Genomic DNA, 132537 nt, shown 5'->3' with positions numbered 1-132537 from the left:
TTCTCTGCCCCACTCTTGGTGGGCTGGAGGTCGCAGCACCACAGCCCAGTGCCCCAGGGCTGCCAGTGCCCAGCTGGGTTTGCCACAGCTCCTGCTAAGCTGCCGGAGCCCTGGAGGGAGGTGGGAGCAGCAGATGGTGAGGGGGAGGCAGGAATCACCTGGCAATGGGAGCCTGGAGCTGGATCTGGGCTCCAGGACCCCAGTGCATGGGGCTGGGGCAGGCTCCAGAGGCCACAAGGCAGGGAGCAAGTGAGCTCCGGGTGCAGCCAGCAGCCAGCCACAGACCTGGCTCCACTTCCCAGAGGGCCCCATGGGGGTCCGAGAGGGCTGAGCTGCCCTTTGTGCCCCCAGGGTGGCCGCGGGCCCTCAGGGGCAGCTGCTTCTCCTTGCAGACAGCAACTTCATCCTGGCCAACGCGCAGGTCCGCTGCGGCTTCCCCATCGTCTACTGCTCCGACGGCTTCTGCGACCTCACCGGCTTCGCCCGCACCGAGGTCATGCAGAAGAACTGCAGCTGCCGGTTCCTGTACGGGGCCGAGACCAGCGAGCCCGTGCTGCAGCGCATCGAGAAGGTGCTGGACGGCAGGCAGGAGTACCAGACCGAGGTCTGCTTCTACAAGAAGGGTGGTGAGTGGTGCACGGCACTGGGACCCTGCCCGCGGCTCCCGATGGACGTGTCCCCAGGGTGAAGCCGCTGAGGGGCAGAGGGGACGTCCTGCCTTCAGCACCCCTCTTGTCCACGCAGGAGCTGCCTTCTGGTGCCTGCTGGACATCATGCCCATCAAGAACGAGAAGGGGGAGGTGGTGCTCTTCCTCTTCTCCTTCAAGGACATCACCGAGAGCCGGGGCAGGAGCCACGGGGGGGACAAGAAGGAGGGTGAGCCGTGGATGGGATGTGCACGGTGGGCAAGCGACAAAGGGGCTCCCAATTCCCTGCTGGGTCCTGCCTGCCTCTGGTCAGCCGTGCAGGGAGGGGACCCAAAGCAGCCCCTGCCCTGCTGCACCAGCAGTGCCGCAGCCACTAAACCCAGCGTGTCTTGTGTGCTGCAGACAAGCAGAGGAGCAAGAGGCCCGGGAGCTCTCACCTGCGGGCAGCACGCAGGCAGGGCCGGACCGTGCTGCACCGACTCAGCAGCCAGTTTGCCCGGAGGGACCGCAGCGAGATGAAAATCAACCGTGTAAGGACCTGGGGGAAGCCCTCCGCTTCACGCGGTGCCTCCGGGGCAGGCTGGGGATGCTGCAGCATCCCTGGGACCAGCCTGTTCCCATGCGTGCCCCTCGCTGGCCTCCCCAGCACCCAGATGCCGACCACGTCCAGCAGCCACCCTCGCTCCAGGCTGCAAATGGGGTTCGTTGGCATCGGCTGGGAGGGGAGCGCGGAGCCTGCGGCAGCTCCCGCAGGGCCCTGCCTCTCCTCACACGGTTGCTGTCGGGAAGCGCAGCCGCTCGCTCACAGCATGGCCCCGGGGGGGGGGGCACCGTTACCAGGCTGCGGGGCCCCAGTGCGGGGCTCCCGCTGTCCCCAGCGGCACCGTGTCCCTGTGGGGCACGGGGGGGGGGTCTGCCCCAGCATCTGAATTGGCACCTGGGATGCTCTGGGCAGCAGCTGGCGGTGCTGGTGGATTATTGTTAATAGCATTAGCCTCACGCTCCTGTATACACCATAACCGGGTGTTCTGTGCCCATCTTTGAGGGTGACCTCAGAGCAGCCCATGTGCCCCGTTGGAGAGCTGTGTCCATCACCCTGGCATCAGGAACGGGGGGACACCGCGGTGACCTCTACTCCTTGTGCACCACCATGTGCCACCCTGCCCCTTGCTCCCTCAGAACGTGTTTGAGAACAAGCTGTCCATCCCCGAGTACAAAGTGGCCGCAGTGCAGAAGTCTCGCTTCATCCTGCTCCACTACAGCATCTTCAAGGCCCTCTGGGACTGGCTGATCCTGCTGGCCACCTTCTATGTGGCCATCACCGTGCCCTACAATGTCTGCTTCACGGGCACGGAGGAGAACCTCTCGGCCGCCCGCAGCCCCATTGTCAGCGACATCGCTGTGGAGATGCTCTTCATCCTGGGTAGGTCCAATGTCGGGGCTGAGCACCCATTTGGGATGGGGGACATGGCTGGGCAGGGTGGAGCAGCAGAGTTGTGGGGTGATGTGGAGGGGGGGCTGCTGCTTTGCCCCCACTGCTGGTGCTGAGCAGCCTGGGAGTGGGCCCTAGGCTGGCTGTGGACCCCAGGCTGGTGGTGGCAGTGCAGTGAGGACCAGTCCTGCTCTGGGTGCAGACATCATCCTGAACTTCCGGACCACGTATGTGAGCCAGTCAGGGCAGGTGGTGTACGAGCCCCGCTCCATCTGCATCCATTACGTGGCCACCTGGTTCTTCGTGGACCTGATCGCTGCTCTGCCCTTCGATCTGCTCTACATCTTCAATGTGACCGTGGTGAGTGCCGCCGGCAGCACCGGTGGGAGGCGGCCCCTTCCGCAGGGATGCGAGAGCAGCGCGGGCAGCGAGGGGAAGCGGCGATGGATATAGCAGGAAACCTCCCACATATCCCAATTTAACCAGAGGACGCCACAAACGACGGTAACTGCTGAGGCACCTCTGCAGAAGCTGCAGGCAGGCACCCGGCCTGCACCCAGCACCAGCACCCAGCACTCAGCACCCCGCATGCCTGTGCTCTGCCCAGGATTCAGAGCAGCTCCATGTCCATGTGCAAACACTTTGTGGACACGCACACACCCCATTGCAATGAGGGGCACCTGCAGTGCCTCCCCTCTCTGCACCTCTCAGCACCCCAAATCCCGCAGGATGGTGGGAGGCTGCAGGGGACATGCTCATCCCATCTGGCCCCAGAGCCCACGACCCTGACAGCCCTGGGAGGGGGTGAAGGGTCCCTGCTGGGGGGTAAAGGGGTCTCTTCCCAGCCTGCCTGAGCGCCTGCCCCGCTCCCCAGACCTCGCTGGTTCACCTGCTCAAGACGGTGCGGCTGCTGCGGCTGCTGCGGCTGCTGCAGAAGCTGGACCGCTACTCGCAGTACAGCGCCATGGTGCTCACGCTGCTCATGTCCATGTTCGCGCTGCTGGCCCACTGGATGGCCTGCATCTGGTACGTCATCGGGCGCAAGGAGATGGAGAGCAATGACCCCCAGACCTGGGACATCGGTGAGGGGGCTGCAGGGGACGGGGGCATGCTCAGGCAGCGGCGGGGGCTGCGCTGGTGCTAACCCCTGGCTGTGCTTGGCAGGCTGGCTCCATGAGCTGGGCAAGAGGCTGGAGGCTCCCTACATCAACAGCTCATTGGGGGGCCCCTCCATCCGCAGCGCCTACATCGCCTCCCTCTACTTCACCCTCAGCAGCCTGACCAGCGTGGGCTTCGGCAACGTCTGCGCCAACACCGATGCTGAGAAGATCTTCTCCATCTGCACCATGCTCATTGGGGGTGAGGAGGGGAGCGGGGCAGCACTTGGGGGGCTTCATCCCCCCCCCCCCCAAGCTGGAGCAGTGGGTGCAGCAGAAACCTGGGCAGGGCACTGGGGGGACACGATGAACACATGAGGGCTGTAGGACAGCCCTGGGGCTGGAGGTAGGGGAGAAGTCCCCTGTGCTGCACCCCTCAGCCCCACGATGCTGGCAGGGGCAGAGCCCAGCCTTTGCTTGGGCCCCCTCAGTGGTTCTGATGCTGCCCTCTTGGTCGCCAGCGCTGATGCACGCCGTGGTCTTCGGCAACGTCACGGCCATCATCCAGCGCATGTACTCGCGTCGCTCGCTCTATCACACCCGCATGAAGGACCTCAAGGACTTCATCCGCGTCCACCACCTGCCCCAGCAGCTCAAGCAGCGGATGCTGGAGTACTTCCAGACCACCTGGTCGGTGAACAACGGCATTGATGCTAACGAGGTATGAGATATTGGCTGGGCTGGTCCAGTCCCTCTCCAGGGGCTGGCAGGGCCACCTATGGGAGTGCCAGTGCGTGTGTGTGCTCATGTGTGTGTAAGCATGTGCAGATGTGCACATGGCCATGCTGGAGGGACCAGAGCTGTGCGCCAGGTGTATGGGGCAGGTTCCTGCCGGCACAGGGAGCAGGGCAGACCCATAGAGCAGAGGCAGCCCATCACTGCACCAGAGCTGGCCCATGTTTGCCAGCGGGGCAATGCTCTGCGTCGGAGGGGGACCTGTGCCCTGTCAGGGTGATGGGGGGCTGCTCCTGCCACCTGCACCCAGCACCCTGCCCCGCTCCCCCCAGCTACTGCACAACTTCCCCGACGAGCTGCGTGCGGACGTGGCCATGCACCTCCACAAGGACATCCTGCAGCTGCCCGTGTTCGAGACCGCGAGCCGCGGCTGCCTCCGCTCCCTCTCGCTCCACATCAAGACCTCGTTCTGCGCGCCCGGGGAGTACCTGCTGCGCCAGGGCGATGCCCTGCAGGCCAACTACTTCGTCTGCTCCGGCTCCCTCGAGGTGCTGAAGGACAACGTGGTTCTGGCCATCCTGGGTGAGGGCAGGCGGCGCGGATGCTTCCCCCGTCCCCTTCTGCTGCCCGGCCGGGTGAGGGGTCCGGGGCTCATGCTGCCAGCCCACCCCGGTGCCCTCCTGCAGGCAAAGGGGATTTGATCGGAGCCGACCTGTGCAGCACCGACCGGGTGATCAAGACCAACGCAGACGTGAAGGCGCTGACTTACTGTGACCTGCAGCACATCGGGCTGCGGGGGCTCTGCGAGGTGCTGCAGCTCTACCCTGAGTATGCCAGCAAGTTCACGGCCGACATCCACCAGGACCTGACCTTCAACCTGCGGGAAGGCAGCGAGATGGAGGTAGGTGCGTGTCCTCCCTCCCTGCGGCCACGCAGGTACGTCCTGTCCTGGTGTAACTCTGGGGAATTGGAAACCAGGGCATTTGCGGAGCAGGAGGCGGATGGAAGGCTTGGAAATGAGGATGGAGAGGACCGGGGGTCACTGCGGGACAGGCAGCGGGGCACAGCCCCCCCGGTGCGCAGGAGGCAGCGCCGGGGGGTGTGGGTTTAGTCACGCTGCCGGCTCCGGGATGTTCTGCTGCAGAAATAGCTCTGCAGAGCTTCTCCTCCCCCGTTTCTGCTGCTGGCTTTGCGCTGGCAGCGAGCGGTACCCACAGCCCCAGGCCCTACAGAGGTGGAGTAGGGGGTCGAGATCCTAGGCAGCCAAAACCCCAGCACATCCATCACCAGGGAAAGGGAGAAATAATCCAGCGGTGGAGGATGCAAATGGAGCCTGGCTCCCGTGGGAGCTGATGCTCTGATGGGATTTAGGGCGCAGCCTTGGCTCTGGCTTGGGATACACAGGCCGAGGTTGGGCAGTTCCTCAGTGTCGTGACAGCAGCAGAGAAAGGAGAGCAGGCGAGAGGCTGCGGGGCTGGTGCTGGGGAAGGTTTGGTTGTGCAGGGGTGGCACGGAGAGGCCGGGAGTGCTGAATGCTGAGGCGAGGAGCGGGGCACACGCCCGGCGCTGTCTGCCTGCAGCCGGCCCCCGCAGGGGTCCCGTGAGCCGCTGAACCGGTGCCGTCTGCTCTCCCCACAGGGGCTCTGCCGCTACTCCCGGTCCCCGCGGCTGCCGAAGGCTCCGCAGGTCTGTGCTGCGCCGGGAGCGGGAGGGAGGAGGCCGGGACCGAGGTGGCACCAGCCCTGACTCCCCCACCTTGCACCCACCCGCAGCCTCATCCGGAGAGCGGTGCCGCCACCGGGAAGCCCCTTCCCTCCGTCCTGGAGGACGAGGAGGAGCCGGACGAGGTCTTCCAGCGCTCCCCTGCCACCATCGCCCGCCGCAAGCTGCTGCTGCCGCAGCTGAGCAGCCCGGCCCGGCGCGGCTCCCCCAGCAGCCTCCTGGGCGATGAGCTGTGCCAGGTCTCAGCCCTGCGGCGCAACTGCCGCTCCCCGGCCCGCTGCAGCCGGGGCCGCAGCCCCTCTCCGCAGCTCCGCCGGGAGCAGGAGGGCAGCGCGGGCAGGAGGCCCCCCAAGCTCCTCATCCCCTCCTTGCACACCTACGGCCCCCCGGACCTCAGTCCCAGGTAAGGCTGGGACGTGCCCTGCTGCGGGTTTGTGCCGCTGGGAAGGGTGGCAAATGGGCGACGGAGTGATGAGGCTCAACCCTCGCCCTGCTCCTGTCCTAGAGTTGTGGATGGCATTGAAGACAACGGCAGGACGTCGGAGCCGCAAACCTTCTGCTTCAACGTGGACCCCCCGCTGCAGAGGGCGGCGAGGGACTCCCCTACCTCAGGTACCTCCCGCGGAGCCGGGCAAGGCCTGGGGCACTGGCCGTGGGGCTGGGGGACTCAAGGAGCTCTCCGCCACCACTGGAAATGTCTTTCCCAGCAGGGACCAATGCGTGCAGCCCAGCCCTGGCGCTGGAAGCAGAGGAGATAAAGCAGAACATCATGAGGCTCAACCAGGAGGTGCGCTGGGGGCCGGAGGCACGGCCCCGAACGCACCGGGGATGCTCTGCCGGGGGGAGCTTCCACCGGCGCTCACTGCTCTCCTTCCCCTTGCAGATCAACCACCTCAACCAGGAGGTTTCCCACCTCAGCCGGGAGCTGCAGCGCATGATGGAGCTGCTCCAGAGCCGCCTGGGCACCCCGCAGCCCCTCGCCTGCCCCTACCGCCTGCCCCCTGCAGCCCCTCGGCCCCTATCGCCCCCGGTGCCCCCTTCTCCGCTCCCCGCTCCCCCCAGCTCCCGCAGCTCCCCCTGCGCCAGCCCCCCGGCCAAACGCTGCCCCGTCCGCAGCCGCTCGGCCCACGCCGGTGCCAGCCCCGCCGCGCACCCGTGGCTGGGGCCGTGCCCGCCCCGGGGGGACACCCCCAGCCCTGAGCCCCGCCGGACCCCGGACTCGCCGCCCCTCGCGCTGCCGCCCCGCTTTGCCCACTCCTTCCCCGGCTGCTCTGCCGGGGGCCGGTCCCGCATCCACCCGCAAGCCCGCTCCGGCTCCTCCAGCTCCCACTGACCCCGCGGGCTCCGGGGTGGCGGCGGGGGGGGACCTCGCCATGGGGACCCCTCTCCGCGGCCCCGCTCTCTCTGACCTGGCCACCGGCACTCAACCCCCCCCCTCGGGGCAGCAGCGGCCGGAGCGGGGTCACCGCGCACCTCCCGCCCGCTCCCACGGGAGCGCCCCGGGATGCGGCCCGGCACCAGCAGGGTTTTGATCCGGTTTTGGACTCCGTGCCCGCGGGGTGCCCGGTGCGGGGGTCCCGAGGTGGGGGTCGGGGGGGTCCCTCCGCTCCCGTCCCGCCCCTTCGCAATAAAGTCTCTATTTTTCCACCCCGCTCCCGCTCCGTCTCTGCCCGCCCCGTCCCGGCCGGTTCTACCAATGGGCTGCAGGCGAGGGACCGGAAGGGGTGGGCGGATCCGGAAGCGGAACGGGTAAAGGCGGAAGTGAGGGCCGGGGCCTGCGAGACTCACCTGCGGCGGGGAGCGGCGCTCCGGGCGGTGAGTGCGGCCGGGGGCAGGGCCGGCACCGCGGAGGGAGGCGGCGGGGGGCTGCGGCTCTTGGAGGCTGCTCGGAGCGAAGCTCCGGGTCCCGCTCGGTGCCCAGGAGCGGCGGGTCCGGGTCCGGCCCCGGGAGCGCGGCCGCAGCTGTAACGGGGAGCGGGGCAGCGCTGGTCGGGAGGAGCCGCGCGGCCGCGTCGGGCTGGGGGGAAGCGTCACGTTTGCATTGGGGGTTCCCTCCCGGAGCGGGACGGGCTCCGTGCGCGGGGCGCAGCGGGGGCGATGCCGCCCGTTCCCGTCTCCTTTGTGTCTCGGGCGGCAGCGGCTGTTCGGAGGTGAGAGGGAGCGTGCGGCGCTGTGAGGATCGCGGTGGGGCAGTGCTGCGTCCTGCCCGGGCGGGGGCTGAGGTGGGAGTCGGAGCTCCGGGGGTCTGAGAGGCCGGGCAGAGCCGCCTGCGTGAAGGAGGTGACTTTATTCGCTGGGTGCAACGGGGACCGTTCTGGATGGCTGCTGGTGGCGAGCGCGGGCCCTGTCTCCCTCTAAGAGGCACTCGTGAAGTGAAATCCGCGGTGCTGCAGCCTCTCGAGCGGGGCACCAAGCCTGCAAGGAAGTTTCGTGGCTCGCCTGGAAGGAGACGCGGGTGTGCTCACGAGCAAGGGTGTCCTGGGGTGCTCAGCGCAGTGGGAGACCGCCCTGCACGGGAGCTGGGAGCTGTGCGTGAGCCTGCAGCGGCGGCCGGCAGTGCGGGTTGGAAGGGAGCACCGGCTCCTGCGGGAGCGGCTCAAAGCTGGCGGTGCTCGAGGCGCTGCTGTAACTCCTGGGGCTGGGTGGGAGCTGAGAGGAGCTGCTCCCTGGCAGCAAACTGGGACGCTTACTGTAAACTGGGCTGCCAGCGAGCCCGAGCCCAGCGCTGACCCCGGCTCAGCTGACCTTTTGTGTGTGGCTGGGCCAGGTCTGACCTTGACCGCTTCCAAGCGTAAGGAAATCGGAGGGAAGCGGCTATGCCAGGTCCTATTTTAAGTCCGACGTGGAACAACTTGCATCTCCTATTCTTAGCTCTTTGTGTGGTGGGTCAACGCATACTTGAGCTGCCCTGCTTAGAGGGTGACATCAGATCTGCTGTGCGCTGGGTTTGGACTCCTGAGCTTGTGCTGATGGCAGGACTCTGCTCGGTTGAGACCAAAAAAAGGAAGAGGCTTCTGATTCACGTTGGCTTGGCATACTGTGCTGAGTGAACTTTCTGGGAATAGCCATTAATACTCACTACTGCCTTGACTCCAAAAGTTTTCTGTGGTTTTCTCTCAGCTGAGCTGGTTAACAAGGTGAAAGAAATGGGACTGAAGAGCCTGAAGGATTCAGAGTAGTGTGTGTAGGCAGCTGCAAAACAATGCTCATCTTAAATGCATTCATGAGGTGAGCAGGTAAAGTACAGGCCTATATAGACCCAAAAGGGGAAGAATTAGATTCAGTAACTGGGTCTCAGTGCTGGAATAATCTCACACTTGGGGCTCAACAGTATGCCCAACCAGTTAACTGCTTTCATAGCAATCAAATCTACCTCCCCCTAAGATGCTCCAGGCTGATTGAGACAACACTGGGTTTAAGATAGTGCCAGGCAGTGGTGGTCCCTCGAGGCTGTTCAGGGGCTGGTACCCTTCAGGTGAGGGAGGAAGATGGGATGGGACTCCTGCAGAAGGGTTTAAGTTACTGGAGAGCAGTGAGGGGGAGGCTGGCTTGCTGTGGGGATGCAAATAGAGTAAAATACAGCACTTGTCTAGGTTTAGTAACCTAAATGCTTTAGTCCCATTTGCTTTATGAGTGAAGCCCATAAGGAGCTGGGCAGTGTCTGAAACAAAACTGTCTAGTGATGTATTCATGCCTTGTGAGCTCGGCCAAACTTAATTGTTGGGATGAGAAGTGGAATTACCTTCATCACAGCAAAGCTCTTCTGCTCCTGAAGAGGGATCATCTTGAGAATTGCTCTAGGCCCTGCTGGTCATCAGCTCTTGATCCTGGCTTCAGGTGTTTAGTGGGTAGGTGGTCAGGGCATCTCCCTGAAGAAGGAGGGGGAAAGAATGCCAAGTGCTTTCAGACACAGGAAATGAAATGGGAACGCTTCTAATGAAGTGGGTGTAGCCCAGAGTATTTCGGTCAGCATACTTGAAACAGGGTAGAAGGTAGAAATGGTGGAGTCAGCTCTTTCCTTCCCTTGGGGTATGAAGTTTGAAGGCCTCTTATGCAAGCTCTGTGAAGTTGTCAGAGTAACACCATGAAAACACTCCAAGTGCTAGCCAGAGACAGTGAACCTTCCCGAGAGGGGCAGTGCTGGGGGAGAATAAAGCTTCATCTCCATCCTGAGAGGAGCCCTCTCCTCCCCTGGAGCCCAGGAATGAGCTGCTGGAGTAGCTCTACATAAACAGATAAGAAACCCCTGGGTTTAATGTTTGCTTTTATTTGGTAGAGCTCCAAATAAGGAGCTGCCAGAGGCAAGTCTGGAAAAGATATTACGAAGGTCACTGATTCTCTTGCTGGGAAGACAGCAGTTTTGTGCTTTGTGGTGTCAATGATCTTGCCTTCTTGTTCCCAGAATGGTGGGTGTTACCTAAAGGCACACACTGCTGGATTTCTGGGTTATTAAACTGGCTTTTGAGGGCATGCTGAGCAAGGGGCACGTGCAGGAGCAGGGGTTCAAAGACCCTTGTCTGCACAATTAAACACTTGGTGCTTTTGTTCCATTTGCAGCAGGTCCAGACTGTGCTCCTGAGTTGCTCCTTCGGCCTCACTGTGCCTCATCTGCTGTGCCATGGGCCCAAGTCTTTGCAGTGTCAAGGATAACCAGAAGTACCTAAGCCTGGCTCCACTCTCTGTTTCTCTGTTCAGCTGTGGTGATCTAAGAGGACAGTAACAGCAGTTTTAAAAGCAATTAGTCATGCTCTTCTGCAGAATTAACCCCCCTACTGGGTTAGACATGGAACTTCCTTGCGCTGCCACTGTGACCAACATGCTAATAACTGTTGCTGCTGATACCTAGTCAACTGTGTGAGCACTAAAAACCTGTAGCTCCAAGGCAGCATCAGGAAGTGGAATGTCTTTGTACCTCACTGGGTGTTCTCAAGAATTCCTGGTAAAGAATAACCACTTAACACCCTCCTGAGGGGATGTGGATGGGGTTAAACTGGCTAGAAGAAGGCTTGAGGGAGCTTGATGCCTCCCTTTCACCCAAGTGCTGCCCATCTTGCCACAGTCCTGTAGGCTGTCATCTTCCAGAGTCAGATCAGCTCTGCAGGATACACGAGTGTTCCTGGCTTTGCTTTCAGGTGGCATTTAGCAAATGTGCTTTAAACTGAGCAGTCCCTTTCTGTGTGTGACTGTGTTTGGAGCTGCCCTTGACTCCAGATGATCACAGCACTGCCTGCTCAACAAGCGCCTGCGGTGCCATCCTGCAGGCTCCCTGCACACAGCCCCTTGCTGGGCTGAGCGGTGGCTGCAGCCTGGTGGCCTTGAAGGCTCAGATAGGGTTGTTTTGGAAGAGCTTCTGGGGCTGCTTTGGGGGCTGTGGCTTTGCAGGTGTCGGGAAGCAGATGGGTGTATCAGAAGCATGGGAAGGAGCTGGGCTTTTACCAATCTTGCTACTCTTGTTCAGGGCTGTAGCTACCAACTAAAAGTAATTTAACTTTTTGTTAATGTAAATCCTGTTTAGCTCTAAAGTAAAATGCATTTGCCAAAGTATTTGGGAGGTTTGGGCATGAGACTCTCTAGAAGAATTGTGACCAAGCTGATTTAGGTCTGTGAACCTGTACTTTAAGGCTGTTAGAGCAGCTCCTGACAACTGCAATGGCTAGTTCCCAATTCAGAGCTGCTACTGAAGTTACAGCCCTGCTGATCCAGACACTGAGCCCTTTGTTTGTGGAGGGAAGTGCATGTTGCCTGTAGAAAGATGAAGTATTAAAACTGATCAGACTTTACGGGGCTGAGGGACGGGGGTCATCAATGTGTTTCCTGGCTCATCTCATCTCCTCTCCAAGAGCTGGGTCTGTGGCTCTTTCCCCTGCAGTGTGGAGAAGCTCTCACAGTGTGTTGGATGCTCAGGTTGGCACCTCGTGCTGTGCTCATCCGGGCTAGTAGGGGAGTCTGTGGTGTTCTGCTGGGTCTCATTCTTGCTGAGTGAATCTGGGTCCTGAGGCTGACTGCCTCCGGGGTAGGAGCAAGGTAGCACAAGCTTCCTGCTGGTGATGGCCGGCTGCCCATTCGGTGTGAGGTGAAGCAAAACCACTCAGTAACTTCAGGGCTTCCTTTGCCAAGGAATTCATGTAACACTGTCAGCTATTTAACAAGATAAATACTTCAGTGGGGCTTTTGTCTTGAGGATCTTGATTCTAAGCCAACAAATCCCTGGTGAAACGGCCTCTTGCATAGCTCCGAGCAGAAGCAGCCCTCTCGGGTTACTGGATTCTTCAGGATTGGGTTTCTAGCTCTCGCCACCTTTCAGAGGAGTCCTTGCTGCTGAGTGAACACAGGGCAAAGGCATCAGGTTCTGTTGTGCTGTTCTCGAGCATCCCAACAGCTCTGGAGAGCTGCCTTGCTCTGGGAGGGGCTGGGGGTGCAGCAGTGCCTTCTCATTCAGGGCTCTCCAATCCTTGGGCTCAGTATTCATGGAGTGCAGCAGATCCTGTCAGACAGGGAAGTGCTGAGAGGTGCGTAAACCACGGAAGTGTGATAGGCTTGGAGGTCTGGACAGCATCAGGCATTGAAACTGAACCAACCAACCAAGAGTCTGTGCCCAGAGTTCACAATAACAAAGCTGGGGCTTTTGCCCATGTGCTGCAGAGCTCCTGCGTGTGCAGGGGGCAGGTATAGGGCAAGCAAAGCAGCATCACCTTCTTGGGGCAGGCTGCACCTTCAGCCACTTCCCCCCCTTGGCATGGTGGCCCTGTAGTTATTTCAGTCTGGCTGACCTGTGGCTCGAGCATGACCTCGTGTTCTCCTGGCCTGTGGACATCAGCAGCAATGCTGAGCTGCTTGTCCTGGTCTCATGGATGTGCTTAGCCCGAGACCCCCCCCCAGGGAGCAGTTTGGGCCATCTGAACTGTGTCAGTCCCACCCAAACCATCCTGAAGGTCTGGCAGCATCTCATGGCGATGTGAAGTCACGGAACCTCAAACCACCTTTAGGGGATGATCAGGTTCTCCAGAACTAAAAGTGGCCCAAGTCTCTGGTTGCTTCGCTGCTTGCTCTGGTCAGCAGCTCTCCACGATGACCTGGCCATGCAGACATGTTTGCCTAGTTCTGTTTGGGCTCCTGTAGCACGACCAGATGGAGACATGGATGGAGATGTGTGAAATATAGGTCGTGGCAAGACTTGAGGATGTCACCGAGCTCACTTCCTTGTTTTGCTCTGGGGATCACCCCTATCGTGTTTCAGGAGGTCATAGCTGGGCAGAGGCATGATTCACGTGGCATTTACTGTGCCGAGTGTTAGTGTGAAACAGCAGCAGAGCTGATACAGACTGCCCTGCGAGAGGAGGGCAAGGTTAAACAAGCAAAAGCTGGTCCCTGGTAAACCCTGCTTAGAGGAGAAACTCAAAGGTGGGAAGCTTTTCAGGCTGATGCTCTTGAACCTGGTGGCAGCCAGAGCTGCAGAGTGCTGCTTCCTCACTGCCCAGCAAAACAAGTGGCTAATTTGCTTCCTATCCAGCTTTCTCCTCCGATGAAAGCAATGTTCTTCACTTAACCCAGGTCATTGAAAGCAGTGGCTTCTTCACACTCGGGCTCCTGAAGCATCTTGCTGCACTGATGTTACTCCTGGTTCCTTTCTGGCTTCAGTGATTGGTGCTGGCTAAAGCAGGTTTCTGCCTTGCCTCCTGCTCAAACCAATTTGAGGTTCAGTGCCTCTAGGTGAGAGGATGCAGGAGTGCTTTTGTGTTTTGAATGCTGCAGAGGTTCTCCTGCCCATGGCACTAATGGGCTGTCCCTGGGGGTGAGCTCTGACTGAAGTGGCTCTGTGTTTCCTGTCAAACTCTGGAGCTGAACCTCACAGCCAGGCAGGCTTAGCCCTGGAAAGCAGGTATTGGACACTCTCCTTTGGTAGGGAGGCAGCCCTGAGCCTTGTTTTTCCAGTTCAGGCCCATTTCAAGCTGCTTTAAGCTTTTTCTTTGTGGAGAGATGCTGAATGTACTCGGAGCACACCCAGAGTGACTTTGGGGGTACACTCAGAACGAGGAGAAATTGTCTTTGGGGGGACTCTTTGCAGTCGTCTGTCAACCAGCAGCTTGGGTTATGAGAGCTGAAGGGAAAGAGGCAATGCAGAGCAGATGCAATCAGTTGTAGCATTTCTCATTGACAGGAAGTGGGAGTTGTGATGAGTACAGGAAATATGCCTAAATCTGTGTAACTGCGTTTGAAGTACTGCTGTTCTCTGCTGGGTGCAGTAGAGCTAAGTGCCTGGGAAGGCACTGAGGCTTCACTTGTGGTTACTATGGATGAAAACCACCTTGTCTTGCTGTTCTTGCGATGGTTTTGTGCTTCTGCCTGCCTACTGCTCTAAGGTGCAGTATTTAATGGCTTGGGGTGAGTGCCTCTAAGCTGCAGCCTACCTATAGAGACTGCCTTTGAATGCCTCGTGACCCGAAGGACTGAGAGGCAGCGCTGCTTACGTGTGGCACTTGACCACCCCTGCACTGCATTGGTAGTCTGGAGTTGCTGCCTTGGGAGTTCAGGAGAGGAGGAAGGAGCTAAAGGTCAACCTCAGTTACCTCTGTGAGCTGAGTAATTGTTGTTCCAATAGATGAGGCTCTAATAACAGCACTTGGTGTGCTGGCTGCTCTCTACCTGCCTCACCCCAGCAAGGTGAGGCAACAGCCACACACAGTGGAGGTGGTGGGGAGGGAAGGTTGTGTTGTCAACATCCCTTCTCCAAGGAGGCTCGGGAGACCTGGGATGCTGCTGAAGGAGCTGCTCACTGACAGTGGTGCTGCAGCTCATAGCTTACCCCCATGGGAAGGAGGCCCCACCTGCCTGTGCTGGTGGTGGCTGCAGCTCAAACCCACCCTCTAGACCTGGTCCGTGACTGTGCCCCTCACTCTGCCTTCCTCTTCCAGTTGCAACCTGCCTCCAGGTGGATCCCAGCACAGAACCTGCAGCATCCTTTAACTCTCGGCACCCCTGCGCTTCGGCCACCATGGCAGGGCGAGGTGGAGCTGCTCGACCGAATGGCCCAGCAGCTGGGAACAAAATCTGCCAGTTCAAGCTCGTCCTGCTGGGGGAGTCGGCGGTGGGGAAGTCCAGCCTCGTCCTGCGCTTCGTCAAGGGGCAGTTCCACGAGTACCAGGAGAGCACAATTGGAGGTGAGGCCGATGCCAGGTGCCTGCAGCCCAGAGATGCCTCCTGAACGTGCTCCAGGGGCATCAGGAGTGCTGATGGCTGCTGGGCTGAGGCTTTTGCTGTCAGTATCAGGCAGGCAGTGCTTTACCTCTCAGTTTACAGTTTGTTTGTTAGTGTGGAGATCAGCACAGGATAATGCTATGGCAACCGTGTGCTCTGCCTCTGAGGCATCTTCACTTCCAGAGCTTGAATTCCTGCTTCTAATTAGAACTGATGCCTTCAGCTTGGTTGATAGCCCTTAATTATCTCTTCAGAGCATGACCTGGGATTTGGGGGCTGTTTCTAGCCTGATACTCTTAACTACTTCCACAGCTCTTTCAGGTCTAGTTCTTGAGCTTGACATCATTAGCACGGTGTCACCAATCAAAGGTCAGTCAGCACCTGGGCCTCTGGGCAGTGATATTAGGAGGTATGTACTGAGAAAAGGCTTCATTTATCACTCTAGTAACCCATGAAGAGAGTAAGTAGAGCTGTAACTATAGCTTATGGGCAAGCAGGGCTTAATGCTCTGCTGCAGAGGGTCATGTGGGCATTCTGCTGTTCTTCAGTCTGTATCTCGGGCTGGTTGCTTTTCTCCTGGATGTAACACAGGGTATTATACTTGCTGGAACAAGAAAATCACCAGTTACTGAACTGGGGAGTACAGTGTAACTGAGCTGACTTCAGTGCTTTGGCACTCTGGTGCTCTCCAAAGCTAATCCTGGTGGTGATGCAGCTGCGCTGGGTGATGTGTGAGGAGGCTGCTGGGCAAGCGACTGGCAGCGCTGCTGCTCCCATGGCTGGCTGGTGCCCAGGCTCTGGGGGCCACCTTCCTGCCGGCTGTGGGGTGGCTCTTGGGCTCCTGTGTGCAAGGAGCGGGTGATACGGCAGAGCTGAGACTTCACAGCAAGCAGCTCTGCCCTGGCCCCTGTCTGGGGCTCCTGCTGCCGAAGCAGAACTGCTGCGAGCTCCTGGCTCCTGCTGCAGGGCTCTCCAGGAGGAGCTGAGGCAAACATGGACCTTCTCTTTCAGCTGCCTTCCTAACACAGACAGTCTGCTTGGATGACACAACGGTGAAGTTTGAGATCTGGGATACAGCAGGACAGGAGCGGTACCACAGCCTGGCACCCATGTACTACCGGGGTGCCCAGGCAGCCATCGTTGTCTACGACATCACTAACACAGTGAGTACTGGGCAGGGCTGGGGGTCTCTGCTGGCAGGAGGTGGCTGTGCTTGCAGCTGATGCTTCTCAGCTCCCTGGAGAGTGGCTGGGTTCAGAGTCCCTGCAGATGCCTGCCTGTAGGTGCTGAGTGTCTGACAACTGCTCATGGCCTCTTCCTCACTTGTGACCAAGGCTGTCTAAGCTGATAAAGGATCCTGCTACAAAGTGCTGTAGAGGCAGAAAACTTCTTACAGGAAAGACTTGTTCTAATCATATCTTCACTGTGGATTAATAAGAGGCTGCCCTTCCTTACTGCTGCCTCCTGTTTGCTTCCAGGACACATTTGTACGAGCCAAGAACTGGGTGAAAGAGTTGCAGAGGCAGGCTAGCCCAAATATTGTAATTGCACTAGCAGGAAACAAGGCAGACCTTGCTACCAAGAGAGCTGTGGACTTCCAGGTGAGTGGGAATCCAGATCAGTTGTTACCCAAGCAAGTCAGGGAAGCAGCTGTTTGCTTAAGTGGGGGAGAGGGTGGCTATGTCCACAATGCTTTGAGGGAGAGTGGAAGTCGAGGTTTAATGCTGCTCAGGACCCCAGGATGCCACCTAAAGCGAGCTGCAGCCTGCCTTTCCTGTGTGCTCCTCTTGTTGGTAACAGTTTGTACTTGTAGCTCTTGTTGGTCATGGTTTGAATGTAGAATAAGAATAAGGCCCACAGAGCACAAGCTTCTGTCTTCAGTTTCTCCTGCTGCCTTACTCATCCGGGGCTGTCTTCAGCAGGGTGTGAAACAGCATCTTTTAGGTACAAGACAAGTGAAGAACCATTCCCAGCTTGTTCTGCCCTTTGGAGCTCTTACCTTGTCTGAGGCAAACCTTCAAGGAGAAGCTCTTATCTCAGACCTCTGCACAGGCTGGCTGGTGGTGCATTGACAGGCTGTATTTCCCCCACCTAACCAAAGTACAAGGTGGTGTGCTGCTCAGGGCAGGCTGTGTGCACCCTGGGCTCAGGGGGCTCATAAGCAGCCTGCTCTGCTGTTCCCCAGCCAGGCTGTTGGGATGTTGGCCATGCAGCACTGGTTGTGTGTGTCTCCCCAGGCAGGATCAGGGTGCTGGGGTGGGGGGGGGAACGGCATGGAGTGGGACAGAGTTCCTTTAGTGGTTGGTTTGCCAGCTAAGTGAAGCGTGTGAAGCCTGCTTGGGCCTCCTGTTGGCAGGGTGCCTTTACCACTCCGACGTGGTTGTTTGTAGGATGCACAGACGTATGCAGATGACAACAGCTTGCTGTTCATGGAGACGTCTGCGAAGACAGCGATGAATGTGAATGAAATCTTCATGGCAATAGGTAACAGCACGTGTGCTGCAGGGTGACTGGGGTAGCTCGGAGCCACCAGCCCTGCAGCCCAGTGGGCACCATGGGGGCTTCCCGTCCCTGCTGGGTTGGAGGAGGCTCTGGCTGGAGAGGACCAGCTTGTAGCGATCACATCCCTGAGTGGTTGGAGCCTTTGCCCAAAGCCTCTTCCCTCTCCCAGTATCTGGGTGTTAAGCAGGGAAGGAGTGGGGTTGATGGGCAGCCAGCGCTTGGAATGGGTTTGTTTCCTACCCTGCTGCTGCTGGCAGTGCCCAGTCCCAAGCTGCTGCAGAGGATGGGGCCGAGCCGAGCTGGGTGTGCGTGGAGCGGGGTGGGTTTGGCCTCGGCACCGGAGCCACCTCACGCCTGCTTTCCTTCCAGCCAAGAAACTGCCAAAAACCGAACCCCAGACGGCGGCGGGCGGCGCGGGCCGGAACCGGGTGGTTGACCTCCAGGAGAGCAGTCAGCCCAGCAGGAGCCAGTGCTGCAGCAACTGAGCGGGCGGCCCCGCTGCCGGAGCCCTGGAATGACGTGACTGGAATCCACGCTAACAATCGCACTTAACCGTAGAGCGGCCGCTGCCCGTGGCCGCTGTGATTTCTCCATCCCTTTCTGATCATAGGCTGGAGGGAGTTCTTCCACCTGCACCTTTCTGTACAAATACTAATTCAATTCTAAGTCTTAAGTCACTTTTTTAATATATGAACTTCTGCTCTTCCCTCTTCCTGGTGGTGGTGGATGCACGACCTGGTGCCTGCCCAGCCCTCCAGCAAGGGGGGGGGCCCCGAGGCACCCAGGTCCCACTGTACTGTAGTTCACTATTGGAAACAAAGGGATATTGAGACTAGACAGCCTTGTTTCAGATCACCTGTATGTAAAAGCTGAGGCTAATCCCGGTATGATACGCCTAGAACAACCACTAAACTGTAGCATTAGAGTGACAAACTCTTGGCTCTTCAGCCACTTATTGACCAAATCAATGATGAGTATTCTGGGGTGGGGCAGAGGGAAGCGAAACTGGTTTCTTCTGTATTTTGTATTGTATGTTTCTTCATGTAACCAATCAGTATCTTGTCAATATAGTACATCCAACGAGCTGCCTGTTGTCTTTCTTTGTGTTGGACTCCAGCATGCCAACTCCTCTTTTCTATCTCCGGTTCTGTCACAATGCACTAATCCTGTTGCAACTTTTGCAAAAGAAACGAAAATCTTGTATAGAAAATTGTCCTTTTTTTGATGGTTGTGATGCCACTGATGTTGTTAACCCTGCTCTGAATCCACAGGGGTGACGGCTGTACAGAGGTGGGGTGGGGGAAGCCTCGGATAACGATGTATTGCGAAAGGCTGTAATTCCACACAGTATGAAGGGAGGTATTAAAATGGCTTCTGTTGCCAGACTCTAACTGATGTTGGCTGCTGCCTAGTGCCTAATGCAATGTCTTATGCACACTGGTATTTAAGAGGAACTGTCGACTTAGTCTTCATCACAAACTTCAGTTTTGTGTGATTAAAACAAGATTTTTATAAACCTTATCCCAATCACCAATGTTCATGTTTCTTAATCAGCTCAAACAGGAGGGGAGCAGAACCTAACGCTTGTGCTTGGGCTTTGGGGGGTGGATGTACAACACCCTGCTCACCCATAGGGAAGCCTTCCTGGCAGGGAGGAGTGGGCTGTCCCCATTCCTGCAGCCACAGCTCCACGGAGCAGCACAAACTCCTTACCATGGGGCTGCAGGAGCCTGTGCTGTGCTGGAGGCAAACAGTGGGGATTACTCATTGCCTGGTACTTCTATAGGGAAGCTATGGTGCAAGTTGGGAAGAGGTGGGGAGCAGCATGGGGAGGAGCTCAGCTGCCAAGTGGAGGGGCTTGGGGATGCTGTGCTTGAGTACTGCTGAGCAGGGACCACCTCTGTGTTAGGATGAGAGCTTGGAAGATGCTGCTCTCCTGTCATTGCTGCGTGGACCCCCATGAGGGAGACCTGGAGTCAGGGTGGAAGACAGCGCATCCCCTGGCAGCTCTGCTGCTGCTGTGCTTGGCAGAGGGCGAAGGCTGGGATGGGCTGGAGCTGGAGCTCTGCTATAGCCCAAGTGCCTGCCCAGCCCTGGGGCCTCTGGAAGCTCTCTGGGGTACCTGGGAATGAAGCTGGCTGCGAGCAGCCTCAGCTCCTGGGGGCTTCATGCTCTGTCCAAGGGCTTGGTGCCTTTGGCTCCTGCTTTGATTCCTTCAAGCAAGCAGGAAGGGTCTGGAGGAAGTCGGGCACTGAATTCCTGATACCTGGAGCACAGGCTCCTTCCTCTGTTAGAGGAACTCGGGCCCCCTGTGGGGGACACATCCGAGGTGTCCTTGCTTCCAGCAGGGTTTGGACTGGTGCTGCTGCTTTCCCAAGGCAGCAAGAGATGGGTGGGCCTCTTGGAGAAGAGTTTCCCCAATCCCAACCGGGAACGGTCCCATGGACACCTGGTGCGGTGCTGTTGCCATCTGCTGGCTCCTTTTACTTGGTTGCTGGGGCTTCGTTTCTGAGTCTCCCATCTCTGTGATGGGGTCTGGCTGCTGCCTGAGTGTGCGCTGGGGACCTGGAGGGGGTCACGGAGCCTCCTCGCTTGATGCTCCGCTGCCATAGGGAAGGGCTGTGTGAGCTCAGAGCGGCTTTAGCACAAACAGGCGTGCCTGCCTGCGTGTGTGCATACCTGCTGCCTGCCCGGGCCTGAGCAGGCTGTTTATGCACCGCCTGGATTTGGGATTTGCCCTCCCTGATGCTGGGATTGCGGCAGCGGCTCCAGCAGCCCCTTTCCAAGCTGGGGGGGGGGGGGTAAGGAGAAACTTGCTATAGTGGGGAGACCCCATACCCATCCAGGCTGCTCCATGTGGCTGTCCCCATTCAGTGCCATCATCCAGGGAGCAAGGGGCTATAGAGCTGGTGCTGGCAGTAGCATGAAGAGGGAGTGAAGGAGCCTGCTCCTAGGAGAGCTCTGGTTCAGGGGAGCGGGGTCCCCTTCTCTCTGCCTGGGGGATTCCTGCCAACCCCACCACGAGCAGCCTGGTGTTCGCAGGTCCCTTCCCTCCCTTAGGTCAGTCCCATTTTGTGCTGCCATGAAGCAGCATGAGGGGTTCTTCCCTCTCTGTCTGCCCAGCTCCGCTGGCACTAAGAACTGAGACCGGGACCCAGCCTCCCCATCGCCCAACACCAAGAGAGCACAAGCACGTTCCATGCAAAAGTATTTTTATTGGATACAAAAGCATTCCAGTGTAATGAAAACTGACATCAGTGATGGAGCTTGTCCGGGCTCACGCCCGGCACTCGCTCTGGTCCTGCCGTGGGCCGTCGGCTCCCTCCCGTTACGCCTGGGCTTTGGTGGCGGCTCCATCCTGGGCGGCTGCTCCGGGCTGCGGGGCTGCGGCGCTGACCTGGATGGGCACGTTCCTCTCCGGGGCGGCCGGCAGCGCCAGCCGGGGGGCCTCGATGCGGAGCTGCCCCTCCTTGGACAGGGAGCACGTCAGCGCCTCGACGTCCACCTCCTCGGGCACGTCCCACTCCCGCTTCAGCACCTCGTACTTGTAGGAGAAGGAGCCCTTCTCGTCGACGTTCTGCGTCTCCTTCTGCCCCACCAGCACCACCTTCCTGCCCACCATCTTCACTGACAGCTGCTCGGGGGTGAAGTTCTTCACGTCCTGGCAGATGGAGAAGCCCTCTCCGGAGCTCGGGGCCAGGGCAGTGCTGGTGCGCTGGGCTCGCTCCAAGGCGTTGGCTCCTTGGCTGCTCAGGAGCTGCTCGAAGCTGCTCATGAACTCCCGGGCTTTCTCCATCTCCTGCTGGAGCTCGGTGAAGATGGTCTCTGCGTGGGGCCAGAGGGTCCTCACGGTGCCCAGCTGGGTGGCCAGGGCGCTGGAGGCGAATGGTGCGAGATGCATTCGGCAAAGCATCGCTGCTGTTATTATTGCTGCTGCTGCTGCTGCTGCTGCTGCTGCTGTCGCTGTTGTCCCCTCTTCAGCGGGCTGTGAAAGCTCTGCCCCGGCTCTGCCGCTCGCAGCTTTTATTTCCCTTCCCGGGGGGCGTGGCCTCACCCCGAAACATCACATCATCCTGGGCAGAAGAGCTCAGCTCTTTCCAGCCCGTTCCAGTTCATTCTTCTTACTCATCCACGAGGAGAGGCAGCGCTGACGTCGCGCCCAGCATACCTTTGCCCTTAGTCTTGCGGCTCTGCTCTCCTGCCTTATAATTAGCAGCATCACCTCAGCCTCCAAACGGGATGCCTGAGCCGCCCCTGCCAAAAATCCGTGGCCTTTCCAGCTTCCCAGGCAGGGTGCGGGGCCGGGCTCTTCTCCTCCCTGCCTTCTCCCCCCTCATCTGTGCCCTGATTCCCCCCAGTCTGCAGGCAGGGGAGCCCCCTTTCCCCCTCCCACCCCTTTGCAGGACCCTCAGGTGCTTTGGGAGACCCCAGGCGAGATCAGGAATGGGTCCTGGGCCCCTCCCTGGGCGGGTGCTGAAGGGCCGGGACAGGACCGGGGGCGGCCCTGGGGGGGGGGGGGGGTCTGGAACGTGCGAGAAGCAGCGGGTGATGTAGGAACGCGTTGATTTGGGGCGGGACTGTCCCCGCTGAGCCCCCCTCTGCAGGGGCTCGTGGCCGGGCTTTGCTCGCCCCCCGGTCCCGGGGGTGCTGCTGTATCACGGTGTCTCTGCAGAAACCCGAGCTGCCCGCAGTGACCGCAGCTCCCTATTTGCGGCGTGTGACTCGTCCCTCGGAGCGGGCGCTGCTATTTCGGCTGCTGGATAATCAGCCTCTCAAAAATAGGCGATGGCTCCAGGAGGGTGCGTGGGGAGAGAGCGTTCTGGAAGGGGCACACCCCCGGGCAGGGGAGGATAAAACCCGCTGCTCCCGGCTGCACCCCAGCACCGCGACAGCCCCTGCACGGAGCAGAGCCGCAGCACACACCGGGAGCACACACCGGGAGCACACACCGGGAGCACACACCGGGAGCACACGGAGATGCTTTGCCGCTTGCACTTCATGCCGCCCACCTCCAGCACGCTGTTCCCCTGGCTGGGACCCGTCCGCACCCTCTGGCCACATCCAGGCACCCTCTTCGCGGAGCTGGAGCGAGAGCTGCGGCTGGAGATGGAAAGGGCTCGGGAGTTCATGAGCAGCTTCGAGCAGTACCTGACCAGCGGGAGCAGCGCCAGCCGGATCGGCATCGCCGCGGAGCGAGCCCCCAGCACCAGCGCAGCCCTGACCCAGGGCTCCGGAGAGGGCTTCTCCGTCTGCCAGGACGTGAAGGACTTTACCCCCGAGCAGCTGTCGGTGAAGGTGGTGGGCAGGAAGGTGGTGCTGGTGGGGCAGAAGGAGACGCAGAGCACGGACGAGAAGGGCTCCTTCTCCTACAAGTACGAGGTGCTGAAGCGGGAGTGGGACGTGCCCGAGGAGGTGGACGTCGAGGCGCTGACGTGCTCCCTGTCCAAGGAGGGGCAGCTCCGCATCGAGGCCCCCCGGCTGGCGCTGCCGGCCGCCCCGGAGAGGAACGTGCCCATCCAGATGGGGCCGGCGGTGGCGCAGTCCACAGCCAACACCGACGACGGGGACGAGAGGGCCAAGGCGTGATGGGGAGAGGATGGGGCCGGGCTGAGCCCGGCTGCCGGGGCAGTCTCTGGCCGCAGGGCAGCGACCGGGGGGGGGGGGCGGCTCTGCCCAAACCGTGTGGGTTTTTTTTAGCTATTTAATAAATATTCGTGACTTTTATGTGCTCTTCTCTGTGTTCTTTGCACCGCTCCCGGCTCTGCCCTGCAGCCTGACGGCAGCCTGGGCATCAGACGGTGCTGGCGCCTCCTCGCCACCGTGCCTCGGCAGAGGAGGGCGATGGAGGGGCTGCGGCCACGCACAGCGCCGGGCACCGGACCCGCATCTTCGCGGCGCTTCCGCGGCGCTCCCGGTCACCTTCACCGTGCCCCGGTGCTGCTGGCACCTTCCAGGGCCCTCCGGCGCCTTCGCGTCTCGTCCCACCGCCAAGCCACGCCCCTTAGCAGCGATATGGGCGTGGCCTGCCATAAATGGGCAGGCGGGGGCGGTCCCACTCCATATATGTACACCCGGAGGAGGGGTCGCGCTCCATTTCGGGCCAAGGAGGCGGGGCGAGGCGCTGCGGCCACACCCCCCGCGTTTGCATGGCGCGCCACGGCGAGGGGGCGGGGCATCATGCCAAATATGACTTGAGGGGGCGGGGCCTCGCTCCATATTTGGCGGAGGCAGCGGAGCGCGCCGTGAGCCCCGAGCTCCGCTGGACCGGGCCCGGGCCCGGTGCCGGTTACCGGAGGGGAGGCTCCCCCGGGGTAGCGATGGCTCCGCCCCGCTGGCCTCGCCCCGGGAGGGGCTCTCGGGGTGATTGGTCCCCGCCGGGCCCGGACCCCGCTCCTCCGTGCCCGGGTCCCGCTGCCCACAGAGCGCCCGCGGGGCTCAGCCCCGGCCCGGGGCTGCGGGGGGCGTGAACGGGTCCCGGGAGCACCGGATCCGCTGCCCCCCCCCCCCTCCCTCCGCCACCTCCCGCAGCGGCGGACTACGGATCCCGGCGTGCCCGGCGCGCAGGCGCAGTGAGCGCGGAGCGCACGCCGGGCCCGGCATGGCGGAGCCGGAGGCCGCGCAGCCCGGGCGGCCCCCGCCGGGCCCGGGAGCGGCGGCGGCGGCGGCGGCGGCGGCGGGGGGGGGGAGCGGCGGGGCTGGGAGCGGGACGGCGGCGGCGGGAGGAGGAGGAGGAGGAGGAGGAGGAGCGGCGGGGTCCAGCGACCCGGCGCGGCCCGGGCTGAGCCAGCAGCAGCGGGCGAGCCAGCGCAAGGCGCAGGTGCGCGGGTTCCCCCGCGGCAAGAAGCTGGAGAAGCTGGGGGTGTTCTCGGCCTGCAAGGTGCGGGGAGCGGCACCGGGGAGCGGTGCAACGGAGGGAGGCGTGGGGGGGGCAGGGGCGAGGGGATGCGCGGAGGGATGCAGGATGGGTGCGGGGATGTGCATGGGGGGGGGGGCAGGAGGGAGGGTGCAAGGATGCGCATGGGGTGCAGGAGGAGGGTGCTGGGCCATGCATGGGTGGGGGATGCAGGAGGGAGGGTGCAAGGATGCGCATGGGGTGCAGGGTGGGGTGCTGGGCCGTGCATAGGTGGGGGATGCAGGAGGGAGGGTGCAAGGATGTGCATGGGGTGCAGGAGGAGGGTGATGGGCCATGCATGGGTGGGGGATGCAGGAGGGAGGGTGCGGGGATGTGCGGAGGGATGCAGGATGGGTGCTGGGCCGTGCATAGGTGGGGGATGCAGGAGGGAGGGTGCAAGGATGTGCATGGGGTGTAGGAGGAGGGTGATGGGCCATGCATGGGTGGGGGATGCAGGAGGGAGGGTGCAAGGATGTGCATGGGGTGCAGGAGGAGGGTGCTGGGCCATGCATGGGTGGGGGGTGCAGGAGGGAGGGTGCAAGGATGTGCATGGGGTGTAGGAGGAGGGTGCTGGGCCATGCATGGGTAGGGGATACAGGAGGGAGGGTGCAAGGATGCACATGGGGTGTAGGAGGAGGGTGCTGGGCCATGCATGGGTAGGGGATACAGGAGGGAGGGTGCAAGGATGCACATGGGGTGTAGGAGGAGGGTGCTGGCCCATGCATGGAGGGGGATGCAGGAGGGAGGGTGCAAGGATGCACGTGGGGTGCAGGAGGAGGGTGCTGGGCCATGCATGGGTGGGGGCTGCAGGAGGAGGGTGCTGAGTTGTGTAAGGGAACTGCCAGGGCATCCATGGGAAGGTGCTGTGGGATATTGGGCTGCACAGGGGGCAGCTGGGAGAGGGTGTTCAGGTGCTGGGTCCTGCGGGGTGGGTGCTGAGGAATGCTGGGGTGGATCAATAGGGGTGGGTGGAGGAAGCATTGCAGGGGGAGTTGTGTGGCCGCTGTGGGACGCCTCCTCCTTGTCCCTCATCCCAGGCCAACGACGCCTGCAAGTGCAATGGCTGGAAGAACCCCAACCCTCCCACCGCCCCCCGCATGGACCTGCAGCAGCCGGTGACCAACCTGAGCGAGCCATGCCGGAGCTGCAGCCATGCGCTGGGTAACGACCACCCCCCCCCCCCCAGCTTGGGGTGCCGGGGACCCCCCAGTGCAGGGGGAGCAGTGCTGACCCCCCCCGTCCCGCTCTCACCACAGCAGACCACGTATCCCACCTGGAGAACGTCTCGGAGGAGGAGATCAACCGGCTGCTGGGCATGGTGGTGGATGTGGAAAACCTCTTCATGTCAGTGCACAAGGAGGAGGACACGGACACCAAGCAGGTCTATTTCTACCTGTTCAAGGTACGTGTGGGGCTGGGCACTGCTCGTGGTGGCGCTTGGGCAGGGGTCCCTTGGCATTGCCGGGGAGCTGGGGTCTGGCTGTGGGTGTCCCCCCAGGACCTGGAATACCGACCCTGGGCTGGGAATGACTGCTCCCGGCCTTGAATTCCTCTGTGGGGAGAGGTTTCTGGGGAAGAAATGGGCACCATGGGAGGTGGACCCGTTCCCGGGGCTTCAGTCACCGTGTCCCATGGTGTCCCCGCAGCTCCTGCGGAAGTGCATCCTGCAGATGAGCCAGCCTGTGGTCGAGGGGTCCCTGGGGAGCCCCCCCTTTGAGAAACCAAACATTGAGCAGGTGAGGCTGCTGTGAGGGTCACACCTTGCACTGGGCACTGGTCCTGTGGTTTGCTGCTCTTGCACGGCCCGCTCCCTCTTTGGGTGGCAGCACAAACGGTCGGGTGCAGCACCCGGTGCCCTTCCATCACCCCTTCGTCTCCCAGGGAGTCCTGAACTTCGTGCAGTACAAGTTCAGCCACTTGCCGCCCAAGGAGCGGCAGACCATGTACGAGCTCTCCAAGATGTTCCTGCTCTGCCTCAACTACTGGAAGCTGGAGACTCCATCCCAGTTCCGGCAGCGCTCGCAGAACGACGATGTGGCCACCTACAAGGTCAACTACACAAGGTGAAGGTGGGAGAGGGGCCGAGCCTCCTCCTCCTCCTTCCTCCTGAACCCTGGCTCCTGGCATTGTCGCCTCTCCCCCCTCTCCTGGGTTGTTGGTCCATTCGGAGAGCAGGCATCCAGTGGGACCCTGCTGCCAGACCACATCAGGCTCCTGCTCTTCTCATCCCTGCTTCCCTTCCAGCAGTGTTGTCCCAGGAGGGATGCGGGGCTCCGGGGATGCTGGTCCCAGCCCCGATCCTGGAGCCTCTTCCTGTCTCCTAGGTGGCTGTGCTACTGCCACGTGCCGCAGAGCTGCGACAGCCTTCCCCGCTACGAGACCACGCACGTCTTCGGGCGCAGCCTCCTCAAGTCCATCTTCACGGTCACCCGCCGGCAGCTGCTGGAGAAGTTCCGGGTGGAGAAGGACAAGCTGGTGCCGGAGAAGCGGACGCTGATCCTCACCCACTTCCCCAAGTAGGCGCCCGATGCGGGGATGGCCGCGGTGCGGCAGGGGAGGGTCCCCTCCTCGCGCACTGAGCGCGGGCGATGCGCTGCTCCCTGCCAGGTTCCTGTCCATGCTGGAGGAGGAGATCTACGGCGAGAACTCTCCCATCTGGGAGGCTGATTTCACCGTGCCGGCTGCCGAGGGGGCTCAGATGGTTTCTCGCCCAGGTATCGGGGAGCAGCTGTCCCTGCTCAAGGGGCTGTAGGACACAGGGACGGGGATGTGGTGGTGGCCGGGTGTGAGGAGCCATGGCACGCATGGGCATCGTTGGTCTCTTCCAGCCGCCGTCAGCACCGTGGCCGTGCCCACTGCTCCGCTCTTCAGCAAGAAGCTCAGCAACAGCAGCTCTGCTGCGAGCATGGACGCCAGCACCCCGGAGCCCCTGCCAGGTATGACCAGTGCAAGCAGGGACCTTCCTCGGTCCCTCCTCGTGCTGGACATGCCCTCTGCTCCGCGCTGCAGGGGAGAAGAGGAAGCTGCCCGAGAGCCTGACGCTGGAAGATGCCAAGCGCATCCGTGTCATGGGCGACATCCCCATGGAGCTGGTGAACGAGGTCATGCTGACCATCACGGACCCCGCTGCCATGCTGGGCCCTGAGGTACAGGCTGGGGGGTGATGAGGGGCTCAGGCTCTGGGTTCAGGCTCTCCCTATGGAGAGGGTGGTGGAGCCAGTGACACCCCCCCCCTCCCAGACCAGCCTGCTGTCGGCGAATGCGGCGCGGGACGAGACGGCGCGGCTGGAGGAGCGCCGCGGCATCATCGAGTTCCACGTCATCGGCAACTCGCTCTCGCAGAAGTCCAACAAGAAGATCCTGATGTGGCTGGTGGGGCTGCAGAACGTCTTCTCGCACCAGCTGCCCCGCATGCCCAAGGAGTACATCACTCGCCTCGTCTTTGACCCGTGCGTGGCTGGTGGGGGGGGGGGTATGGGATGGGGCTGGTAGTGGGGGTCCCCTCTCACCCTCGGCCGTGCTGCCCACAGGAAGCACAAGACCCTGGCGCTGATCAAGGATGGACGGGTGATCGGCGGGATCTGCTTCCGCATGTTCCCCACCCAGGGCTTCACGGAGATCGTCTTCTGTGCTGTCACGTCCAACGAGCAAGTGAAGGTGAGAGTGGGGAGGCATTTGATGGGCACACATGGGGGTCCCCCACAGCCCTGTGGGGCAGTGGGTCCCATGGTGGTGTCACTGTTACAGCCCAGGGGTGTTCCAGACCCTCAGGTAGCTGGACCCCTTCAGCACTGTCTGGTTCCAAGCAGCAGGAATTGCTCTGGGACATCTTCAGTGGCCTGTGTCCATGGCTGGGAGGGGGCTGTGTGTGTCCCATCTGATGGAGGGGGTCCCTCTCTCTTCCCCAGGGCTACGGGACCCACCTGATGAACCACCTGAAGGAGTACCACATCAAGCACAACATCCTCTACTTCCTCACCTACGCAGACGAGTATGCCATCGGCTACTTCAAGAAGCAGGTGAGCTCCCCCCCTGAGGTGGCTTCCCCCAGCCCTCCTGCCTCCCACATCCCCCCTCATTTGCCTGTTCTCTCCTAGGGCTTTTCCAAGGACATCAAGGTCCCCAAGAGCCGCTACCTGGGCTATATCAAGGACTACGAGGGAGCGACCCTGATGGAGTGCGAGCTGAATCCCCGCATCCCCTACACGGAGCTCTCGCACATCATCAAGAAGCAGAAGGAGGTACGTCCTGCGGGCAGGGGAGGGGTGCTGGCCCTGGGCATCCATCCCTTGAACCTCCCCCTTTCCCCCGCAGATCATCAAGAAGCTGATCGAGAGGAAGCAAGCGCAGATCCGCAAGGTCTACCCTGGTCTGACCTGCTTCAAGGAGGGCGTGCGGCAGATCCCCATTGAGAGCGTCCCCGGCATCCGTGAGTCCTGCCCGTGTCTGGGAGGGAAGGGCTGGGGCAGGAGGGCTCCATCCTGCCCCACCTGCGGGTGTGGGGCGGATGTGGTGATGCTGACACTTTGTCTTCCAGGAGAAACAGGATGGAAACCCCTGGGGAAGGAGAAGGGGTGAGTGCTGGGCTGTGGGGGCTTGGCTCGGGCTGCTCCTCGCTCCTGCGCTGGGATGGGGAGCTGGGGATGCTGGGATGGAATGAGATCGCCCACCCTGGGCACTGGGTTTGTCCTGCAGGAAAGAGCTGAAGGATCCGGACCAGCTCTACAACACCCTGAAGAACCTCCTGGCCCAGATCAAGGTGCGGGCAGGAGGGCACCCTGTGCTCCAGAGCCAGGCTGCCCTGGGCCATGCCCCCAGGGGGCAGATGGGGTGAACCAGGCCTGCAGGGAGCAGGACCCCCGTGTGCTGGAGCTGCCTGCACTCACTGCTGTACCTTTCCTTCTGCCCTATCTCCAGACCCACCCCAGCGCGTGGCCCTTCATGGAGCCGGTGAAGAAGTCGGAGGCACCGGACTACTACGAGATCATCCGCTTCCCCATCGGTAGGGGGTTGTGCCCAGAGCCCCGGGTGGGATGGTGGAGGGAGGGCTGGACCCCCTGGAGCATCATCACTGGGGCAGTGGGAGGCCCAGAACAGAGGGGGGGGGTGAGTCAGGACTTGGGGTTGGTGTCCGGCCCCATGGCTGGGGGGTGCCCTGACCCTTCCCCATCTCCCAAGACCTGAAGACCATGACCGAGCGCCTGAAGAACCGCTACTACGTCACTAAGAAGCTGTTCATCGCCGACCTGCAGCGCATCATCACCAACTGCCGCGAGTACAACCCGCCCGACAGCGACTACTGCAAGTGTGCCAACACCCTCGAGAAGTTCTTCTACTTCAAGCTCAAGGAAGGGGGGCTCATCGACAAGTAGGGGAGCTGGCCCCGACACCCCCCCCCCGCCCCGGGCACCGGCTCCCCATGGGAGGGACAGGGCTGCCTGTGGGGACCCAGTCCTGTGCTGCGGGCAGGGGCTGCTGGAGGTTTTGGTGCTGTGAGTGGTCTTCCTTTGGGGCATCAGGGCCTTGTATCCCCAAGCTGCTGCCTCTCAAAGGCTCTGGCAGGGGCAGTGCTGAGCTCCTGCTTCCTGGCACTGGTGCTTCCCTCCTCCCCAGGGTCGTGCCTTCTGCTGCCCTGACTCTCCTCCACAGGGCAGGGGCACACAAGTGCTTTGGGTTTCTGGTCCTGTCCACGCACAGGCAGCCCCTGCCCGTCTTGTTGAATGTATGGTGGGGCTCAGCCCTGCCCGCCTTGGCCTGCAGGCAGAGATGCTGCTCGTGGTCCAGGGTCGTGCTGTGAGGGGATGCTCTGTCCTTGGCCCCCCCCTTAGTTCCTGCTGCCTCTATCGGCTCTTTCCCTGCCTCTGCTCCAGACAGGGGCTCAGCTGCAGTGTCTACAGCCCCCTCCCTGCCTGCACAGCCCTCCCTGTCTGCTTCTGCTGCCCACTGGCGTGTTGGGTTCTGGCAGCCCGGGTCTGCTGTGTGTGTGTGTGTGTCCCCGGCATGGGGGTCAGTTCCTGCTCCCATCCCCTCTTGCTGTCCCCCTCTTTGGGTGCTGGGCTGGGGGGAACCCCAGTTGTCATCCGTCCGTCCCCCTCCCGGCTTGCTCCCCTCCTGCTGCCTTGTCCCTTGCGTTGTCATCCCTGGCTGGGTGCTGGTGCTGCTCCGCCCCTCGCCGGGATGGGACCGTCCCCGCCTTCCCCTCCTCCCCCCCCGTGACTTTTGGTTTGTTTTGATTTTTGGTTTTTTAAATAAACGTCCTTGTGCAGGCCCAGAGCCGCGGCTGATGGGGGGGGGGGGGGAGCCCGACGGGGCCAGCCCAGGATGGAGAAGGCGACTTGGGGGGGGGCCGGGAGCGGCTCCGGGAGCTCCGCTCGGTTTCGGTTTCTGTTCAGCTCAGCCCGGCCCCGGTGCCGGTAGCGCGGGTTCCGGTGGGGCGGGTTCCGGTGGGTTCCCTGCCCCGAGGGTCGCTTCCGATCGGCGGCCCCATGGGGCTCCGCGGGTACCAGCGGGACGCGGTGGCGCCGGCCCTCGACGGCCGCAGCTGCATCGTGTGGCTGCCCACGGCTGCCCGTCTACGTCTGCCGGCGGCGCCTGGAGAGCCGACGGGGCGGGAGGGTGGCGGTGCTGGTCAACAAGGTGCCCCCCTCACCCCGGTCCTGCTTCCCCCCCCACATCCCTGCCACCACGGGGCCCACGGGCTGGCTCTGAGCCGGGTGTCGCGGGTGCAGGTGCTCCGCTCACCCCGATCCCTGCCTTTGCCTGGCGCGGAGCTCTCGCTGCTGGTCATCGATGGGTGCCACCACACGCACAAGGGAGCCGTCTACACCAAAATCATGGTGAATTACCTCCAGCGCAAGCTCGGCGGGCAGCAGGACCTGCCGCAGGTCCTGGGTCTGACGGCATCGCCTGGCACTGGGGGGGGCACCCTCCTTTGAGGGGGCTGTGCAGCACATCCTGCAGATAGGTCCTGCGTCAAGGTGGGGTGCAGCGGGTGCTCCTTGGGGTGGCTGTTGATAACTTGGTGTGCAGACCCTGGGGAGGGCATCCCCAAGGCCGCCGGGGTGCTGCATTGCTGTGGGCTCAGGGCTGGAAGCAGGGTCTCACTCCCTCAGCTCTGCGCCAACCTGGACACGGAGACAATCGCTTCGGTGCAGGAGGAGGCACAGCAAGTGCAGAGCTGCGTCCTGCAGCCCAGGAAGCAGTACGACCTGTGCCAGGAGAGAGCGCAGGTGAGGGGTGCTGAGCACCGGGACCATGTCCTTCCACCCGCTTAGCTCAGGCCATGCTGAGGAACCGGCTGACCCAGAGCTTTGGTGTAAGGGTGCCATGCAATCAGCTCCTAACCCCGGGCTGTGCTCCGAGGCTGTCCCGAGGAGCACCATCCCCAGTTCCTCTGGTCCTGAGCCCCTCTCTGCTTTCAGGACCCCTTTGGCGAGCGGCTGAAGGAGGTGATGGAGCGGATCCAGCAGTACATGGGCATTCCCAGCCTGCCGCAGGACTTTGGCACGCAGCTTTACGAGCAGCGCATCCTGGAGCTGGAGAACAGAGGTGAGGTGGTGCGGGTGAGGTGGAGCAGGGCCGGTGGGCTTTGCCGCCGGACGCGGGTGTGCGCGCTGCATCTGCGCGAGTACAACGATGCCTTGCTGATCAAGGACACGGTGCGGATGCTCGACGCCTTCCAGTGCCTCCAGCAGTTCTATGACACCCAGGACGTGAAGGACCCCACCGAGCGGTTCCTCAGTGCCACGTTTGAGGGTGACGGAGGGGTTTGGAGGGGGTTGGATGCTGCATTTGGGGTTGGGGAGCCCCCCTGATGCCTTGCTCACCTGAACAGAGAACAGGGCAACCCTGCAGGTGCTTGCTGGGGACCGGCGCTATCAGAACCCCAGGCTGGACAAGCTGGAGGCGATCCTGCGGGGGCACTTCCAGCCGCTGGGTGCTTCTCGCGGCATCGTGTTCACCAGGACCCGTCAGGGCGCGCACAGCCTGCTCGGCTGGCTGCAGGACACGGCCTCACCGGCGCCGGTTGCAGCAGCCAGAGCAGGCCCATGATGCAGGTGAGCAGAGGTGGGGGGGGGGGGAAGGATGGGAGCGACCCCTCTGCACGCTGCGGGTGCTGCTGGGGCTCGGAGCCCCTGCGCAGCTGCTGAAGCATCGCCACGCTCTCCCGCCCCCCCCAGCATGAGCAGCAGGATGTGATCAAGCTGTTCCGCAACGGAACCCTCAACCTGCTCTTCTCCACCAGCGTGGCCGAGGAGGGCCTGGATATCCCCGAGTGCAACATCGTGGTCCGCTATGGGCTGATGACCAATGGGATCACCATGATGCAGGTCCCCGCGTGGGCTCCCTCCAGATGCTCTACCTGTCCCTATGGGAGGACATGGGGGGGGTAAGGGGAGGTCCAGCCATGTCCCTCACCGCATCTTGCCCTTCTACTGCAGGCTCGGGGCCGTGCCCGTGCTGAGAACAGCGTCTACTTTGTCTTGGCCAAAGCCAACAGCAAAGAGGTCTCCGGCGAGCTGCTCAACGAGGAGCTCATGGAGCTGATGGAGAGGGCGATCAGAGCAGTGCAAGCCATGCCAGAGCAGGAATACCGCCTCAAGGTGCGTGCTGGGTGCTGCCCTGGGCACCAGGAGGGACAGGCAGCTCCTGCCTGTGTCTGCCGCTTGGGCACAGCTTCCTGTGCTCTGGTTTTGGTGGCCTGCGCTTCCCTTGGGATGTGGTAGGGCGAGGTGCATGGAGCAGTGCCTGCCCTGCTCCTCGTGCTCTCCGGGCCACTGCGTCTGCCTGCAGCCGTGTCTCTTGCTGCCCGTGCCCATAGCCCTGCGCTGACCCTCCCCTGTCCAGATCAGGGAGCTGCAGCAGGCTGCCGTTGCCAGCTGGCTGATGAAGGAGGCCAGGATCAGCGAAAGGCAGCAGCAGCACGGCCCGGATACCGTTCACCTTCACTGCATCAACTGCGGCGTGGCGGTGTGCCGCGGCAGCGACATCCGCACCGTGGAGGGCATACACCACGTCAACGCCAACCCCAGCTTTGGGTAGGAGCTGGGTGCTGGTAGGGACAAGCTGCTGCTTCCCCCATCCACGATGGGCAGGACCCTGCTGCCAGCTCCGTCTTGGGGACACCGGTCCAGGCGGGGTTCAGAGCGCATGTGGCTGCCTGTTTCTGTGCCCTGGCCCATGGTCCTGAGGGTGTCCTTCGGTCCTTTCCTTGCAGGTTGCACTACCGAGTTTCCTCAGGGAAAATCCAGTCCCAGAGGGCTTTCAAAGACTGGGAGCTGGGCTGCCGCATCGCGTGTAGTGGGTGCAGCCAGGTGAGTGCTGCAGTGCCATGGGAGCTGGTGGGGCAGCAGGGGCCAGGCTTGTGCCCCAGCTCCTGGCTGAGGAATGGAGCTGTGGGTCCCTTCTGCACCTTCCTGTGTGATGCGTGTGCTGCACACGTGGGATGCAGACATGGGCTCTTGTCCCCAAAGGGGATGTACCCCACTGCCGGCTGTGTGACGGTCCTCTCCCTGCCCACACAGGACTGGGGAATGGAGATGCTCTACCGGCAGGTGAAGCTGCCCATCCTCAGCATCAAGAACTTCGTGGTAGAGACACCAGCTGAGAAGAGCAGGTACAAGAAATGGAGCGCTGTGACATTCCCCATCGAGGAGTTTGACTACCTGCAGTACTGCTCCGACACCTATGGACAGTCCTTCTAGCACAGGCTCTGCTCCCTCTCCGGTCACCTTCGGCATTGGAGTCTCCATCCCAAGCCACAGCTTGCTCCTCTTTTCCTCACTGGCCCGAGCCACTGCAGCACATCCCTTTGCCGGAGCCTGTGACTGCAGGAGGAGACTTTGCTGTGCCCACGCAGAAAGGATGGGACCCTGAGATGGGAAAGCTCCCAGACCCTTCCCTGCCTGCTGGTGGCTGCTCTCCATGCTCCTGCCTTCCCCTGCTGCCCCCCCAGCACTGCTGGGATCTGGGGCTGTCTCCACAACCCTGCCGGTGGCCCAGGGGCCCAGGGACGTGGCCCAGCATTGCTCTGGCAGCCTCCAGCCTGCTCCGTGAATCTGATGGGTCTCATTAAAGACGTGTGTGAGCTGGAGCAAGGGAAGAGTCAGCAGCTTCACTCCTCGTGAGAGCTCGCCGTGCGCAGGCAGCTCCCTATGGGACCACCCCATTGTCGGGTGGAGAAACAGATCCCCCCCCATGCTGCCAGCACAGGGGATCCCAGGAAGGCGCCTGTGTGGGGCTGCCCCAGTCGTCTCCCTCCCTGCGGCCCCACTGCACCCTCCTGAAGACTGAACCTTCCAGGGGCCCAGGACAAGGCTCGGTGCCTCCAGGGCAGCTCAGCCCTGTGGGATCGCAGCCAGAGCCGCGGATGGACTTGACCTTCAGGCAGAAATCACAGAACCCCCCCTGGTTTGTGTTGAGGGGCCCTTAAAGCTCCTCCAGCTCCAACCCCTTCCACTGGAGCAGCTTGCTCCGAGCCCCTGTGTCCAACCTGGCCTTGAGCACTGCCAGGGATGGGGCAGCCACAGCTTCTCTGGGCACCCTGTGCCAGCGCCTCAGCACCCTCACAGGGAAGAGCTTCCCAAATGAAAGCCTGAGCTCAGCCCGACCCGGATCGGGGGGGGGCCGGGTTCCGCGTCCCCCCCGATGCTCTCCCGCCGCCGGTCGCTAGAGGGAAGCCCCGTCCCGGCCACGGGGTGAGGGCGATGCCCGGGGGTGCCGTCGGGGGGAGGCTCAGCCGGTGCCGCTGCTCCGTGCGCGCCCCTTCCCCGAGGGGTCCGGGGCCGGCCCGGGGACCTCCTGCTCCGGTGGCCGCTGTCTGCCGGCGCTCCCAGCCCAGCCCACCGGGCACAAGGACCCTTTCCACCGGTCCCCATGGGCGCAGCGGCACCGGGATGCCCGGGTGGGATCCGTGTCCCGAGCAGGTCCCCTCTCGATGCAGGACCCTCGCAGCGGCCCCGCAGCACCGCGCACTTCGCTCCAGGAAGGACGAGGAGCCTGGAGCAGAGTTGCGGCTCCTGCCCGTAATGGGGCTTAGCCCAGTTTCAGGTGGTGGCAGCCCCGGGGGAAACATGAAACCAACCTCCCGCTCATCAGAAAGTGGGTAATGAGGCCGTTCGAGTTATTTGTAGCTCTCTATGGGCTGGGATGGCCTCTCCTGCCTCTCCCCAGGCAGAATCCCTCCTGCAGGGACCCCAGATCGTTTCGCTAAACTCAAACTGCCCTGATTTGCGCACGGAGAATCCAGGCTGTGCGTTAACCTGATGGGTGCCTGCAGCTCTGGGTGCTGCGAGCTCTTCACCAGCCTGGGTGGATTTGGTGAAAACCCCCAGATCTGGTTGCTCAAACCCAGCATTTCTGCAACGTTGATCCAAACTCACCCATTTTGAGGGGGTGGCCCCGACCCCAGGGGATGCAGGACCAGGACAGCAGCACTCTGCGGGGCTCTGCAGGCTTTGCAAGTGAGTCTGCATCCAGCCTCTGCTTGTTCCTCCCTGTGCATCTCTGCTTCGATGCCAGCCCCATCTGGCTTCTGCTTCCCAGGAGCTCGGTCACCTTGGGCCTGGCAGCAGGGAGCAGCCGAGCTGCAGCAATTGCTGCTGTGACCTTGGCTGGTGTCCTTCAGAGCCAGCATCCTTCAGAGCTGGTGTCCTTCAGAGCCAGCATCCTTCAGAGCTGGTGTCCTTCAGAGCCGGTGCCCTTCAGAGCCAGTGCCCTTCAGAGCTGGCGCCCTTCAGAGCTGGTGCCCTTCAGAGCCAGCATCCTTCAGAGCTGGTGCCCTTCAGAGCCGGTGCCCTTCAGAGCTGGTGTCCTTCAGAGCCAGTGCCCTTCAGAGCCGGTGCCCTTCAGAGCTGGTGTCCTTCAGAGCTGGTGTCCTTCAGAGCCAGCATCCTTCAGAGCTGGTGCCCTTCAGAGCCAGCATCCTTCAGAGCTGGTGCCCTTCAGAGCTGGTGTCCTTCAGAACCGGTGCCCTTCAGAGCTGGTGTCCTTCAGAGCCAGTGCCCTTCAGAGCCAGCATCCTTCAGAGCTGGTGCCCTTCAGAGCTGGTGTCCTTCAGAGACAGCATCCCTCAGAGCTGGTGCCCTTCAGAGCTGGTGCCCTTCAGAGCTGGTGTCCTTCAGAGCTGGTGCCCTTCAGAGCCAGCATCTCTCAGAGCTGGTGTCCTTCAGAGCCAGCATCCTTCAGAGCTGGTGCCCTTCAGAGCTGGTGCCCTTCAGAGCTGGTGTCCTTCAGAGCTGGGCTCATGCGGCCGAGTCCCAGGCTGTGTGAGGGTGCGGGGATAAGCATCCCTGTGACCCCATTAATCCACCTCCTCCGAGCACGCTCTCCCTGCATCCTTCAGCCCAGGCAGAGGCAGTGGTGGTTGCTCCCCTTTGATCAGCCATTCCCATCTCTCCTGCATCGATCAGGTCTGGGGTGCACTGATAACCCGCTTCCAGAGCCACAGGGACTCAGGGAGGCTGGAATTCTGTGTCTGATGAGGTCTGCAGGTCATGGGGCTGCCCAAGCGCATCCCCAGCCCGCTCCCAGCAGGCTCCCTCCATGCACTTGGCAGCATCTTTGCTTTGCACCCCTGCCTTGGGTCAGACCTCTGGCTTGGGGGCCCTCTGCCCCATGGCACAGTGTGGCTGTGCCCCCATGGAGTATGGCAGATGTCCTGGCAGCACTGGTTTGGCTTCTGTGCTCAAACCAGGCTGAAGCCCCACTTCATCACTCCAATTGCCCTGTCCACAGCCAGGCATTAGAGAGAGCTGCTGGACCGGTTCTTACACACTAAAATACCCCCTGCCAACAGCCTCTGGATCTAAGTCTGTGGCTTGGAACATCTTTGCTTATCTCAGCTCCCTGAGGCACTTATGTTCCCGGCCATCATAACTCCCTGCCTGTAAGTGGAGCCAGGCACCATCAGCCCCACAGCAAACAGCTCCTGCAGTGGGTTTGCCTGGCAAAAGTGGGATGAAGGTGATGGTGTGGGGACGGGCACAGCGCCGGCAGCACCCTTAGGCTCCGGCAGCCGTGTGCTCCCAGACCGGAGCGAGGGCAATGCAACGACTTCTTTTTATACATCCCATTTCATTTATCACCAGTGCATCGGGAAGCAGCAATTCACCTTTCAATGCACCAGCTGAAAAAGCCTCCGGCTCTGCTCGGCTTGGCAGCAGCACGGATTGGCCCTTTCCCCAGGCTGGGTGTTTAGCAGAGACTTAGAACTCAATCTGTTTAGCTTATCAAAAAGTAGCCTGAGATGTGACTTGATTACAGCACACAAGTACCTTCCCAGGGAGAAAACTGCCGGGTATTAAAGGGCTCTTTAACGCAGGGATAATAAGAACCGAGGGCTTGAAGATAAAGTCAGACAGATTGAAACTCAAAATGAAGTCCAGGTCTGCAGCAAGGAGGGTGCGGAGCAGCCAAGCAGGATCCCTGCGCATCCCTCTCCGATGATGCCCTGGGTGGACTGCAGGTACCCGGGGCTGGGGGTTCTCATCCCGGGGGACTCCATCCTGCCCCGCTGGCTCTGGTCCTGCGTGGATGCAGCTCCTACAGCAGCAGGATGAGGGCCTGGATTTTGCTTCCCAGGCACATCTGAAGCTCTTGCTGTCGCGTGGTGTCTCTGCTGGAGGCCGGGAGCGCGTCAGCCCCAGAGGTGACCTTTGCTGGGACAGCTGGAGCCTCCCGCTCTGTACCAGGGGAAATTCCAGCCGGCTGAAAACTGCTCATCCTGGAGGAACTCGATCCTGGCAACCAGAACCTCCTCTTCCCACTGCCAGGAGCGCGGCACCCCGCAAAGCGTGCGGGGCCGTCCCCGTCTTGCTCAGCCCCACAACCAGCGCCTGCCCATCTGATGATTCCCCTGGGATGTGAGCGAGTCGGGTTGCCAGTGGGTTAAACGTGGGGATTAGCATCAAACAATTCCCCTCCTGGCCCAAGCGGGGAGGCAGGAAATAGAATCACCGCAGTTTCATCCTGCTCGGGCTACAAATGCTCCCTGGCGTGTAGCTGGGTGATGCCAGTGCATCAAAAACGGGGGTGAAAGAGGCATGAGGGCCTGCATTTGGGTTGTGCATCATCAGGACACGGGGAAGGGAAGGGATGCAGCACCCAGTGGGTGCTGGCACAGCCCGGGGCCCACGGCACGAGAGGAAAGGTTGGAAAAATCCCAAACAACATCTCATGCGCTAAATCTCAGCTTGTGATTCTGAGAGCCGGCTTTATAATGGGATCTGTCAGAAACCCGTCACGCTTCATGTGCAGCTGCCAGCGGGCTCTGCCCCTCTCCAGCTTGAGGAGAGATGGGGCAGCCCCTGCTTTGGCCTGGTGACCCCTTGAGTGGTGCCTCAGTTTCCCTCTCTGCTGCCATGGGAGGCAGTGGGACGATGCCGGTGCCGCTGCAGCCGTGGGAGCCCAGCAGCCTGTGGCTGATGAGGAGCAACGTGCCCCTGTGCTCTTCACCTGAGTAATCAAACCCTTTACCCAGCGTTTGATTAAAGGCCACAAAACATATTAGCTGTGATTCTTCCTCTTTGTGTTTGTTCCCTTCATTTGTCCCTCGGAGATGAGGGTTACTCCAGTACTTATTAGTCACAAAGCCCTAACCTCGCGCTGCGTTCCTGCTATCTGAGAAATGAATTATTAATGGTGCATTAAACAGAGACTGGAAAGGGGCCCTGGGACACTGATAATCAGGAGCTAATTGAGGAAGAAATGAGATACCGCTCCCATTGCAGAACAAGGACTGTGCAGCGTTGTGATACCAAAGGTGACCCTGCTGCCACTCCTGGGGCAACTGCGCCGGGCTCTGCCTGCCCAGCCCTTGGTGATGGGTCATGACTGTGTGCTCTGCCCTGGTAGGGATGCTCTATCCTGGTTGGGATGCTCTGCCCTGGTAGGGATGCTCTGCCCTGGTTGGGATGCTCTGCCTTGGTCAGGGTGCTCTGCCCTGGCTGGGATGCTCTGCCCTGGTAGGGATGCTCTGCCCTGGTCGGGATGCTCTGCCCTGGTAGGGATGCTCTGCCCTGGTTGGGATGCTCTGCCCTGGTTGGGATGCTCTGCCCTGGTCAGGATGCTCTGCCCTGGTCGGGATGCTCTGCCCTGGCCGGGATGCTCTGCCCTGGCCGGGATGCTCTGTCCTGATCGGGATGCTCTGCCCTGGTAGGGATGCTCTATCCTGGTAGGGATGCTCTGCCTTGGTCAGGATGCTCTGCCCTGGTCGGGATGCTCTGTCCTGATCGGGATGCTCTGCCCTGGTTGGGATGCTCTGCCCTGGTTGGGATGCTCTGCCTTGGTCAGGATGCTCTGCCCTGGCCGGGATGCTCTGCCCTGGCCGGGATGCTCTGTGTGGCCATGGCAGCATTTGGCAGGGGGGCTGAGCACAGCAGAGGCAGGAGTGCTCAGACCCTGACGTGCTGTTTCTCTGTGTGGCATCAGCTGTGTCCCCACTGCCCAGCCTTGCTTGTGGGCTGTGGCACAGAGCTTCCTGGCACAGGCAGTGGGGAGCAAACAGCAGCAGCAGTGAGCAGGGACGTGCAGTAAGAAAACGTGGGGCTGGCACACACAGGGGGGCTGGCACATGTGGGGAGGGCTGGCACATATAGTGGGGCTGGCACACACGTGAGGCACTGGCACACACATAGGGGGCTGGCACACACAGGGGGGGCTGGCACACACTGGAGGGGGGCGCTGGGCTGGGAGCATCCGGGGCTCAAGCCAGAATGAGGAAGAAATAGGACAAATGCATTCAGGGCCCTGCAAAGCTGCTGCAGCCCAGATTTTTGATGCCATGAGCAGCTCCAAGCTGGGAACACTCAGCTGCAGGGAGAAGGCTTCTTCCTTCAGGCTTCCCATGGGCTGGCTGCTGGCAGGGGCTGCTCCCGTGTCCCCGGGGTGATGTCCCACCTCGGCTCAGGATGCTGGATCCTGCCTGCACCTCAGTGAGCTGCTCACAAGTGGCTGGGGCTGAACGAGTTCAATCACCTTTTATTGATTCCCTTCTGCTGTTTTATGTCCCACCTTGGGGCCGGGGCCTGTCGCACTGCTCCTCTTCCAGCCTGCCTGCATTAAAGCATGAAATATATCCCCCTGTAAGCCCGAGCCAGACCTGTGTGAGCTGTAAAACCCCTGCAGCAGCTGAGCAGAAGCAGTGAAAAACGCTGCGGCACGGATGAGGTCCCCTTCGTGCTGCTGGGGATGGAAAACCTCCAAAGCAGGCTCTCGCTATCAGGCCTGAGGGCTCAGGGTGCTGGTGGGAGCAGGCAGGGACTGGTCTGGGAGAGCAGGAAGAGGGCATGATGGAAAGCAGCGTTTCTTTTCCATGTGGATAAAGTGGTTGGGGTTAATACTGGGAGGTGGTGAGCAAATCACAGCTTTTCACTATGGCACCAGTTACCGACTGGAAAAGGGGAAGCTGGCAGCTCCCTGCAGGGCAAGCAGTGGGGCAAGCAGTGGGGCAAGCAGTGGGGCAAGCAGTGGGGCAGGCAGCGGGGCAGACAGTGGGGCAGGCAGGGCAGTTGAGCTCCCACTCAGGTGGAGCCAATCGGCCTCCCCCACCCAGGACTGAGGCTTTAAAGGTGAGCTGGGTGGTGGTGATGGAGCTTGGGGCCTCCTGGGGCTGTCTGAGGGGAAGGAAGGAAGAGAACCAGGTTTGTTCTGGGGGGGGTTGGCCAGTTCTGGTGCTGGGATGGAGCTGGTGAGGTCTTTCAATGGGATGGACATTGCTGGGATGGAGCTGGTGGGCTCTTTTAATGGGATGGAGATCCCTGGTTCTGGTGCTGGGATGGAGCTGGTGAGCTCTTTCAATGGGATGGACATTGCTGGGATGGGGCTGGTGAGCTCTTTCAATGGGATGGACATTGCTGGGATGGAGCTGGTGAGCTCTTTCAATGGGATGGACATTGCTGGGATGGAGCTGGTGAGCTCTTTCAATGGGATGGACATTGCTGGTTCTGGTGCTGGGATGGGGCTGGTGAGCTCTTTTAATGGGATGGAGATTCCTGGTTCTGGTGCTGGGATGGAGCTGGTGAGCTCTTTTAATGGGATGGAGATTCCTGGTTCTGGTGCTGGGATGGAGCTGGTGAGCTCTTTTAATGGGATGGAGATTCCTGGTTCTGGTGCTGGGATGGAGCTGGTGAGCTCTTTTAATGGGATGGAGATTCCTGGTTCTGGTGCTGGGATGGAGCTGGTGAGCTCTTTTAATGGGATGGAGATTCCTGGTTCTGGTGCTGGGATGGGGCTCGTGAGCTCTTTTAATGGGATGGACATTGCTGGTTCTGGTGCTGGGATGGAGCTGGTGAGCTCTTTTAATGGGATGGAGATTGCTGGTTCTGGTGCTGGGATGGGGCTCGTGAGCTCTTTCAATGGGATGGAGATTGCTGGTTCTGGTGCTGGGATGGGGCTGGCCTTGGTGATGCTTCCTGAGCCTCAGCGCAGGAGGAGCCTTCAGGAGCCAGCAGCGAGGGGCAGTGCAAACACCCTCTCCCCAGCACAGATCCCTCCCAGCACCATGGGCTCAGCATCAGGGTCCCCGCTCTGCTCCAGCGTCACAGTGGAGGAGCCGCAGCTGATCCAGACTCTTTGCATAAATATTTATGCACTGATGCAATCCTCTTCTAAATATAAAGCCTTATCTGGAATTTCATTTAAACGTTGAGTGTAGATAATTTATTTATAATTAATGTAGACATCAAGTCCCATCTCTGGAATGCCTGCGAGCTTTCATTTATAACTGGGAGGTGAGGCAGGAGCTAGAGGCTGGGCCTCTTATCAGTTTCATTTCAATTTTCCTCCTACAGCAAGCGAAGCTGCTGCGGTTCATCTCGCACTGGGAGGAAGCACAAAACTCCCCTAAAATAGGACTTTTATAGGGAGCATGCAAGAACCTCGTCTTTGTTCCTCGTCTTGCCTTTGCTAATGCTACCCGGGCTCGCGGCTCCCTCCGAAGTGTTGCTCTTCCTTAAGAATAAGGCTATTAAAAATTAAAGCCACTTTTCCATATAATAAAATTTACTCCCCGCAATTATGCAGAGGGGCGAGTTATCTTCCTCGGGTAGATTTTAATTAATAGTTACAGCAGGAAGGGGAGAACAACGGCCATAAAATAACCGAGGTCTCCCCACTAATGGTGAGTTATTGGTGCCTCTTTCTGCAGGGCGCCAGTGCCGGCATAGGGTGAGCAGTACCAGGCCAGAGCGCGTGGGATCAGCAGAGCTGTGGAGCATCAGCTGCTGTGAGCAGCCAAAGGTCCTAAGCCAGCTCCCCAGGGTAAAGGATGGGCTCCAGCTCCCTGCATTTCTGTGATGGAGAGCACGTTCTTGCTGCCTTTTGGCTTCCAAAGGCTGTGCTCATGTGGGCTTTTGTGGGCTCGAGGTGGGAATCCCTCGTGCGTAAGGGTTTGGTACCACCCGAGATGACTTTGAGGCTTTCACCCTTGCCTTTGCTCCCAGCCAAGCCCCCCATGGTGGTGTGAGGGCTGCGGTGAAACAGGCACCCACCATGCTGGGGTCACTGCCCTTTTCCTGCTGCCCCAGGGACCTGCTGGTGGAGCCAGAGCTCAGTGCCAGAAGCGCAGTCGCTGCTGTCGGGCATGGGGCCAGGCACACAGAGAGGTCACTGAACCCCCCCTTAGCAGCAGGAAGGTGCTGCTGGACCAGGGGCTGATCTCTAAAGCACGTCCCTGGTGCTCACTGATGTGGTGAGGACCCTTCCTTGCAGAAGAGCCCGGTCAGAACCTGTCTGCAAAGTGCTCATGTGGAAAGGGCTTATGAGTGGAAAAGCTGATCCCACTTCTACAGCTCTTGCAGAGCGCAGACCTTTGCCTCTGAGGACACTGAGGGCTCCTCTGACTCCAGATGTGGGTGTTGGCTGATGTGGGTCCAATCCCACATCTGCCCAGAGCCAGGTAATCTGTTGATTGCCCACAGAAGCTGTGGCTGGCCCATCCCTGGCAGTGCTCAAGGCCAGGTTGGACACAGGGGCTTGGAGCAAGCTGCTCCAGTGGAAGGTGTCCCTGCCCGTGGCATGGGGTTGGGATAGGATGAGCTTTAAGCTCCCTTCCAACCCAAACCGCTCTGAGACTCTATAACTTCCCACAGGCTGGTGCTGCCCATCTTCTTTAGCTGGTTGTGGCTGCTGATGCTCTGCTGCCTGCCTCCCCACCACCTTCCCCTTTTTCCTGGCTGTAAAGACACGATCCCCCATTGATCTGGGTCTGAAACATTTATGAAATCTTTATGGGCCTTTGAAAAGGTTTTAATTCCCTGACAGAGCCGCTTTCCCCCAAAACACCACTGATGACTCAATGAGCAATTAGAGGCTCGGCAGCTGCGGAGCAGCCGCGGCAGCTGCCCCAGCAGCTTGGCACAGCAGCCGAGGAGCCAGCCAGGCTTCCTGGAAAGCCATGCCGGGGCTGAGCCACCCTTCCCGGGCTAAGGGACCCCAGCCAGGATGTGCCACCCACCCCCCCCATGGGCTTTGGTACCCGGCAGCATCAGCACAGGGTGCTCCCAGCGAAGGGTGCTCCCAGCGAAGGGTGCTCCCAGCGAAGGGTGCTCCCAGCGAAGGGTGCTCCCAGCGAAGGATGCTCCCAGCAGAGGATGCTCCCAGCGAGGGGTGCTCCCAGCGAGGGGTGCTCCCAGCGAAGGGTGCTCCCAGTGAAGGGTGCTCCCAGTGAGGGGTGCTCCCAGTGAAGGGTGCTCCCAGCGAAGGGTGCTCCCAGTGAAGGGTGCTCCCAGTGAAGGGTGCTCCCAGTGAGGGGTGCTCCCAGTGAAGGGTGCTCCCAGCGAGGGGTGCTTCCAGTGAAGGGTGCTCCGAGCTGCCGGTGGGGTGACAACACATCCACGGGTGTAGAGCGCTGGGTTAACTGTCAGACTTCTCATGTACTGAGTGTGGAGCTGCTGAACCCCACAGGCGCGAGGGAGGGCGAAGCTTCAGCCTCGCCAGTGTTTGTTCCCTCGTAGGCTCGGCTTTTCTCTGTCAAATGCAAAAGCTGCTGGCCAGAAATGAGCCCGGCGTGGGAGAAACTTTGTGAGCAACTGCAGCGAGGTGGAGGATGTGGCTGTGCTGTTCCTTCTGCTCCTCTGTCCCACAGCGCTTCCGTGCAGTGCAGCAGGCGGTGACCTTCCCTTTGTTCGGAGATTCCTCTCCATGGTCAGAAATGTCTGCAGCGAACTGGAAGGTTTAAGGACGAGTTTCTGTTGGCCTGGGCACAAACAGCATCGGGGGGAGAAGCTGAACTAAGGCCAAGGCCAGGGCTAAGCTGGGCAGCGCTGCTGAGATGGGTATCGCTGGGTTGCCTTGCTCTGACTCTGTGCCTGGATGGGGAAACAGATTTCCTGCCAGTTGGAGTTCGTGTGGAGCCGGCTGAGGCTGGGTCTGTGTGGGAAGGCGATGGGAGCAGGCAGGGCTGGGCAGGGTTGTGTGGGAAACCAGGAGCAGAGCATGGAGTCGGTGTGAGGGAAAACATCTCTGCAAGGGCTGGGATCACAAAACCTGTTTGCTGGTGGGGAGGCAGAGGCGGGCAGCCCCAGAGCTCCTGCCAAGCACCAGGGTTGGTCCCTCCGCGGGGACAGGAGGGAATGGGCACAGGAGTTGGGTTGGATTCCAAAGATGCCTGCGTGCAGGCTTGCCAAATGTACCATGAAAACTGTGGGAGATGGGAAAGGTGGCAAGAGGAAACATTGCACTGGGCTGCGAGCGATCCGAGCGGCTGCCTGCGGGAGGGGAGCGACTCCTCCGTGCTCCCAAGTGCTGGGAGGCGTGGGTTGGGAGTGAGGCCTCATCCCGCTCCTGGAAGCGGGGAGCATGGGCACCTTATGATGTGGTGGAGGCAGGATGAGGGCGTAAGGGTTAATGGGCATTAAAAAAGCCAGTGAAGGAGCTGCAGCCCTACCTCCGCTCCTTGGAGAGGGAGGCTCCGCTGCAATAGCCAAGCTCCTGACAGTGAAGGTAATGCAAGGTTTGAAACCCATTAGAGTGCCTGTAATTATTTATAGGGAGGGGAAAAAAACACAGTAGGTTGTGAAAACCGGATGGCATGGCAAAGACAGGCGTTGGAGAAAGGATTCTTAAAGTAATTCACAGCCGGAGCTGAGGCTGTGCTTTGGAACCTGACCCTGGCTCCGGTGGCAGAGAGGGAAGGGGCTTTTGGTGTGGCCAGGCATAACCCAGCGCTGCTGGGCCCCATCCCCTTGTGTGCTGAGGTCTCCAGACCCAGGAATAGCTGCTGGAGGGGAGCCTGAAGCTTGATCCCTGCTCCTTGTTTCCACGCTGTGGGACCTGGGGCTCTCCCACAGCCATGGTCCTCCATGGGCTCCGCAGAGCTCAGAGCAATGTTTGGTCTTCCCACTCTGTCCTCTCTTCCAGCAGCACCCCCTCCTCTGCCAGGGACCTCATGGGGCTGATCAAACACCCTCGTCCTGACATCAATTCCCCTTTGCAGTGGAGGCAGCAAATGGGAAAGAGCTCCCGGAGCTGGGATCCCTGTAACTGGGATCCCTGGAGCCAGGCAGAGCAGCTCCTGTGCACAGAGCTCGATGAGCAGTTGTACAAAGGGCTTTGGGATCCTGTCTAAGGTGTCCTGGAGGAGGGCAAAGTGTGCTTATATAATGTGTCTAGACAGACTGTTCCTGGGGGCTAGGGGGAGCAGGGGCCTTTTATTCTTGCTTTTCTATGTCAGCGCTGTGTGGCCATGCTTAAAGGTTCTGGGAGCTGCTGAAATATTAATAACCAGGCTGGTGATAGGACAGCACATGCTTTTGCACTCGGGAAGATGTTGATCTTAGCACAAGCCGTGTCAGCAAAGGAGCCTTTGCCTGGCGGGTGCCTCGTGCTCCAGCTGCAATGACTTAAGAGTGAAGAGCATCTCCCTGCAGCTCCCTCGCTCCATCCCCATCTGCTCTGCTCCATCTCATCCTTCTGGAGCTGTTGGGCTCCTCCGGCCCTTTGTGGAGCAGCTGGGCAGGATGCAAGGTGTTACCCCACCATCTGCATGGGTACCATGGCCATGCTGGGGTCAGACCGAGGCTCTGTGGTCCCCATGGGGCCACCTCCCTTGTCCCCTCTAAGAGCAGCTAAGATGCTGCTGCAGATACTCAACGGGGGACCCTCATCCCTGCACCGCTGAGACCTGACCCCCGGTGCTGTGTGGGGCTGATGGCACCGGGCATCTCTGTGCCCTGAAAGTGGGGCTCCCCTCCCTCCCAGCCCCTCTGGGTCACCCTCCTCCGCCTCACTGACACCCCCCGGTTCCAACCCCCTGGGAAGGGCCTGGGGTGACTCTGCGGGGTTCCCCCCCCCCCCGCAGCAGCTCTGTCTCTGCCGGGGCACCCGGTACCGAGGGGAACACGGCGGCTCCCCCCCCCCGCTGCGGGACTCAGCCCCGGTGCGCGCCGCCGCCGTTCCCCCCTCCCACCCCGAACGGGCGCACGGCGCTGGCGGCGGGTGGGGGGGGGGAATAGGGGGTGGGACACGCGGCGGCGCGCGCGCTGCCTTCATCCCCCCCCCCCTTCCTCCTCCTCTTCCTCCTCCTCCTCCTCCCGGGAGCGCGCTCGCCGAGCCGGGAGCGAGCAGCCGGCGGGAGGATGCTGCAAACGGCGGCGGAGCCGGGCGGCTGGGCAGGTAGGGCGGGCGGCGGGGGGGGGGGCTCGGTACCGCCGGTCCTCCAACGAGCACCGCGGGGTCGGGAGAGTTGCGGCAGCAGCGAAGTTGTCGGGAGGGGAGGGATGCTCTGGGTGGGGGGGGTGCCCGAGGAGCAGGGAGAAGGGCCCGGTACCCGCCCGGGGGATGCTCGGGTCCTGGCTGCGCAGCGCCGAGCACAGGGGCGGGGGGGGGGCCGGTCCCTCTCCCCCCCCCCCCCCTTCCCTTCGGGAGGTGTCAGGGCAGGAGGGAAACTTCTTGGGGCGAACTTTGACGGGGCCCCATTGTCCTTCCCCCGCTGGTCGGGACCCCCGTGGGTGCGCGGCCGGTGCTGGCGGCCTCAAGGTGCCTGTGCCACCGGGGTGCACAGCGTGTGGTCCCCACGGGCCTGCGGTGGGCTGGGGCTCGGGAGGTGTTTGCCAGGTTGTGACAGTGGCCGTGGGCCTCGCCGGGGCCCCACCGGGCTGCTGAGGGTGTTGGGGTGCTCCATGCACCCGACGTGTCCCACAGCTCGGCCGCAGGGCCCCCAGGGCTGCTCGCGTCCCTTGCCTTGGTGCAGGCACGGGGAGGTTCGTGTTGGAAATGGAGCTGAGGTTTCCTGGCTGCCTCCACAAGCGGTTTGTGGCTTTGGAAGAAAAGGACTTTGATTGAAGCCTCACAAAAGCACTTTCTGTTGGTGACTGGGGCAAGCGAGGGCTCTGTATTGGGGTGGCTGCAGCCCGGTGCCCTTCGCCTGGCACGCACCGCTCAGGAGTGAACATGGATCCCGAGGCTGCATCCTCACCCTGCGGACCTCCCGCTCTCCCCTCCGCTCCCCAGTGCTCTTTGCTATTAACTTGGGGCGGCAGCGAGCTGTTGCTCAGGAGTTGTGCACGGGGTGGGGTAGGGCTGGAGCAAACCCGGCGGTCCCGGGGAGCAGGACGTGCCTGAGCCTGCCCTTGACGGCAGCGAGCTCCCATGGCGCTGGATGTGCATGTGGGAAACCAACTTCTTAGGTGGAAACAACTCCCTGGCATGTGCGGCTGCTTTGTGTTTGCAGGGGCAAACCTTGCAAGTGCATCTGGGCATGAATTTGCATGAAGGTAAGGAGGTCCAGGGCCCAGCTTTGCACTCCCAGAGCCTGCAAGGGGCTTCTAGGTTAATTCATGGGTTAGGGGTTAACTCACTGAAGGGGATCAACACCGGTGCTGTGCCCGCTGCTGCTCGAGCTGCCCGCTCCTGTGAGGGCTGGATGTGCCCATGGGTCCTGTGCAAGCTGGCAGCACCCCTGCCCTCGGGAAAGGGAGGCAGCGGCAGCATTCCCCATGGGACACGAGGCAGGAGCCATCGCTGTGAGGGGTGTCTGAGTGGGGAGCTGGGGCTGTCTGTGGGAGCTGCTGTGCCTGCATGTGGGTGCCTGAAAATAGCATCAATGGGCAGTGCTGCTGGATGTGACTGCCCGGGAATGAACGAGGCTCTGTCCCCGCTGGAGCCTGGCCAGCGCTCCTGCAGCCAACACAAAGTCAAACCCACCCCTGTGGACTCGGGGGTGTTTGAAGTGGCTGCAGGTGTTTTCCAATGGAGCATCCAGCCCCGCGCTGGCTTCTTGGCTGGGGAGATCCATGAGGACAGGAGGAGCTGGTCCCTCGGTAGGTGCCGGGGTGACTCTGCTGGGGAGAACCTCTCCTGCTATGCGTGGAGTTCAGAGCCAGGCTGGTGCTAACGTGTGTGTGGGGTGAGCCTGCCTCGGGTGGTCAGAACAGCTCCATAGAGTCCTGCTCAGGTCTGCCAGCCCCAGCATGTCCCCCTGCACCCTCCTGCTGTGTATCCCCTTGTGTATCCCGCTGGCTCAGTGCTGGGGCCGATGTTCCCAGCTGGAGCCTGGAGTAAAGCCCCAGCACAGTGGTTCCAGGAGCTCACCCGGCTGTGGCCATCCCCAGCCATTTCCAACCCAAAAATACTCCTCAAGCACGGCCCCAGCATCCTTGAGCATCGTCCAGTGGCCACAAAGGAACCCTGGTGTTGGGACTGTGATTTGCTGTGTCCCTGGAGATGTTTCCCTTGCACTGGCTTCTATCTGGCATTTCTGGGCTGATCTACGTCTTCCTACAAGTGCACTGTTAGTCTGCTGCTGAGCAACCACGGACCTTTGCACAGAGGCTCTCAAAGTCAAGCACTGAACACGTTAATCGGGTTGCTTCACACTGTTGAATTTCCAGCGCTGGAAGCATGGGGCAATCTCCGACACGTGCTAGACTGAAACATCAGAGGAACAGAGAGCCCTTCTCTGAGCAACACATCCCGTCAAGCTGCTTCTCTTGTTTCCCGGCTCCATCGGGGCTGGTGTTTGTCTGTTCCGATCCCGGAGCCTGTGGCTCTGCAGCCCTTTAATCATTGCTGGGGAGAAGAAAAGTGCAAAGGCGTGCGCCCGGGGCAGGGTAATGACGCCCAGGAGGGTCTGCTTGTCAATTTACAAACAATATCGGGATGTACAAAGGCTGCTTCTTAGGCTGAGAATGCCTCCGAAATCGTGCCCTAATTTATGTGTCAGGAAGCCCCTGCCAAGGGCTGTACCTGGGCTCGCAAGGAAATCCAGGCTGCGGCTGCACGGTAACAAGGGCTCGGGTTTAAGTAGAACCACAGCAAGTACGTTGTAAAAGGGAACCTGGAGCTGCTCTGGCACAGGACGTGCAGGAAGGGTCCTGGTTTCCCATGGGATGCTCGCCTGGTGTTCCCGTGGCACGCCATGGGTGCAGGGCTGTGTCTTTTGGAGGTGTTAGGATGCTCTTGATGTTCTTCTGTGGCCTGGTTGGGGCTATGGGGCTTCTTCACAGGGGCTGCAGGCAGGGGAGCATCCTCCCTCTCTCAGAGGGGCCATTGATGGATGGAGTCAGGGTTTTTCCCTGAACCCCACCGCTTTTCCCCTTGTAACATCACAGCCTTTCCCCAGAACGAGTACCCAGGGGCTGGTGGCAGCTCCCATGGGACCACCGAGCCCTTCCCTTGGGATTTGAAGCTCTTGGGGCTGCAGGACCCGGCTGGGCTGAGTCAGTGCTGCGGGGCTGGGGCAGCAGCTCGGCTCCGCTGGGGGCTCCGAGCCCTTGACACAGACCAAAGGGATGCAGGCTGCTCTGCATCGGGAGCGCTCCCGAGTCGTGATTTTCCCTGCCCTCATTATGGAGATTTTTTTAATGAGCTGATAACAAAAATCACTGGGTAATTACAAGGGGAAACGTCCTGAGGTTGAGTCCTAACCCCTGCCTGGCTCTGCCTGAGGACCGGAGCTGCTCCCGCTGCGCCAGCCTCTGTGAAGGCAGCAGCAGCTGGTACCAGGGTGCCAAGCATCCCTGTGCAAGGTACTGGGCTCCTTGGGCCAGCAGGGCTGACCCTGGCAGGATTAAACCAACCCAGGGTCTGCTCTGCTCGGCTCCGAGACCAGGCTGTGCCGGGCGCTTGGTTTCCAGTTTGGGTATTTCTGGCTCGGGTGTCTGGTTGCTGGCTCCAGCAGCAGATGAAGGAGCTGTTGGATGTGGGGTGGGTTTTGTCGGTGCACGATCAGAGGCTGCTTCTCAGCTTCCTTTCAGCTCCCAGTGCTTTAAGACCTCAGCAGCCTTTGAGCCGGGGAGCGCACTGCAGCCCATTGGGCAGGAGCAAGGGGTCACATCGTTGTGGAACCATGGGGCAAAGGGCCAGGAGCTTTTTGGGGTGATTTTTTGCCTTTATGTGTTGGAGCAGGAGGGATGTGGCACCAGAGACCTGGGCCTTGCTGGTGCTGCTGCCCTGACAGGGGCTCCCTGAATCCTACCAAGCCCAGGGACTTGGCAGCGATGCCAATGGCCACTAATGGTGGCTACAGGAAACCAGCGCTCCAGAGTGGGACCCCGGCCCACTTGGCTTATGGGAGAGGGATGGAGCTGGACAGGTCCTGGTCTCATCCTGCCTGGGGGTTGATCCTGGCTGCATGAGTGAGGTGCAGCATCCACAGGGATTCCTGGTCTCGGCGCATTCAAGCTCTCTGCTCCGGGCAACACTGAGCAGAGCTTTGGCATTTGGTTCCCACATGGCTCTGCTTCAGTAATTCCCGGTGAATCCAGGCAGTAATTCCTGGGGATGGATTTTCTGCCAGAATTCCTACCATATTAATGGAGAAATAACTGAAGGCTTTGTGATGCTGCCTCATCCAGCACCGCCACTGATGCTGCGCCTTCCTTGCCTGCTCTGCAGGTCACAGAGATAGGAAAAAGAGGAATGGTGCCCGGGATTTGCTATCTTTAAAACCAAGAAGCGGGCTGTGGGTGCCAGGGCTGGCGCAGAGGATGCGATGCTCCCACCGGAGATGCTGATGGCACTGGGATGGTTGGTTTTGGGAAGAGGAACACCCGCAGCCCAATGGGGCTGGCTCCTCCACGCTGGATTTGGGGGGTTTGCCCCTTTTCCTGTTGTCATCTGCGCCCCTCACCCTGCCCTGGCCCCGTGCTGCAGGGGACGCACCCATCCCAGCGCCGCTGTTGATCTTGGTCGGGAGCGCTGCTGCTTTGCATCCCTTTGAAGCACCTCAGCACAGAGCCCGTCTGTGCGCCGGGGCCTGGAGCTCCTCCTGAGGAGCCCTGAAACGGCTTTAGGAAAGAATCCCATCAAAATCCCACACAAGGGAAGCTTGTTCCGGAGCAGGCGGGAGCCGGGGGTGCCACGGAGCAGGATGCGGGGGACAAGACCTGGCTCCTGTCCCCCGGCGGCAGAGTCCTGCCCATCGCTTCCATCGCACGCAAGGGCAGAGCCTATAAATAACCCAGCTCCGAGGTTGCGAGCAGTATTAGGAACTCTCCAGGCTTATTTTTCAGCGCTGTTACGAAAGGGCTTGAGCGGATTAAAGCGTGCCCGGATTAATCCGTGCTCCGGAAGGCGCGGAGTGCGGGAAGGGCAGCGCTGCCGCCCCGGGAGTGCGGTGTTGGGCTCACTGGGGCTCTTTGTGCTCCGCGGGGCTGTGACTGGTGGGGCAGGGAGGGACACGGCAGCAGCCACTGTGTCTCCAGCCCCTGGCTCACCCGCTGCAGGCAGCAGATCTTCACAGAACCATAGAATCCCAGCCTGGTTTGGGATGAAGGGACCTTAAAGCTCATCCAGCTCCAACCCCCTGCCATGGGCAGGGACACCTTCCACTAGAGCAGCTTGCTCCAAGCCCCTGGCCTTGAGGTTTCACAGCTCAATGTCAAAGTCCTGTCCTCTCCGGTTTCCAGGGGAGGCAATTAGCCAACAGGCAGCAGAGCAATGTAATGAGTGTGACGAATGAGCAAGCCAGTCGTGGTACAGGGCATGCTGTGCCCTCGAAGGAGCTTTTCCACTACGAAGGACTTGGGCAAATCCTCTTTGCCGAGGAAGGCGATGGCTGCACTGGGGAGATGCTGGCAGAAGGCACAATCCCCCCGAGTGATCCATCCCCTGCTGCTGGATGAAGGAGCTTGCTCTTCCACCAGTTGCAGGGAGCCCGACTCCTCTGCAGCTCCAGCTGGAGATAACACTGGATGGGGAGTGATGGAGATAACAGTGGGGGTGAGGTGATGGAGATGACACTGGATGGGGAGTGATGGAGATAACAGTGGGTGTGAGGTGATGGAGATAAGACTGGATGTGAAGTGATGGAGATAACAGCAGTCACCTGCACCGAGGTCTGCGGGGTCAGGCAGCACTGCTCCAGGTCTCTTTCACCAGCAGCACCAAGCCCCATCCCGCTGTGGGACAGTCCATGGGCACCCCCAGAGCCCTCTGCCCAATGCCAAGACAGGGGCCAGGATTCCTGTCTCCACCTGCTGACAGGGCATTGGAAAAGGGAGGATGAAGGGAGATCTGCTGGCGAGGGATTAAACCAGGGCCCTCGGCTGTATTTATAGAAGGTTCAGAAGTAAATCCGTCCTCAGACTGAATAAATATTTTGCTCAGGCAGGCGCGATCTTCAGTTCATCTGTCTTGGAAAGACTTAAGTGAGAGGGGAATTGATTTTCTTCAGCTTGAACAAGGCAAGCAGCTCTCAAACCCAGATAGATGCTGAAGTCCCGTTATCAGCTGAAATGGGAAAGCAGCTGGGAAATCATTAAAGAAAGTGAAAACGAAGCTGCTTTAGGGAGGCTGCAATTCCCCATCCATCATCCCTGGCTCTGCCCCCCCCCCCGAGGGCTGCTCTGGGGGTCTGGGTCCAGCCCCATTTCATGCTGGGTGATGGGAGCCACTGGCACTGGTCGCACTGGTGCAGGGCCAATGGCCCTGTGCTGGAGAGGTGGCAGCGGGGACCTGGGGGTGGCAGCGCTGGGATGGAGGGGGATCAGTGGAGATGCGGTGGTGGTACAAGGATGTCAGCCTCGGGTGTTGACACCACCAGGCACGGAGCCACCTGGGGCTGGGCCCGGCCCTCTCCACATCAGCCTTCAGCGCTTGGATGGCTGCGGCTGTGATGTGCTGTGAGGACGAGCGGTTCCAGACGCATCCCTGTCTCCATCCCCATCCTGATGGGATGCTGCCCTTGGGCTCCCTGCTGCTGCCAGGGCAGGCCGGTGTCCCCGCCGTGCTGCTGCTGCCGGTGGCACGGGCAGAGGTTGTCCCTGCTCGTTGCGCAGCAGAATCCCAGCTCAAAGAGCTTGTTAATTCAAGCCGGCCCCTGGTGTTTCCAACATCACTTACTGCTAAGACATGAGCTTAGTGCTTTGCTCTTGACAAAAGCTGCTGCCGGGTGAGCTCCAGCGTGGTGCGAACCAAGCAGCGAGCACTGCCCGCGCCTCCCCCTAAGCGGGGCTGCAGCATTCCCCGTTCCTTTTCCCGGGTCATAAAGGAAGCAATCAAAGGGAGAATTAAGACAAGCCAAAGCCCTTGGCAGCGCTGCCTGATCCCTTCTCTCTGTTTTCCAGGGGAGAACCGCATCGAGCGCTGCACTCGCCGCCCTGCGCAGGGCGGGGGGGGGGGGGGGGGATGCCCGGTGCTGGGACACGGCTGGCAGCGCTGGCGGGGCCAGGGGAGGGTTTTGGTGCTCGAGCTCCGTCCGCCCCGCGCTAAAAAAAGCCCCGAGATGAGCAAAATTATCCGCTGAGTCACTAATCACTCACCGCTGCTTTAGTCACCAGCTCCCGCGCACGGGGGGGACGTTGGCTGCTGAGGGGGCATAAACGGGCTTGTCATGACGTTAAATGGATGTGGCCAAAAGAAAGTGCTGCTGACACCAGATGGATCATGAGGCTCTGCAGCCGCCGGAGCAGCTCAATTAGTGATGATGCTTAATGAAACCTCTGATGAATTGCGCCCGCGTGCGAGGGATGCTCCCCACGGAGGCGCTGCCCGTGTCCCCGTGGCAGAGCGGGTCCCCACATCCTGGTCTCTGCCCCTCTCCATGGGCATCGCGGCTCCTGCTTGAGGATGAGCTGCTTCTCCGCGGGGTGCTGGTGTGATGGGAGCACCCCCTGCTCGGGAAGGGGTGCTGGGGGTTGGAGCTGTGGTTGGGTGAGCACAATGGAGGCACATCTGAGATCCTGGGACTTGGGAAAGCAAAGATGCTCCAGCCTGGGGATGCTCCATCCCCTCCTGCTCTCCCTCTTACCCGGTACCAGCAGGCACCTTCTCCTGTGGGCCACAGCACCCTTTGCTCTGCCATCTGCCCCAGAGCATCCTGGATGAGAAAGGGGGGTTATGGCTCAGGTGTCCACACGTTTGCAGCTGCAAAACAGAGGGATGGATGCTGACAGAGGGATGGGCTGCTGGGGGGGCCGGGTGGGTGTCACATTGCTGGAGCTTCCAGACAGAAATAGCTCCATGCACAGCCCCGCTTCCAGGGAGCCTGTGGGAGCGTGGCATCAGCTGCTCCATCCCAGGAAGAGGTTGGCTCTTTGCGGGGGTGTGATTGCTGCAGGCAAGAAAGGAGCTGGGGGGCAGCCCCAAGTCTGCAAATCTCGGTCTGTGTGCGTGGGGCAGGGGCCTCTCTGGGTTTGGTGTGAAACAGCGCAGGATTGGGCCATGGGTGTGCCCTTAATCCGCTGGTGTGGTGCTGCTTGGGCTGGCCAGGACCGCCTGGCTCAGTGGGTCTCTGGTCCTGCAGCTCCCCAGCCTCAGTGTGAGGGCAGGCACAGGATGCTCGTGGCTGGGTACCATGTGGCATCTCTGCTGCACATCTGGCTCAGTGCTGGACCAGGCTGTCCCCATCGCTGCTGTGCTCTGACCTGCTCCACACCAACATTCTCCCCATCCCAGGCAGTCCCGAGCCTCCCTCTGTGTCCAACACGAGAGGCTCTTTTAGCCAAGTAACCCCCGTGCCGGAGCCAAGTGCCTGTGAAAGGGCCTGTCTCAGAGCAGGAAGGAGCCATAAAGGGCCTATTTATGTCGCTGGCTCCTCACAATGTTTTCAGACGCAGCCCTCGCATGTTTTCATAGCAGCAACGCCTCCACCTCTCGCCAGCTGCCAGCAGAGACGAGCCTTTCGCTGCTGTCCTCTGCTTGCATCGCCATGCACCGGGGCTCTGCGTGGCCGTGGTCGGTGCTGGGGCAGTGCTGGGCTTGATGGGGTGGGCATGGGGCACGGGAACTGCAGGGCTGGCTGCATGGCACGGGGCTGGCTGCATGGCACGGGGATGGCTGCATGGCATGGGGATGGATGTATGGCACGGGGCTGGATGCATGACATTGGAGTGGTTGCAAGGCACAGGGCTGGCTGCATGGCACGGGGCTGGTTGCATGGCATGGGGATGGATGCATGACATTGGAGTGGCTGCAAGGCACAGGGCTGGCTGCATGGCACAAGGCTGGCTGCATGGCACAGGGTTGGATTCATGGCAGAGGGATTGATGCATGGCACAGGGAGGGATGCATGGCACGGGAATGGATGCATAGCACATGGTTGGCACGCTGTGTGGTGCTCCTGGCTTAGTGAGCATCTGGGCAGGGCCACAGGGCTGAGCCAGCGCAGGGCATGTGTGCAGGGGTGAAGCAAGGAGCCCTTTTCCTGCCCTCCTCTGCCCCTCTGGCTCCTCCATCCACCTGGGAGCAGGGCTAGCTGGCTGCTGGGGTTCCTGTTGGGAAACACGGTCCAGAGGCAGCCGCAGGACCGTGCCTTGGCTGCTTCCAGCAGTCCCGTCCGTGATGGTGGCACTGTGCCACCCGTGGACGTGCTCAGGCCCTTGGCATGGATGGGCTGCGTTGTGCATCCCGGGAGGTGGCCTTGCCAGCACCGCTGCCCAGGCCACCTTGCCGCCGCCTTTCCCATTGCCTGGAATTTGCTGGCGGGCAGTGCTGGACACAACCCACCGGAGCAGCGGCAGCTCCCAGGCCCTGCCCTGGGAATGGCCATGGGGAAGAACCGGCCTCTCCTGCAGCCATGGTTCATGAGCTGCCCCCTCTGTGTCAGGCACCGTGCAGTGACAGCGCTGCAGCGATCCCGTGTCATACGTGCCACGCAGCGTGGGAGGTAGAGGAGGGAGGAGGAAGATCTTTCCCCTTCAGTGCCAATGCGGGAGGGAGGCATGAGCCTGGTGCTGTGGCTTGTATGGGGCTGAGCGAGGCTTCTGTGGGCACCCCCAGCACCCTGGGGACCCTGGAGCTGCTCGAGCCCTGTCCTGGCTGTGAGGCAGTGATGGGCTCCTTGTCCCCTTTGGAACCCAGAACCGAAGTGGGAAAAGAGATGGGCAGAATGTCATGGAGTGCGAGGGCACATCCCACCACCGGTCCCTCCTCCAGCACCAGCCGAGCCTGCGGTGGGACCTGAGCCTTGTGCTGCTACAAACCCACCTGGAACCCCCCTGTGCCGTGAACCCCGCAGGGCTCTGTGTGCCCAGCCCGTGTCCATGTGTTTTCCATGGCCGGCAGACAAGCAACTTTTCAGGAGTCCATGTAGGAATTCCTTTGGAACAGGGAAGCTGACCCCCTCAAATACCACCGATGGTGCTGCCCAAACACTCGAGCTGCCTCCTGCACTGCCAACGCTCGCTGCCTTCTGCCCTTCTCAGAGCAAAGGTCCCTGGGTTTAAGCGGGCACACGTGCTGCTCCCCCGGCACAGCGGCCTCTGCCATAGCTCAGGATGCTCACGCTGCAGGGACTGGGCTCCTGCAGCAGCATCCCGGTACTGCAAAGCCAGGAGTGAGGCTGGAGATACGGGAGAGCTCAAACCAGGATGCGGGGAGGAGGTGATGAAATGAGGCCACGCTTAGCACTGAACTGATTAAACCCGAGCTCTAAAACTCTTTTCCTTGTCCTCTAGCCAGCAAGCAGCACCGAACTTCATTAGTCCATATCCAGGAGACACTGAAAGACGTGGACAATTAATTATCATCTGTCCTCTTTAATTTCCCTGCCTGTCAGAGACGGCTTCCCAGCAGTTCACAGTGTCAGAGGATGAGAGCTGAGGCTGGGAGCCAGCGCTCCTGCAGCGCAGCTCCTGCTGCTGTGGTCCTGTGATGGGACCCTCGTACCCCCATTGCTCTCAGGGTCTCCGGGCTGGGGGCTTGAGGCTGTTGGGGTTTGATGACTGGAAGGACCCCAAGCACTCCCACAATGTGCCCCATTGGTGGTGATGGGCTGAATGTGTCTGCTTCCCCCAGCCTCTGCTGCAGGAGGGAGCTCTGGAGGGGTTTGGTGACACCTCAACATTGCCATAGCAAATAAAGGGTTCCAAAAAGGGATGTGCAGATGGGGCATTCCCATAGCTGATGCTGTGGGCATTCCCAATGCTGGCTGTGAGGCTCCTCTCTAGCCCAGGCATGAGGCTGCGGCTGATGCAGAGCGAGGGATGGTTTTGGACCCCACAGCTCCTCCCGCAGCTCCAGTTCCATCATTCCATCCATCCAGCTCCATTGCCTTCCTCAGACACATCCTCCCCACCTGCCTCAGACCCTGGTTACCAATTGCTCTGCGGGAAGCCTTCCTCCCAAGTTTCTTTCCTAAGCCATGCTAAACACAGGCTTTGATTTGCTCTCCTGCTCCTTTCTTCCTTTCTCTTCTCTTTCATCCCTCCTGCCCCAAATGAAGAAACCCTTTTGATCATGCTTGCCTCAGGCTCTGTAACAAGCATCCCTGTTTGTGCTGTGGGGCTGTCAGCGTGATGACAACGCGTCTCCTCCTCGTCTCACAATGAATTATTTCTTCCACTCTTCCTTTGGACCATCTCCGGGATCAATGACCTCTTCCCTTCCAGTATTAGCAGATGGGTTCATCAACCAGTGGAGCATCCTTAAACTCTTAGGTTACACATTGCCCAGCCGGTCGCTGCGGCTCAACCAAGGCTGCAGCAAAGTGTTTGTGCAGGGAATTGTCAGGCTGGCCTGAAAGCAAATCGCTTTGCCAATTTATTCCCTTTCCCGTGTGTGAGCGCGCTGCTCTTAAAGGGATGCTGTCACGTCAAACGGGGAACTGCCAAGCGCAGGCATTAAAAAATCATGGCTCGCCCCATTTTCCTGCCTCCCACTCGAAATCCGAAAAACAATAAATTCGGGCTCCTTTTGACTTGTCACCTGCTCTCAGCTGGAGGCGCCTTTCCAAGCTCTTCCCTGCAGTCGGGAGCTTTGGGAACTTCAGCACCACAAGCTGCAGATGTGGGGCAGAGCATCCCCTGCCCCCAATGTGCAGGGTAGACCTGGCAGCAGCCCCAGTGCCGAAGCACTCAGGGGACCTTTCGCTCCCTCTGGGCCATGCACTGGTCAGAAAATCCTCCCTGTATTTACCCTTGATCCATCATCACCGTCCTCAAGTCCGAGCCTGCTGCCTGCACTGTGTCCCATCTGCTGTGACTAATGCAGAACATCCTTCTCCAGCCTCTGTCTTTCCAAGCACTTCCAGGGAAGTTACTGAGAGCAAGTCTGTTGTATTGTGACAAAGTCTCGTTTTTAGGGTGTTTTCATGCTTCAGTAGGGAAGTAGCTCAGGTCAGAACTGAGATCACATTCCTCACACCTATTGGAGAGACCTGCCTGACAACAGGCTTGATTTGGGGCTGGGGAGGGGTGTTTTAGAATCATAGTTCAGGTTGGAAAGGACCTTAAGATCACTCAGTTCCAACCCCCTGCCATGGGCAGGGACACCTCACACTAAATCATATCACTCAAGGCTCTGTCCAACCTGGCCTTGAACACTGCCAGGGATGGAGCATTCACAACCTCCCTGGGCAAACCCATTCCAGTGCCTCAGCACCCTCACAGGAAAGAATTTCCTCCTTAGATCCAATCTAAACTTCCCCTGTTTCAGTTTGAACCCGTTACCCCTTGTCCTGTCACTCCAGTCCCTAATGAAGAGTCCCTCCCCAGCATCCCTATAGGCTCCCCGGCATCCCTATAGGCCCCCTAGCATCCCTATAGGCCTCCTCCGCTTTTCCCCTCTGTGCTCCGGGGAACCTCAGTGTTCACAGCTGTGGGGTAGCAGCCACAGGGCGGCTCCAGCTGGGATCAGTTTGGGAGGGCTATAAGAAGGGGAAGGGCAGAGCTGTAGGGTTTTGGGAGGGGTGTCCTGCTCGGTGTCCTGCTCAGTGTCCTTGTATCCTGGTATCCATCCCCATACAGGGATTCATCTGCCCTCCACCATCCTGGCCTGTGCGATGCTCTGGTAGGTCCTGATGTGCTGTTTCATTTGGGGGGGTTCAGGCTTGGGGTGAAACTGTTTTGGCTTCTGTGGTGTTTGGTGCAGCTCCCTCTGGAGTTAAAGCTCTTCTGAGTGACAGCAGGGAGAGCCGCTGTCAGGACAGGGGTGTTTTGATCCCGGTGGTTAAAATACCCTCGGCATATGGTCATGGGAGGTTCAGAAGGCAGAAGTAATGCAAAGTGTCCTGCCAGCCTTAACTTCTTAATGAAAACAGCTTTCAGAGCTGTGCTCCATGGTCGGCATTTACCTATTTAGTGCCCCCCCGCTGGGGCTCCGGAGCCTCCTCCAGATTGGGTGTTTGGTGACTTGGATTTTAATAAAGCACTGGGCTTACTTTGATGGACTGACCCAAAGCGCTACATGGATTTAAAGAGCTCCTGTTGCAAATATCTTTATTTGATACCCCTGCAATGACTGCATTTCAAATGTCACTTGCTTAGCACTATGAAATATTTAATTTGGGCTGTAATACAGTAGCCTGCAAGAGCCCCGGCTTAAATTGGAGGTCTCCTGTGTCAGCCAGCAGCTATCCACAGCCATGCTCAAAAGCCCCTTTCTGCCCCAAAAAGCTCCTAATGCAGATGTGGATGTGAGGGGGGTGGATGCTGCGTTCACTGGGGGTCTGTGCTGTGCCCCAGCTCGTCACTGTCCCTTGTCATGGGGTCTGTCCCCCACCTCTGCCCTCGCAGCTCTAAGGGCGTTCAGCCTGGCTCTGCAGTGGGAGCAGCGCTGGCTGCTGCTCTCTGAAGGGGGATGTTTGATGTCAAATGTGGTCCTCTGAGTCCTGCACGGGTGCCAAATCGTCTTCTCCAGGAGCTTGGGTGTGCAGCTTCAGCACGGGGGCCCGAGGGGCTGCCGGGGCTCAGACCCCTCGCTGTGGCATGATGTGGTTCTTGTAGCGTGTTGTCCAAGAGGAAATGGTTGTGGTGAGGGCAGGGGGTGCCTCCAGCAGCACACGAGGGACAGTGCATGCAGGGACCTCCATAGCAAACCCACGTGTGGTGTCACCCCATCCAGGGGTGCCAGGAGGGTTGGGGTCTGCTGGGGTGTCAGAAGTCAGCTTTGTGCCAGAGGAGATGCTGCCGCGTTACATGTGGTGCCTGGGTTTGATTCTGGGGTGGGTTTGAAACACACCCCCCCCCCCCCCCGTTTGTCACGAGCAGGAAGAGGAGCAGCTCAGCCAAAGCTGCATCAGGTTGCGCTGCTCGGGTCTATTTTAAGGGGTGAACGGCACGGCTGGTGGTGTCTGACACCGTCACAGCGCGGGGCACATGCCCCTTCCTCCCCATAGCTCGGCAAAGCCGCCTGGTTTATTCCTTTCCTGCTGTCACGCCGCGCATCCCCACCTCGGCAGCTCCTCCCTGTGCCCGCGGTGATGCCCAGGGGCAGCTCGGCCCTGGTGCTCTGCCAGCGCTTTGTGCCCTCCGTGAGTTTTGGCATGGTGTGAGGGATTGCTGGGAGCGGGTTTGGTGCTGGGGTGGCTGCACCCAGGGCAGGCACAGCCTTGTCCCGCTGCGGGTTTGCCTCTGCCCTGGTTTTTGTGCTGATCCCAAGAAACCTGAAGGATCCTGGGATCCATTGGGAGCAGCAGCCCGTTGGGATGATGAGCGCCTGCCTGTGGTTGCTTTGCTTTGTTCCCTACTGCTGCTGGGAGCCCCTGAGCCCGTTCGGGGCGGGGGACACACACAGGACCTGGCTGTGGCATGTGCCCAGGCCAGCGTGCTCACCACCTCATTTATCACCCTCAAAGGACAGAGCCCATGTGCCCTGCCACCACCACGCTGTGGCTCTCGTTACCCCTGGTTGGGCCCTGCTGAAGCTGATTCATTACCGTGTTGCCGACGCGGTGTTGGAAGCTCCGGGATTGCAGCACCTTGGGATGGGAGCTGCGAGGCTCTTGCCAGGCTTTGCTTCCTGGGGCACTGTTCTCTGCAGCCTTGTTTCCTCCACGGCGTCTCAGTCAGTTCGGGTTTTCGCTGTCCTGGCTGTTTGGGAGCCGGGCTCAGATCTGCTGATTCAGGGGACACGTCCCTGCCGTGTCAGTGATCTCTGATGTGCCAGAGGACGGGCACAGCAGCACTGCTGTGTCTCTGCGATGCTTTCTGCCTGCCCGTGGTGCTGCAGGATGTCCCCATTGCCCTTCAGTGTGGGAGTGGGGCTGAGGGGGATCTCGGAGGGCAGCGGAGGGTAAGAGCCAGCCTGGGCATTTTGGGGGGCTCAGCCCCATGGTCTGAGGTTGGTCTGAGCCCCCTGAGTGCCCTGTGCCAAGAGCCAGCCTGAGGTCCTGAGCAATGTGGGAGGGCTGGCTCACACTAATCCTTGCTCTGGTTTATGGACTGATCCCAAAATGTGCCTCACTGCCATTAGTGGAGCATATGCTGGGACTGGGGGGACGGGGCAGAAGGGCACTCATTTGATGGCACATCATGAAATGCTGCAAGTGAAACAGGCACGGCCAGGGCCCTCAGTCTGTGGTGTGCCTGTGTCCGCTCGTGCGGGGGACATCAGAGCATCCTGTGATGCTGTAGGGTCCTGCGGGCGCCTTCCATTCCAGCGGCAGAGCATCCCTGTGCTCGCTGCAGCCCATTTGCATCCCTCCGCCAGTTTCCTTATGGATCCGCACGGGGATGTGCCCACGGGAGCTGCCCCATCCCCTTGTCCATCAGCAGAGCCCGCTCTTGGCTCGGGGGGGGCTCCTCCAGCGCTGCCGGGCTCTGTCGGCGCTGCCGTCTCCCGGCCGCAGGCTCCTGATGGGGCTGATTTAGTGGCGATCGCCCCGCGCTTGAAGCGCTCCTTGAAACATGAGCCCAGCGTTGGAAGCGCTCCGGGTGTAGGAGCCCCCGGGCGCGCTGAGCCCCGCACACGGGCAGGAGCCGGCTCGGTGGTGGCGAAGGGCAGAGCTCGGCGCTCCCGGTGCCAGGTAAGAGCGTCCCTGCCGTGGCACCGGCCGCTGCCTCTCGTCCTGGAGCCGGACGGGCTGGGGGGGCTGGAAGCTGCTCTATGCGAGGAGGGACGGTGCTGCCTTCCCCCTCACCGGGCTCCTCTGCGCCCCATGGAGCTCCGTGGGGGCTCGGGAGGGTGGATTGATCCCCGATGCGCACATCCCTGCCTGGCCTCTGCGTGCGGCTGAGATGGGCTCACCGAGCTCCTCCGCTCAGGCACTGCACCAAGCTGGGGAGAGCTCTTGGCTCGTTTGCTCATCCAAGGCTCCCTTCATGGGGCCGCGCTGCCAGCTCTAACAGCGAGTTTCACTGGGGAGGTTCAGACCATGGCAGGGATGAGGTGCGGCGGTTCCAGGTGCACTCGGGCAAGGGGCTGTGGTGTTTACTGGCTTCCCTGCGGCTCCTTGCAAACGAGGGCGTTGCTCGAGGGGTTTAAGGGAGTTTTGTGGCAGCTGCTGGTGACTTTCATACTAAATCTTCTCCTTCCGTGGCTTTTATTTCCCATTGCACTCCCGCAGAGCTGAGGAAAGCGGATTCAGCTGTGGGATCATGTGAACCCCCATCAGATTTCCTGGGTTTAGGTTTCTTGCTTAGCAAGCTCCTCTGAACTTCAGGTTCAGGTTGTAGCTTCCCTGATTGCACAGTGACGAATGGGACAGGTCTTCAGGTCAGCAGTTTTGATGCCAGTTCAGCTGTGGGGAAGGTGGTTTTACCCGCGTGGAGGTTGTGGTCCTGCGTGTTGGGTCTTTGTGTTCAGGCCCCATAAAAGACCCTCGGGATGGGGTATGGGTCAGTGGCAGCAGCAAGAGGGACCCGAGAGGGTGGTACTGGGAGAACACCCCCAGGCATAGCTCGGGCTGCATCAGCACGGACACCTCTGGCTGGGCTGTGTTTAACCACGCTCCCTGCACCCAGGGTGGCCTCACTGGGTCCATCCTCAGGCTACCTGGAGTGTCAGAATTGAGGCAAAGAACCCAATGGCCATCAAACCCCCTCACTTGGTTTTGTAACTTGGAACCCTGCTGTCCTGGTGACTTAGCTCATGCTTTTGCTGTCTGCTTTTCTGGGTGTAATCTATTTCCTGAGCTAAAAAGCAGCTCTTTGGAGATTTAGGGGGGTCCAGCATGGAGGGAGGGTCTCTGTGAGAGCTCTGCCACATGTCCTGAGCTCCAGCTCCCCCTCTGCATGCTGAGGGTGCATAAATGTGTCAGCAGGCTGCAGATGGCCGCTGGCATCGCCTGCGCTAATCCCCTTGCTCCTCCTGGCCGGTCTCAGAGGCTGCTGTTGCCCTCAAGCTCCTGGCAGAGCCACCCAGCACAAGTGGCCAACTGTGGCATGGACGCCGTTTGGGTCACTGTGATGTGACCCTGCCTTGCTGTAGGACTGAGGGATGCTCAGTGTGGTGATGTGGGCACAGAGCTGCTCTGCAGTGCCCGCATCCTGTGCGAGAAGCCATAGAATCATGGAATGGGTTGGGTTGGAAGGGACCTTAAAGCTCCTCCAGCTCCAACCCCTGCCACGGGCAGGGACCCCTTCCACTGGAGCAGCTTGCTCCAAGCCCCTGTGTCCAACCTGGCCTTGAACACTGCCAGGGATGGGGCAGCCACAGCTTCTCTGGGCACCCTGTGCCAGCGCCTCAGCACCCTCACAGGGAAGAGCTTCTGCCTAAGAGCTCATCTCAGTCTCCCCTCGGGCAGGTTCAAGCCATTCCCCTTGGCCTGTCCCTATGGGCCCTTGTCCCAAGCCCCTCTCCAGGTTTCCTGCAGCCCCTTCAGGAACTGGAGCTGCTCTCAGGTCTCCCCTTCAGGAGCCTTCTCTTCTCCAGGCTGCCCCAGCCCAGCTCTCTCAGCCTGGCTCCAGAGCAGAGCTGCTCCAGCCCTCACAGCACCTCCGTGGCCTCCTCTGCACTTCAGTAGAGCTTGGTTTGTGTTTAGGAGCTGAAGCACAGGATGTCCCTCAGTGACGTGGTTTAGTGGTGGACGTGGCAGTCCTGGGATAAAGGTTGAACTTGATGATCTTCAAGGTCTTTTCCAACCTGATTGATTCTAGGATTCTATGCTGGGAGTGACAGGGATGAGGGGACGGCAATCCCACAATCCAGTTCTTATTCCAAGTGATCACAATAAAAGCAGTGAGAATGAGCAGGCGAATGGCCCTTGGACATGGAGATGGGAGCGCTGCAGCCCTGGGGCTGGGCCGCATGTGTCTGCAGGGTGTGTGGGGCTAGGGGCTGCTCTGGGTGCTGGTGGGCAGCGCGTCCTGGCCGCGCTGCAGTGGGAGCTGGGTGCTTTGACGCAGCGCTCCCCGATGCCGTGACACCGAAGCTGCTGTGACACCGAAGCTGCTGTGACCTTCTTTCATTTCAGAGAGATCTGGACATCTGTCACGAGCTTTTCACACCCAGCAGGAGCCTTTCGCCCCTTTAGGCTGGCGGCAGGGCCGGAACAGCCTCTGAGCAAAGGGCAGCAAATAGTGCAGGTGGATGGGCACCATGGGGCTACTGGGGCTGAGGGGCCAGGGGAAAGCTGGGCGAGGGGCAGCTCAGCCCACTGACCCCAGTGGAAGGCCCTTGGGAAGACCCCCAAAGCACAAGGTTGTTCCATGGGGAAGGTAAATGCTTGGCTTCATCAGCGCTGGGGTGGAGCTGGGCTGTGGTGACCCTGTGCTTTGTGCTGGCTTTGACTTGGAGCACTTGAGTCCCCTTGGGAGCATCGATGTGGGGTCACTTACCCTTCAGAGGGGCACAGTGAAGGGTAACAGCCCCCCAAAAGATCCTCGGTGCTTTGAAAAGGCCAAACCTGCCCCACAGGAGGTGTCAGTCAGGGAGCCATGTGCTGCCACACGTGCTGTGACCAGTCCAGCCCCATCCATGTGCCTGACACCTGAGAAGCAGAACAGGAGCAGCAGAAACCAAGTGAATGAGAAGAGCTTGCTGTCAGGACAGGCCTTTGAAACGCTGCAACGGGAGCTGCAGCCGACCCAAAGCGGCAGCAGTTCCTCTTCATGGGATGGGGGAGACTTTTGGGATGCTTTGTCCACATAATGTTCCAATTTTAGCTCTGCATCCCGGGATGCGATTGCATTATAAATACCCGGGGAGGGGGAGGATGCCAAGGGCAGCCGGGGACCTGCCTCCGCTGGCGTGTCCCCACCAGCGCTCCCCATGTCCTGCTGCGTCCCCAGGCTCTGTTTCACATTCCCGGTGCTCATCGCCTCCCGGATCTGCTTTCCAGCTGCTCTGCTAATGGTTATTCTGGTAAAGGCCCCCTCTGGGGTCCCGCGGGGCTCCTGCCCATTGAGTGCCATCAGGCATCGATCGCTGTGAGTTTTGGGGAAGGACCACAGTGATGTGATGCGTTGGATGGGGCGTTTCTGCCCAGCTCATTGCTCCCTGTGAGGGATGGCTCCAGCCTGCCTCTGTGCCAGCCCGGAGTGTGCTGAGTGCGGGAAGGCTCATCTCAACAGCATCAGCTGGGCTTTGGAATTAAAATGTAGAGGGGAAATTGAGCGTTTCAGGGCTTTTAATCGCTTGTTCCCAGCACAAAGGATGTGCATTTCCTTCTTTCATTCAAAAGTGAAGCTGGAGCTTCAGAAAGAGCCCTGAGGGTAGCGGGTACCAGAGGGCTTCATGCAGACTCCAGGCTCCCAAATCCTTCTGCCGAAAAGCAAATTTACTTATTTTTAATGGAAAGCTCCTTTTAGTTTCGCTGCTTTGTATTTTATCCGGTGAGGCACGAGTTTAGGGGGGTCGTTGTTAACATTTTAGGCTAATCGTGATTTAGAATGGAAGGGACTCTTGGGGGCTGGTTGTGGGTCCTGCTCCCTCCCCACATGCGAGCGCCCTCCTTGGGCAAGAATGATGTGAGCCCCTTCAGGAGATGGGGCAAGCGCTGCTGTGGGGTGGTCGGACCCCAGGGTGAGCTGGGGGCCCCTCCATCGCTGCAGGTCCCGGCTTCTGCCTCCGTCTCAATTAACAGCGCATGGAAAAACCTTCCCGTGCGTTTTGCTAAATATAACTACGGAGGAGCCGCGCGTTGTCACCTCCGGGGGCTGGGATGAGCGAGGCGGCTCTGGAGCCTCGGAGCGCACCGAGACCGCCGCGCTCGGGGTAGGTGCGGGAAGGGAAGGGAAGGGAAGGGAAAGGAAGGGAAGGGAAGGGAAAGGAAGGGAAGACCCGGAGCCGCTCTCCCCGCGCCGTGCTCCCGGTGCTCGGAGCGGGGCCGCCCCGGTGGCCGCGGGACCCACGCGTGGGAACGGGCGCGGAACGTCTGCGCCCCCGCGGGGCCGCGGCCGGGGCTGCAGCGGCCGGGACCGGGACCGGGTGCGGGTCCTGGGCTGAGCCCGGTGGTTTTCGGCCCACCGAGAGCTCCGCTCTGCAGCAGGATGGGTGCTGGGTGCGCTGAGCCCCTCCGCAGGGCGCCTGTGGGAGCCGGGGTTGCTTCCTGGGGGGCTCAGGTTGTGATGGGTCGTAGCCGAGGCTGCTGGGTGAGGTGTCCGGGGTGATGCTGCGGTTGCGTTTCAGGCTGCCCGTTGCATGACCAGAGCCTCTGGTCCGGTCCCTAATGGCCGAGCAGGGCCTGTACATCCTTCCGGAGGATGCCAGGGACAACTCTGGGGCCTCTCTGGCCACCCCCAGCAACCCCAATGCCCCACTCCTGGCCCCTCGGGGTGTCTGGGTGCCGCGTGCCTCTGTGTGTGTGTAAGCAGCAGCTGCCAGCTCCAAGGTGGTAACTGGATCACAGCGCTCGGGTGACCTTCGCGCCTCTTCGAGGCTCTTCTGGATGTCCCAGTGGCTCCTGGTGCGAGCTCGGGCAGCAGGGACAGGGTGGCTGCAAGGCAAGGGCCACAGGAGGGGTGTCCCTGGCTGACCTCAGCCCCTCTGTGGGGAAGGGTGTCCCTGTGAGGGTCTGGGGCTGCAGAGCCCCACATTCAGGACAGGCACCCACCTAACACAGGGGAGGTTGCTTGCACCCATGGTGGGGATGGGCTGTGGGGGACAGAACAGCACTCGAGTCCCTCCCATTGAGTTTCTTGCCAGCAGAGGTGGTTGCCATCCCAGCTCTGTCTTGGGCCAACCTACGGTGATGTCCAGGAGTGAACAGAAAGACTTTGACACGAGGAGTGTCCTCTGGTGCTAGAAACGTGGAAGAAATGAGTTATTCCCTGCTCCAGCACCGACCTCCTGGGAATGCTGCTGCTCATGTCGTCTGGCTTAATGCAACCCATTGCAGTGATGCAGATGCTCAGGGAGGTTCCCCCCAGCTCAAGCAGCCCGGGCAGGCCCTTGTTGCCATCCCTCTGTGCTCACGGCGGGTCTGTCCTTCCTCCCGCAGGCATGAAGCGACCCCTGAGCCCCTCGCACAGCCCCGAGAGCGGGGTGCGGGCGCTGGAGGCGGGGAGCTGCCCCCCGGGCCAGCCCGAGCAGCGCATGAAGCGGGAGAAGAAGCACCAATCGTTCACGCTGTGCGAGGTCTGCAACATCCAGCTCAACTCGGCCGCGCAGGCGCAGATCCACTACAACGGCAAATCCCACCAGAAGCGCCTCAAGCAGCTCAACAAGGGCAAGATGCCGGCAGCACAAGGTAGGAGGAACCCAGCCTTGAGGTTGAGGTTGCCCCAAAGGCTGCCCTTGCTCTGGGCTGCGTTCATGGGATGCTCGGGAATGCTGCGTTGTGCCCTCGGCATCTGTCTCTTGTTGGTCTGCCTGAACGACGGGGGCTTGCCCACCCCACTGCTGGTCTTTGAGTGGTTTTAGGGCCTGGAAGCCCATGGATAAACACGTGGGGTCCCGTCCATGTGCAAGGGCAGCTGCTGGCACTCGGTGTCTTTGTGAGCATCTTGGGTTTCCATAGGTGACTTGTGCAGCAGGGATGAGCGCATCCGTGTGGAGTTGCCGTTGGATTGTGGGTTTCTGGCTCCCTGCTTTCTGGGTACCACCTTGACCCACCCCTGCAGCCTCTTGCCATGTGGGTCTCCTGTAACTATGCCGAGTTTGGCCGTTGTTGTCTCAATGACAGGATGCTTTAAGGCCCATGGATGCTGTGAGTCGGGGCAGTTTCCGTTCCTGGTGGTGGAGTTGCTGTCCATTGCCTCATTACTATGAAGCACCCCACTGTGCTATGGCCGGAGGGGAGCAGCCCAGACTCATCCCCCCAGGAGGGTGCTGCTGGCTGCGGGTCTGGGTGCAACCCCCTTGGAGCAGCGCTGGGTGGCAGCTTGGCGGCTGCCCTCCTTCCCTTCCAGACTAATTACAAGTTGGATTAAGGAGCTGCAGCCTCTGAAGCACTTTGTAGCTAATTGGTGCCTTTATCTGGTGTGAGGATGCTGAGAAGTTGAGGGGCTGTGGAAAGGGCAGGAATGTGTTGGGATGCTGTAAACTGGGGTGTTGGGAGCTGGCCCCTGCACCCCACTGCCCTTCCCATGAGGAGCTGCTCTGCTGAAGAGCAGAAAGGGGTTGGAGCCCTTGGTTTCACCAGGAAATGTTTGTTTAACAGCACTTGCTGGCTTGTTTGCAGCCCTTCGATGTGTTTGCAAACAGCCAAGCAGCAGCGGCTCGCAGGGTGCTGGAACCCGCTGTATCCTGGGTCCTGGTTAACAGGGTGGGTGGTCACAGCACCCTGCCCCACGCACACGCTGATGCTCTCTGGTACCGTGGTGGCCGTGCTTGGTGCTGGTGCCGTCGTGTCTGTGCTCCCTGGTGGCTTCGGGACCCAAGCTCCCCTCCAGCACCTTCCATCCTGCTGGGCACTGAACTTCCCCGAAGGCAGGACCTGGCTCCCGGCTGGGGCAGGAGATGCTCGTCCCCAGCAGACCCCAAGGGTGCGAGCTGGGCCCTGTGGCTGGTGCCAGAGCCCTGCCTGCGCTGCCCTGGCCTTGGCAGAGCCCGGGGGATCAGCCTGCTCCTGCTGCAGACTGGGCAAGCTGGAGCCGCATTCCGAGCATGGCAGTGGTCATCTGCCTGCCAAATCCTGCCCTCGCTTCGACTGAGCAAGGCTTGGGATATGCAAAGGAGCTGGGCTTGTTCATCATCGCTCCCTGACAGGTGGAAATACTGCCTGCTATTTTAATGGGAACAGGGCTCATAAATTCCAGCCTGCAGCTTCCAGATCCCCCCTCTGGACCCGGCCATGGCTCTGTCCAGGGATGCGCTCGCGACCAAGCCAAAGGATCTCCGAGCGTGCAGGCGTGCTCCGTGTGTTGCTGCATTGCCCTGGCCTCTGCCAGCACTTGGGGCTCTGGCAGCCTCCCGCACGCTTTGCTTCTGTGTTCAAGGTGAAGTTTGGCTTCTGCTCGTGCAGGGATGGGATTTGCTTATGTAGGGAAATAGCAGGCAGTGCTTGCTCCCCGCGGCGGTGGGGACACGGTGCTGGTTGCTGCTCTCACCGCAGCCTCTGCTGCTGCCTGGAACTGAGCTTCTCCCGGTGCTTTTGGTTATGAAAGTGTCGTTTCCAGCGCTGTCACGAGCCACCTTTCCCTGAGGTGTGAGCAGGAGGCTGGGAACTTGGCCATGGATCATACACCGGGGCTTGGAACTGCCTGATGTGGTGTCTGCCGCTGGCACTGCAGGTGCTCGGTGCCACTCAGCCCCGTGTTGCCTGTGCTGGGAGAGGGGCTGAACCCCCCCTCCCCAAGTCCAACCACCCACTGATGCCCTTCCAGCCTTGCCAAGAGAGCAAAGGACAAGCACTGGGAAAGCTCCGGGTCTGTGCTCCAGGGCTGCAGCGTGATGGCAGAGGTGGTGGGTGCTTGGTGCTGGGGGGCCCTGCTCCATCATGCTCCTCTTGGAGCCCTTTGCTGGCCAAGCCAGCACCTTTGGGTGCTGAGCAAGCGAACCTGCCCTCAGCCATGGGTGCAGTCACCCCTTGTCAGGCAGCTCCTGCCCAAGGTGCCTGCTCCGGCCATGGGCTCAGCCCAGCACAACCACGGCGAGGGCAGGGTGCATGGACCCTGGTACCACATCAGCGCTGGGGAGCCTTGGGAGGAGCAGGGGAGTTTGTAAAGACAAGGGATTAAATGAAATAATGGAGTCAGACAAAGCCGGGATGTTCCTCGGAGCGGGAATCTCTGCCTCATGCTGACATCCCAGCTACATCAAAGGCAGCTTTTCACAGCTCCATCTTCCCCCTTTCCCTCCGGCTTCTCTGAGCAGTGATTTCTGCAGAGGCTGCAATCGCTGGCGTTCCGTGGAGCAAGGCTGTGGAGAGGCTGAGCTGGCAAACAGATGTGATAATCAGTATCATTACCATTTATTAGCTCGATGCCAGAAAGACCCCAACTTAAAAACAAATCATTGTTCGTGAGGCGTTCTCTTGCCATGCAAATCACAGATCTCTGTTGTCTCGTGTTGAATTGCAGCAATTAGATAGGGGATGTCCACAGATGAAAGATGCTTTTGTGTTGCAGATGCCAGTTCAAATCCAACTGGGTCAAGAATGATTCAATTACTGCCTGGGGCTTTCAAGGGTGCCCAAGTGAGCTCAGTTTGCTCTTGGTGGCCTCGTGTTCCCACAGCAGGGGTTGGACCCCTCAGTTTGGTACTGAATGAGCGCCAAGAGCTGCAATACCCCAAACCTGGCTCATCCTCCAGTGGTTCTTGTGTGCTGGCAGAGGGCATGGGATGGGTTTGCTGCTTCCCTTTTTCCTTCTGGATCCTCTCAAGGGCTGCCCCTTGCAGGACGGGCTGAGCTGGAGCGTTTCATTTACCCCCTCACTGTTGAGTGCTCCCAGAAACAGCCGTTCCACCATGCCCCAAACCAGCCCTGGGATGGGAGGAGCAGCTCGTGCTCCCCTGCTGCTGGAGCCCGTGTCCCTGTGCCCTGTCCTGGCTTCCTGCAGATCCGAGCCCACAGCAGCTCATGGCCCTTGCCTGGGGACGGTGGGAAGGATGCTCCGTCCAGGAGCATCCATGAGAGCCCAGAGCCCACCTCAAGCTGCTTGCCCCGGCCCCGGCCCAGACCGCCCGGGTCCGGCTGTGTCCCGGGGCTAATCCATGTCACGAGCTCTTCCTCTGCTCCCTGTTCCCTCCCCAGGGCTGCCTGGTGCCATCCCCGCTCCGCGGCAGCGCAGCCCCTATCTCAGGGCTCCTCTCCAAGGGCTGGATTCTGGTTCCCTGTTGGAGCTGGGCCGTGTCTGTGCGTGTCTGCAGGGCGGAAAAGGTCTGAGATGAGCAGGGAAATCGTGGTGACAGCGCCGGCATCGCCGGCTCTGCGGCAGAGGGGACGCGGGGACCCCAGGGGAACCTGCACAGGGGGGTGCCAGCAGAGCCCCTGCCTTTGACAGAATGGGTGCTGGGTGCTGGGGGGGGAGCCTGCTCCCGTTGAACGGCTCCTCCATCAGTGCTCTGGGCTGGGCTGGGATAACCCTGCAGGTAAATGAGTCCTGAAGCTGCTCGGAGCATCCCCTGGGAAAGCAGAGCCCTGGCATGGGGGGAGCTGGTGGGTCTGAGCAGGCCGTTCGGGTGGGGAGAGGGGAGAATTGGTTCCATTGCACTAAACGCTCTTGTTATGCCAAAACCAAGCCGTTTTGGGAGGGGGAAAAGGGCCTGGGGGCTCTGTGTGAGCCCAAACCCTTCCCTGGGCCCATCAGCCTTGTGCCAGCCCATTGACCTGGGGAAGACTGCTCCCTTTTTAAATCCTCTGGCAATACCCTGTTCCGTTGCTCTCTCCATGCAAAGCCCAGCTCTTCGGCTTCTCATGGAGTCAGAGCTGCATCAGAACTCATCAGTGATTGTATTAAACCAGTAACTTCCACTAAAATTCAACTCTTGGCCAAAGGATGCTGTAGAGAAGCTCCCGGGCTCTGCTTGACCCACTGGTGTGTGATGCTCAGAGCGAAGAGGAGGTCGGGGCTGATGCTCTGGCTGTGTGTGCAGGAGGGGTTTGTCTTAAAGAGCAGATGAAGCCAAAAGATAACAAATGAAGCTGATGTAAATCAAACCTAACCCGTAGGAGGGCTGGTGCCTGGGCCATGGGGGTCGTGACCATGGGAGGGGAGCGTGGAAAGCTGCAGCTTCTCAATGTATTGAGGGGAAATGAGGGGGTCTGAGGACCTGGACCCGTGTCAGAGGGTAGGGAGGGTGCATAGGTCAGGGTGATGAATGAATGGGTGATGGGAGGGACAGGGTCATTCTGAAGGGGAGACCTCGCTGGTGGCTGCGCACCGATGCTGGAGGCTGGTTTTTGGTGCTGGGCCAGTCCCCAGATTGTCCCCCTGGTGTGAAGCTGCTCTGACCTTCAAGAGGTGCTTCTTGGGAAGGGTGCAGTGGTGGTCAGCTGAGGATGCAGCATCATGCGTGGAGCAGGGAGCTTTGATCCAGCACCCGGTCCTGTGCGGCCAATTCCTCCCTTGATAACGTGCCAGCCCAATTCCTGGTGATGCTTCCAGCCCCTGCTCCTTCCTTCCTTTTAAAATCCCCCTCGTCAAAAGGCTGTGATGGTTTCTGCGATAAAGGGGTTTAGTCCTTTGAGCTCTGGGAAGATGCAGCAGCCAGCACTGTATTCCCATGTGTCTCCTCTGCTGTGGGAGTTACTGATGCCAGGGATGCTCAGAATGGGCTTGAATCACAGCCTGGGGTGTCCAGGGGGTACTCTGGGGTGGTTTGGTCTGTTCCCTATGGGATTGTGTGTGAATTCTGTGCAGTGGATGTAGGACGGATCCATACGGAGCAGCAGCGGTCCCTGCTCCGCGCTGCCTGCAGAGGCTGAGCTGTGCCCAGAGGATGCTGCTGGCGGCGGTGTTTCCTCCCCACATCAGGAGGAAACTGCCTCGTGTTGGTTTTAAGCGCTGCATTTTGTGAGCCCGTCGTCCTCAATCTTGGATTTTGCTGTGATTTCCTTCCATTTGGTTTGCTTTCAAGTTGCCACAATAGCATTTTATGGCCACTTAGCTCAGGGCTGCGTCACACGTGGTCCTAATTAGAAGCGGATTAAGAGCAACGGGGAACGTGCAGCCATGGAATATTTCACAGTTTCTCATGTAGCATCGGCTCAGCAGATTTGGAAGAGGAAAAGCCTGGGATTTATTGTAAGTGTGAGGGGGGAAGATGCTAAAAGCATCAGCTGCCTGTGAGCAGGGCTCTGCTTGTTAGCGCCCTGCTTGATGAGAACGTTTCACTCCTTAAATGTCCCTATGGAGAGGTGAGGATGTGCAGGACCTCAGCGTGCTGTTCCCAGTGACAAGGGCAGCCACTGCCCTGCTCCACTGTGGGAGAGGGGAAGCATCCCGCTGCATCCTGCTCCCATCAGCATGGATTAGAGGTGCTGGGTACACCGCAGGCTGTGCGTGCGATGTCCATCCCAAAGACCGCTGGAGCTGAAGGGATGGATGGGGACTAGGAAGGGGGACTTGTCCAGGATCTCCATGAGCAGTGAGGCTGGGAATGCAGCTCATCCCTTCCGGGCCCTGCTGTGCCTTGGGTTCACTGCTCCATCCTATGTGTGTGTGCTGCTCTCCCGGAGGAAGGGGGGGGAATGAGGGCTTAAAAGTGGGTGGCTGTGGAAAGGGGAGGTTGGGCTGAGCTGGATGAGGGTGAGCAGAGGTTTGTGGGTAGTGTAAAGCTGTCACTGTGATTTAGGGCCGGCTGGTTAAACTGGTTTATGTTCCCAGACAGTAAGTCGTAAGCAATAGAAGATTTTCTGTGAAGAGCTGATCTGCCCTCGTCATGCTTTATGCTGTCTTTCCCAGGGTGATCTCTCCTCTTTATAACCCCGTGGTGCCATAACAGGGAGACAACCGGGTTCTGGCTATTGGACAAAGGGGACACGGAGCCCCAGAGGTGGGCCCATGCTGGGATCCTCAGCTCCCTCAACCAGAGCATGGGAGGCAGTTACCCTCGGTTGGAGCTGGGCTGCGTTTACCTGCAGTCATCGCGTGATCGCCTTGAATCAGGTTTCCCTCCCCGCTCTTGCCTTGGAGTTGTTGCTGTCTTCCGAAAGCAAACGCTGCTCCCGTTCACCTTTGGTATTTTCCACAGCCGTGGATTTAGGAAATGCTTTCGCTCATGCTGCCATTGCCGTGTCAGAGAGAAGGTCTTGGTGCTGTGCAAAGGGTTTCTTCGGGCGCTTGAAGTGTGGTTGCAGGCGAAATCCTCTGCCCTGGTCCTTCTAGAGGGGCCCCTCTGAAATTGGATGGGAAAATGGTGCTCTCAGAAGCTATTTCCAGGTGTAATTTCCATCTCTTTCCCCGATAATTAAACATTTTTAGGTCATCCCGTTTCTCCGCCCTATTTGCAGACCTGGCCTGGATGCCTTTGTAATTAGACGTGTCCCTGGGCAGGAGGATGAGCGCGGGAGGTGCTGGCTCTGCTCCTTTATTCAAGCACTTGCATGTCCTTGGGGCTCTTCGCTGAGGGATGGAGCAGCCCCCGTTTGACATCCCAGGCCTGGGGACGTGGCAGCTGCTCTCAGCAGTGACACCAGGGCAGCAGCAGTGGCCGTGCTGCTGAAGGGTCAGAATCCTGATCATAGGCATTGAAACCTTTTTAAGCTGTGGGGTTTTTTTTTGAGGTGGATCCTTACTAAAACGAGGGGGAAATGGTGTTTTAACACCTCCCCCTGCCACAAAACGGCCCTTAAGTAGGTTCCATCACAGTTTAAAGCTGCAGCTTCGCACAGGATGAAAGGGCGATATCGTTCCTCTGAAACAGCAAAGATTAAAGTGGCACAGGGAAGGAAAGCAGAGGTGTTTGGATGTTACCGTGGCTCTTAGGAACACAATGATACCAGACCTTCCCTTTGTGGGGAAAACTGAGGTTAAACCACTAATCCCTGGGGGGTGCACGTCCCCCCCATCGCCACAGCCGAATGCATCCTTTTAGGTGGATAAAAGCAGAAACCTCCAGGAAGAATGAAAACATTGGGATGCTCTGATCCCGTTGGGGTGGGCACCTGCCCGCGGGCCGGGTCTGTTCATTAAGGGGGGTGTGTGGAATGTGAGCCACAAAACCCCGTCTCTTTGTGCGGGAACCCCCCGGGGGGAGGATTTAGCCCTTCAAATGTGTTACCTTAATCCTGAGCAAACTCGGGAGCAGGAAAGGTCAGCGCCTTCCTTCCCAGCCCGGCGGGGATGCGCTGCCGGCGGCTGCTCCGCGCCTCAGCCTCTGCTTCTATGGGCTCAAGTTTCAGAGCAGAAGAAAACCAATACGGTTGCTGCAGGTGTATCCGTCCTGATCCTATCTGGCATCTTTCACCCCCAAATTATACCCTAAATCCTCGGTGAACAAAGTCAGCCAGAAAGGCGCTGGAGGGCTCAGCTGGGATGAGCAGGGGGACAGCTTCCTGCTGGGTTGGATCCCTCTGTCTCCCTTGTTTACTGATGTGTTCATTGCCCACTTCTGCTCCTTGTTTGCCAGCCCTTGGAGTCTAAGGTTGGGCAGAGCCTGCCCTGGTCATCTCTTAGTGGTTCTGGTGGTTAAACCATGGGCCCTTTACGCTCAGCCGGTGCAGTTTAACACTGCCCTCAGTAGGCTTCAGAGTAATCACTGTTGTGGTTCCCCAAGCCTGTCCTCACGAAGAGCCCAATGGCGTTAGGGACAGCCCGTGCCCAGACTGAGCCTGATGGCTCAGAGACCCGCTCTGCTTCCCAAGCACCATCCCAGCTCCTTCCCTCCCCTTCCCATTGAGCTGCTGCTGCAGGCACGGCTCGAGCAGACCTGCCCGAGCAAGCCCGGCTCGGCGCGGGCACAGGGAATGCTCCCCCTTTGACTGCATGGTTGGGACTTGCCTCTCCTGGGATGTTCATGATGAGCTGTGGGCTGCCGGGGGCTGTGGCTGTGCCGGGGCAGGCCCTGGTGCTGAGACACCTCTGGTTTCACCACCGCTCCCTCCGTTGCTCAGCCATGGGGGCCCTGCACTGAGAAGCAGTGATTGCGGGGGGGTTGTAGCACCTGACACAGCGATGCCCGTGGCTTTGATTGAGTTTCGTGCCTCCCACGGTGTCACACAGGGATGGTGAAGCCCTTTGTCACGGCCCCAGGTGCCCTTTGCAGCAGTGAAGATGCTCAGCAGGAGAGGATGTGGCGGAAGAAGCGGTTGCGGGATTTGCTGCCTGGGTGCGGGGTGGCTGGTGATGCCCCCCAGTAGGGAGGGTGATGGGGGTCTGGGCATGGTGGGAGGGTTTGTGCCGCTGCCATGGGGTCCACATGCAAATATAGCAAGCTATGCACCAGCCGGACCCACGCTGCATGGCCGGGAAATTCCAGGGATCCGCTGCGGCCGGGCAGGAGGCGTTAATGGCCGGGGTCTGTAATCAGTACCTGCAATTAGCCTCTGCTCCCGCTGGCCTCAAAGCTCTGCCATAAACCACAGTCCCACGCTGCCATTCCTCATTCCCACCCCTCCCTGTCATGCCAGCTCGACCCTTCTCAGCTCGGCTGGGATGTGCCTGCCCGGCCGGGATCAACTCAGCAATGGGCCATAGAACCAACTGGGTTGGAAAAGACCTTTAAGACCATCAAGGCCAACCATTACACCAGCACCACTAACCCTTGTCACTGGCTGGTCAGGGCTGGGGTGAGTGAGGATGGAGGATGCGGTGAGGGGTTCAGGGCTGTCTATTGGTCTGGCTGGTCCTTGCCAGTGGGCCTGGAAGTTGAGATATGCCAAACTTGCCAATGGCTTGTGGTTGTTGCAGGCAAAAGAAGAGCCCCTGAGTGGTTTTGAGCCCCCTGGTCCTCATACCCCCACCTCCCCTCTGCTTGATGCTCACTTGTGGTAATGCCACATCGCTGATGACATTGAACATATTAATATAGGGTTTAAATAGCCTGAGGAGGCCAGTACCAGGCAGCACAGGCCCACATGTTGACCCCAGATTAGTGAGCACTGGGGCTAAACCTGTGGCTGCTGCTCAGGGCCCTGAGAACATCACCTGAATGTATGCCTGGTGCTGCCCAGTGGGTACTGGGAGAAGGACCCATGGATGCCCCAATCCACAGCACCATGCAGTGGGGCCCAATGGCTCTGGGTGCTTTTCAGAGCACCAAAAATGCTGGAATCTACCCCAGAAGCGTCTGGTCCAGCTGCAGTGCCTGGGGAGGTGATTTGGCATCTCATGGTTTACAGCTTTGGTTTTGCTCTGCTGAAGGAGAGAGGTTCTGCCCTACTCCTTGTGTTGTTTCACTAAAGGGAAGCACTGAAATCCCTGCCTGTTTTCCCTGTCTCCCTTTTGGAGGGGGGAGACAGCTGTTTCCTCCTTTCACAGGCAGGTTTTCCCTCTCCTAAGGGCACCATGCAGCCAAGTTGGGAGCCTCCTCTCACGCTGCTGCTCTTGGGCCTGAACCCCGAAAGCCGAGGGGTGCACTGGGGACTGGAGTGGGGGAAGCATGGCAGCGGTGAGGGATGTGCTGGGCTTCCCGGGCAGTCTGGAGTGATGCCGGTCAGGGGGATGCTTGGCTCAGCCTCTTCCCACCACCGTGTGCCTGCAACGATGGGATTTCTGGGGAGCAGCTCCCAGAAAGGGTCGGTGCCGCTGCGGCGCCCCCCTCCCCAAGCAGGGAGACCCAGCTTGGGGCCCTAAAACCAGCGCCCTGGGGGGCTCCGGTGCTCCCCCTTGTAGGCTCCCTCCTCCCGCCCGGAGCTCCCCTTCTGTGGCTTTGGGGGGCCGGCCCCCCTCCCGCTCCCCTCCCCTCCCCTCCGTTTCCATCTCAATACCCGGCACCTCCGGCGGCTTTTGCGCTCGGGTTCGGGCCAAGGAGGGGCCGGACGCGCGGGTGAGGGGCTCGCATCGCTCGGCGGCTTTAACCTGCTCATTTGGAGGGGGTGCGCGGCTGGGCGGGGGCTGCGGGCGAGTCCTGCCCTGCCCTGCCCGCAGCTCTGCCCGCCCTGCCCGCACCCAGCCGGGCGAGCGGGAGGCAGCAGCAGCAGCAGCAGCGCCGAGGGGACGCAGCCGGATCCAAAATGCTCCTAGGTGGGTGAAGCGCAACTTCCCCCCCCCCAGCGAAGCAACTGGGGGGGGAGCGGGGTCCCCCCTGGACCGGGGGGAGCGCGGTTTGTCGGGGCGGGGGTCGGGGAGCTCGCCGTGCTCCTGTCCCGGGCATGGGATGCTCCGGAGCCCGTCCGAGCGCTCCGGCGAGCAGCGGCTTCCACCGAGTTACTTGAGCTTGGGAAAAGGGCGATAAATCACGGCGCGAGTTGTGCTTTAAGGGAGAAAATACATCTGGTGGTTTCTTCTCTCCGGGGTAGCTCGGCTGAGGTCATGGGGAAGGGGGGGGGGGGGGAATCTTTTCACCCCGTCGCAGTTTTGACCACAGAATAGTGAAAATTTGAGGTGGGTTCTTTAGTGCTGGGGAAGAGGTCCAGGAACGCGCGGGGCTGGAGGAGCCCGGGCTCGGAGCGAGGGGTTGAGCAGCATCCATCCGTGATTCACCTGCGGGGTCCCCAATCCCACTCCCATCAGGGCTCCCCACCCCAAACCACCCTCGTGAGGTTTCCTTCTTCCTAAGCAAACCGGGTCGCTGCCGTTCCCTGCCCGAAAACCCATTTAAAGAGCTGGTTCTTTTTATTTGCATCAACAAAATGGTCCCTCCAGCCCCGGCGCACACGCAGCCCGTTCCTCGGCTCCAGCCTGCACATCCTGATGACTTGCGGGGCTCAAGCTGAGTTTGAATCACTGCATCGCATTGATTCCCCCCCTCCAGGGCTGCAAAAAGAGGCAGAAAAAGGTCGTGGGCTCGCAGGGCTTCCTCTTGCCCTTGCTCTTTGTTCGGGTGTCAGCTCCAGCTCGTGTTCCTGCTGCACTCGTGATGAGAATGCTTGGATGGTTTTGAGGGGGAGTGTGGGGCCGGCAGCGCCTCTGTGGGGGGAAGCGGGTGCTGGGGGTGCAGTCGGTGCCTCGCTGCCGTGGGCTCGGTGGGCTGTGGCCGCAGAGGGAGCGTGGCGCTGCTCTAGGACCCGTTCCATGCCCAGAGCCAGGGCTGGGCATTTCGGTGGGTTTATTCCCGGTGTGCTGGGTCCCTGCGGGCAGCGGCGCTGGGTCTCTCCATGCACGTCCGTGTGCATGTGGGGTGCACATACGTGTGAGCATGTGCGTGCCTGCATGCCTCCAGGCACCGGAGGTAAAACGAGTGCCCTCTCACTGGTGTGCACTTGTCGGTCCGGGGGTGGCACGGCGGATGGGGCTCCTCTGCCCTTCCTCCAGCCTTGCCCCTCGGCTGGCTCCTGGGATCGCTTGGATTGTCCTAACAGTGGGAAACGCAGCCTTTCCCCAGCGAGCTGCCTTTGGCTGTACCTCCGGAGCGTGTGGTGCTGCTCGGGATGTTCAGCTGGGATACTTGTCAGGCAGAGCAGGTTTAAAACCAAAGAACCCGAAGACCAGCAACAAAAATAACCCCAACCCGAACCTGGGTTTAGCTTTGCGGTCTCAAATATGCCTGAAAAGTTGCAAAGCCGCTAAAGCTTCAATTCTGAACCGGGCTCTCGCTGGTGATCTCTGTGCCGCAGCCGTGGAGCCCTGCGTAGAGAAACGCGGTGCTTTGGAAGGTGTTTGTGCTGTGGCTGCTCGCTGTGAGTGCTCCGCGTCCTCTCCCCGCTGTGATTTAAGCAGCCCTTAAGAACCAAACGGGAACCCGGAGCCCCGCGGCTCCGCTCGGTGCTGGGCCCTGGTGCTGCTCTGGGTTTGCTCCTATTAACTGCCAGCTTAATGAGGCTCCTCTCTGCCGCTGTGCGGGTGAATGGGGAAGGGAGCCTGTCCCCGCTCAAACTGGGTTTGCTTTGGGGCTCCTCCATCGGGTGGTGGGACTGGGGTTGCTCTGGGTGGGTTTCTCTGTACGTGCAGCACTGATTTTCTTGCCGGGGCTCGCACCAAGGAATGGCCTGGGGAGAGCATCAGTCTCCTGGTTTCAGCCCTGAGCTCGCCCAGCCGGGGCTCTGAGCTACTCCGATAGCCTCAGCCTCCCCTTCGGAGTATTTTTAGACCAAGCTGTCATCTAATCTTGACCTCCAGTATGATGTGGGTTAGAAAATGTCACAGCACTGGCCAAGGGTATCATTCACCATCCACTTTTTAGATGGTTTGTAATGATACCTCACCTGGAGTAACGAGGGGCGAACGGGGCTTTAAATAAACCTGGACTTGGCTGAAGCTTCTGCTGCTGGCACTGGGGCTTTAGGGGTCCCTTCCAGAACCCATCCTCATGTCCCAGAGCCCCGATGACCGCAGGGGTAGGGCATGCAGCACATGGGTGCAGGAGTGGGCTGCGGTGCCCCCTCCGCTCCGAAGTGATGCTGTTGGCATGGCCTGGGTGGGAGTTGCGGAAATGACAACGAAATACCAGGGGTAGGAAAGAGAAACCTAATTAAAATATAATGACAGATGTGTTGTCATCGTCCGACCCTGGCAGGGCCAGGACAGGGGGGTCTGTGCACGTCTGAGCTGTCAGCACAAAGGTGATGGATGCTGAGCTCCCAGAAAACAGTGCTGGGGAGCACGGAGCAGGGGCTTTGCCTTTGGGAGAACCTTTGGGGTGAACCTGTAAATGGATTGGGGTTTGAAAGCCCCTTTGGCCTCCCAGGACTTACAGCCCTGAAGTCAGAGCCAGTGGGACCCCTGCAAGGGGGATGAGTCCCTTTGTACCCCCCTGAGCTTCAGGTGCTTCAATAACAGAAACCATTTTCACTGCTCACAGTGAAAACTGTGTTGGCTTCAAGAGGCTGGCAGAGACAGGAGCCCCTTCCTTTGTTCCCAATTGGTTATTTCCCCGGAATGGTGAGAAAGCATCAATTGGAGTTATCGGGTTTTTCCCTTTTCATTTCGGTCGCTCACTCCCTGTACAGAATGAAGTGGATTTACCCATAATTGCTCTGATTTAAACGATGCCCTGGATAAAGACTGAACTACCCGGGGCTCCAGTCTCCCCCCTGAGCTTCCCATCCTTCAGGAGCACCCTGACCTGTCCCCCACCACCCCAGAGGAGGTGGTGATGGTGGGGAGGGCAGGGCTTTTGGGGGAGCAGAGCCCGAATCGGTTCAATACTCGCTGCCTCCATCCTGCTCCTGTGCCAGGTTAGAATGAGCCCAGCTCCCTCCCGAGCTCCTTGGTACTGGTCCCAGCAGGATGCAAGGGATGCTAAAGGATTGGGGCTGGATGGATGCTGGACGGCTGCTCATTGCTACATGGGGAGATCTGGGAATTAAGATCCAAGGAGAGGTGGGCTGGATGCTTGTGGACATAGGGGAGGAAAAGAGGCTGGATAGAGCAAGACCTCCACCCAGTTTTGCCCCTTAGACATGGTTTAGTGCATCGGTTGTGCAGGGTTATGGCTTGGGGCAGCTCCTGGGGTGCTGGATGCAGCTGAGGTGCCTTTTGAGGACCAGGATCAATTGGGAGGGAGGGAAATCTCCTTGTCTTCTGCTCTTGCTCCTTGACAAAAAGGCTCTGCTGCTTTGTGGGGGGAACGCCGCCCCTGTATCTGCTTGGAAGAGCATCAGGCTGGGGGGGGGGCAAAATAAGCACTGCCCCCCCAGCTGGCCAAAGCGCCCTGTCTGTGGCCATGCCCTGAGTTTGCAGATGTCATAGAATCACAGAATAGTTAGGGTTGGAAAGGACCTTAAGGTCATCATGTTCCAAATGTCGTTTGAGCCGGTTTCAGGGCTGATCCCTGCCAGCTCGACTCACGCAGCAGAAGGTTGTGACAAGGGGAGGGAGGAGGGAGGCAGCGTCCTGCAAGCTGGTAGTGACTGGGGGGCTCCTTCTCCAGCAGCACCCCATGGTCCCCGCTCCTCTGCCCCCCCCCCCCCCCCCCCCAAGGACCAGAGCCCCTGTGCAGCGCTGACCTTGTGTGATGGGTGGCAGGAGGGTGGCCGCTGGAGCTGGGTGCTGTGAGGGGATGGGGCTCAGTGGGGTTTGCAGCTCGGGAGCACCAGGAACTGCTCTTCCCTGTTGGAAAAGCGAGATCATTCCCCAGGGGCTGAGATGGCTCAAAGCAGAGAAGGCAACCAAGACCCTATGAATGCGTTTGGACTCGGGGATTTAATACCCTTGGGATAACGTGGCTGGGATTTCAATCTCTCCTGTTCAGCTTCTTGTCGGCACAATGACAAACCCTCTGGACCGCGGCCGTGGGGCTGGAGCATTGGTGGGGGGGTTGCCAGGATCCATCCCTTTGGCAGCGCCGTTGGATGCTCCGTGCCCCGGGTTTGGTCCGAATGGAAAGTGTGGCTCATGGCAGCAGCCGCGCTGATGATGAATGCGCTCGTGCTGCCGGGCACCTGCCCGCCCGCCTGTCACCGAAGGGAAAATAGCCCCGATGGAGCCAACGCAAGCTCTGCTGCAGCACGGGGGCCAACAGCAGCGTTCCCGTGTCCGTTCCTTTGGGAATGACGGCCGGCATCCTGCGGGGATAGGGCAGGGGCGTCCTGCAAGCGCTGCCCCCCATCCCTGGTAGAGCTGGAGGCTCCCAGTAGGAAGGTGGATGTTGGGAGCCCCAGGGCAGGGTCCTTGGAGCTGTGGCCGTGCTGGGTGAGGAGCTGGGTGCTGCTGTAGTTGATCTACCCGCTGGGGTTTTTGGTTCCTGCCTGGATTCCTGTTGCTTCTTTTGTTTCCCTGCCTGGCTCCCTTTGGCTCCTGATAACGTGTACCTGGTGTGGTGAAAGCGGAGGGGAAGGTGGGCAGGGAGTGCTTTTGCCACCCCCCCCGTTTTCCAGGACTTGGATAGGGGCCCTTGGTGCTCTCCATCCCTCTGCTCTGCGTTTGGGTGCCACTCCCGGCTCCGGATGCTGGGAAACAGGGGATGGGGCAGCCTCCAGCCCGAAAACTCATTAAAAAGCCTAAGTCCCCTTTTCTCGCCTGCATTAGCACAAGAATAAATAGTGCATATTTTCAGCCCTGGGAGCCCCGTCTCTGGTTTCACCCAGCTCCTGTTAGCATTAACCCTGGGCTGAGGTGCAGGGCAGGAATGTCCTGAGCGCAGGAAGAGCCTCGGGACATGCGGGGGAGCCTAAAGAGAGGAATTCACTTGGGGGCCCCATCCCCTCCCTAATGCGGAGCCAGCCTGAACCAGGTACAATGGAGCCCCTAATCCCGGCTCTCGCCGTGGGGCCGCAGCTCTGCAGTGGGAGCATCCCCCAACGCCGGACACCGTGTCCAGGCTGGGGAGCAGGGGGGATGTCCCCATCCTGTGGGATTTTGGTGTGCTCAGGAGCCGTGTTTGAGGGAAGCAGAGGCGGTGTAGCTGAGGGGCTCTAAATTTCACTGCGTTTAGTGCTAAAAGGAGTTTTGTTTGGCACGAGAGGAGCCGCAATGCTCAGTGGGGAGCCTCACTGTGAGGGGTGGGTGCCAGGCTCACAGCTCTGGACCAGCAGCGCTGTTAAATGGGGTTTGAGCTGGAGCTGGGTCCGTGTCCTACTGTGGTGGTCCCCAGAGGCTCAAACCTGGATATTGCCAAAGCCCATCACCGGTGGCCAGGGCTGGGACCTGCTTTCCTGGTCCTGGCCCTGCCCAGCCCCTGGGGCACCCATCCTGGCTGATGCAAACGCTATTGCAGCTCCTCCTGCTGCGTGTGTTGGGGGGGGGGGTGTGTCCCATCGCCTTTGCCCTCCCCAAGGGATGGGATCCCAGCAGGGGGGCACGCACAGGGCGCATCCTCCCCACCTCACCCGGCCACCGCGTCCACCGCATCCCTCCCCACGGCCGAGCTCCGGCCTTCCCCGGCCACCGCTAGTGGCCACTGCCGCCGTGGGCTGCCGGGAGCATCGGCGGAGCCAGAGAGTCCCCGCAGCAAGATGGCAGCTCCCGTGCGCCCGTGAGCGCGGCGGCGGCCGCCGAGGCTTTGTTCCCCGCCCGCGGATGCCGCTCGGATGCGTTATGGTCCCGTTGGCTTCGCGCTCGTTGGGTCGGGGCCGGGCTTTGTAAATTAGGTTTCGTTTTGGGTTTTCCTATTTAAGAACCCCAAACCTGGGAAGTTTGCGAGCCCCCCTCACCCCAAAGCTTATGGCAGCCTTTACATGGTACGTATGCAGGGGGAGGGCTGGCTGCGCGGGGCTGGGTGCCGAGGTCGCGCATTAGGTGAGGGCTGATGAGGGCTCGTCCTCCTGCGAGTGAATCCTGATCCTGCCCGAACTTCCCCGCAGACGGTGCTGTGCCCTGCGGGGGGACCAGCGGGATGGGGGGGTACCTGGTGTCACCCCCTCCTGCCCTGCTGCTTCTCCCCATGGCCAGCAGCAGCCCGGGAGCGATGCGCAGGGTGCAGTGAAGGAGCCAGCGCTGGTGCCGGTGCGCAGCGGGTGCTGTGGGCAGGGATGCTCCATCCCCAGCTCTCCCCACAGACCCTCAGTGCTGTTTGGGGTTTTTGCTTCCCAAGGTTTTGCTGGAGCCAGTGCTGGGGTAGGTAGGGACAGGTTTGGGAGTGAATGGGGTCTGTGACAGGGAGGGAACGGAGGAATCAGCCCCCTCCTCGGGCCACGCAAGGGGACACTGAGCTCAATGCCTGCCCCGTGGAGGGATCGGGGTAGTGGGGCTGGGGCAGGTTGGGCTCACGAGCCATGAGTGCGGCTGTGCCTGCAGCTCGCTCCTGCTCGAGGGTGAGCCACAAAGCTCCTGGGGCACAGCAGGAGCCCTGCTGCAATCCCAGCCCTGCAGAGCCCGTGTCCCTGGGGGATGTCTGATGGGGAAGCATTCAGCAGGACGGGGCTGGGCTTTGGCTCTCCTTGGCAAGTCCATTGCAGCTCCCAGTTAACGTGCTGCTGAGGACACGCTGCTCCGGCCGGTGCCCGGCAGCTCTGGGATGGACAAGGAGGTGCAGGCAGCTTTGTTGGGAGCTGTGGGAATCATTCCCTGCGTGCTCCTGGCTGCACCGTGCCGAGGCATGGGAAGCAGAGGAACCCATATTAAACAGACCAAGAGCAGGGTGCAGAGGGAGCCCATGTGCCTGTTGTGAGCCTTGGGAGTCCCGTGCTCCCTGGGGGAGGAAGGAAACCCCCATCAGGGCCGTGTCCTGGGGGTTCTCTCTGCTTCCTCAGAAGCTTTTGCTGCTGACTGTGCTTAGAGCTGAGGTTTGGGTTAGCAAAGCCCGACTGTGACCTGGGCTGGCTGCAGTGCCCAGGGCAGCCCGAGGGGAGCCCCTGCTCCAAGGGGATGGACACCTCAGTCAGGAGGGGTTCCCCTTCCCGAGGGGCTGTGGAAGCAGCTCTGGCTCTTGGGGCAAACCCCAAGTTCCTCCTGGGTTTCTCAGCCATGCTCTGCCCTGTGCCGCTCCTGCATGGCCTCGTTTGCCTCCGTTTTCCTCCCTGCTTGGTTCTCCCCCTTCCCCACCCTCCGCTGGGTTCCTCCTCTTCCTCTTCCCACTGCTTTTATCGAGGTTCAGGGTTGGTTTTCAGTCCAGTGCATGGAGGAATGCAAGGACTGGGCTGAGAGGGGCTTGAATATAGGGAGGGATTTAAGTGGACACTTACTCCAGCTCCCTGCTTTCAGTGTGTGCGTGCTTTCAGCCTCTGGGCTCTAGGAGGTGTTTGGAGCCCTGGCTGGAGAGAGTCCAGGGCACTGAGTGCAGAGCACGGCCCTGCCGCCACCAGATGTGACTGGGGCAATTTATGGGGTAGAGACAAGCAAGGGATGAATGCGAACACCCATGAGCACGTGTTTCTGCCGGCCTCCAAGTCACCCTCGTGCAGCTCCAGGGCTCTGGCACTCGCTGTCAGCAGCGGGTGCTGCCCTTTGTGGGGCTGGATGCGTGTTTTGGGGAGCATCAGCTGCATCGCGGGGGTCCGCTGCGATGGGGAGCGTGCTTGGGCGTCCCTGTGGTCACGCAGCGCATGCGAGGTGCCGGTGCCACCGCTGCCACCGCGAGCCCCCAGTGGCACCCCAGAGGCTGCCGGTGGGGCCCTGCCGCTGCGTTAGCAGCCAGGATTAAACGGTGAGCGCAGGCGGAGGTTTGCAGGGCCCTAATCCCTTTCCCTTGTGTCTCTTTCGTCTCCAGTCGGACCAGGAGAGTTGTAATAGACCTTCTTACTAAAATTAAGTGTAGAGGCTGCTCCTGCAAGGCACGGTTCAGTTCATCTGTAGCGTTTGATTTCCCAGCCCCAGCAATATGGTGCCTCCAGGGAAAAAGCCAGCCGGGGAAACTTCCAATTCCAATAAAAAGTGTAAGCGCTATTTCAATGAGCACTGGAAGGAGGAATTTACCTGGCTCGAGTTTGACTATGAGCGGAAACTCATGTTTTGCCTAGAGTGTCGGCAGGCGCTGGTGAAGAACAAGCACGGTAAAGCCGAGAACGCCTTTACCGTGGGCACGGACAACTTCCAGCGCCACGCGCTGCTGCGGCACGTCACGTCGGGCGCGCACCGGCAGGCGCTGGCCGTCAACCGGGAGCAGTCGGCTTTGGAGGGCCGCGTGCCCCCGGAGCTGCGCCCGGTCCTCAAGGCGGACGTGAACCCGGCGAAGGTGGCCGTGCTCGCCACCGTCTACTGGATGGCGAAGGAGGACGTCCCGCGGGAGCAGTGCTCCTCCCTGCTCGACCTGCAGAAGTTCAACCTGTGCCAGGCGCTGCTGGCCTCTGAGCACAGCCAGTTCTACCACCCCGGCTGCGCCAGGGAGATGCAGGTGTGTATGGCCGGGGCTCCGCACCCACAGCGGCTGCAAGGATGCAGAGAGGGGCTCTTGGTCAGGGGCTGCAGCGATAGGACAAGGGGTGATGGGTTCAGACTGGAAGAGGGGGGATTCAGGTTAGATGTAAGGAGGAAGTTCTTCCCTGCGAGGGTGTCAGGGTGCTGGCACAGGATACCCAGAGAAGTGGTGAATGTTCCATCCCTATGATTCTGTGCTTCAGGCCAGACGGTGCCGCACGGCTGCCTGCACCCACCGCACTCAGCAGCATGGGTTGGGTGCCCTGACTTTGCAGTGCGGTCACTGGATCCTCCTGGAGATGAGGGCCCAGGAGGGATGGAGGTGGGAGCAGTGGCAGGAGGCCAGGCAGGAGCTGGGGTCTCTGGCTCACAGGCACAGCAGGGTTGACTGCGTTTGCTGATGGGCAGATCTCCATCCTGGTCCTTGCGCAGGTAAATGTGCCCCATGGCACCAGGGTACATCCATGATAAGCTTGGGACCTGAGACCACGGGGGAGCTGGGAGATGCTGCTCTTCTCCAGGAGTTCCAGTGGAGACTGAAAGTTCCTCCTCATTAAACATCGAGGTGGCACTTTCTCAGCATCATTCCCTCATCTGGCAAACCAGAAGGTGATGGGCTCTGTTGAAGGAGCTTGAGCCTCATGGTCACGGGTCTGTCTCAGGGAGTCCAGGAGCATCCTTTCCTCTCGGAGCCTGCCAGGCTGCTTGAAGGATGAAGGCTCAGGAGCTCAATTAGCACATGAGCACTGTGGGTTTTTCCTCTTTTGCCCTAAACCGAGTGATCAGAAAGATCAAGGAGCTGGAGAGTTTAGAAAGGATTTTCTGAATTTCACAAACGGTTCATGCCTCTTCAAATCAAATTAATTTTTTAGTGAGTCTTGGCCATTTTCCAGCCCTTTTAGGTCTCTAAAGAGCCGTTTCTTTGCTGCGGATAGACCAAACCCACTAATGAGATTTCTCAGCCTGAAGTGCTACTCGCAGCGTTCACACGCACCGCGGCAGTTTCCCCTTCAAACCGGGCTGTTTGCCTGCAATGGGGAAAACTGAGGAGGGAAGGAAAAGCTGCTGCAGCGTTTTCCTGCTGCTCCCAGGCTTGGAGAGCACGGACGTAACTGCTGAAGTTTGGCTGGAGGTGGCGGTTGTCAGCGTTGGTGCTGCCCATGGCGTGTTCGGTGCTGCTGGAGCCACGGGGCCGCTTTGGGGGCCGTTGAGGGCAGGAGCTCGGGTGCCCCTCATCTCCCCGCCGGCTGCTCAAGCTCATTTGTGTTTTTCTTTCCCTCGGTCCCTGTGCATCTCTTAACGGGCTCAGGCAGCGATCGCCAAAGTCCTGCACAACGAGGACAGGCACCGGATCAAAGCCTCGCCATTCGTGGGGCTGGTGCTGGACGAGACAGTGGACGTCCTGGAGCAGCGCAGCCTCGCCGTGTTCACCACCACCGTGTCCCCGTGCAGCGGGCAGACCTCCGCCACCTTCCTGGGCAGCTTCGAGCTGCCCGCCGGGGGGACCTCGCCGGTGGCGGGCAAGGTGGCCGAGGTGATGCGCTCCTTCGGCATCCCCAGCATGAAGCTGACGTGGCTCCGCGCCGACAGCGCCTCGCTGGTGGCCGAGCGGCTGAGCGGGGCGGGCACCGCGCTCACCTCCCTCTGCCCGCTCCTCATGGAGATGCACTGCTTGTCCCGCGGGAGCTCCCTGCTGCCGGCCGACAGCATCGGCAGCATCGAGTACCTCCAGAAGTACGAGACCACCGTGGATGCCGTGTACAGGCTCTACTCCAGCTTCAGGGGGGAAGGCGATGGTCTGCAGGAGCTGCGGAGCGTCCTGGACCTCTGCGAGATAGACCTCGGGAGCCCCGGAGCCATCCACTGGACTTCTATATTCCCAGCTGTGGAAGCCATCGACTCCTCATGGCCCACGCTGGTGCTGCTGCTGGAGAGCGAGGCGCGGAGGTCCCCCGTGGCCCACGCTCTCTGCGAAGAGCTCAAGAAGTTCCGGTTTGTGGCCTTCACCAAGATCCTCCTGGATGTCCTCCCCATCTTCCAGAAACTCAGGCGCTTCTTCCAGATCGAGGACTCGGACCTCTCCATCCTGAAGCCCATCGTCTCCGCCACGGCCACCACCCTGCAAGCCCAGAAGAGCACCAGCGGCCAGCACCTGCAGGACTTCCTCAACGAGATGAACGAGCATCCCCGGGATGACCGGGAGGGTGAGAGCCGCCTCTACTACAAGGGTGTTGAGCTGGCCAACTGCTCCAAGGCGCATCTGAAGCACTTTGAGCGCCTGAAGGAGAGCTACCTGGAGAGCGTCCGCGGCAACCTGCTGGACCGGTTCCCCAGCAGCGTCCTGGAGGCCATCAGCTCCTTCTCGGCCATCTTCAACCCCAAGTGCTACCCCCAGTCTTTGGAGGACATTGGCACCTATGGGGTCAGCGAACTCAACTTCCTCCTGCAGGCTTACTCCCGGGTGGTGGTGAGTGAAAGAGCCCTGAGCGACTTCCCCCTCTTCAAGCGGATCGTCTTCAGCCTCAGCCAGCTCTCCTTCAAGGACCTCTGCATCAAGCTGGTCTACAGCAGCTCCGAGATGCACGAGCTCTTCCCGGACTTCGCCGTGCTCGCAGCCATCGCCCTGGCGCTGCCACTGGGCTCCGTCCTGGCCGAGAAGATCAACCGGGGCCGGGAGCTGCTGCAGCGCGGGCGGCCGCGGCGCGGGACGGACGAGGGGCTCTCGGACCTCATGAAGATCGCCATCGACGGCCCGGCCAGCAGCGAGTTCGACTTCGCCTTGGCCATTGAGTACTACGAGAGCGCGAGGGAGCCCGGCTTCATCGTGGCGCAGGTGAAGTGAGGGGAACCATGGCCCTCGGGCACCGGCTCGGTGCTGCCCTTCCCCATCGCTGGGTGGTGACCTGCTCCATGGTGGGAAGAGGAAATGGGATCCTTCCTGCCGGTCCCACATCTCCCCCAAACGCCGAGTTTGAAACCTTGGAGCCACCTGAAACCCCAAACTGCTGAGGTTCAGGAGGATTGATCATCCTTTTCGGTTAGGGAGATGGAGGCAAGCCTTCTCTTGAGCTCAGATGTCACGTTGCCTTTGCACAATGACACCCCGCAGCTTAGACTTAATCCTCTGCAAAACTGTCTGCTTTTTGTTGCTTTGGAGCCTGGAGAATGATGCAGAAAAGGCAAGAGCAGCGTTCCAGCCTGGAATGCCTGGCGGTGCGTGTTGGCATTCCTCGCGCACAGCACAAAGTATTTTTAGCAGTGGCATCAAGTCATGATCATTTCAAGAGCAGGAGATGTAGGGAATGATCTTGTAATCACCGAGGAAATAGTAACTTTGAAATGCATCCTTGTGTATATATGTGTATGTGTGTATATATATACATAAATATGGATAAAGATCTATATTAAAAAGGTCTATCTGAATTTTCCTGGTGCTGAAGGCGCAAAGAGCTCTAAAAGGACTTCTTTTGCCATGTCAGAATAAATGACAAGCAGGGATCCAAAACCAAACAGCAAATCCCGGTCTTTCCAGAGTGTCATCAAGTACCTGCGTTCCCTTTGCCCTCTGAGCGATCTAAACCCAAAGAGTCTTTTACCATCTGCTTTTGGGGCAAACCTGAGCCCTTCAGCTTGTGTTGTACCTTCTGCTCATTGCCTTCACCCTGCAGTGGGCAGGGGCTGCTCTGGGGCCGGGGTCTGGTGCCGTGCATTGGTGTGTCTGGGTGTTGTTCTGGGGCCTCTCTGGTTTTACCTGGGCGGGGATGGCTTCTGCAGCTCTGTTGTGGGGGTGAGAGGGGCCTCTTCTCACTGGTTTCAGTCTGCAGTAAAGCCACTGCAGCAGCCTCGAGCATCACTTGGTTCAATCCGGGGCGCCGGGTCCTCCCGTGGGATTCAGCTCCTCTCCTTCCCTGGGTAAGTTCCCTGTGCTGCAGGCGCAGGTCCATGTCCAGCAGGATTTGACCCCGTTGTCCCTAACACTGACAGTCCCCATTGCCCTCGGGGGTGGTTTGCCGTCTGTCTGACCCGGGGGTACCACGCTGTAGGACACCCGTGCTGGATGGGGTGTCTGGGGGTGTCTCGCAGGCTCCCATGGGCACACTGTGCCCTGTGCCTGTGGTGGAGGCAGGGGAAGCAGGAGCTCTGCCCTCAGGGCTGGCAGCAGGTGACTGCTGATGGCGCAGAGCCCGTGTCCTTCAGCTGGTCCGTCGGGAGGAGATGCTGGTTTGATGGCGAACGTGTTTGGGTGAGAGCTGCTGGCTCCCCAGCATCCCTCCGTTGGGGTATGTGATTCTTGGCGAGCCCTTGCTTGGCAAGGGGGGGGTTTGCTGCTTTCTGTCTTCTGTGCATGAACAGGGGGGAGCCTGTGGCTGTCAAGAGCTGGAAATAGGATTTAACAGGGCGATGCTCACACTGCCCTTATGTTCCCAGGGAGCATGGGCCTGCTGTGGGTGCTGCCTGGAGCAAACCCCCTGTGCTGGGGCAGCCGCAGCATCGCCGTCTCCAGGGCTGGCCCATGGATGCTGAGGTCCAGGTGGGGTTTGCTGGGTCTGGTTGCTCCAGCACGGTGCAAAATGTTTATTAATATGCTTATTAATATATATGAAGCGATAGATTCATAATTAGTATAATATAGATTAATCTATCCATTACTGGTCCGGACCCTGTGCAGCGCTGGTGCTGCTGTGGTGCAGCGTTGGGAGCGGGAGTTGCTCCGCTCCTGGTGGCTGCCTTTGGTGTCGGGAGCTCACTCGTGTTTCCCGGAGTCACCTGGAAAGAGCTGGAATGAATTCAGCCCCTGCTTGGCCAGAGAGAAAAGCTTCAATGCCCTGGGTAAGGAATGCGAGACGCCACCAAAACGCCCTGAGAACACCAACAGCCAGGGAGGGAGCCAGGCTGCTTCCATGGGAATACAGCGCTCCCGTCTCCATCTGTCCCGGGCAGACTCCGCACCAGATGCTCTTCGGAGGCAGCCGGCGTCTGCGGAGATGGGTCCTTGGCAGATGCTCGTGTTGGTACGAAAACACCCTGCGTTGTCGCTGCTGCTTCTTGGAGGCTCACACGTACGTGGGGCTGGAGCACAACAGTTGCTCTGATCTGCTCACAGGCAGCCTGGGAAACGATGCTGCAGGCGTGTGTGTGGGGTGAAGAGGGGGGCACAGGCTGGAGATAAGAGGCAGGCATGGTCCTGGGTGCGCTGGGTTAAATGAGGGACTGAAACAGCGCTTTCATTCCAAGGGACCCCTCCAGGAGTGTGTACGAGCGGGATGGGAACTGGGCTGAGCTTCAGAGGGCTGGGAAGGGGCTGAGCTGGTGGCTGTGGCCTGAGCTGCAGGTAGAGGATGTGGCACCACAGAGGTGATGCTGTGTGGTTTGGGGTCTCGGTTAAGAGCGTGTCCCCTCCCTGTGCTCCATGGGGCGCTGGGAGCACAGAGCTCCTTCACTCCCCTCTTTACCCCAGCCCTTCAACACGCACCGTGGAGGCCCGAGAGCATCCTGTCCACAGGGGGATGGAAAAGGGCAGAGGATGGCCCCATGCTGGAGCTGTGCGCCGAGCATCTGGGGATGCCATTCACTGGCAAAGCCCACGCTGCCGGGGCCATGCCCGTCACCTCGGGTAAGGTCGTGTCATCCTATACAGACCTGGTGGCCCTGCCACTGTCCCCAGAGCAAATCCCCTTAATTCAGCATCTAATTAATACCTAAAAATACAGCCCGCAGCTGCTGGCGGAATGTGCCCTGCAGCAAAGGTAAGGCAGGAGCTGCAGTGCTGCTGCCCCATAACCTTGGGGAGGTGCCTCAAGAGCATCGTGTCCTGGCGGGTGCCTGAGCACATTGATGCTATGGAGGCTTTCAGCCCTTTTCCTGCTCCCTGGCTCTTGTTTACAAGGTCCTGCCCCCTCCGCAGGGTCCTGTCTGGGGTCTCTGGGCTCTCTGATGCCTTATTTTACCCCTGGACCGCAGGAATATGGTTAATGCCCAAATCTGCGCTCAAGGACGCACCAGGGCTGTTGGTGTATCTCATCCTGACCATGTCAGTGAGCAGTGGCCATCCCCGTGTCTGCACGTGTGCCCCACCACTCCCAGCTCCTAAAGGGCAAAGCCCTTGGCTGTGGGGCAGCAGCCAGGATTTCCTACTGGCATGGTGGCATTGGCTGAGCTACAACCCCCCTTTATTCGGTTGCTGTTGATGGGAGTGGAGGCATTCCCCCGCCCCTTTGATCCTCCAAGTGGTAAATGCAATGTATATCATATATATACATGTAGTATATTATATACATGTTATATTACGTATATATCATATATATGTCTATTTCTGAAGCTGGTGCAGTCAGTGCAGGGCATGCTGAGGAAGGTGGAGGGGGGGACACCCCAACCCTCCAGCCCAAGATGCCTCCATTGCAGCTGCTGCTTGCGCTGGGTTGCAGCTTGAGCATCCCTGAGGCCGGAGCATCCCTGGGGCCGGAGCATCCCTGGGGCCGGAGCATCCCTGGGGCCGGAGCATCCCTGGGGCCGGAGCATCCCTGGGGCCGGCTCTGCCGTTTCGGGTGCTTTGGTGCAGAGCTGCTGTTTCCCAGCCCCAGTTCTGCCCCGGCTCCCTCCCCGCTTTCCCGTCTCTGTTTGCAAGCAGTTTCCCAGATTCCCCTCCTGGGCGGCTCTGGAATTAACGCGATCAGCGCACGCCTCATGGAGCGCAAGGGGATTTTCCCCTGGAGCGAGGCCTGACCCGGGGCCGCTCCGGAGCCGTGTGCGCTCTCCCAGAAGGAGGTCGGAGCTGCCCAGGGGCGAGCGCCCGCTGCTCGCATCCACGGTGCTTTCTGCACTTTGCATTTCAGAGCTGGGGCTCGGCTCCTGCTTGGAGCAAATCCCTGCAGGGAGGCAGCTCCGAGGCGCTGCGGAGCGGGGTCCTCATCCTGCACTGCCGGTGTGGGGCGGGATGGGCCGAGCCCCGCTGATTGCGGCTCCTGGTGTGGGAGCACTGACCCTCGAGGCACTGCTGTGGGCACGGGGCTGGGATGCTGCCGGGCTCCACCGCTGCTCCTGAGCCGAAAGAGAACCCAGGGATCAGAAAATAGGGGTACCCAGAAGCGCCGTGCCCTTGGTGCAGTGGGCTGGAGGAGGAGTGAAGCCGTGCGAGATGTGAACGAGCGTTCCTGGCTCCCAGCACCGTGAAATCTTCTCTTCTTTATAGGATTTTACTCTTTCCGCTGTGTGCTTTCACGTTCTCCCCTCTCGGAGCCGGGCACAGGCGCAGGAGCCCAGCCTGGGCCCCACCACGGCTCAGAGGCTGCTCTCCCGCAGTGGGATGGAGAAATCCAAGTGGGAAACCGCTGCCCTCCGGCTGCGGAGCGGGAGGAAGCACTGGGATGGGGAGCAGGCTGGGACAGGTCCCCGCTGCGTGGCCTCCCCTCCCTCCAGGGGTGCACACCTCACCCTCACACGCTTGCACCCGGGATGCTGGTTCTGAGCCCAAAAGGGAGAACATGGCCAGGGCTGGGACCTTCACCTACAGGGGGGCCGGAGCCTCATGGCCCCCCCCCAGCTGCACCACCGCTAACGCTGCTCTCTCCCCTCTGCCTGCCCAGGTCCCTCCGGACACAGCAGCCCCCTCTTAGCATCGTTGCCTATCCCCGGCCGTCCCCTCCATCCCCCCTTGGACATCAAGCACTTTCTGACCTTGAGGCTCAACGGGACGTCACCGCTCAACCTCTTCCCCAACTTCAACACGGTGAGTCCGTCCCCCCCCATAGATGTAACACGGTTTTAACCACGACCAATTCGATTTTGCTGCTGGAATCAATAGCAATGAAGGAGCTCTGGAGAGCAGTTTGTTAGCTGCAAATAAGAGAAGGAAAGAAAGAGCTGTATAAAGACACAAGGCTGCTGCTGTGTGGCTGCGGATGTGGGGTCAGCCTCGGTGCTGTGGGTCTTTTCCCACCACCCAGTTGGGCTCAAGGTCCCCAGCCTCAAACTACTGGACCCCGTGCTTGGGTTATGCCATTCAATGTGGCCTTAGTGATGTTCTGGTTGACATCTAAACTGACGTGGATGGGACCAAGGATGTACAACAGCATCTCAGCAGTGAAATGGTGCTTCCCTTGCTTGGTGCCACTCTCCCGGCACTCTTCCCGATGGGAAGGATGGGATCCGCCCCAGGAGCCCCTCTCTTGCCTTGCTTTGGGTCCCTGTGCTGCTGTTCCACTGCAGCAGTGGGGTGGCTGTTCCTGGGTTTGGTCGATGCTCCCTCCCTGGCCTCTTGTAGGTGGCTTTGGGGTTAAACATGCTTGGAAGGTGCAAATTATCACTGAGATCCTCAAAGGCGAGCACAGAAATGAAGTCCAGGGTTCCCGGTTGCTGTGGAATGGGATGCAGACATCCAATTCCTTTGAGCTCTTTTGAAAGCCCAGCTCTGGCCTGTCCCTCCCCTGTGCTAACCAGCAGAAACACAGGCGAGGAGGGGGTTTCTGATGCCATCAGGGTGCTGCTCTTTGGGCTCTTTCTGCCCTCGCTGGAGGCAGCAGCTGAGCGGAACCAGGCCCTGCTCTTTGCTCTCCAGGGCTCCCACCTGCCCCTGGCACGTGTTCTCTAGGGCTGGGCTGCTTCAGGACCCGGGTCCCTTGGGAAATGAACCTCGTGCCCTGGCTGGGGCCGCCCGGCCCCGTTGTGGTGCTGCTGTGCTCAGTGGGGACCCCGGCATGAGGTGCCGGGGGTGTCAGGTTGGGTGCTGTTACCTGGGTGAAGCCAGGCTGGTCCCCAGGGTGGGAACTGCTCCTGGGGCTGTGTCTGTGCTGGAGGGGCAGGAGCATCCCTGCGGCTCCTCGGTTCTCTGCTGATGCCAGGTCAGAGGCTCCATCGGGCAGCTGAGCCTCAGGGGCGATTTGGGAGGGGGCATCCATCAGGGGATGTCACGGTTTGAGAGAGCTGCTGGATCCGAGGTGCTGTAAGAAGATATCAGTGGGTTTGCCTGGCTCACCCAGTGCTGCCGTGCAGGAATTGGTGTTGCCGTGCAGGGTTCGGCGATGCCGTGCAGGATTCGGTGCTGCCGTGCAGGATTTGGTGCTGCCGTGCAGGATTTGGTGCTGCCGTGCAGGAATTGGTGTTGCCATGCAGGATTCGGCGATGCCGTGCAGGATTCGGAGATGCCGTGCAGGATTCGGAGATGCCGTGCAGGATTCGGAGATGCCGTGCAGGGTTTGGTGATGCCGTGCAGGGTTTGGTGATGCCGTGCAGGGTTTGGTGATGCCGTGCAGGGTTTGGTGATGCCGTGCAGGGTTTGGTGATGCCGTGCAGGGTTTGGTGATGCCGTGCAGGGTTTGGTGATGCCGTGCAGGGTTTGGTGATGCCGTGCAGGGTTTGGTGCTGCCGTGCAGGATTCGGTGCTGCCGTGCAGGATTCGGTGCTGCCGTGCAGGATTCGGTGCTGCCGTGCAGGATTCGGTGATGCCGTGCAGGGTTCGGTGATGCCGTGCAGGGTTTGGTGCTGCCGTGCAGGATTCGGTGATGCCGTGCAGGGATCGGTGATGCCGTGCAGGGTTCGGTGATGCCGTGCAGGATTCGGTGATGCCGTGCAGGATTCGGTGATGCCGTGCAGGATTCGGTGATGCCGTGCAGGATTTGGTGCTGCCGTGCAGGATTCAGTGATGCCGTGCAGGATTCGGTGCTGCCATGCAGGATTTGGCGATGCCATGCAGGATTCGGCCCTACCATGCAGGATTTGGTGCTGCCATGCAGGGTTCAGTGATGCTGTGCAGGATTCGGCTATGCCATGCAGGATTTGGCATTGCCCTGCAGGGCAGGAGCAGTTTGCAGCTGCCCAGCAGAACACTTTGCACTTGGAGCAGGTCACAAGGCTCTCATGAACCCAGCAGATGTTTTACTCTGCAGCACATGAAACCTTTCCAGGCCGAGCTCTGCTGCCACTTAAAGCAATGACAGCAGGAACCCCAAACCCCACCGCAACGCAGAAGGCGCCTTTCTTGCCCAAAAGGTCCTTTGCAGCTCTTGGGATGTCGCAAAGGTGCCAAGCGCATGGCAGAGCCTCGACAGGAGACACGATCCGAAGCGACGCTGCGTTTCTGACCTCAGTGCCAGCAGGGAGCTCAGTGCAGGGAGCTCTATTTATATCCCTAAGAACATCCAGGGATAAATAAAGTCGTGTGAGTCAATGAGAATTGACCACAAAGCTGAGATCTCCCTTCTCCAAGCGTGCGGTGCCCAGAGCCTGCCTCTGCTGTCGGGACAGATCTGTTGGAGAAGGCAGGAGGAGCTGGAACCGACCCGGCTGTGGCACAGCCCTCACCGGCCTGGGCAGAGCTGGGATCTGGTGCTGCAGTGAGTGCACATGTGGGGAGAAGCTGATGTTATGTTTGTGTTTTCATTGGGAGAGAGGCACAGGGTGGTACCCGAGCTTGGGATGCTCTTGGTGCTGTGTGCGGGATGGAGCCCGGTGGGATGCTCCCGGTAAAGCACCGTGTGTGTGATGGGGCCGTGGCAAGGGGTTGTTCGAGCCCCCATGTGCTCCCAAAGGCTTTTGAGGACACGGAGCTTGTGTTCGCTGCGGGGTAGCAGGAGCAGTGATGCTCACCAGCCGCCCTTGGCTGGGATGTGCGGGGCTGGGGCGAGGAGCCAGGTTTTGGGTGGCCTGGGCAATGCGGCCCCTGGAGTCACTCAGTCGTGGCCTCGGTGCTGGTGGCTTCATTGGCAGGTTCAGACCAGGACAGTTCCAGTTGCACCCTCCTCATCCTCTGCATCCTCCTCTGCTCAGGGGGCAGTCGGGTCCAGGACCCAGCCAGGCCCTGCTCAGAGCCTTTTCCCTTCTCTTTGGGTGGAAGAGGTGGGTGAACACAAGCCCCCGTGTCTGCCTGCAGCCGGGCAGCGCAGGGATGCTGCCTGCAGCACGCGTCAGTGGCTGTCGTCAGGGGTGCGGAGCAGCATCTTTGCCATCTGTAGCTTCCTCCGGGTCTCCGCCGAACCCCAAACGCCTCTTCATTTCTATGCCAGACAAGCCAGCTGAATTCCATGGCAAAGAGGCGCTTCATTAATCACCGGCTTTTACCATTCCGCTCACTCCTGGGAAGGAATTTGGGGTCTCGATAATGGCTCCGTTGTCCAGGCATGTGCCTCGAAGACGGATGCACCTGTCTCAGCAGCGAAATAGCTCTGCAGAGAAACACGATCGCCTGCAAACCCCGGGCTCTGCTGACAGCAGCACTCAGATAAGATAATCTTCCTATGCCGCAGCACAGGGGAACAATAGTTGCATTGTAGATTAGAGCCCCGCTCAGACAAAGAGGTTATTCTTATTCCCCCCCCCTCCCTTAATAACTGCATTGGGTTTGAAACAATCATGGCTTTCGGGGCAAGTTTGCTGCCGGGGCTGAGGAATGAGGCCGAGCCCTGGAGAGGGGCAGAGGAGCCAGGGGCTGTCAGCAGCTCATCAGCCTGCACGCATCCGCCTCGCCTGCAGCCCCTGCATGGGGATGACGCAGCTCGTGTCGGGTAACTGCGCTCGTGCCCCATGGGGAACCAGGGCTGCATCAGCCTTGCACTTCCATGTGAGAGCAGGCAAAGTGCGTACCCGAGCGGGAGCAGGGCACGGGGCAGTGGGTACCTTGTCCCTCCTGCCCCGCTCCCTCTGTGTGCACTGTCCATGGGTAAGGACCATGCACCCGTGGCTCCGCTTGCACCTTCAGCTTTGCACGGGGATGTTCAGCTCCCTGGGGATGGGCACGTGGAGGCTTCCTGGGTGCCCCCCGTGATCTCTGCCCCCTGGTTCAGTGGTTTCTGCTCCTGCATTGGCAGCTCCAGGGCAGCAACCGGGGGCTCAGTAATCTGCCACCCGTGACACCGGTGTCTGTGATGGGGGAGAGGGGATGGGGGACACGCAGGGGAGCTTGGTGAGGCTGCAGCCTGTGCCCCTGCAGCGGCCTCGTCCCCCCACCAGGCCACAGCAGGCATTTGGTCCCTGCAGGTTGGGTTTATCCAGGGATGGTTTAGGAAGGCTCCTCGGCAGCGCCAGCGCTCCCTCCGAACGGGAGCTCTGCTGGTGTTTATGGCACGGGGCATCACCAGTTCACCGTGCCGGGGTGGCCATCACCGCACGGCACCCATGCAGCCTGTGCCCTCGCTCCCTTGCAGATGGACCCGGTGCAGAAGGCGGTGATCAGCCACACGTTCGGCGTGCCCGCGCCGCTCAAGAAGAAGCAGTTCATCTCCTGCAACATCTGCCACCTGCGCTTCAACTCTGCGGTAAGTGGTACCCACGGGAGCATCCCATGGTGGGGAGCATCCCATGGTGGGGAGCATCCCATGGTGGGGAGCATCCCATGGTGGGGAGCATCCCATGGTGCAGGAGCATCCCATGCTGCGGGAGCATCCCATGGTGGGGAGCATCCCATGGTGCAGGAGCATCCCATGGTGCAGGAGCATCCCATGGTGGGGAGCATCCCATGGTGGGGAGCATCCCATAGTGAGGAGCATCCCATGGTGGGGAGCATCCCATGGTGGGGAGCATCCCATGGTGCAGGAGCATCCCATGGTGCAGGAGCATCCCATGGTGGGGAGCATCCCATGGTGGGGAGCATCCCATGGTGGGGAGCATCCCATGGTGTCCCATGGTGGGGAGCATCCCATGGTGGTGGGGGAGCATCCCATAGCATCCCATGGTGCAGGAGCATCCCATGGTGCAGGAGCATCCCATGGTGCAGGAGCATCCCATGGTGGGGAGCATCCCATGGTGGGGAGCATCCCATGGTGCAGGAGCATCCCATGGTGGGGAGCATCCCATGGTGGGGAGCATCCCATAGTGAGGAGCATCCCATGGTGGGGAGCATCCCATGGTGCAGGAGCATCCCATGCTGTGGGAGCATCCCATGGTGGGGAGCATCCCATAGTGAGGAGCATCCCATGGTGGGGAGCATCCCATGGTGGGGAGCATCCCATGGTGCAGGAGCATCCCATGCTGCAGGAGCATCCCATGCTGTGGGAGCATCCCATGGTGGGGAGCATCCCATAGTGAGGAGCATCCCATGGTGGGGAGCATCCCATGGTGGAGGAGCTCCTCGGGGCTCTGCCCGCTGACATCCCCATCCCATGGGCCCAGGCGCTCCCCTCTTTGCCCCCCTGGCTCTTTCTGCTCCATCTCGTTTTGTCCCCTCCTGCCTTGTCCTCAGTGTTTGAGCTTAAGCTGCTTTATCAGCCCCTGCAAGTCATGTCTGCTCTGTAGGAGCTGAACAGAAGCCTTGGCTTCCCAGAGTGCTGCTGTGGCAGGGGGTTTGGGTTTTAACTCGCAGCCAAGTAAATCGACCACCTTGTAGAGGGGAGGAAGGAGGCATCCACTGATCCCTGTGGTAATGAATTGAGCACAGCTGATCGTTTGTGGGGAAAGTGATAAAGAGCCAGCAGGAGAGGGATGGGGTTTGCAGGCAGCAGGGCTGGAACAGCAAAAGCCTCCTTTGCATGGCCAGCAGCTCGGAGCCCTTCGGCTGGGCTGGCTCTGCTTGTACTGGTGCAATCCCATCTGCTCCCATGAGCACGGCAGCAGGGAGGATGGAGGCATGTCCCCCCAAGGACCCTCATGCTCCACTTGGGCTCCTGCATGGTGCCAGTGACCCACTTCAGCTGCAGCCTCAGCCCCCTATCTGCTGGAGGTTCATTGTGTTTGCTAATGAGGCCCCATGCTCGGATGGGCCTTTTGCTTTCCCATGTACCCAGCGCATCCCTGACACCATTCCCAGCCCTTGGAAAGCCATGGGGGCAGGGAAGGGGATGCTTCTTCCCAGCCCACATGGGAAGCCCCAGCCGGGCTCCGAGGACGCCGTGCCGATTCATCCGTGCTTCTCCGTGGTTCAGGGGTTCCATTCATCCCGCATTGACCTCCCACCAGCTGCTGGAGCGAGGACGCAAGTGTCGGGGTGCTTCTCCTTTGTGCTCGTCTTTATGGGCTCGGCGCAGGCAGGAGCCCCTCGCCGTGCACTTCCCGATGCAGCAAAGGATGCTGTGACTGCAGATCGCGTGTCAGACACCCGCTGGGGTCCAATGGGAGACACGGCCTCCCCCCCCCTCAAACCCCAGCCTACTTTCTCGGTTTATTTTTGCAGCCAGCAGCTCGCTGGCTGTGTCTGAAGACATCAAATGTGCTTTTAGCAGCCGCCTGACGCCTTTCACCGCATCCTTCCCTCGGCCCCAGTGCTTGTGTGCTTACACCGGGGTGGAAAACACCCCCGTGGTTGTCACCAAGGGGAGGTGGCAACGCATCCCAGCATCCGCCTGCGTGTCCTCATGTGTCCCTCTCCTCTCTCCCTGCCAGAACCAGGCAGAAGCCCACTACAAGGGCCACAAGCACGCACGGAGGCTGAAAGCCATCGAGGCCATGAAGAACAAGCAGAAGGTGCCGGGGGCTGCGGTGGTTGATTTGTCCCCCAGCCCCGAGGGCAGCGGGGAGCCCGGCACCGCGGGTACGTGGGCATCGGTGCGGCACAAATGCCACCGCGAGCGTTGATAAAGGAGCTTTTGTGCTCTGCTGGCATCCCTGGCTTGGGGGCGGCTCATGGGGAAGGGGTGGAAAAGGCATCCCTGGAGCCCTGTGGGTGCTTCCCCCCTGATTTGGTGTCTGTGGGAGGTGTTTTGGATGCTGCAGGAGAGGCCATTCCCTGCCTGTGCTCGCGCATCCCTAGGGCAGGGATGGGGCTGGTAGGAGCCACGTTCCCCCTGCACCCAGGGTCCTGTGCTGAGCCCGGCTGCCCCATAAAAGCACTAACAGGAGAGACCTTGGGAAGAGCCATCCTCGAGAGGGGTGAATGAGCAGATGGTGCCTGAGGTGGTTTTGGGAGGACAGGGATGCTCCCTGAAACATGGAAAACCCATTGGGGCCCAGAGCACTTTCCCTTCCTGCCCATAACCTCCCTTTTCCCTCCCCAGCCCAAGCCAACGGGCTGCAGGAGCCGGAGGGTGAGTGCAGCACCCTGGGGCTGACACCCAGCAGCGAGGAGTCGCCATCGGAGCTGCCGGGCAGCATCGCCCCATTGGGCTCCCCCCCGGCCTCGGAGCTGTCGGAGGCCACCTCGGACACCACGAGCGTGACCTCCCCGGGCACCGAGGTGCAGGCAGCAGAATCAGGCAGCAGCAGCAGCGGCAGCTTGGCCCCCGAGAGCGAGAAGGAGGGCAAGAAGAGCAAGCAGCACCTCTACTGCCCCACGTGCAAAGTGACCGTCAACTCCCTGTCCCAGCTGGAGGCTCACAACACCGGTAAGGGCATCGCCCGCGTGCGGGGGGGACCCCAGCTCCATCCTGGCCCCCCGTCACCACGCAGCCTGGCAGGTTAATGAAGGTTGCTTCAATTAGAAAGGGTCAATGAAGGCGCGTGCAAAGAGAAGTGGTGGTGTTCTACCTGCGCGGTGGTGGCTCGTGGGGTGAGTTGTAGCAAGGTCAAACGCTCTCTTGTTGTTCACGGCTCTTAATTAAAGGCATTTCCAGATAGGTTTAATCAAGTGATTGGAGGCTGCTTTATATTCCATTGCAGCCTGGCTTTAGGCTGGTAGGAACCGGAGTGCCCGTGCCGCTTCCAGACCCAGGATAATCTGAAAGCAGTGCTTTGGGCTCGTGGTCGGTTTGAGAGGCCCCTTGGGAATCCAAACACGCTTCAGAGCCCAGCAGCAAGTGATGGCTCCTGGGCTTACAGGGATGCCCAGGCCCCCCCCGGGGCAGTGGTGGGAGGCAGCAACCCCAATGGGGTCTCTGGTGCCAGCTCCCAGCTCCCCCCTTTCCCCGGAGGATGCTACACAAGGTGGGGGGGGGGGTACCACAGCTGTAAAGGGAAGAGCCTCTTGTCCCCCAGATCACACAAAGTGAGGACCAGCTCCCATGGCCTCCCTGCGCACGGCAGCAGCGCTGAGCACCGGGGTCAGCTCAGGACGCGCCATGGCTGAGCTGCAGCCGTGCCCTTTTGCTTCTGTCAGCTCCAGTTACGAATTCAGGAGCTGATTTGGGTAAAGAACAAGCAAAGCAGCAGTTTTCAGGGCCGAGCTGCTCCGCACCCATCCCATGCACCCGGGCTCCTTGCTTAACGCCTTGAGAAACAGAATGAATTAGCGGAGGCTTGAATTACGCAGCCCTTTGCTGCCATTCCCAGGACAGGGCGCCCCATCCATGGCGTGTGGGGATCTCAGGTCCCTCCTTCCCCCCTTCCCATCACCCCACTGAGCTATTCCTGGCTCTGCGGCCGGATCCTCTCTGACCTTGGGCGCAGCTCAGATGCTGCAGCACAGTGGGCGACAGCTCCAGCCTGTGCTAACGCCCGGGGACAGGCGCCAGGCTCCAGCACACGCTCCACATAGCAGCTTCTCCGAAGGGCTGGCATTGGAGGGGGGTCTCTGGGAAGCGGAGCATCTCTGGGCTGCCTGCGGAGCGCAGCTGGCTATGGAGCCTGGCAGGGTTTGGGAATGGGCGGCTGCATCCCCGGCACGAGGCCAGGCTCCTCTGCCTGCAAGTGCTGCTGGGGATAGGTTGGGGGGCACTGGGGAGGGCGCAGCGCTGTGGGGTGGCTTGGTTGGGGGGCACCCGTGGGGCACGCGGGTTTGTTTGCCAGGTCAGGGTTTGCCGAGTGTCCCCTCTGCTGCCCAGGTGCCAAGCACAAGTCCATGCTGGAGGGTCACGGCACCCAGATGCGGCGAGGCCGAGGCAAGCTCCTCTCCCGGGCAGGGCACAAGTCCAAGCGGATCGGGAACAAGGGCAGCATCAACATCCAGAACAAGGCGTTTCACTGCCAGGTGTGCGAGATCTACGTCAACTCGGAGACGCAGCTCAAACAGGTGAGGACGCCAGGCCTGGGTGAGCCTTTCCCATGGGAATGCGGGGACACCGGGTGCAGGATACAGACCCCAGGGCTCAGGGGTGGGTTCCTCACTGTCCCCTGCAAGGTGATGCACGTCCCTCATGGGTCCCATGCAGTGCCATGGGTCTGCCCTCATCCTGGCTCTGGCTGACCCGGTTGTTCTCCTCTCCCAGCACATGAGCAGCCGGAGGCACAAAGACAGGCTGGCGGGGAAGCCACCCAAGCCCAAGTACAGCCCCTATAACAAGCTGCAGAAGAACGCTGCCCTCGCAGTGAGTATTCTCAAGGTATCTGTCTCCCTGCAGTGACCTGCTTGGTTTGCTCTCCGAACCATCGGTTGCCATCGCTTGCGATAAGAGACACAGGGGCTGCTTTTCCTAAAGCCTCAGTTCCCATAATCACACCTAAGCTGCTCCCCTTGGCTGGCTGTAGTGGTGGGAAAGGTTTTGAGGAAAAGGAAAGCTTGGGAATAGCTTGGGAGCCCTCTGGCAGCAGCACTTGTGATTGTTTCATGGTTCCTGGCTGGGTGCTGGCACAGCTCGGTTAAACCAGGCCCAAGTGTTTGCTTGCTCGGATCCAGAGCTTAGCAGAAGTCAGGGCACTGATGCAGGGAAGAACCCAGTGTGTGCAAAGGCCAGGGCAGGTCTCTGAGCCAGCGGGATGGGGCTGGGAGCCTTCCCAGGGTCACAACTGGAGCATCCCGGTGTGCTCTGACCCAGGAGCAGCCGAGCCAAAGGGCCGGAGCTGTGGGATGGAGCAGGGACAGGGAAACGGGGCTGCATTCACCTGCATTCAGACCGAGCTGAAAGCCGTGGTGGATGGGGCTGGGGACCTGCCCAGGGTCACAGCTGGAGCATCCCGGTGTGCTCTGACCCGGGAGCAGCCGAGCCGAAGGGCGGGAGCCGTGGGATGGAGCAGGGACAGGGACAGGGGTTGCATTCACCGCAGAGACCGAGCTGAGAGCCGCGGTGGATGGGGCTGGGGACCTGCCCAGGGTCACAGCTGGAGTATCCTGGTGTGCTCTGACCCGGGAGCAGCCGAGCCAAAGGGCCGGAGCTGTGGGATGGAGCAGGGATAGGGGTTGCATTCACTGCAGAGACCCAGCTGAAAGCCGTGGTGGATGGGGCTGGGGACCTGCCCAGGGTCACAGCTGGAGCATCCCGGTGTGCTCTGACCCGGGAGCAGCCGAGCCGAAGGGCCGGAGCCGTGGGATGGAGCAGGGACAGGGGTTGGGGCTGCGTTCACCTGCATTCAGACCGAGCTGAGAGCCGCGGTGGATGGGGCTGGGGACCTGCCCAGGGTCACAACTGGAGCATCCCGGTGTGCTCTGACCCGGGAGCAGCCGAGCCAAAGGGCCGGAGCCGTGGGATGGAGCAGGGACAGGGGCAGGGGCTGCGTTCACCGCAGAGACCGAGCTGAGAGCCGCGGTGGATGGGGCTGGGGACCTGCCCAGGGTCACAGCTGGAGCATCCCGGTGTGCTCTGACCCGGGAGCAGCCGAGCCAAAGGGCCGGAGCTGTGGGATGGAGCTGGGACAGGGGTTGCATTCACCGCAGAGACCCAGCTGAAAGCCGTGGTGGATGGGGCTGGGGACCTGCCCAGGGTCACAGCTGGAGCATCCCGGTGTGCTCTGACCCGGGAGCAGCCGAGCCGAAGGGCGGGAGCCGTGGGATGGAGCAGGGACAGGGGTTGCATTCACCGCAGAGACCGAGCTGGGAGCCGCGGTGGGCCGGGGGGGCCGGGGGCTCACGGTGATGTGCCCTCCCTGCCCGCAGTCCAAGCTGGCCCTGCAGAAGCACCTCACCAAGACGCTGGCAACGCGGTTCCTGCCGAGCCCGCTGGCCGCGGTGTGCGCCATGCCCGGGCCCCTGGCGCTGCGCCCCGCGGCTGCCACCGCGCTCTTCCAAGCGCCGCTCCTCGGACCGGCCCTTTTCCGCACGCCGCCGGCCCCGGTTCGCCCCACACCGGGCCCCATCGTCTTTGCACCCTACTGAGAGCCGCCGCTGCGGGGCCGTGGCTGCGCGGCGGGGCTGCCCCGGGACCGCTGCTCTTCCAGCTGGTGGGAAAACGTAGTCGTAGACACCGACCCCGGCTTCTCCTTCGCTTCCAGCGGGCTCCTGCTCGGAGCCGATGCCCCGGCAGAGCCCAGCCGGCCCCGCCGCGCGTCCCCGCCGCTCCCCTGCCCGTGCTGGGCGCACAACAGAGGAGCCCTTCCCAAGGCTGAGCACAGGAGAGGAGGGTGCCCGGCTCACCGGGACCATTGCGTGGCCAAGGGGCTCGCTGGCTTCGTGTTCATCCCCTTCCCAGTTACCAGGCTGGAAGAGGAGGAGCCGGCTGGTCCCCGAGGGAAGGAGCATCCCTCTGGCCAGCCCAGCAGGAAGGGAGCTGCGAGGGGAGCCTCAGCCCAGCTCTTACTGCATGAAAAACCCCAGCACAAGTGGGAAGTTGGCAGTTCCCCCCTCGGGCAGGGCTGGCTGTGCCCTCACCAGCCCCGCACTTGCCTGTGCTGGCTGGGGGCGTTCCGTGATGCCCACCAGCCTCCTACACCCCGAACTTCACGTCCCACCAGCCAAAGAGCCATCGCTGTGGCGGGCACCGGCTCCACCGCCCGTATCTTCACTCCAAGAGCAATAGCTGATGCCCAGGGCCGGCGCCTCATCCCTTGGAAAGCACATTGCCCGGCCCCGGGAAGCACGGAGCGTGTGCGGGTCCCGGTGCTCAGCACCAGCTCTTTGCCTCTGTCCCACCTGCGGGGGACAGCCCTGCCCCTACCTCCCGGGAGATGCTGTGAGGCTGAGTGAATGTCCCTAAAGCACTTTTGGTTCTCCAGTGAAAGGCAACGCTGCTGCCTTCCAACCCCGTTCCCATTAGGAGCTTCCAGGGAGTTACGGATGATTCCCAAACCCCAAGCTGTCCCCAGCAGCCCGGACAATCAGGTACAAAGGAGCAGGCGGCACCCAGTGATGCTCCCATCGTAGCCTGCAGGAATCTGGGCTCCGGAGGGACCCCGAAGCCGTAGCTCTGCTTTTCACTGTGCTCACAAAGCCCAGCGGTGGGTGACGTGGTTTGGAGCTGGACCCGCGGCTCCGGGTTCCCGGCACGCTGCTGCAAACGGAAATATGCAGGAAAGTTGCAACCCAAACAGCCCCAAGGCTGGAGTGAAACCCACCCCATCTATGCAATCCAGGGGAGCAGCTCGCCCTCGCTCTGCGTTTACCTCGGTGCTGATGCTGACTGTGCACCCAGAGCAGAACCACCACGGTGCAGCTCCGTGCAGGTGATTCCCTCCCCGTGCCCTGGCCCAGGGTGATGGCTCAGGTCTCTGCTGTGGCCCCATGGGAAGAGGCAGGTGGGTCTGTGCACCTGGGAACCCACACGCACAAAACGTGCATCCGACACCCCGGCCAGGAGCAATGTCTGGATTTCGGGATCTTTCCTCCACTGATGCTCAGGACGGGTCCTAGCAATGGGAAGTGAATGGGAACCGGCCAACGGGTAACTCAAGGGGCTGCAGTGCTTCTGCTGCCCAGAGCTGGAGCTTCGCACGAGGGCAGGAAACCTGCAGAGGGAGCACGGAGCTGTGCACCTGCATCTGCCATGGGCAGCACTGAGCCCTGGTGCCACTGCACCCTGCCACGGAGGACAGGAGCACGAGGGAGCCCCTGGGTATGGATTCATCTGCTCAGGACAACTCTCCACAGCAGAGGAGGAGGAGAGCGGAGAGGGCACCAGAGAAGAGCGAGCTTGAATGGAAGGTTGGGGGTAGAGACAACCGCGAGCTCTTACAGCGGTGATGGGAGATGTGGCTCGAGGAAGGCTCCAGCAGCACAGGCCCTGGCAGAGACAGGAGATGGTCGCACAGCCCAGGGGACACGTGCAGCCCGCAGGGCAGGAGGGAGGACACGGCTCCCACCGCATCGCAGTGCCAAGCAGGCCGTGGCTCCAGCCCTCCCCTGCTCACCTCCCCGGGCTCTGCCCCAGGCTGGTCCCCATCAGCCCTGGCTGCAGCAGAGGGGGACAGCGCGGCCCCATCGGTGCCCTCCAGCCTGCAGGAGCCATTGGACACTGGGGGGGTCGTTCCCCTACCTTTTGTTCTCTAACAGGCCTGTGCTGGAGCCAGCAGCGCCTGCTCAGTCACACCCCCCCCCAGTGGAGTCCTGATACACTCCTCTACTTGGCACTTTAACCCTTGAAAGCCATTCCTTCTAATAACAATAATACTGCAATGAGAAACCCCCCCTTCTACCGTGTCCCCAAACCCCCCCAGCCCCCTGCTCCTGTGCTATCCAAAGCATTTACTGCCTTTGACTTAGCATATGCTGTACTAGGTTGTAGGGCATAGTCCATAGCGCTCGATACCGTGTGCCCCTCTGTACATAACCTTGGAGTGATGTGAACAGTTTGATTCGAACAAACAAAGCCCCCCCCTCCCCAAATGGAATAAGCAGACTCTAGGGACTTGGCCAGTACCCCTCCTGTAATGTTCATTGTATATTTTTTTGATGTACTATAACTGTTGGGGAAAAAAAAAAAAGGAAAATATTTTGATAACTGAAGCTCATGGCTTTATTGTGTTACTCAGTCAATAAAAGGAACAAGTACAAACAAGCCAGCGTGCTCTTGTCACTGGTGTTTCCCTCCATCCACCCTCGCCGAAGGGAACACGTGTTGCTGGGCAGGACCAGGCCACCTTTGCTTCGTCTTGTGGTGGTTCTGAGGTGAGTGAGCACTGTGAGGATGGGCAGTGAGAGCCCCAGGCACCAGGGTGTGCAGGCAAAGCACAGTCCCAGCTTCGCCAAGGTCATGACTGAGTCTGCACTCAGTGTGCAGTGTGGTGGATGTGAGCACCCTGCCATCGGGAACAGCATCCTGCCACTGGGCAGGATGCCTGAACAGTCCTGCACGTCAAGGAGCAGTGGGAACTGCCGGGTAAGTGGCGATCTGCCGGGGACCACCACCGAGCTGGCTGGGGTGGAGCCGGAGGCAGGGCCAGCAAACGGGCTCTTCTCACATGGTATCAGTACAACAAACCAGAGCAGCTCAAGGGAGGGGATTGTGTCCTCAGGCCGGCTGCTATCCCCACCTGCCGGCCAGCCCCGTGCTCTGCTCCCTCAGCAGCCTATGGTACCCACGGAGCATCCCTCCGTGAAGCCTGGCTTTCCTGTGCCGCCTCCAACACCTGCATGGGAGGGATGTGCAGAGAGCAGGCCTTGTCCCAGTGCAGGGAGATGGCTCCCCTCTCATCCTCAAAGGCCATCCCCAGCCCTGGGATGCATGTTCCTTGTGCCACTGCGCTTCCCGCAGGCTCCGTGACACCAAGCAGGCTCAGCAGCAGGTATGTGAGAGGGAAGAAGGGGGTGCAGGAGAGGAGGTGGCAGTGGCAGTGAAGGGAAAACAAGGCTCAGCCATCCATGGACCCACTGCCCTTGTTCTTGCGGCTCAGGGGGAAAGCAGACTTGCTTTGTGGCTGTGTCATCTTACTGGCCAGGTAGATGAAGGGCTCGATCAGCGTGCGCCGATCGGCCACGGACACCTCCCACAGCTTCACCTTCTCGCCCTTGGCCCAGTGCTGGGCTGTGTCGTGGTCCACGCGGCGCTGTTCCTGCAGGTCACACTTGTTGCCCAGCACCACGATGGTGACCTGTTCAGAAAGGGTGAGAACAATCCCTGCAGATACCAAAGGCAGAGCTGAATGGTGCTGCCTGGCTCTGCCCTGGAGACCCTCGCTGCCGGGCACTGCAGTTAATCCCTGCTCCATGCCAACGTCCTTTCAACCACATTTCCCACCTGGCAGCCTCCCCTCCTGCTGGGGGCTGGGTGTCTCAAACCAGCAGGCCCTGTTGAGCGCTTGTACCCTCAGAAGCATCCCAGGCCAGCAGCCTGAGCCCAGGGACCCCGTCCCTGTGACAAGCAGGAGAGAGTCTGACACTGGGAAATAAAGGGTTAACATTGTGCCTGCTTGCTTAAGCAGTCGCTGTGCTTGGTGAAGCAGAACCGTAGGAGTCAAAGTTGCTAGAACGGTGAAGCAGAATTGCAGGAGTTAGAGCTGCTAGGCAGAATTGCAGTAGGTAAGATTCATAGCTTAATATTTAAGACATTCTTGTTCAAACAGTATCTTTAGAAAGAAAAGGAACAGAAGATAGCCAGAGTAACAAAATCTACAAACTTGACAAGTTTCTGCTTTAAGATACCTAAAACTGGCTTGTACCGAACCTGAGGTCTGCACAGGAGCCGAAACCCTATTGAGTCTGTGTGAAAGCAAGAGGTTGCTCGTGGTGATGAAGAGGAACTACAGGCCTTCATCCTCACGACCCCCTAACGACCACCACCGGGAGGCACTGCGCAGGCGCACCAATGGGACGAAAACCGATTATAATACTCGACGGGAATAGGTTTTGTGTATGTATGAGGCGTGAAGCGATCCCATGTTTAGGCGATCATTACATGGAATATAAACGAACTGAGCGGCACAGGAAGGGCGGGCACGGTTTTAGAGGGGCGATCCCCCATGCTCCTCAGCGCTGAGTAAAGCATCCCTACGTTACAACCCCAACGACCCACACTCCGCCCGCGTACCAAGGCCCTGGCGGCGGCAGCGAGCAAGGGCAGCCGCTGCCAGCCCGCAGCCCGCGGGGCGCTCACCTCTTTCTTGTCTTTGCACTTGTCGATCTCCTTCTTGAGCAGCTCCACCCGCTTGAAGGACTCCCTGCTGTCCGTGCTGTAGACCAGCACGTAGCCGTCCGTGCACGAGAAGCAGTGCTTGGGCAGCTCCAGCCCGTCCCGCAGGCCCCGCGTGTCATAGAAGCGGACCTGCTCCCGCACCCCGCGGTCCGTCTCGATGGAGCCCACGTAAATGTCCTCCTGCGTCTCGATCATCTCGGAGCCTTGCCGGGGAAAACGAGCGGCGGCCGTGGGGAGCGGCCCCGACCCCTCCCGGTGCCCCCCGCCCGGTCCGTCCCGCTCCCCGCGGACTCACCAACCACATGGTTCCCGTACAGGAGCTGCTCCAGGATGGAGGTTTTCCCCACCGACGCCTGCCCGCACACCACCACCTTGCAGCTCTTCCCCATGCCGCCTCCCCGCTGCTCCCGGGCCGGGCCGGGGCCTACGGGGCCGCCGTCGGTGAGGCGGCGGCGGCGGCGGAAGGGGCCCGGCGACACGGGGCGGGGCTACAGCGCGCCCCCTAGCGGCCGGGCGGACCCGCGCCGCCGCCCCGCGCCGCTGCCGTTGTGCGCCGAAACCCCGCCCCTTCCGGCGCAGCGCCCGCCCCCGCGCCGCCGCCAGTCGCAGCCCGGCCCGGCGGTAAGATGGCGGCGGTGGCCGAGTGCGATGTGATCATGGCGGCGCCCGAGGGACCCGGCGAGCCCGAGAGCGAGGAGGAGACCCGCAGGTAGAGCGGGGAGCCGCGGGGTCCGTGCTCCCGGTGCGGCTCAGGGGAGCCGGGGGGGGGAGCCCGGGCTGCGGGGAGCGGGTGAGGCCCGGGGCGGCGGTGCCCGGGGCCTGGGCGCGGGGGAGCCGTTCCCGCACGGGGCAGGGAGCGCGCCGGGTCCCTGCGGCCTCCTCCGCGGAGGGGGCAGCGCCAGCGGGGCTCGGGGCTGCGGCCGGTGCCTGCCCCGCGGGCCAAGGCCGCTCCCCGGGGCTCGCAGGGAAGCGGTGGCCGCTCCCGCCCGGGGCTGGGCCCCGCCGCGCGCTGCAGGGCGAGGGGTGGCTTTGGAGGGGGGGGGCTCGGCTGCGCCTCCCGTGTGCGGGCTCCCGGTGCCGGTGTGCGCCGGGGTTAGGACGGGTCCCTGTGCTGGAGCCGGAGCTCGGGGGTCCTGGAAGTGCAGCTGTGACATGTTCCTGTCGGGAGCCGCTCCGGAGGCAGCTTTGTCCCATTGCTGCGGAGGAGGGAAGCAGCTTCAAGCTCCTGCTCCATCACACCCGGTTCCCCTGTCCCTGGCACCATTTGGAATCCACACACGGCAGTTCTCACTCTCTCGCTGGGGGTAAGGAGGGGATCTCAGTTGCAGGTGACCGGGCAGAGCCCTGCTCTGAGCCCGTCACTACAATGCGAGTGCTTCTTCAGCGTGGCCTGGTGCCCCTTGCCCAGGGGAGCGGGCAGCGGGCGCTGAGCCCGGCGGTGCTGGGATCCCACCCTTCCCTCTGGAGCAAGGCAGCCGGTTCCCAGCAGTGTCGCAGCCTCCACAGGCAGCGATGGGGGGAAGGTCCATGCCTGGTTCTGCAGCATCTCGTGCAGGCAGTTGGTTATCTCCTGGGGAACTGGGGAGGAGAGAGCTATTTCTGTACAAAGGGAGGCCATTGCTCTAGAAAACGATCCGGCGGATGGAGTTGAAAGGATGAAACAAAACTGAAAGTGCCCTCTGAGGAGCAGTGTTTTCACAAGCATATTGGTGGCCTGAGGTTACTGTCAGCACTCGGAGCTGCTTCCCGGTGATGTCATTCTGAGGAGTTAAATTAGATGTTGCTGAAGAGGCACCTGGGTGTCGGACGTGGAACACGGACCAATTGCTGGGGCTGTAAAGCTGGGAAAGCCCTGGTGATGGGCAACTCATTCCTTGCCCTGGGCTATTTAAACCCAGCGTCTGGAATGGTAAAACCATCTTGGGTGTTTTTACTCCTGGGAGTGACCTCTAACGTTGCCCTTCCTTCCTTCCTCCTTCCCAAGCTCCACTGCAGAAGCGATGGGCACAGGAAACCCTTTGTGAGTGGGATGATCTTGGACCAGGCCAAGCAGGATTCATGGGCAGCGTTGGGTCCTTGCCCTGCTCTGAGGGAAGGTTCAGCTCTGAGGAGCACGGGCTCACACAGCTGGGCTTTTCTTGGCATCCTGAAGCTGGTGCTGTAGTTTGCGGTTGTTACCACGCAGTGCTTTAGTTAGGTGCCTTCACAGCATTTCCTCTGTTGTTGTTGGGATATTACTCCTTTATCTTGCTAAAAGAGAAACGCGTGGGTAGCAAATGAATATTCTACTTCCAGTTATTCCTTCTGGTGGCTCAGAAAGTGTAGGCCTTGCACAGCCAACCTTAAGGAAAGGACCTTAAGATCATCCAGTTCCAACGCCCTGCCACAGGCAGGGACACCTCACACCAGACCATGTCACCCGAGGCTCTGTCCAACCTGGCCTTGAGCAGTGCCAGGGATGGGGCACTCACTTACCACTTCCTTGGGTAACCTGTTCCAGGGCCTCAGCACCCTCACAGTAAAGAGCTTCTTCCTTGTATCTAATCTCAGTATCTCATCTCATGCCTTTCTGCCAGCCAGGGCAGGTCTTCTTGGGGTCCTGAGCATCAAACCTCACCTCCACTTTCATCCTTCCTGTCTTACATCAGTTTCTTAACTTCTGTGGCTCAACTGATCTCAAGTAAATGAGGGTGATACAGTCGCTGTACTAAGGAGAGTAGTTGGAGGCTTAATTAGGTGCCTGATGTCTATAAACCATCTTGAACAGGCTCTGCATTAAGGGGCATGCACAGACGCACACTGGAATCTGGTTTCATACAGCCTTTAGGATGTGCCTGGGCTATAAACCCCAGCAAAAAGAGGTGGAAACCTTTCCTGAATCATTGCTGCAAGTCAGCACCAAGGGCTCCTGTGCCCTGTGCTTTTGTTCAGGCGTTACAGTACATCCTGACACAGTTACTTCACTTGAGGCCTTTGTGTAAATGCACAGTTCCCTTCTCGGGGGGTTAATCCAAGTCACTAAGTTAGCCCAAGTGGAGAGCTCTCTTGCAGAGTGGTTGTAACTAGTGCCCTGCAGCAGCTGGACCGTGCCAGGCAGCTCACTCACAGGTTGGTTGAGGTACAGGAATAGCGTGTGGTCACAGGGTAACTGGTGGCTGCTGCTGGTACATTGTGGGGGTCCTTACGGGAAAGGGTTGATGTAACTGAGTTAATTTTATCTGCTGGGGAAGGGTGCTGTTAGTGCTGACGAGCGGGGCTGCTCCACCCCCAGAAAGTCACCTTGTTCAATGGATTGTAAAGGTTCTAACCCATGGGCACAGTTTTTCCCTGGGATGCTGGGGTTTTGCCAGGGAGAATTTCCTTGTCATCCTCCTGGCAGCGCCGGGTCCTGTCAGATGTGCGTGCTTAAGGCTGGCTCTTCTCGTCCCCAGCACTGGAGGATGCAGGAGAAATGCCTCCACTCACTTGGAAAATACCATTATGAAATGATCTGCCCAGACCGTTGCCTTCACGGTGCTGTAGCCGCAGCCTTCAGCTGTGTTGATGCCTCAGTAGGAAACCACAGGTACCTTTAGTAAAGCAATGAACGTGAAGTTTGCCACGCAGACTAAATGGTGCAGAAGCCAGGAAGGCTTTGAGGCTTTGGGTCACAGTCAGGTGGGCAGATGTTGGGGCTTATCAGGAGTCTTTCCAAGGCTATTTTGCATGAGAGGAGCTGCAGCCTGGCCCTGTCCTTACTCTGCGTTCACAGGGTGGCTTCAGGGCATTGCTGGTGGGGAAGGGTTGTTATGGGATAGCCCGGAGAAGGTTCCACTATTCCCATGCCACTTGTCAACAGGAACTTGAGTTTCCCAGGCTGTGAACCCAGCCTCTTTAACTAATATGTAATTACTTTATGATCTTATGATAATACAAGGAGCAGAAGCTGCACAGTCGTTGTTTGCGTGCCCGTGGATTTGCAGTGTCTGAATACTCTGCATTAGGTGGTTGCTTTATACGGTATGAAAAATTTACCCACAGTACCTACAATTCCAGCCTTTTCCTTTACCATGAGCCATGCTTTTTTAGGGTGAAGCGTGTTGTGGATGCAGTGGGTTTACCATCTACTCCTTACAGCTGACTGGCTTCCTTAATTTAGGTGCCTGTGGAAAACAGCAATCTCCAGCTGGTTCTAGACCCTTCCGTGGGGTTTCACAAATGCTCTGGAGTGCCCCTGCCAGCAGTGATGAGGCTGTGGCTGTGAATTAGGTTCATCCTGAGCGCTGGGATTCAAGTGGGTTGTGTGAAGCTGGGGGCTCCTCTGGCTCTTCTCACCGCCGCAGGCAGGGGTTTGCTTCATTCCTTCCATTTCTTGTGGCATGGTTTGGTTCTTGTGGCTTTTGGTCTTCCCTGTTTGAGTTTGTCCTCTGGTAGTGGGAGTGTTCTGGGGTGTGTGTAGAGAACAGGATGGGCTTTTAGACTCTCCATGCACATGTTAGCATGTACAGGCTGAAGGTTTCCCTGCCTGTGGGTAGACATCGGCATTTTCATTCCTCTGTTGCAGCCAGTGGTAAACCCACTCCTTGTGCAGTGGGGGGTGCTGATGTGCAGAGCAATCTGTGCTGTGCAGCAGCTTGGGCTCTGCTGCGCCAGGGTCAGCATCCTGCTGCTGTGCTGCAGAGGGTGCTCGCAGTGGAGGTTGTGTGTGATTTTGTGTTGGTTCTTGCACCAGAGGCAGAAAGCACAAACGCTGCTGATGGGAGATTCTGTCTGTCCATCTATCGATTTACATTCCCTTTGCTCTGAATCCTCACTTAAGAGTGTAAAGCCTAACCTGGAGGAACGGCCTTTAAAGCACAGAAGGAAGAACGTCCTGTGTGTATCCCTGTGGCCCCGTGTAGTGTTTGGCCCCTCTTCTGAGTCCTTCAGGAAGGGAGGGGAGGGGATCGTGTGTCCAGTGGCAAATCTGACAGCTAATTTTAAGCTTTAGACATCTGCCTGCTGTATTGAGATCATCAAACTTATTTTACCCCCAGCAGCTGAGGAACATCTGACAGCTGAGAATCTGGCCTGGATTCCAACCCCCAAAATGCTGGGTGAAAGCATCATATCCCATTCAAGCCTCTGAGAGAATCACTTAGAAAAAGCAGGTGTGTGCCTTTTGTCAGAGCATCCCCCAAAAGGATTGCTTGGCCAGGACAGGATTTTGAAGCCTTCCTTAAATCCTTGCTATTTTAGGGGGTTTTGTCACCGTTTCATAATGGAAGCAGGAAATGAAGTAGGAGTGAGGGTCGGGAGAGAGTAAGTCTGCCGCCTGCTTCAGCGCTGCGTTCCTGGGGCTGGGGGCACTGCTTCGAGCTTGTGCCTGTGCACACAGGCTCTGGGCCAGCACGTCCGGACCCGGGAGGTGTGTTAGTGCAGATCCCCCCCCGGTTCTGATGACAGCAATTGGGGTACGGCTGCGTGTGTGTCGCTGGGAGCTGGAGCAGCGCCGGAGCGGGGGCCGCGTGTGGAAGCTCTGAGGAGGAGGAGGCACAAGTAGGGAGGGAAACGTGGGATTGTGTCAGTGGTGCGCGGGATGGCTGCAGCTCCCAGCTCGGCTCTGCTGGGGCGAGCAGGGCCTGAGCTTGCAGCAGGGCACGGGGAGTAGAAGGAGCCTTGTGATGGTTCCTTCTCCCAGCAGGCAGGCAGCGAGCCCCTCCGCTGCGCCCTCCGGGGAGCACTGGGACCTGCAGTGGGTGCTCGGCTGGGCAGCAGCTCCTCAAGGTGGCAGGGGCTGGGGCACCTGAAGAATTAGGGGTCCTCACAAGTGTTCTAACAGAGGAGAAAACAATTGAGCAGCTCCCAGGGAGCAAAGTCCTGCAAACACTTCCCTCCTTGTGAGCCCGTGCTGCGCGCCAGCAGTGAAAGACCAGCTTCTTCCCGAGGTCCTTGGTGCAGCTCTTCCCTGTCTTCTGCGTCCAGCGTGGAGAAGCCCTGAGAAGACACTGAGGTCCCATCACAAAGCGATCCATTCAGCCTGGGGCCTATTTATAGCAAAGCACGATTCTTCCTCAGTTTCAAAAGTAGCAAGTGGGGAATGCAGCCTACATCAGTGTGAGATGCAGAATGATCTCATTCAGGCTGCAGCATCTGTTTGGATTGAAACAATTACCAGTGATATCAGGAGATCTGCATTTGCTGTTGTTGGAGCCAGGGGCCCTGGTAAACAAGAACTGTTTTCTCTGTGTGCTTTCTGTGTCAGTGGAGCACAAGTGGGGAGAGATGCTTCTGTTCTGGGTCTGGGACCTCAGGCCATAGCCTGGCTTTTCCAGCCACTGGCTTTGCCTCTGTGCTTTAAAGGCAATTAGCTTTTTCCTTCACAGCCGTGTGTCACCATTGAGCTTTCAGCCATGTGAGCAATAGAAATACCTGTGGACTTCCTTCCTCCTTGTGTTACCTGAGGCACTGTGACTTGTTGACACGTCAGTCTGTATTAAAAGGACAATAAACCAATAAAACTGACCAGAAAGCAATAATTCGTGTGTGTGTTTTCTCCAGCATCTCAGAACACCAGGGCTTTGTGAGAGCTGCTTTTCCATGTATCTGTTTGTTTCTCCCATTTTCCCAGCTCTTCCCAGCAGTCTGTTGGCAGACAGGATGCTCTGGCACCCAGCCCTTTAGCTCTCTCTATTAAATGATGCTTCCTCAGAGCATGACAGGTAAAATTGCTAAAAGGCTTGTGAATCAGGGGCTGCTGTGCTAAGCAGGTTGCAGATCGCTTCTGCCATCAGTACTGTTCACCATTCTGTGGATTACACAACGGAGAGCTTCTGAGGGAAGGGACTTTTAATAGGATCTGTGGTTTTTCCTTTCCATCTATGATTACAGAAACAAGAGAATAAAGTTCTCTTTCAAGCACTTCCTGCCAAGGCTCCGGAATTGCAGCGTTCCTGATCGGCACCCAGGCCTCAAACACCCCCAGCCACACGCTGTGGGCTCTCCCCTCTCTTTGGCAGAGCAGAGTTCCAGCAGGGCTGTGTCTGCTCCCTTGCTGGGCTGTAGCTGACAGCAAAGGCTCAAACTGAAGGTGAGGAGCAGGCACCCCTGTGTCCATTGTTCCCCCAGCTGGCAACGCCGCGCTGGCTCCCTCAAAACAACCCCGTGCACGAGGCAGTTGTGTGGGAACGGCCAATGGCAAGGCTGAGCGAGGTGAAAAACATCTGAACTGCTCTCAACACAACTCCCTTTGTTCTCTCTCTAGTGGGCTTGCTGAACATTGCTCCCCTTCAGCGGTGGGTGCCTCCTCCCCGCCGCAGCTTCTGCGCTGCCTGGTTGCGCGGGTGCTGCCGAGAGGGGACAAACAGGGGCTGTGTCCCGGCTGCAGCAGTGAGGTCCCAGCAGCACGATGCGAGTCTGGAGTGCTGTGTCTGGAGTGGGGTGCTGCTGCTTTTGGGTCGGCCTCGCAGGTTTTATGTGTTAAACAGTCCAGGGAGGGAAGCGAGCGAACTAAAGCACCGAGTTTAGTTCGGTGAGGCTGAGTTGAGCTACACCACCATGGTATAAGTGCCCTCTCGGACTGCTTCTCTATAAGGGTGAAGGTGAATGGAAGAGGAGCAGGAAGGGTTTAGTTTCCTTCAGGAGAAACTTTGCTTTTCAGGAGTTTAAGGGATGCTGCTTTAAACCATATGTTGTGTGTTTTTAAATGTCCTAAGCTGTCTCTGCAAATGCTCGCTCTTGAGTGCGAGGACTATTTCTGGACCTGTTGCCAAGGCAGTGCCAAGCTTCTGCTTGAGGCTGCACCCTTCTTTCTCTTTGATTTAGCTGTCTTTTGAATGTAGAAATTGTTCTTGGCCCTGTTTCTTAAGTATGTGGGACTACTGAAAGATAAACAGCGCTCTGTTCCTTGACTTCAGTGAGTGCTGAGCTTGTGCAGCACCTGACAGGAGCAGGCTGCTTTCATTAACCATGTACCGGGGAGTTTTGCTGGGCTCTTGGAAGCCAGTGCCCCTGTAGTATTAGCTGGGGTAACACCCCCGAGTATCCCTACTCATGGCCCTGGTGAAGTGAAGAAGGACCAGAGCCAGCTGGATGGCATGTGTGTGGTTTCTCAGGCACAGGGTTTACAGAGGAAACCTCACAGCAGCCAGCTACAAGCATTTTGAGCAAGGTTGCTGGGGGATCAAATGCTCAGTCGTGGTCAGAATCTGTCCTGGTGCTCAGTTCCTCCCCAAACGTGGTGTTCTGCTTCCTTTCAGAGAAGCAGAGTCATTCAAGGAGCAAGGAAACGCGTACTACGCCAAGAAGGATTACAACGAAGCATACAACTATTACACGAAAGCCATAGGTGAGAAGAGTTGGGAATAGAAACCTTTGCTGAATACCACGTCTGAAACTCAAAGCTGGTTATTGATTGCAGACATAGCAGCAGGGTTTCTCACAGCACGTGCTGGGTGCAGACTCCTTGCCTGGGCAGTTTCACCAGGTGGGGAGTGCAGGTCGGTGCCAGCATGGGTGACTGCAGCAGTTCTTTGTCTCTCCTTTCAGCTAGCATGAAACCAGCCCAGCTTTCCCCCTAACTCAGGGTGAGCAGTGCTGCCAGGCTGAACACCACACGCTTTTGTCCTGTGTGTAGTGTGGGGAGCAATAGTTTTACGCCTTGCTGCTCCTAACAACTGCTGGACCACCATGGGTCATCTTAAGCCACTCTGGTGGTGTTTTAAAACAGGGAGGGTTGGGTGAGTTTTTAATCCAACCAGGGCTTTTTAAGATGTTCTACAAGTTGTATAGCTGCTTGCATGACAGTAACAGCGAGTGCTTTTACACCTCCTCCAGATACCTGTCCTAATAATGCCAGTTATTATGGTAACAGAGCTGCCACACTCATGATGCTGGGGCGATTCCGAGAAGCACTGGGAGATGCTCAGCAGTCTGTCAGACTGGATGATAGCTTTGTAAGGGTACGTGGAGAACGTCAGGCTTCTTACTCATGTCTCAATACCCTTGTCCCCACCTATTGCAACTCCCTTTTAACTCTCCTCAGGGCCATCTACGGGAAGGGAAGTGCCATCTTTCCCTAGGGAATGCCATGGCTGCCAGCCGCTGCTTTCAACGAGTTTTAGAACTGGATCATAAGAATTCCCAGGCGCAGCAGGAGGTGAGAGGTCCTTAAGGTTTAACTCTTCCCAGTCAATGGGGCAGTCAGAGGGAATGGATTGAACTGGTCAGCCTTTCGTTTCCAGTATGCAAGGTGCAGTCACAGCACTGGGAGCTGCTCTAAGGTCTCCCCTTAAGGAGCCTTCTCCAGGCTGACCCAGCCCAGCTCTCTCAGCCTGCTCCAGCCCTTGCAGCATCTTCCTGGCCTCCTCTGGTCTCACTCCAGCAGCTCCACATCCTTATGTTGGGGGCTTGTGATAGAAGGCTGCTGCCATTTCTGTATCTCATTCACAGGGGTACATTTTCCTAGGCTACCGGTTAGGTCACTTGATTTCAAACTGATTTTAATGTTGGCAGAAGTATTCCCATAAATCTGTGTTATTGTTCCGTGGTCTGCAGTACTTTCTGCTCTGATGGTTTAGGGGTTGTGCTTAATGGTCACTGCTTAAATGCTGCTTGATGGCGTTTCGGAGCAGTGCCTGTCCTGCAACACTTGCTGTGTTCTCCTGTGTTTCAGCTGAAGAATGCCACTACTGTGCTGGAGTATGAGAAAATAGCTGAGGTGGACTTTGAGAAACGGGATTTCAGGAAGGTGAGGTTAACTCCATTGTTTCTGTGTCTTATCTGTCCGGTTCAGGCACATGCATGTCTGATTTCCCTGCCTAGCATTAGCTGGGCCCTCCTGGGAGGTGCTGTACAACATCTGCTGTTGAAGCAGGGCTGTCTTGTGGGCTGTGTCATAGCTCTGAAAATGGCTCTGTTACTGTTTGCTTTGCAGGGTGAGTGGAGCCACAAATGAGCTGTTTATAGAATCATAGAATCACAAACTGGTTTGGGTTGGAAAGGAAATTAGGATCATCAAGTTCCAACCCCCTGCCATTGGCAGGGACACCTCACCCTAGACCATGTCACCCAGGGCTCTGTCCAACGTGGCCTTGACCCCTGCCAGCAACAGAGCATTCACAACTTCCCTGGGCAGCCCATTCCAGTGCCTCAGCACCCTCACAGTAGAGAACTTCCTTGTATCTAACCTGAAGTTCCCCTATTCCAGTTTGAACCCATCATCCCTTGTCCTATTGCTCCAGTCCCTGATGAAGATTCCCTCCCCAGCATCCTTGTAGGCCTCTTACAGGGGCTCCTGATACAGGTGTTGTCAGCAGCAGCATTTGATTGCGCTTTGTTCCTAAGGTGCATGTCCAAGATTCTTCTTTCTCAACTCTTTAACTGAAGCACAAACCCAAGGCTGTTGTGTGGCAGTGTTCTAGGGAGGGTCACTAAGGAGGAATGCACATCTGCCTGGGGCATTCTCACTGCTGCTTCCAAATCTTTCTTGCCAGAGCCTGCAACAGGATGCACTGGTACTCACCTGATACAGTAAGAAATGACAGCACGAAATCTGAAAGGCACCAAACTGACTTCTTGAGCAACTGTTTCTGTTCAGTGGATGCATACAAGGTCCAAGTTTGGCCCAGAAAGGAGACTGTCAGGCACATTAAGCTCACAGTTCAGGTCACTGACTCTTAGGCTAAGCTCTCAAGATTGTGGAAGGGTCAATCCCACCTTTGTATCACCTGGTTATGAGGCACAGATCGGACGTAGGGTCAGCCTGAACTTGATGTGTAGGGGTTGCCCTGCCTGGGTTGCATATTCTGGGCTTTTGCATCTGTCCCTTCACCTCTCCTGTGTCCCTTCAGTGGGGAGGCCTGCATGAAATGTCAGCTTTGTTTCTGGAGAGCCCGCTCCTGCTCCTTCCTCACCCAGAAGGCGCAGTCTGGAGCACAGTGCTTCCCAGAGCTGGCACCCGTGATGTCACGGGCCGGGCAAGCAGATGAACCTTGCTGGAACAATGACCCTCTTCTCGTGCAGATGTCCCCACCAGCGAGGCAGGGATGGAAAAGACCCATTAGATCACCCTGCCCGTTGCAGGCAGAGCAGTGAAGATCAGGCCCTGCACTGTACTTTGTGTTTTGTCCAGCCCAAAGTCTCTCCATCTATTGCATTTGTGTCCTTCCCAAGTGTCTTTATGATGCAGGAGACAGGGGCAGAATTGTCTGCCTTGGCTGCTCCCATCGGACCTGCAGTTTCAGAAGAGTTAAAGGGATGGATCTTCTACAGGTGTCCATTGCATCTTTGTAGTGCTCTGTGTCAGTAACGTAGGTGCCCCGGACCTTTGCACCCAAAGCCCTTTAAAAGGTAAAACACCTGCATGTGAGTCTCCAGCAGCAGAAGAAAGGGACGTTTGCACGCTTCCCTTCCTGGGCAGAGGCAAACATGAAATCCCAGTGGTGGTGATGGTGCAGCCTTTCCAGTTAGGCTTTGGGCTGTGTGCTTTGCTCACGTTTGTGTGTCTTTTTCCCCCCACCAGGTTGTGTTCTGCATGGATCGTGCTTTGGAGTTTGCTCCTGCTTGTCACCGGTTCAAAATCCTCAAGGCTGAGTGTTTAGCATTACTGGGTCGCTACCCAGAGGCACAGTCTGTAGCAAGGTGAGTGTTGGAGTTACAGCTGGTGGTGAGTCCTGACTGCAGCCTGAAATGAATGAGGCAATATGGAAACAGAGTCCTTAATGCAAATTGTGCTGAGGAAGAAGAGAGCATGGGTTTATGCTCTTCAGAGCTCATCTTACCTGCATTTAGACTCTTAATAACCAGCAGTCTTGCTTGAGCCAGACTTCCTGCACATCTCTCCCACTGACTTGCTAAAATAACTGAATACCTCAGTGGAAGAGGAGCGCTTTTGGAGGGCAGCAGGAAACTGGAATAGGGAAACATTTCACTTTTCCATGTGTCTGTTGCAGTGACATCTTACGGATGGACTCGACGAACGCGGACGCTCTCTATGTGCGGGGCCTGTGCCTGTATTATGAGGACTGTATTGAGAAGGCAGTGCAGTTCTTTGTCCAGGCTCTCCGAATGGCTCCTGACCACGAGAAAGCATGTCTTGCCTGCCGTGTGAGTCTTGGCCACTGGGGATGGGGCTGCAGAATTACCAGGGGTTTCTTTTTTCTCACCCTAACACCTCATTTGGTTCTGCTGGATCAATCCCTTCTCCCTCCCTCAACATTATCATTCCCCAGAGCTCCAGTAGCAAGTAACGTGTCCTTCCCAAAGCCAAGCAGCTGCTGCTTTAGGTAAAGCTGAGTTGCTAGAAGCTCTTTCTCAGAAGACTCTTGACACTTTGAAGGCTGCCTCCCTTTCACTCTTTGTTCCTCGATCACATAGAGCAACAGTAAAACTCACTGTATTCTAGAAGAACTTGGTGCCCACAGGTTGACTTCTGTTTAAACACTGCTCCTTTCACATTGCTCCTCTGTTGTAGCTCTTTGACTAAATCTGAGGTCCCTCCCGTTCTTTCTTTCCTTTTTTAATCCATAAATTTACTTCATTGTCACGTTCTCATCTTAAAAATGAGGCAGCCTTTGAGAGCGCCTGTGACTGGCACTGACTGTTCCATAGCACTTCTCCTGGAGGGAAAGGCAGAACACTTGCAGCTTGTCAAGCTGCTGTAGCAAGGCTGAGACCTTGTATCCTGCAGTGGTGCCTGAAACCAAATTAAAACCACTATATTCTGAGGACCCTCACCCAGCAAAATGAGGTGCTCGGTCCCCCCCGAGCCGGTTTCCCAGTGTCCTTAACCAGGGTGTGTTTCCTTTCAGAATGCCAAAGCACTTAAAGCGAAGAAAGAAGATGGGAATAAAGCATTCAAAGATGGAAACTACAAACTAGCATATGAACTGTACACAGAGGCACTAGGGATAGACCCCAACAATATAAAAACCAATGCCAAACTGTACTGCAACCGGGGGACGGTTAATTCAAAGGTAAGCAGCTGGCAGGGCTCTCATCGTGTTCCCTGCCATGCGATGCATGAGTTGCAGAGCAGTTCCTGTGGAAAGCATGGGCTTCTCTGGCTGCTGGGCAGCGGGACCTTTCTGGTGCTGTGGGCAGTGCTTTAGGTTTTTGTGCTTGCACAATGACTGGGTCTGTTCCAAACAGCCAACGGAGCTGACTCCCAAAGAAACAAAACTCGAATAGTTGGGATGCACAGAGTGGGAGGGAGAGGAGGGACATAGTTTAGCCTTATCTTTATCAGCAGAAAGGATCCCTATTTGTTTCCTTGCCAGTAATGAGGAGGTAGCTCCTTTGTTTTTCTTACCCTTGTAGGTCATGCTGTCTTTCTTGGGGTTTTGCTCTAAACCACTGTGACCCAATTTAAAAACCCTGGGCACTTCTTTTTCCCCAGGTTTGCTGCTGCATTTTAGCTCTGCACTGTCCAGTGAAGCAGTCAGACACTTGATAATGCTTCCAGTTCCCCCCCTAGCATTTCTCTAGGCACGTTTCTTCCTCAGCTGTCTCTTGTGTCAGTGCCTGCTCTACCCAGGAGGCTTTTCAACACCCCAGCTGGGTCAGGAGAGACTGAGGCTGATCTCCAAACGTGGGGAGTGGGATGAGCTGGAGGCAGAAGGAATGGCTCCTTTGCATGGCTGTGCCTGAAAGCAAAGAGTGCTTTAACCAGAAATCCTTGAAATGTTTTCAAGTTTCTTTTCCTGTCTGGGAATCAGTTTGGACACAGAAGCAGTTGGTTTGGGATCGTTGTCAGGAAGACCCAAAGCACCCCATAATTCCACCATTGCATTAGCTAAGCTTCTAATCTTTCCCTAGGGAACAAAGCTCTGTGTTCTGGGGGGGTGGGAAAAATTTCCTCAATGCAGACACACAGGGGAGTGAGGTTTTCCAAGCTTCTTTACACCTTTCATTTGCCTGAAGTCATGATGCTGTTCAGCAGGCTTGGTTCTGGTTGGGATTCACTGAACTTCTGTCTGACATTGTAGCTTAGGAAACTTGAAGAAGCAATAGATGACTGCACGAATGCAGTGAAACTGGATGACACGTATATCAAAGCATACTTGAGGAGAGCACAATGGTAAGTAGAGCTTTGTGATGGACATGCTGAGCATGTCTGTGGGTAGGGAGCTCCTCCCCACAGCCCTGAGTGACAGGGGTAACAAATCTGAAGCTTAACTGGATAAAAGGTTCTGTCTTAAGGGGTATTGAATTTATTCCCCTTCCTTCTGCTGGCAGGGGAAGCCCTGTGTAGCCTGTTCTGCCACTGCCTATTGATTGCTGTGTTTAGGCAGGATTAGTTCTAAAGCCTGACTTGCTGTGTTTATAGACTAACATAAGACGTTCAGTCCCAGAGAGCCCGTTTGAGAAGGGCAGAGCTGCTCACCACTTCCCACAAAGCACGGTCTGAAATGGGATGCCCAGGAGAAATCAGCTGGGACTGTGCAGGGTCCAGCCCTAGATAATACTGCAGTGTCATGCAGTGGGGCTGAGGGGGTTGTACAGAGGCAATTCAGGTCTGTGTGTCTCCCTTTGTAACTTGGCACCAGGCAGGGAAGCAGCCAGAGCTCTGTTCTGACTCTGGGTGTATTTGCTGCTTTCCTCATCACCCATTATTTCTCACTTTGTGGTGTGAAGCTGCCTGCCTTGTAAATGAACTGAAACTGCTGCTGCAGCCTTCCAGTTGTGCATTCGTTTTAGTGTACAACCCCAAGCTCCATTTCAGTAGCTGATAAATGACAGTAAGTGGTTAATATGTGAGTAAGGCTGCAGTGCCAACAGACAGGCGCCCATCCCTCTGAGGTGCCAAGACTCTCGCTTCCAACCAGCGCTGCTGCTGTACAGCTCTGCCCCAGCTCCCTTGGAATCTTGCTGGCTGCTTTCAGTTCCTGCAGCTGGGTCAAGTGATGGTCAGATTGGTACAGCAGAACCTGTGCTGCCAACTGAGCCTGCAGGTTCTGCTTGGAGCCCAAGCTACAGGTTCCTGTGCCAGGGTTGCCCACTAATAGCAAGTGTCTGGGCTTCCAGGCAGTTGAGCAGTGACCCCCTGGGGGTTCCTCTGATGCTTGCTCTTCCTGCAGCCCAGTGCACATCTTTTCCTTAATTCATATCCAGCCAGAAAGCTTGTACCTGACCCCCCTTTTGATACTCCCTGGGAAGTACACCTTGGCCACCTGTGTTTCTTTCCACAGTTACATGGACACAGAACAATACGAAGATGCTGTAAGAGACTATGAAAAGGTTTATCAGACAGAAAAAACAAAAGGTGAGTGTGTTGGCATTCTTCCTGTGAGCATAAGTTTCCCTTATCTGCCTTTTTTTGTTGGTGGTGCTTTTGTCTGCCTTTTTTCCCTACATGATACTCCGATTTGCAGCCTCTGGCCCCAGCAGGACACTGCTGGAGGAGCTCTCAGAAGCCCTCTGAAATGCCTGGTTCACAACCTGCTTTCTCTTCCAGTCTGAAGATAATTTGCCCTGTAGCTGAAGCAGTGCCCCACATTCACAATATCTCTTGCGGTTCTTGTTCTCAACTGTCACCTTGCTTTTTGAGTAGCCTGAAATGATGCAGACAGAGTAACCTTCGTGCTGGTGGTTGTGTCTAGGACTCATTTAATAGCACAGAGACATTTCCCTGCAGTTGGAAACAGCCTTCAGTGGACAGTGAAGCTTTAATCAGATTCATGACTAATTCCAGGTGGGCTGCTTACTTGGGGCACTTGAATCCTTCAGCCCAGCTCGCCTCAACACGTTGATCTTCAGCCTCTTTTAAAGCAGGAGATTGTTCTCACCACTGAAGTGGCTTTCCTTTGCCATTGTGCTTCCTTCTAGAACACAAGCAGCTTCTAAAGAACGCACAGGTGGAACTGAAGAAGAGCAAACGGAAAGACTACTACAAAATCCTTGGGGTGGACAAAAATGCTTCTGAGGATGAGATCAAGAAGGCTTACAGGAAAAGAGCACTAATGCATCATCCAGGTATCCACAAACAGCCTGTTCTTGGTGCTTTGATCCCTTGCTCCCTGCATGTGCCCTGCACAGCTATCGCTCAGAGGCAGGAATAAATAGGAGAGAGGGGATTTCTGGACAGCTAGGAGTTCTGATCCCACAGCTCTGAAGTACACGTGGCATGGCTGGGAATGTGCAGTGGTTTCCATTCACACTCGAAACTAAAAGCTGCTTTCCTGCTTGCTTTTGTATCCTTAGACCGGCACAGTGGGGCAAGTGCAGAAGTACAGAAGGAAGAGGAGAAGAAATTTAAGGAGGTTGGAGAAGCCTTTACCATCCTGTCAGATCCCAAGAAGAAGGCTCGCTATGACAGCGGCCAGGATCTAGAAGAGGATGGATTGAACATGGGAGGTAGGTGTTCCTTACGCTGTTCTACCACGGCAGCCTTTAGAAAGATGGGAGCATTTGGACTCTGCCTTCTCCCATAAAGCAAATCTCCCAGTTGTAATAACTATGAAGTGGCTCTTAAAAAGCATCTGAATGGCAGATCTGCTCCGAGTGCCTGTTTTCTACTAGTCAGTGCTCAGCGCAGGCTGCTTGGTTTTACCTTTCTGTCTGTAGCATGCTTTGTGGGCCCTCAGTGAAGGGGTGGTTTGTGTGCCATGAAAAGCTGTAGCGGGCTGTTTCACTTCTGCTTATAACTTCCTTTTCTTCCCCGTAGACTTTGATGCAAATAACATCTTCAAGGCCTTCTTCGGTGGGCCAGGTGGCTTCAGTTTTGAAGGTAGGTGGAAGCGTTCTCAGCTACGGACACGTGAGTACGCGGATGGCTTGACGGGACGGCTGAGTTTCCCCGTGCTGTTTGGAAAGAGTATGTGCCTTTTCCACCTGAAAAAGTACCTAAGAGCTAATATCTTCAATTTTCCTTTTCAGCTTCTGGGCCTGGAAATTTCTTTTTCCAATTTGGCTAAAAAACCGCCCCCAAACCAAACCACACATACCTGATCTGCTTCTTTTACCCTTGAACACGGACATACTTAGACTCCTTTCCTTCATCATGTCTCATTGTACTTAGAGCAGTTTCATTTTCTCGGTTGGAGACCTCTGTTTTGTGTGCTTTTGTGTGAAGAGGAAACCAGCTCGGGGAGGGGAAGGCTTGTGACTTGTTTTACTGTTAACTTTATTAAAAAAGAGAAAGAAAAATAAAGCTTTGAATCTCTTGGTCCCTCCACGCTGGCCCCTACTTTTGGACTGTTCCTGCTCCTTAGGAGCAGAGGATTTCCCCGAAGTCCTCCTGGAATCTTGTAAGAGACTGAAGAAAGCTCCTGTTTCATTTCGGTTGGCTCTGAAGCACAGGATGGCAGCATGGCCAGGGGCTGTAGTAACATGTAAAGTTCTCTTAATCTCCTGAAGATATTGCCAAGATTCAGTCGAGTTTCATACCATCGCCGTTTCCCTGTCCTTTCCCTTTGTTTTGGGGTTTTTTTGCCATGTTTCAATGAGAGCGGTACACTGGGGCATTAACTGGAATGCTAACGTGTGAGCTGAATGGTTTTGTATCTGAGAAATGCTTCTTTGGATTGAAAAGAGCAGCTTATGTGAGAATTGCCTGTGATGCAGCTAGAATGAAGGGCTTTGTGTTTCCACTCTCACGAGTTGTCCTGTTCAAGGGGACGTCGAATTTGGGCTGAATTTCTGTACTTTTTATTTCATGTTATTCTTTTTCTCATTAATCCACTTGAACTTTTGATATCTGTGCTGAAACTTGATTTGATGGAGCTTGAGGGTTGATTTCATGGTACTGATCTGCTCTCCCGGAGTGCAAAGTCCCATTCGGGTTCCTGATTGCGGGCGGTTACCGCGCGCGCGCAGCAGCGTGCCCTCCTCCTGTTTACAGGCACGGTACAAATACCTTCAACCAGGCAAGTAGTTTGCAGCTGGGAGTCATTTACTAGCCCAAAGAAGCAGGAAAATGCAGGGTCAGACTCTCCAGGCTGCTGCTTGCGTCCCTTGCACAGCACTGGGACAGGGCCGGAGCCGCGCGCCTGCTCCGCTTGAGCTGGGAATGGGGTTGGTTTGGTGCTGCTGCCAGTGGAGCCAACGCTGGTTTCTTCCCTGCTGGAGAGGTTACAGTGGGATCAGCCAGGAGAGGAGTCTGCTTCCAGAAGCCTTCCCTTGCCTCTAGTGCATGAAGAGCCTTTGTGGGTTGGTGCTTTGCTCAAGCATGGTGCTGGCTGCAGAGTGGTTCTGGAGCGCAGAGCAGGGCTGTGGCTGACCAAGCTCTGGGCTGGCTTGCTCCGAAGTGGGGTTTGAGAGGAGAAATGTGTTGGTAACACCAGTGAGAAGGGCCGAGCATCGGCGGCGTTGTTGTGTTTAGGGTGCTTGAACCAGCCTGCGGTAGCACGTGGAGCGTGGGATGTTGTGTGGCTGAGGAAAGGGGTGTTCACAAATACCTGATTTCACTTCTTACTGCAGGAACAGCAATTGCAACGAGCTCATTGCCTGAAACGATCACTTTGAATGCTGCCATCTTTGTCTTCCTCCCTCTCGAGGGCTGCACTCCTCCTAGTCAGTGGCAGTTGCTAGGCTGCAGTGCGAGTTCTCTTTGCTTCCAACAGTGGCAATAGTGTGGTGGTGCTGCCGGCGCCACCTCCTGCGGTCCTGTGCTGGTGTTGGGTCAGACCTCTTGACAATCTGCTTTCATAGAGGGAAGATTTAAGGGCTTCAATTCTAGTACTGCAGAATAAAGCGAGTATTTTATAACTCACTCAAAAGTCAGCTTTTAACGGAGCTGATGTTGTGTAGTGTTTCCAAAACCAGACTCTCCGGTGTCTCTTGTGACTTCCTTCACACCAGTGTAAGGTGATGGACTGATCCGGATTGCACTGAGAGCAAAATAAGGTCCTGGCATCTCAGACTCTGCAAGGGTAACGATCTGGGGAACTGAAATCCCGGTCTATGCATATTGATGCTTCTCCAGTCCTCACGGCACTTGTCACTCAGAGTTTACGGGACTTATTTTAGTGGCAGTCTGGGTTCATGGTGTCTTGTCCTGTGTGCATTGATGTTACTGTACAGCTGGGGCTTCTCTCACCATGCACTCATGTGTCCTGCGCTTGTCAGTGGGTTTTACTCTTATCCTCCCTCCCCTTGGTGATGCCAGGCTTCCTCCTGCCCTCCAAACGCTGACCGAGGCCGTTCCTTGGCGGAGCGGAGCGGAAGGGTTCTCTGTATACAGCAGATCTTTCTCACTGTACAGGAATGCATGATTTAATGTATTAAATATCCCTATGGTGAGTGCCAAGACTTTTCTAAGGAGCATCACTACATGTGTCACAGTGAGGGTGGTCGCTGCCCCTCTCGCCTCGGGACGGTGGCCTGGAGGGGTCGGTGCCGTGGCTTTGGGGCCCGGCTGGGCCACCGGAGCTGTTGCCTTTCACCCTTGGGAGCTGTGCTGTTCCTCAGGGGTTGTGTTTTGTGGGAGCCTTCGTGCTGTTGTTTTAGCTGCTCGCAGACCTGCCTGGCCTCGCTTGGCGCGATGGGAGCTGCCACGGAGATCACTGAACAGAGGGATCATCCTCAAGTGATGCTCGGCCCCTGCCGCTTCGAGAGCGATCAGGAGCTCATGAGAGGGGTAGGAGGCGTTGCTGTAGGTGGTACCCTTGAGGCACAAGCGCAGCGGGATGCGTTTAGAAGCACTGCTCCTTTTGGGATGGTGAGAGCTTAGCCAGGGGAAGAAACCGATGGCAAAGCCCTGCCCTTCAGTGGGAAGGGTTTCCCTGTAGTTCCTGGAAGGTTTCTTTCTTGGTGCAATGGCAGAGCCTCAATGGTTAGCCCTGAACGATGGTTAGCCCTGAACGATGGTTAGCCCTGAACGATGGTTAGCCCTGAACGATGGTTAGCCCTGAACGATGGTTAGCCCAAATGGGCCTGTTCCCTGGCGAGCAGCCCGGAGCGCCGACACCAAGCGGCTTTAGCTCCGTGTTGGCCCTTTGGCCACCAGCTCCTGGCCGGTGCCAGAGCCCAAGCAGTTGTAAACTGCAGGAGAAACGTGTGTGTGAGCAGCAGGGCTCTTGGCAGCCCCGGCGTGAAGGCAGGAGGCTCTGTTCTTGTGGCTCTCTAGCGTTTACCAGCGCCCTTGCGCTTTCCCTGCCGTGGTGTTTCGCCTGCTCGTGGTGCCGGAGCTGCTGTAGGGGTGGTTTCAAAGGGTGAAATGCAGTCAAAGGTGGAAGTGATTTCTTGCTTTAAACACAAAAACGTGCATCAGCAGTGTCCGTGTGGGAGGTGCTTGCACGTGCGATGGTCAGGCTCCAGAGCACAAGGCCTGGTGTGGTTTTCCTTGGGTGGCTTTACAAACCCGGTGCTGTTTTAGCATCTCTCAGAGTACTGGGAGCCCTGGCCAGGTACTCTGAACCTGGACTTGAATCAGCTATAACGGCTGAGATGCTTCTGGCTGCCTGCCTGAGCAGGGTTAGGGTCGTTGTGGTTTCGACCACATACTAGGCTACATAGGAAGGTCCGTGGCGTTGTCTGTGAGCTTTGAGGTGTTGCTCTAAAGCTGGATCCGCAGTGCTAAAGCTGTGCTACTGTTCTGTAAATGCAAGTTAAAAGGCAAAAGAGATGATAAGGAATGTTTGGGGACGACAGCGGTGTTGTCCATGGGATGCTGCGAGTCCCTTGGCTTTCTGTATCTGAAGGGATACAGAGGGAAGCTGCTGTGCTCTGGTTTCGTTTCCAACATGGAAACAGGCTGCGCACTGCCCAAGCTGAGCGACCAAAGCATGGACCACACCGTGCTTGGCTCTGCTTCCAAAATCCCTCTCTCTGTCAGTGAGAGGGTCACTTACCTTCAAGTGGATGGTCTCCATCCCCGTTCAATTTGTGCCTTGTACCCTCCCTGCCCCTTCCCTAGGGCACGGGCACCTCCGGTGTCTCGCTTGCCCAGGGCTCTGGGAGCAGCGCTGGGGTCCGGTGTGGCTGCTGCAGCCGTTCTGTGACCCCTGGGCTGGAGGCTGCTCCCGTGCTGGAGCCATCCCCGTGTGGGAAGATGCTGCGGGGCTGCCGTGGCCTCGTGGCCGGGTCAGGGCCAGGATTATCCTTTCCCCTTTGAGCTGTGCGAGCCAAGGCTCCAGAGGAGGATCACGGGAAGCACCGCTGGAGGGATGGAGCGCGAGCCAGTGACCGAGCACCTCGCTGCATGCGGATCCGCTTTGTTGTAACGGCTTAAGGACCAGGCAGGACTTGGAGCAGCCACCGATGCGAAGCCGCCTTGGAGAGGACGCTGGCCCCTGCTGCAGTATTTATCTGACCCCAAATCCTGAATGTTTACCTCAGTGTAAATACCTTCACCTTTCCCACGGGAGGAAAGGGAATTATTGCATGGAGCAACCGCTGTCCCCATCGCTTTGCCAACCGCATCGGCCTCTCCAAGCCGGGCTTCGCAGCGGGGCGGGCGCTGTCCCTCCGGCCCCCCACCTTTCTAGGATGTGAATGGTGAACCAATGTGAATGTGTGTTGTTTCCTTCATTAGGCCTAATTCATAATGACGTGTTTCTATGAAGAATGTCGCAGCCTGAAGCAGAACCATATGCAATCGGTTTACTTTATTATAAACTGTATATGATGTACAAACTAATAAAACCTGAACTGACGACGGGCGCGCTGTTGTTCTTGGACAGGCAAAGACAGGAGATGCCCCAGCTGTGCACAGTGGTGCTGGGCCCTGGGGAGGAGAGGGGTCAGCGTGCCCCCCGCGCTGGGAAAGGCCTTCATCACGTTGAGATGGAACAGACCCACGGGGGATTCCCGGTGGGAAGGCCCGAAGCTGGCCATAGGGCAGGGTGTCCCTGCTGAAGGCAGGGGAGGAGGGCGGGCGCTGGGGGGTGTTTCTGTGCCCTCGGTTTCTGTGACGATGGGAATTTCTCCTCCTCCCTCTTTTTGAAGCAGCAGGAACGGGTTGGCTTTCCTGGGCAAGCGGCCGAGCGTTGCTTGCTCCGTGTTGAGCCTTCAGAGGAGAAACCCCTCCTGCTTCCCAAGGAACGGCCTCGGCGCGCCCCACGCTGCAGCCCCACGCTGCAGCCCCACGCCGGCTCCTCCCCGGCCCAGCACGCGCTTGTCAAACCCGGTGAGTATTTACATGTGTTAACAGAGGGTTAATTCCAGTACCCACTTCACGGAGCCATAGTGTGAGTTTAAACCGGTGGCCTGACCCG

The 132537-nt window shown here is 59.1% G+C and overlaps 10 protein-coding genes across 13 annotated transcripts in view; 8 read left to right on the top strand and 2 right to left on the bottom strand.

Annotated features, from left to right (window-relative positions):
* Positions 1-7138, top strand: part of KCNH4 (potassium voltage-gated channel subfamily H member 4) — a 9556-nt gene extending 2418 nt beyond the window's left edge. Inside the window, exons 2-16 of one of the 2 annotated variants that reach the window (XM_062627671.1) lie at positions 393-626; positions 745-876; positions 1050-1177; positions 1827-2070; positions 2282-2439; positions 2954-3161; positions 3244-3438; positions 3698-3897; positions 4244-4493; positions 4598-4812; positions 5550-5597; positions 5684-6036; positions 6139-6245; positions 6344-6420; positions 6517-7138. In XM_062627671.1, coding sequence (XP_062483655.1) covers positions 393-626; positions 745-876; positions 1050-1177; positions 1827-2070; positions 2282-2439; positions 2954-3161; positions 3244-3438; positions 3698-3897; positions 4244-4493; positions 4598-4812; positions 5550-5597; positions 5684-6036; positions 6139-6245; positions 6344-6420; positions 6517-6966 — 2999 coding nt within the window. In that variant the 3' untranslated portion in view covers positions 6967-7138. Of the gene's footprint in view, positions 1-392; positions 627-744; positions 877-1049; positions 1178-1826; positions 2071-2281; positions 2440-2953; positions 3162-3243; positions 3439-3697; positions 3898-4243; positions 4494-4597; positions 4813-5549; positions 5598-5683; positions 6037-6138; positions 6246-6340; positions 6421-6516 lie in introns of both variants that reach the window. The other variant, XM_062627670.1, reaches the window with a different exon arrangement.
* Positions 7139-7350: 212 nt separating this feature from the next.
* On the top strand, positions 7351-18851 carry RAB5C (RAB5C, member RAS oncogene family). Its single transcript, XM_062627668.1, has 6 exons — positions 7351-7448; positions 14546-14791; positions 15840-15991; positions 16307-16429; positions 17219-17312; positions 17700-18851. The coding sequence occupies exons 2-6, from the start codon at positions 14626-14628 to the stop codon at positions 17813-17815; spliced, it is 651 nt and encodes a 216-aa protein (XP_062483652.1). The 5' UTR covers positions 7351-7448; positions 14546-14625; the 3' UTR covers positions 17816-18851.
* A 1674-nt stretch (positions 18852-20525) lies between these two features.
* LOC134168219 (heat shock protein 30C-like) lies at positions 20526-21584 on the bottom strand. Its single transcript, XM_062627667.1, has one exon. It carries the CDS (start codon positions 21241-21243, stop codon positions 20659-20661), a length of 585 nt encoding a protein of 194 aa, XP_062483651.1. The 5' UTR covers positions 21244-21584; the 3' UTR covers positions 20526-20658.
* A 694-nt stretch (positions 21585-22278) lies between these two features.
* LOC134168218 (heat shock protein 30C-like) lies at positions 22279-23052 on the top strand. Its single transcript, XM_062627666.1, has one exon. It carries the CDS (start codon positions 22308-22310, stop codon positions 22914-22916), a length of 609 nt encoding a protein of 202 aa, XP_062483650.1. The 5' UTR covers positions 22279-22307; the 3' UTR covers positions 22917-23052.
* An 861-nt stretch (positions 23053-23913) lies between these two features.
* KAT2A (lysine acetyltransferase 2A) lies at positions 23914-30019 on the top strand. Its single transcript, XM_062627665.1, has 18 exons — positions 23914-24207; positions 25260-25383; positions 25479-25624; positions 25869-25958; positions 26104-26285; positions 26547-26738; positions 26830-26936; positions 27051-27158; positions 27232-27368; positions 27463-27671; positions 27753-27879; positions 28131-28241; positions 28320-28463; positions 28537-28651; positions 28760-28796; positions 28918-28981; positions 29140-29224; positions 29401-30019. The coding sequence occupies exons 1-18, from the start codon at positions 23929-23931 to the stop codon at positions 29592-29594; spliced, it is 2451 nt and encodes an 816-aa protein (XP_062483649.1). The 5' UTR covers positions 23914-23928; the 3' UTR covers positions 29595-30019.
* A 684-nt stretch (positions 30020-30703) lies between these two features.
* DHX58 (DExH-box helicase 58) lies at positions 30704-34209 on the top strand. The gene is given in 13 exon segments (XM_062627664.1): positions 30704-30790; positions 30792-30859; positions 30862-31148; positions 31150-31182; positions 31335-31451; positions 31644-31977; positions 32057-32230; positions 32233-32279; positions 32403-32552; positions 32664-32825; positions 33070-33260; positions 33440-33536; positions 33747-34209. Coding segments are annotated over 13 exon segments (1923 nt in total). The 5' UTR covers positions 30704-30707; the 3' UTR covers positions 33927-34209.
* Positions 34210-46691: 12482 nt separating this feature from the next.
* On the top strand, positions 46692-105751 carry ZNF385C (zinc finger protein 385C). 3 transcript variants are annotated; one of them, XM_062627704.1, is made up of 8 exons: positions 46692-46833; positions 94502-94644; positions 99053-99163; positions 101223-101370; positions 101834-102160; positions 103535-103722; positions 103919-104032; positions 105520-105751. In XM_062627704.1, exons 1-8 carry the CDS (start codon positions 46797-46799, stop codon positions 105736-105738), a joined length of 1287 nt encoding a protein of 428 aa, XP_062483688.1. In that variant the 5' UTR covers positions 46692-46796; the 3' UTR covers positions 105739-105751. The 3 variants fall into 3 exon arrangements, with proteins under 3 accessions (XP_062483688.1, XP_062483689.1, XP_062483690.1); XM_062627705.1 differs by lacking the exon at positions 46692-46833 and adding an exon at positions 78055-78269; XM_062627706.1 differs by lacking the exon at positions 46692-46833 and adding an exon at positions 84214-84304.
* CUNH17orf113 (chromosome unknown C17orf113 homolog) lies at positions 59305-90329 on the top strand. The gene is made up of 4 exons (XM_062627700.1): positions 59305-59388; positions 67700-67948; positions 86373-86895; positions 88228-90329. Exons 1-4 carry the CDS (start codon positions 59381-59383, stop codon positions 89758-89760), a joined length of 2313 nt encoding a protein of 770 aa, XP_062483684.1. The 5' UTR covers positions 59305-59380; the 3' UTR covers positions 89761-90329.
* Positions 105752-108286: 2535 nt separating the features above from the next.
* Positions 108287-110844, bottom strand: NKIRAS2 (NFKB inhibitor interacting Ras like 2). The gene is made up of 3 exons (XM_062627710.1): positions 110721-110844; positions 110387-110628; positions 108287-109385 (listed from the first exon to the last, which is right to left on the bottom strand). The coding sequence occupies exons 1-3, from the start codon at positions 110812-110814 to the stop codon at positions 109146-109148; spliced, it is 576 nt and encodes a 191-aa protein (XP_062483694.1). The 5' UTR covers positions 110815-110844; the 3' UTR covers positions 108287-109145.
* A 135-nt stretch (positions 110845-110979) lies between these two features.
* DNAJC7 (DnaJ heat shock protein family (Hsp40) member C7) lies at positions 110980-127556 on the top strand. The gene is made up of 14 exons (XM_062627662.1): positions 110980-111134; positions 118642-118730; positions 119219-119343; positions 119427-119540; positions 120057-120131; positions 121905-122023; positions 122335-122488; positions 123193-123357; positions 124369-124460; positions 125572-125645; positions 126209-126355; positions 126584-126736; positions 127047-127109; positions 127259-127556. The coding sequence occupies exons 1-14, from the start codon at positions 111052-111054 to the stop codon at positions 127294-127296; spliced, it is 1491 nt and encodes a 496-aa protein (XP_062483646.1). The 5' UTR covers positions 110980-111051; the 3' UTR covers positions 127297-127556.
* Positions 127557-132537: the final 4981 nt, after the last annotated feature.

This window comes from Pezoporus occidentalis, unplaced genomic scaffold (assembly GCF_034315485.1).
Source record: "Pezoporus occidentalis ecotype Australia unplaced genomic scaffold, CSIRO_AGI_Poc_V1 ctg304, whole genome shotgun sequence".
NCBI classification, from domain to species: domain Eukaryota; kingdom Metazoa; phylum Chordata; class Aves; order Psittaciformes; family Psittacidae; genus Pezoporus; species Pezoporus occidentalis.
Note: the sequence above shows the minus strand (reverse complement) of the source record. Positions and strands in the feature narration are given on the sequence as shown.

Excerpts from the sequence above, each read along its gene's own strand:
- LOC134168219 (XM_062627667.1), bottom strand. The coding sequence starts at position 21,243 with ATGCTTTGCCGAATGCATCTCGCACCATTCGCCTCCAGCGCCCTGGCC.
- RAB5C (XM_062627668.1), top strand. The coding sequence starts at position 14,626 with ATGGCAGGGCGAGGTGGAGCTGCTCGACCGAATGGCCCAGCAGCTGGG. Across the intron at positions 15,992-16,306 it reads TCTACGACATCACTAACACA|GACACATTTGTACGAGCCAA; the intron begins GTGAGTACTGGG and ends GTTTGCTTCCAG. Across the intron at positions 17,313-17,699 it reads TGAAATCTTCATGGCAATAG|CCAAGAAACTGCCAAAAACC; the intron begins GTAACAGCACGT and ends CTTTCCTTCCAG.
- ZNF385C (XM_062627704.1), top strand. The coding sequence starts at position 46,797 with ATGCTGCAAACGGCGGCGGAGCCGGGCGGCTGGGCAG. Across the intron at positions 99,164-101,222 it reads ACCTGCGCTTCAACTCTGCG|AACCAGGCAGAAGCCCACTA; the intron begins GTAAGTGGTACC and ends TCTCCCTGCCAG. Across the intron at positions 101,371-101,833 it reads CGGGGAGCCCGGCACCGCGG|CCCAAGCCAACGGGCTGCAG; the intron begins GTACGTGGGCAT and ends TTCCCTCCCCAG.
- KAT2A (XM_062627665.1), top strand. The coding sequence starts at position 23,929 with ATGGCGGAGCCGGAGGCCGCGCAGCCCGGGCGGCCCCCGCCGGGCCCG. Across the intron at positions 25,959-26,103 it reads AGAAACCAAACATTGAGCAG|GGAGTCCTGAACTTCGTGCA; the intron begins GTGAGGCTGCTG and ends TTCGTCTCCCAG. Across the intron at positions 26,739-26,829 it reads ATCCTCACCCACTTCCCCAA|GTTCCTGTCCATGCTGGAGG; the intron begins GTAGGCGCCCGA and ends GCTCCCTGCCAG.
- LOC134168218 (XM_062627666.1), top strand. The coding sequence starts at position 22,308 with ATGCTTTGCCGCTTGCACTTCATGCCGCCCACCTCCAGCACGCTGTTC.
- DNAJC7 (XM_062627662.1), top strand. The coding sequence starts at position 111,052 with ATGGCGGCGGTGGCCGAGTGCGATGTGATCATGGCGGCGCCCGAGGGA. Across the intron at positions 120,132-121,904 it reads AGAAACGGGATTTCAGGAAG|GTTGTGTTCTGCATGGATCG; the intron begins GTGAGGTTAACT and ends TCCCCCCACCAG. Across the intron at positions 124,461-125,571 it reads TACTTGAGGAGAGCACAATG|TTACATGGACACAGAACAAT; the intron begins GTAAGTAGAGCT and ends TTCTTTCCACAG.
- CUNH17orf113 (XM_062627700.1), top strand. Across the intron at positions 67,949-86,372 it reads CAAGATGCCGGCAGCACAAG|CCCCAGCAATATGGTGCCTC; the intron begins GTAGGAGGAACC and ends TTGATTTCCCAG. Across the intron at positions 86,896-88,227 it reads GCTGCGCCAGGGAGATGCAG|GCAGCGATCGCCAAAGTCCT; the intron begins GTGTGTATGGCC and ends TAACGGGCTCAG.
- NKIRAS2 (XM_062627710.1), bottom strand. The coding sequence starts at position 110,814 with ATGGGGAAGAGCTGCAAGGTGGTGGTGTGCGGGCAGGCGTCGGTGGGG. Across the intron at positions 110,629-110,720 it reads GTACGGGAACCATGTGGTTG|GCTCCGAGATGATCGAGACG; the intron begins GTGAGTCCGCGG and ends TTCCCCGGCAAG. Across the intron at positions 109,386-110,386 it reads AGTGCAAAGACAAGAAAGAG|GTCACCATCGTGGTGCTGGG; the intron begins GTGAGCGCCCCG and ends CTTTCTGAACAG.